The 144,179-nt window shown below is 37.0% G+C and overlaps 2 protein-coding genes and 1 pseudogene across 3 annotated transcripts; 2 read left to right on the top strand and 1 right to left on the bottom strand.

Annotated features, from left to right (window-relative positions):
- Positions 1–2,565: 2,565 nt before the first annotated feature.
- Positions 2,566–26,559, top strand: SERINC1 (serine incorporator 1). The gene is made up of 10 exons (XM_066373350.1): positions 2,566–2,724; positions 8,695–8,856; positions 11,841–12,010; positions 18,295–18,374; positions 18,619–18,756; positions 20,012–20,181; positions 20,285–20,375; positions 22,784–22,928; positions 23,034–23,264; positions 25,061–26,559. Exons 1-10 carry the CDS (start codon positions 2,686–2,688, stop codon positions 25,194–25,196), a joined length of 1,362 nt encoding a protein of 453 aa, XP_066229447.1. The 5' UTR covers positions 2,566–2,685; the 3' UTR covers positions 25,197–26,559.
- On the top strand, positions 12,312–18,287 carry LOC136397078 (ADP-ribosylation factor-like protein 2-binding protein pseudogene; annotated as a pseudogene).
- A 684-nt stretch (positions 26,560–27,243) lies between the features above and the next one.
- HSF2 (heat shock transcription factor 2) lies at positions 27,244–64,607 on the bottom strand. 2 transcript variants are annotated; one of them, XM_066373348.1, is made up of 13 exons: positions 64,409–64,607; positions 48,710–48,818; positions 48,421–48,548; positions 46,732–46,856; positions 44,040–44,115; positions 40,913–40,974; positions 39,216–39,303; positions 37,537–37,682; positions 36,877–37,116; positions 36,142–36,247; positions 31,712–31,765; positions 28,595–28,679; positions 27,244–28,221 (listed from the first exon to the last, which is right to left on the bottom strand). In XM_066373348.1, exons 1-13 carry the CDS (start codon positions 64,499–64,501, stop codon positions 27,929–27,931), a joined length of 1,605 nt encoding a protein of 534 aa, XP_066229445.1. In that variant the 5' UTR covers positions 64,502–64,607; the 3' UTR covers positions 27,244–27,928. The 2 variants fall into 2 exon arrangements, with proteins under 2 accessions (XP_066229445.1, XP_066229446.1); XM_066373349.1 differs by lacking the exon at positions 31,712–31,765 and having other exon boundaries at positions 64,409–64,606.
- Between the last annotated feature and the right edge of the window lie 79,572 nt (positions 64,608–144,179).

Here is a 144,179-nt window from a genome sequence, read left to right on the forward strand (position 1 = left end):
AAACTGGAACTGGAGTGTCTCAGAGTGTGGGATAGGTCATACTGCTGAAGGAATATTAGGATATGCGATCATATGCCGTTTTTCTTGCCAATGCCCTTTGTATGGATCAGACAGAAATAACAGTCACTGCTGTGGTTCTTAGTTTCACGCCTAACCATGAGAATACCAAAAGGCATTCCTTTGCGTTTTTCTTTTGTCCAGTCACAAAGCATTTCCTCACAATTATGACACACAATATGAGGAGCCCAATTCTTGTCTTAATTGCCAAAAGGAACTTAAAAATAGGCAGTATATGCATGTGTCACAAATGATGAAATATTGCGCCTTTGACGTTGAAGTGTGTAACAGCCACATATATAACAGAAGGTGTCAGGACTATTCTTACATTTATGCCTACTTGAAAAAGCCATGATTCAATCTTAAAACAAAATAAGAGGGTGTTTTTTATCAGATAATAATATTTTACATTTAAAAACAACTACAATTATGTAAAAGTGATGATTGTAAAACATTAATTGCCTTGTGGTTATGTTCAATCCAAGAGTCGTTGCCCTTTAACTCCAATTTAAAAACCAATGCATGCCATTTACTGTAACAAAGAGAAATTTAAATTGCATAAATACTAGAGCATATACCAAAAAATGGATTTCAGATTTGGAATCAGCAATGCAAAAATACATAGAAACAGTTCTAAAACTTCATGCAATATAAATGAAAAAAATAATTGTTCCCCAGTGTTATTGAACATTTTTACCATTACCAGAATATGCTTGATAACTAGTGTGTCCGTAAAGTCATGGTGCACTTTTGACCGGTCACAGGAAAGCAACAAAAGATGATAGAAATGTGAAATCTGCACCAAATAAAAGGAAAACTCTCCCAGTTTCATACCTATTCAGTGCAGTTCGATGTGGGCTCACGCACAGATTTTTTAGGGCTCCTTAGGTAGCTACCCCGTATAGCCTCTACAGACTCGTCACTGACTGATGGTCTACCAGAACGGGGTTTCTCCACCAAACTGCCGGTTTCCTTCAACTGCTTATCCCACCAAGTAATGTTATTCCTATGTGGTGGCACTTCATTATAAATGCACCGATATTCACATTGCACTTTGGTCACGGATTCGAATTTAGCAAGCCACAGAACACACTGAACTTTCCTCTGTACCATCCACATCTCGACTGGCATGGCCGTGGGCTGCTCTTCTGTATACACGGTGTTATGTCATCATGTGCGCATGCACACATGCTGTCACATCATCCTACAGAAACTGGGAGGGTTTTCCTTTTATTTGGTGCAGATTTCACATTTCTATCATCTTTTGTTGCTATCCTGTGACCGGTCAAAAGTGCACCATGACTTTACGAACACACTGTATTTTTCTCAAACTAAAATGACCACAATCATGCTCTACTTGCTCTAGTTAGGAGCTTCAATTCCTTGTTTATCCATTTGTGAGAATGAACCCAGACTGTTTTCTGAGGAAAATCTTAAGCCTGCTGATAGTATTCCAGAATTCTCTCAGCCTACTTTATGTACATGTCTATTCTGACTTGTGTCTTGGTCTGTCTCACGAATTTCCCTAAAATACTTCCATTTATACATTCCATTTATATTTATTTGTTAGACTAGTTTACTTAAGGCAACCAACTTTTTTACAATGAAAAGGAGGACAAAAATAAATTGAAGAAAACAACATTGTAAATAAAAAAACATTTTATTCATTGCAACAATAATACACTATAATATGATAAATGCATAATAAAAACATTTATAATATTTTATATTGTAATTATGCTTACATGCCTATTTTTAATAATAATTTTAAGAAAAAAGTACTCATTCAGATACAAATACATCACATCATATGCAATGGATCGACTCTGCATCGTTCGAATACAGACAATTACAGATTAGTCTTCCAGTATCAAAAAAGGGGACATGTAGGAGGACACTTTTCAAGGGAGGAGGGAACTTACAAAAGCAGGACTGTCCTCCGTAAAGTAAGACTATTGGTCACCTTAGTTTACTGCTTTATTTACCACTGAAATCCTTGCAGAGGTCCCCAAACTTTTTACACAAGGGGTCAGTTCACTGTCCCTCAGACCATTGGAGGGCCACCACATACAGTGCTCTTCTCACTGACCACCAATGAAAGAGGTGCCCCTTCCGGGAGTGCGCCGGGGGGCCGGATAAATGGCCTCAGGGGGCCACATGAGGCCGGCGGGCCGTAGTTTGGGGACGCCTGATAAGGCCTAAGCACTAAATAAATAATTGGTAGGAGGTGACTTTGGGTTGCAATAAAAGATGCTGTGACTGCAAAGGCAAATTCTACCCTCTACTAATCAAATTCATATAGGAAGTAAGTAAAGGTGACTTTTCCTCACATTGTCTTCTAATTCTGGCAAACTACGATTAGCCCTGCATTAGCCAGACACTTTGGACGCAGGGTATTAGAAGATTCTCCGAAATGAACTGCCCTAGGATCCACAGTTGCGCATGCGCGATCTCAACACGCCGCTTCGCGGTGCCACCCCACCCAGGCCGCAGAGGACGTGACGCAAAGCGAGGGGCGGGGTAGGTTCTGCGCCGGAAGGGGCTCCAAGATCGTAAATAAGCCAGAAAAGGCAGGAGAAGCGCTGTCTCCATTTTGTTGGCATTTGCTGCTCCTGCGACGTTTTGGAGATGGGGGGCGTCTTGGGCCTGTGCTCGGTGGCGAGCTGGGTAAGGTGGTTCTGGGCAGCCTCGGGGGGCTAGCGTGGGACGCGGAGGGGAAAGGGATCCGGGTGGGCTGCGTGAGGGCGGCTGGGAACGTGGCACCCCACCCAACCCGGAGTGCCTTGCGTCCCCATTTTCTCCTTATTTTCGCTGGTCTCTCCGACTCAGTTTCGCGGCTCTGATTCCTGTAAGAGCCGACCGGGCGGCCGTGGGGAGCCTGCCTGGAGATGGGAAGATGACTCCCCCGGGGAGAGCGTAGGGGCGGGCTGGGAGCCGCCCGCCCGCACCCTTTTCCAGGCTCCTTTTGTGGTTATCCGTGTCTGCCTAGCGCTAGGCCGTCTCTGCGGAGCTCTCAGGCCCTTTCCTTCGCCGGAGTGCTTCGTCTCTCCTGGTTATCACTCCCCCGCGACCTCAGACTGCAGCAGTGTCATCCCTGGAGGCATGTCGGTCTCTTTGTTCTGTCGCTCAGACTACGATTATTTGAGACAGCCTGGCTGTAGTATTACTGTAGTAATAGAGTTTTGAAATAAATAGTCCTGTCTTGCGACTGAGTCCTCGACCTTCATGGTATGAAGAAATTACAGTACTTCTCAAGAAATTTATGTATCTGGGAAAGCTGGTCGGTTCTGCAGTATTAAATTAACTTGTGTCTTTTGACGTTTAATTGTATGTACTTTGCATTTTGATTAGATAGCGTTGTTAGAGTGAAACCATTTTTCCTTTTATTGGCAAGATTTCTTGATTGAGATGGCACAAATAAACTTTAGTTTAAAATAACCACACTCAAATAAAAGTAGACAAAACATTGGCATTACAGTTAGTAGAGATATTTGTAATTTTGAGATATTCGGATTCAAATAATATTTCTTTAATATGTGAGTTGTAAATTCCACTTCTAACAATTGCTTGTCTGACTTCCCAGATGTCTTCATTATATACATTAGCCAACATTTTGATTATTTTACATCGCCGTTTTTTGTTTTTGTTTTTGAAAGTTCATGTTATGACTTGAATTATAAATGTTAAATATTTATAATAAACTAATAGGTGAACGTTGTTACTACAACCTAGGTTGTTCTCTGTTTGGTCAAGGATACTTGGTATATTTTTATCTAAAAACAAAAATTAGAGGATCTACCTGTGTGCTGACTGTTGTATGCAAGGGGCATATATAGAGTAATAAGTAAAATGCATTACAAAATAATAAATTATTATTATTAGATTATTTTCATTGTTTTTTGTGGGGAGGGAGGAGATGTCCTATAATTTGATTCATCAAGTCAGATTTTGTTCTGTTTTCAAAGGGGCATGTTTGTATATAGGAAAGATTTAAAAGGCGATGTACATGTTTTCCATTTCGCTCTCATCTCTAGATCAGTGATGAGCAAACCTTTTTTTACCTCAAGGACAATCACAGTTTTTAAAAAGTTTTAAGATATTTCTTTATATGTGTTTTAAATCAGAAAGAATAGCTTTAGTGAACAATGTTGGGAAAATGATAGTTTCTGTATATGTTTTTAAAACTTAGCTCTCCACCTTTGTTGACTACAAAACTGAATTAATACTGTCTTTCCAAGGGAAATTGGAAAGATACTAACAAAGAGGCAGTTTTCTTATCTTCTAGTAATTAGATCTCTCTGGCAGATGGAGAGGCCAGGTGACCAAGGTTATTCATGGTTCTAGGTTATCGTGGCCTGTCTAGGAATTGATTGTATGGTATGCAATTCAGATCATCTTTTTCCCAGGTGCCTTTGGCTCTTTATTCCTGAATTGTTCAATTGTTAGTGCAGTTCTACAGCAATTGAAGGGGACTTTGCCTTGTAATGTACAAACCCATTTCTTCTAGTCTCAGCAGTCAGTATGCTCTTAGAGGTATTGACAAATTTAAATTTTATTCAAATTTATAAAAGTATTCACATTATTAAATTAGAGCAGTTAAGTCAGAATTAAATAAACTTTCATTCTTCATTTGCTTAAGTTTCTTTTAGCTAATATTTGTAAAAGTTTTTCTAAATAACAAAGCAACTAGAAATTTCTGAACTATGGGAAAAGTAAAAAAGAAAAATTACATATAATGTGTAGAGATTAGAGTGTTAAATTTTTTATTTCTTTTTCATTTATTTATTTATTTGCTGTTAAAAGGCCTAGAATGAGATGATTCATAACCCTTGGTTCATGGATGGCTCTTTGGTGATTAATTTCCACGTGATTGAAATTGAGTTGAATCTATAGATCAATTTTAAAAGAACTGACATCTTAATAATATTGAGTCTTCCAATCAGTGAACCCAGTGTATTGTGCCTTTTATTTAGGGCTTTGACTTCTTTCATTAGTGTTTTCTAATTTTACCATTAGTGATCTAGTATATATTTTGTTTCATACCTAAGTGTTTCTTTCTGCTTGTTTAATTTTAGTTCCAGTTTTTTTGGTTTGGGGTTTTTTTGGTTTTGTTTTGTTGGGTTTTTTTTTTGCTAGTATGTGGCAATATGATTGGTAAGTGTACATTGACCTTGTATCCTATGACCTTATTAAACTCACTTGTAGTTATAGTAGCATTTTGTAAGTTCTTTGGGATTTTCTATGTAGACAATTAGGTGTGAATGGAAACAGTTTTATTCTTTCTTTCCAATTTGTATACCTTTATACCTTTTCTTTCTTTTTCTTGCCTTGTTATATTGACTAGGACCTCCCAGTGTGACTTGAATACAACTGGTAAGAACAGATATCCTTGCCCTGTCTTAGACCTTAGGGGAAATTATTCAGACATTCACCATAAAGTTTGGATGGCAGCTATAGATTTTTTTAAATGCCCTTTATGCTATTCCTTGTTTGCAGAAATATATATCATATATTTTTTGTCACGGGAATTGAATTTTGTCAAATGATTTTTCTGCATCTTAACAGTATATTACTGTGATGAATTGCATTGGTTGATTTTTAAATGCTTAATCAGCCTTGCCATCCCGTTCTAAATTCCACCTGATAACAGTGTTATTCTTTTTTTATGTTCTTTTAAAAAGATTGTGTTTTAGAGTAATTTTAGGTTCACAAATATTGAAAAAGATACAGAGATTTTCCATATAGTCCTTCTCCCTATGTGTGCATGGCTGCCTTAATTATCAACATTCTCCTCCAGGGTAGTATGTTTGTTACAATTCACAGAACTTACATTGACACATCATAATCATTCAGTCTGTAGTTTACATTAGGATTAGCTTTTGCCTTTGGACATTCTGTGGATTTGGACAAATGTATAATGACATGTATCCTCCATTATAGGAACATAAAAATAGATTTACTGCCCGAAAAGTCCTCCTTGCCTTGCCTAGTCATCCCTCCACCCACTCCCAGTCCCTGATCTTTTTACTGTTTCCATGGTTTTGTCATTTCCAGAATGTCATACAGTGGCAATCATATAATATGTAGCATTTTCATACTACTTTTTTTTCATTTAGTAATATCCTTTTAATGGCTTGATAGTGCTTTTTTTTTTTTTTGAAGCACTGATTAATATTTCATTGCCTGGATGTACTACATTTCATTTGTCCATTCACCCACTGGAGGACATCTCTGTTACATCCAGGTTTGGGCAGTTATGAATAAAGCTGCTATAAACAGGTATGGGAGGCTGGTTCAATAATCCAAAATCAATTAATGGATTCATCACATCAGCAAGCTTTTAAAAAATCACATCTGTTGATGCAGGAAATGCATTTGACAAAATTCAACACTTGTTCATGAGAAAAATTCCCAATAATCTAAGAATAGAGGGAACTTCTTCAAGTTTAAAGAATATCAAGAAAACACTTCTAGCTAAAATCATACTTGATGAGAAACTCAAAGCTGCTTTTTCTCACTAAAATTAGTTATAAGGCCAAGAATATTTCCTCTTACCTCTTCTTTGCAATATTGTTCTGGAAGTTCTAGCTAGTGCAATAAGATAAGGAAATGAAAAGTGTACAGGTGAACAGATGACATTATGCTCTATGTAGAAAATCCAAAAGAATCAAGATAGAAACTCCAGGAAATAGTAAGCAGTTATAGCAAAGTTGCAGTAAACAAGGTTAATACATAAAAGTAAATCACTTTCCTATATACCAGCAATTTAAAAAGTGGAACTTTCAATTTAAAACGCTATAGCTTTTACACCAGCATCCAGAAAACAAAATTCTTGTGTGTAAATCTAATAAAGTATATATAAGGTTGTTAAGAATACTACAGAATTCTATTGAGCCAAGCTTGAATGGACAGATATTTCCTGTTCATAGATTAATAAAGATTTACTGTTGTTAAGATGGTCAGTTTCTCAAATATCTGTAGTTTCAATGCAGTCTCGATCAAAATCTCAGGAAGTTATTGTGTAGAAACTGACAGACTGATTCTAAAGTTTATATGGAAATATGAAAGACTCAGAATAGCCAACTCAATATTGAAGAACAAAGTTGTAGGATCAACACTACCCAGCAGCATGATTTAGTGTAAACCTATAGTAATAATTAAGGCAGTGCTGTATTGGCAAAAGAATAGACAAATAGATCAGTGAAACCCAATAGAGAGGCCAGAAATAGATCCACCTAAATATAGTCAACTAATACTTGACAATGTTGCAAATTTTACCTTGATAGGTGCTGGTTATATTTTTATTTTTAAAAAATACTCTTGCACTTTGAATTTGATCTTTTTGATGCTTGCTTTTAGATGTTGTTAAGTGCGACTGGAATAGTCTTTAGTTTTATGGCTGATTTTTTTCTCTAGTACTGAGTAATAAATACCCTTATAAGTCTGCTCAATACCTCATGGATTACAAGGATTTTTCATTCTGGCAGGTGGGGATACCAACTCTTCACACTCCCTGCCCCTCCGGGTAATTTTTTCAAATGTATGCACCGCTCACTACTCTCTCTAAGACTCAAGTTGAAGCCTCTGCACATCTCCAGGGCTTATTTTATGTATATAATTTTTTCCTCTCTCGGATTCTGCCTAAAGAAACTGTCTTTACTTCCCTGAACTCTCAACCCTGATAGACTGCTGGTCTCAGCCTGCATCCTACTCCCTGCACTGTCTAAGCAGAAAGATGGGCCACTCATAGAGCTCATTTGTTTCCTTCCTTAGAAATTACTGCCCTGCATTGCCTGTTGTTAATTTTCTGAAAATCATTTTTCATTTATTGTTTTCCATTGATTAAGGCAGTAGGGTATAAGTCTAGACACTGTTAACGTTATCTTGGCCTGTGTTTATGTGCATTTACACTGGGGAAAGGTAGCTGGCCTCAGTTGTTCTTTTATCCTGTTTTGCCCAATTATAGTAGTGATTTTCACTATTATCCCTACCACCAAGTCAGAAGAGGGAAAAGATAAGGATACTACCAATTCACTTCTTTTCCTCTGGAGTATTTGAGGATTCGTAGAGTTTTGTGAATTCGCCGGTATGATTTCTAAAGGGCAGGAGGGGGAGAGATGGGCTTGTGATCATGAATAGGTCATTCCTTTTTTATTTTCCCTAGTTAAACATTGCTGCTGGTGATTTTCCCCCTTTTTTGTTTTAACTGATTTTATTCATTTTGCTTGGTATTGGGGCAGACACTTTTATGTTTGACTTTGCTCCACCCTTACCCAGAAGTTACTAAGGTGTGTGTGTGTTGAAAGTGAGAGTAAGTGTATTAAAGCTTGGGACAGTAAGGCAAGGACAGGCCCATGGAGACAGGATGAGGATGTGAGCCTAGGACGAGCCGCCACTTAGCTTTCCTGGGTGCCAGTCTCCTTGGGATGCTTAGAGCTTAGGATGGAGGAAGCAGAGTACATGCCTGAGGAAAGAGGCGTGGGCATGCTCTCCTCATGCATTTTACCACTAAGCTTTGTAAATTTACAGTGATCCCTGGGAATTACCTTAACTTCAGTTCATTTTTTTTTTGAATGGATAGAATATAAATTTTCACTGTATCATTTTTAACTACATTGATTTTTAATATTTTCTCAGATACCATGTTTGTGTGGCAGTGCCCCGTGTCTGCTGTGCCGATGCTGCCCTAGTGGAAACAACTCCACTGTAACTAGGTTGATCTATGCACTTTTCCTGCTTGTTGGAGTGTGTGTGGCTTGTGTAATGTTAATACCAGGAATGGAAGAACAACTGAATAAGGTTTGTCTTTTTTTTTTTTTATTGATTAACTGAACCTATAATGGATGCATGCATAGAACTGACTTTTTGTGCATTGGAAACAGAATAATGTACAAAGTAAGATAATACACAATCCCAATTTTAATAACTCATAATTTTTTAGGAAAGACAGACAATGTAGGCAGCTTGTTAAATTCTGTGATGGTGGTATAGAAATGTGCTGTGGTAATCAGAGGAGGTAAGTATAGGCAGTTTTGGAATACTAATGAGAAAGGTTCTCTTGGTTTTAAGACATTTAAATATTTATATGCACAGAAAGGTAAAAGTAAATGCTCTGTTAAGACAAACATCTGTCCAAGTTGCATTTAATGGGTAAACATACCTGTTTCAACTTACATACAAGTGCAACTTAAGAACAGACCTGTAGAACCTATCTCATTCATAACCCAGGGATTTCCTGTAATTCTAATCAACTAAATGTCAATCTCAGTGGGTCTCATGGAAAACGGCATTCTGAGAATGAGTAGAACTTCTGTATTCAGATAAGAAGTAGGAAGCCAAATGAGGATAAAGAGCTTTTTTGAGTGGACTACATGCTTTAGAAGATTGATCTGATAATTGGAAGTCATTTAAGTGTGGAGGTGGTTGCAGTGATGTAACATGAGGTATATAGAGAACCTAAAATAGACTTTATTATAGAAATGACTGGATCTGGATTTAAACATTGGCAGTGATAGGATTATAACTAGGTTCTGATCTCTTAGACAACTGGGAGGAAACGATTGCTGTTAACTGAAGGAGATAAAGGGTATTTTATTTTTAAAGTATTTTTCACGGAGTTGGATTGTAAAAAGAGGTGAGGAAAATACAGTTTATTATAGTTTGTAACATGTTGACTTTGGGGTACTGAACTGAGAATGAGAGAAAGGGAGAGAGGCAGGAAGTAGGAAACATGGGTGTGTAACATTGAAAAAGAAAGTTGGGTTGTCGAGAAAAGGGAACCTCTGAAGAAACAGTGAAAAAAGGAATAAGCAAAAGAATGTACTGAGCAGACCTTAGGGAGAGTACTGGACAATCAGTACATGACTGTGTCTTAAAAAAGCAGTTTCGGCCTGACCTGTGGTGGCGCAGTGGATAAAGCGTCGACCTGGAAATGCTGAGGTCGCCGGTTCGAAAGCCTGGGCTTGCCTGGTCAAGGCACATATGGGAGTTGATGCTTCCTGCTCCTCCTCCCCTTCTCTCTCTGTTTCTCTCCTCTCTCTCTCTCTCCTTTCTAAAATGAATAAATAAAATTTTTTTAAAAAAAATTAAAAAAAAAAAGCAGTTTCTTTAGGGTGCGAGGGCCAGAGGGAAGTGGGAAGGAGTGGGCTGGCCATGAGGCTGTGGATCCAGTGAGCATAAACTGCCCGTTTATCATGAAGTTTCGTTATGAAGATGCTGGTCTTAGCTGGAAACTGAGTTAAGGAAAGGATTTTGTAGAATGGAGAGATTTGATCATTTGTATTTTGAGAGTAGTCAAAGATTGGAGATCTCATCTGTGTGTGGGGGAGAGGGAGAGGAAGGAGAAAGGGGATCAAGAGAAGGGGTATAGAAATTAGCAGTCCTTCAAGGCAAGACGAGTGAAAATAGAAAATTTGAGGTTGAGAGAGAGTATTTATGTTAGAGAACCCCCATTGTAAAGCATACAGTTGTCTATTTGGGGTTGGCTTTGGGGTGAGGAAAAATGGTGAAACTTTGGGAAATTATGATTTTGAAAGTAGCATTGTACGTGGCACATCGTATGCTCAGGTATTGTGTATAAGCAGAAAACATGCCATGAGATGTTCATTGGGTTTTGTCGTGAATCCAGTTGACCATGGTAATAATAGTTTATTTAGGTGATGGCTGTTGATTCTTGTCAGTAAATGTTTCTACTTTTCTGCTTTCTGAAGATTTGTGTTTCCTAGGGTGCTCGTGATATGTAGGGTCATGTCCCTGGCACTGGTCAGTGCGTTGTGAGTGGACATGATACCTGTCAGCTTCCACTTCCTTTTGCAAGAGCTCCTTTCTTTTCTGTCACAACCTGTACATCATTTGAGATGGTGGCTTCTAGTACTCAGGACCAATTATGTACATGATTGGTATATGAGCAAGAAATACACCTTTGTTGTTTTGAGCTGATATTTGCGAGGTTTTACTATATCAGCTTAACCTGACTAATATAGATGGCTGAATTAACTTAATGATGGAAATTGGCCAGGTGGTTGCTGCTATAAAGGAGTGGATAATTAAGGGTGCTAGTGAGTGCATGTTGCAAGCAATTATGGGTAAGTACATATTGCATAAGGTTTAGACTGGATCAGAAAGATAGGGTTTAAGTGAGACCAGAAAGAGGCTTACTGACTTTGCAGGAACTAGCAAAAGGAAGTAGTGCCTTCATAGCTTAAATAGAATTCTAAGTTCTCATACATACCAATAATGTGTGTAGCTCTGAGGACTACTCCCATTTTATTTTCCTTAAAAATATTTTTTGTAGTCTTAATTCCATGTGACTTTCTGAAATGGTCATCAGCCTTTTTCAATTCTAAGTTAAAAAATAAAATCACTGACAGCAATTATGTTCATCTAAGTTTATTCATTATTAGAAATAACTCTAGGGTTTAAAAACAGACTTAGTTACTCTATAGTTCTTAAACTTTTTTATTGTATTTTTCTCTTATATAGGTAATTCGGTATATCACAGTAGAATGTAAGTTTTAAATAATTTAGAAAAAGTCTACAGGTCAAAATAAATATTCTCTTTAGGATTTGAATTGGAGTTTATCATGTGCTCGTGTAAAGTGAAAAAAATAATTAAACTTTTGTCTATGAAAACGTTCCAGATTTACCTTGATTACACATTCAGTGTAAACTAAAAAGCAAACGTTAGTTTTCCAAATCTTTGCTTAAACTACTTGATTATACAGAATTTTTATTTTTACTTGAAAAAGTTCTGGATCACAAATTCTTGTTTTGTGTTATATTAGATTCCTGGATTTTGTGAGAATGAAAAGGGTGTCGTCCCTTGTAATATTCTGGTGGGCTACAAAGCTGTCTACCGGTTGTGCTTTGGCTTGGCTATGTTCTACCTTCTCCTGTCTCTGTTGATGATCAAAGTGAAGAGTAGCAGTGATCCTAGAGCTGCGGTGCACAATGGGTAAGTGTTTGGATGCAGCCATATGCTGCTTAACGATGGGGATACATTCTGAGGAGTGTGTTGTTAAGCAGTTTCACGAACATTGTAGAGTGTTTGTACATAAAGCTAGACAGGATAGCTCAGTACACAAGTAGGCTATTGTTCCTATGCCACAAATCTCTACAGCATGTTACTGTACTGAGTACTGTAGGAAGTTGAAACACAGTGCTAAGTATTTGTGTATCTAAACATAGAAACAATACAGTAAAAATTTGGTACAGAAGATAAAAAAGAAATGGTACACCTGTATAGAACACTTACCATGTCTGGACTTGCAGGACTGGAAGTTGCTCTGGGTGAGTCAGGGAGTGGGTGTGAGTGCATGTGAAGGCCTCGGACAGTGCTATTGACAGCCTTTATGAACACTGTACACGTAGGCTACATGGAATATACAAAACAACACGAGATTAAATCAAACACAAGAGAAGATAATGCAGTCAAGGCTGCTGCCAGCATAACAATACACTGATCTATGGGAACCTTTTTTTTTTTTCAATAAGTACAAAAGAGTACACTCTAAAGTATAATAAAATATGTTATATACCTTGAAATTAATATAATATTGTATGTCAACTGTAATTGAAAAATTTTAAAAAGCATATAGTATAGTAAAAACCAGGAACAGGGTTCTATTGGCATTGTCTATTTTTTGTGCTGTACATAATTGTATGTGTTGTACTTTTATACAGCCAACCGCACACTAGGCTTGTTTTCGCCAGCATCCCCACAAACACCTGAGTCATGTGTTGTATCACAACACGATGACAGCTACAGTGTTTTAAGTGATCGAAATTTTTCAGCTCCATTATGATCTTAGAGGACCACTGTCTATGGGTGGTTTGTCTGTTGACCAAAATGTTATCATGTGGTGCATGATTGTAAACTTCAATGTGAGGGTCTGGGTAGCCTCTTCAAAGTAAATTTGAATCTGTCTTAATAAACATTAAAGTAAAATAAACTTAAAGTTTGTTGAATTATTTTGTTATTCATGAATGATAAGATGAATGATAAGACATTCTCTTTTGTCTACTTAAGAATGTCAGATTTTGGAAATAGAAGTGTTAAATACAAGCCTTGGTCATCTATCTACCAGTATAATCTCTGATACATAATATTTTATATTTTCATCCTAAAGAGGGGATCTGCCACATCTGTGAATATAATGAGGAATTTACTCTTTTTCTTCTTAGCTTTTGGGCGACCAGTCTGGCTACTTAAAACAACTCGGTTTCTTTGACATACAGTGCAGCCAGAATGAAAAACTTTATTCCTAAACAGTGTGCTTGCTTTTCTAAATGTTTGTGAAATGTAGAAAAGAACAGCTTTTAGCAATAAGGTAGCTTTAAAAGGCTCTTAGCATAAGTAACTTGATTTAGCTTCTCCTCCATCTTGAACTCTAAGTTACCCCAGAACTTACTTTTTCTAAAATTCCCTATTCCCGGCCTTGAAGTTTGTTTTGCCAAATTGCAGATGTGTCAGGGGTCCTAAACCCTAGAATGTTTAGAAATGTTTTTGTTAGGGATAGAAAAAAATGTATCACTACTGTTACCATCTTCAAAACTTATGGTCTTCGTGTTTAGAAATATTTTTCTTTAAATTGATCCTATCAATAAACATTGTAACAAGTCAGTAAGATTTAATGAGCTTGTTAGCGAGATTAATGACTTTTATTGCTTTTGTACTATGCTTTTCGGGACTCCCCCTCCTCCCATACCCCAGTCAGGATGTGATTTTGTCTTTAAAAGCTAACTTCAAACTGTGTTTGAGGCTGCATGATTTGACTGACTTAGGTCTCCATGCGGTCGCCAGCTTTGAATAAAGACTCCTTTAAATTTGTACTTTGGTTTGTATACTCTCGCTGGTTTCAGTACAACATTTTTAATTTTTTGAGGAAACTTGTTACTGTTTTCTGTAGTGGCTGAACTAGTTGACATTCCCACCAACAATGCACAGGGGTCCTGTTTTTATCATATTCTCCCAACACTCATTATTTCTTGTTTAGATGATGACCATTCTAACAGGCATGAAATGATATATATATTTTTAATTATTAAGTTAAATTTATTGTGTTAACATGGATTCAAGTGTCCCACTGAATATAACACCCCCACCCCTGTGTCCCCATTTACACCCCTTTGCCCCCACCCCCTAACTCCCTCCCCCCTTCCCTCTGTGATTTGCTGTCCTGTTAGCTGTATTTCTGTGTTGTGTATATATAATTTTACTAATCCCCTCACCTTCTCTGATCCCATCTCGAATCCCCCTTCCCTCTGGTCCCTGTGACCCCACCTCTGCCTCTATTCCGTTCCTCAGTTCACTTTGTTCATTAGATTCCACATATGTGTGAGATCATATGATATTTGTCTTTCTCTGCCTGTCTTATTTCACTTAGCATAATAGTCTCCAGGTCCATCCATCTTATAATGGTTTTGCTTTACATTTCCTTGACCATTAGTGATATGGAGTACCTTTTCATGTATCTTTTGGCTATTTGTATTTCTTTGGAAAAAAGTGATTCTGTCCTTTTTTAAATCAGGTGGTTTGCTTAATGAGTTGTATGAGTTCCTTATGTATATTGGGTATTTACACCTTATCCAGTATGTGCTTTGCAGTTATTTTCTCCTGTTCTGTAGGTTGCTTTTTCATTTTTTGTTGTTTTGTTGGCTGTGCAGAAACATTTTAGTTTGCTGAGTTCCACTTGTTTGATTTTACTTTAGTTGCTATGCTTTTGGTGTCTCATTCTAAGACTCATCGCCAAGACTAACGTCAAGGAGCTTTTCCCGTTTTCTTTTTAGTATCAGTTATCTTTCTAGTAATCTTTTACAGTGTCTGGTCTTAGGTTTAAGTCTTTACTCCATTTCTAGTTAATTTTTGTGAGTAGTAAGATAGGAGTCCAGTTTCATTTTTCTACATGTGACTGCCCAGTTTTCCCAAGATTGTCTGTTAAAGACCATATAGGTAAGGGTTAAGTTTCTAGGCACTGCTCTGTCCCATTGGTAGTCTAGTTTGGAACCACTAAGTGTGATACCTCCAGCGTTGTTTTCCTTCTCACTGTTGCTTTGGCTATGTGGAGTCTTTTGTGGTCTTGTAAATACTTTAGGACTGTTTTTTCCATTTTTGTGAAAAATGCCATTGGAATTTTTATAGGGATTGCGTGAAATCTATAGATGACTTTGGATAGTATGGGCATTTTAACAATATGAAGTCTTCAGAACCATGAATACCAGGTATCTTTACATTTTGTAGTTTTTATTATGCAGATCTTTCACTTTTTTGGCTGAATTTATTTCTATGTATTTTACTGGTTCTGATGCTGTGAATTAAGGATAGTTTTTAAAATTATTTTCAGATATTTTGTTAGTGTATAGGAACTAAACTGATTTTCATATGGTGATTTCATATACTGTAACTTTACTAAATTTGTTGATTAATTCCTAGATTTTGGTTGAGTCTTGAGGATTTTATGTTTATAAGATCGTATCATTTGCAGATAACAATTTTACTTTGTTCTTTTCCAATTTGGCTACCTTTCATTTCTTTGTTTTATCGCATTGCTGTGGCTAGGACTTCTGGTACTCTGTTGACTAAGAGTGATGCGAGTGAGAACCCTTGTCTTGTTCCTGCTTGTGAGGAAAAGCTTTTGTTCTTTCACCATTGAGATTGATGTTAGGAGTTTTGTGTATATGGCTTTTATTATGTTGAAATATATTCCTTTTATACCCAATTTGTTGAGTGTTTTTTATCATGAAAGGATGTTGTATTTGTGAATTTGCTTTCCTAACATTTTTTTGAGAATTTTTGCATATACATTCATCAGGGAAATTGGTCTCCAGTTTTCTTGAGGCCAGGGTGGTATGTAGGTGCTGACCTGGCTGGGCCTTGAATCGGCAAAGAGCTGTTTGGCCTCAGCAGCAAGGCTTCCTCTGTGCTAGTTGGGGCTTTTTGGAGCAGAATGGAGGCCAGGCCATGACCACCAGCAGGGAAGGAGGCCTATGGACCAGCTCACTCCATGTGGGGTGGATACAGCCACAGCAGCGATGGATGTCCTAGAGCAGTGGTAGTCATCCTGGACCCTACTGCCCACTATTGGGCATTCCAGCTTTCATGGTGGGCGGTAGTGAAGCAACCAGAGTATAAATAAAAAGATAGATTTAACTATGGTAAGTTGTTTTATAAAGATTTATTCTGCCAAACTTAGCGAAAATCCGACATAAAGTACTTGGTAAGTAATTATTATTATATGCTTTAACTTGCTGTAACTCTGCTTTATAAATTTTATAAAGTAAAGTTACTTCTCTACTTTATAAATCACCATTACTGTGGAACCGGCGGCAGTTAGAAAATTTTACTACTAACAGAGATACAAAAGTAGGCGGTAGGTATAAAAAGGTTGACTACCCCTGTCCTAGAGGGAGAGAGCTTCGCACTGTCTCTTCTGCCTCTGATACAGAATTTGATGCTGTGGGTTGGATATTTAGAGGACATTATCATGGAGTTCCAGTTATTACAAATTTTAGTATATGTGCTGCCGAAGCGAGCACCAGTTATTACAAATTTTAAGAACAAGTACTGTACTACCAGGAATTTGAAGACACAGAAGAGAATAAACTCACCTACACGCCTATTTTTATCAAATATATTTTTTTGGTAGAAAGTGTATTGAAGACCAGCTGGTGGAGCAGATTCCTGGATTTAACATGGTGGCCTTGACAAGAACTTCACAGCACCAAAAAGATGAAGTGGCTGATGACATATCTGACATGCTACTGACTTTTACTGATTTTCTGACTTTTAGAGAAATGTTTCTGGACTACAGAGCAGAAGAAGAAGACTGGGGATTGGATTTAAGTGGTGATTTAATGGTGACTTCGTTGTGTAAATCACCCTTTTTGCTGGCTTCCCAGAGCAGTCTGTGGCACTAGGTCCCACCTCCAGGCAGTGAGATTGTTCTGGATAGCAGCAGCCCAGTAGACTGGGAGAGGCTTCAGCTCATGCCAGAAGAGTACATCCTGGAAAGACTGGTTTTGTACTGCAGCTCTTCATTGACGTTAAGTATTGGTGGGTCAAAAAATCACCTGACCCTCCTGGGACCTGTTCCTTCTGAAAAACCTTGGGATAGTAACCCTAATATTCCTCCCCAAGTAGACAACTCGCTCAGGAGCTTTTGAGTCAGGCTTCTCTGGACCAAGCCCACATCCAGCATCCCCCCTGGGGGCCTTCCCAGGTGTGTCAGCGCTCACCATTACCCAACCTCTTTGTCTCAGCAGGCTTTGCATGAGACTTTCATGCATTCAGAGCTTTTTACATGCATTAAAGTTTCCATCCTAAATCGGATTTTTGACTGTTTGGGACTGTTTATCTGGGTGTTACTCAAGCCAGATGCCTGTCTGGAGATTTCTGGAGCTTGTTATCACAGCTAGTCTTAGCTGGGAACCTGCTGGAAAAAAGATGTTCTTTTCCTGAAAGCTACACGTGAAAATCAATTTCTAGTCTTTCATTTGCAGTCCTTGTATCACTCACTGTATCTTCTGTGCTGTTCCTGACGTAGTCCCATGGTTTCTAAAAATCTCTTAAGCATAAGAGATATCCTTTTCTTAGAGTAGATTAAATGTTCGTGAGGTTTGCTCTGAAGCCCTCCTGTGGACATCAGTATGTTAGGTTTTCTGTTGGGGAAAAGGGCTGTGCAATTCTTCCTGTCAGAGTCTTCTACGAAGACTGTTCCACTGGTCTAGCTCAGCAGTATGAGTACAGATAGCAAACAGTACTGTGGGTCACGTGACTGCTTTGATTTAGTACATTGGCTTAAGTAAAAATAAGATCTGTACTGACTTTTCACTTGACTGTTCTGATTTTAAAGATGAGCAATAGACTGTATGTTTTCTGTGCTGGGAATGGTGCTTAGTACTTTCGTATTGTGAGTTTAAAAAATAAAAGAAACCCAAACCTATTTAGTTATACAGTGCACCTTACATTTTCACAAATTATTGCACTCACTATCTGAAATGAACCTGTGAAATGGAACTGATACTCTCATTTTATTATAATGAATTGACAAAAATATCTTTCTTAAAATTGTTCTAAAACAGTTGACATAATGGTCTTCACGTCTCATTTTCAGGATATCAGGGGGAAAAATAGAACAGTCACATAAAGTGTAGCTGTTCTTTAAGATGTTTTTATAAGATTTTATATATGAAATTATTGAATGAAAATGTATTATTAAAAAATATTTCCTGTTGTTTTAGATTCTGGTTCTTTAAATTTGCTGCAGCAATAGCAATTATTATTGGGGCTTTCTTCATTCCAGAAGGAACTTTTACAACTGGTAAGAAATCATTTTGTGTGCATGTGCATATGTGTGTGTGGTGTTGGTATTTTTTTAAAGAAACTGAAATAATTGCCTGGAACTGTAACTTCGGCTTGTTTCTGTTTTGTTTTCTCCCAGTTGGCTAAATTCAAGCATTTGTATAAAATTTTATTTTCCTCTTATTGTATTGTGATTGTGTAAATGAAATAATAGAAACTGAACCAGCTACTCATTTGTGTTCTGTTTTTTTTTTTCTTTTCAGTGTGGTTTTATGTAGGCATGGCAGGTGCCTTTTGCTTCATCCTCATACAGCTAGTCTTACTTATTGATTTTGCCCATTCATGGAATGAATCATGGGTTGAAAAAATGGAAGAAGGAAATTCAAGATGTTGGTACGCAGGTAAGTTTTTGTTTACAGAATATCTGCAGGATTGAAGCTGAGAATAGATGTATAAACTAGAGGAAAATCATGATTTTAGTGGGGTTAGTTTTCTAGTTAAGAGGTTTATATTTATTAGTAACACTAAGGGAATTATTATAATATTGTAATCAGTGCTTATTAATAATGATGAACTTGAGTCATATGGTTATACTGTAAAGCAGATGAAAATTCATGTTTACACAGTAGGTAACAAAAATGAGGGAAGAGAGCCAGGTTTAAGTTTACATTCAATCCTTGTGAAAATAGTAGAGACAGATGAATTGGAGAGTATGAAGGCCTTACCTGAAGAGTATAGCTACTGCTCATTTCCATCCAGTAGTTGCCCTGTGGAAGTCTGAACCCACTGTTGCTTAATTTTTTTTCAAGAGAAGCCAGAAATCTAGTTTTATGTGAAATTATCTGAGTTTTAACAAAAAATATATTTTAAATCAGTGAAAGCTAGCCTGACATTTCTCTCACACAACTCATTTGTGGTATTTGATCTCAGTGGCTAAAATAAGGAGAGTTTGGTGTTCAAAGAAATAAGCTTTAGTCATTTGGAAAATTCACTTATGTAGAAATACCTCAGTCATTAATGCAAAGTCTACGATAAGAGTTTTGGTTTTGTTCTCTACTGTGTCCTCAGGGCCTGGAATTTTGAGGCACATATACAGGTATACTGAGCACACATTAACATAAAAACTAAAGCGCGTGTGTATTTTGAAATTTACATATAGAAGAAACTTAGTTTACCGTCTTAAATGATGACTTACTCTTTCATAACAAAAATGTTTAAAAAAAATGTTTTTTTAAGATTTTAGTTGAAGAAAAGTACTGTTTAATGGGCTTAACATTGACAATGAAAATAATTTTGTTTCAAATGCCTGGTTCTTTAAAAAATCTTAACATTTCCCCTCTAGTTATTTCTCTATATTTTGAAAATAATGGTTAGCATATGTGAATGTTTTGTAAACTCTAATATAGTTATTACTATTAATAACAATCATATTAGTATGTTCCTAACTTGGAAATATATAATAGTGAGCTATTTGTAAAGATGATAAAATTCTTCTAAAATTAAGTTCAAAATTAATCTCTTCCCCTACATTTACAGCCTGCATAATGCTGACAGTGTTAATTGCTTAAATATATTTTGAGTACATTATTTTTATAAGGCCTCTATGCCTAATTTGTTTGTGATAAAATCTAAATGTCCAATTATATTTCTTCACAGCTTTGTTATCAGCTACAGCTCTGAATTATCTGCTGTCTTTAGTTGCTATCGTCCTGTTCTTTGTTTACTATACTCATCCAGCCAGTTGTTCAGAAAATAAAGCATTCATCAGTGTCAACATGCTCCTCTGCCTTGGTGCTTCTGTAATGTCAATACTGCCAAAAATCCAAGTATGCTCTTTATATCATTAGTTTGCATGAAGCTTCTATTTTTCTAAGTTTTCCTAAGTCTTGAATGATGTTATAATATTTATCTCCATGTTATTCTCTGTAGGAATCACAGCCAAGATCTGGTTTGTTACAGTCTTCAGTAATTACAATCTACACAATGTATTTGACATGGTCTGCTATGACCAATGAACCAGGTATGTATTGTTTGGGTTTATTTTTTAATCAATCCTGCAACTTTTCTCCCTTTCAAAGATGCTTATTTTGTGAAATTAAGCTATTTTAAAATAAAGACAAATACTATATGATGTCACTCATATGTGGAATATAAAAAATAAAAGAAAGAACAAGCTCATAGAGATAGACAATAGATTGGTAACTAGAGGCAGGGGATGTTAGAGGGAGGGCAAAATGGGTGAGGGAGGTCAACTGTATAGTGACAGAAGGCAGTCGTATTCCTAGAAGAATAAAGAGCATGTAAATAAGACTACTTGATGTATTGTTAGATATTTTTTAGTTTCTTTAATAAAATTTTAAGAAATTCTATGAACATTATAAGAAATATGCCTAATTTGCATAGTGCTTGTGATAAATAAAAAGTGGTTTAAATGCTTGATTCAGTTGTAATATTATTTTTTCACTGAAGTTATTCTATTTGTGACTACCTTCCATGTGAAAATAATTGAGCTTTGTAATGAATCTCTATATAGATCCATTACATTGCATTTTATGGGAATAGAAGCCAATAATATATCATTTGAGGTAGAACAAATTGGTTGAGGAATTTGCTATTTTTTGAAAAGACAATGATCTTTTTTCCTTTAAAATAATTATAGAACATGTTACCTCAATCTCATAGAGTTTACAAACTCTGTAGGTGCTTTATCACTAGTTGGAGAAAAGGGTTGTTGTTTTTCTTGTGGGTTTTTGGTTTGTTTTTAGTATATTAGAGAAGGATTCATAATATTGTCTATATAAGTGGTTAGAAAAACTATTAGTAATTTGATTTTGAGATTATCCTTATCTGAATAGCTTTACGATGAGAATCATTTTCATTAAGATGGTGACTGACAGCCCTGGCTGGTTGGCTCAGCGGTAGAGTGTCGGCCTGGCGTGCGGGGGACCCGGGTTCAATTCCGGGCCAGGGCACATAGGAGACGCGCCCATTTGCTTCTCCACCCCCCCCCCCTCCTTCCTCTCTGTCTCTCTCTTCCCCTCCCGCAGCCAAGGCTCTATTGGAGCAAAGATGGCCCGGGCGCTGGGGATGGCTCCTTGGCCTCTGCCCCAGGCTCTAGAGTGGCTCTGGTCGCGGCAGAGCGGCGCCCGGGAGGGGCAGAGCATCGCCCCTGGTGGGCGTGCCGGGTGGATCCCGGTCGGGCGCATGCGGGAGTCTGTCTGACTGTCTCTCCCCGTCTCCAGCTTCAGAAAAATACAAGGAAAAAAAAAAAAAAAAAAAGATGGTGACTGACATCTGACTTTGTTGGGGTAAAAAAACATATTTTGGAAACTTAACTGAATATCAGCCCTACTTTAATTCTTTCTTAGAAGAGTTAAAAAGCTGAATAAGCATCAGGCCATTATAGGTTAGTTCTTTTCACATAGCATTTGCTACAACTTTGATAACTTGGTATTATGTGTAAGCTATCTTGCTTGAGAGACTGATAAACTTCATCAAGTCACTAATCACTATTGGTATGTCACAATATATAAGGTCTATCAGAAAGTTCTGTCCGTTTTTGGAATAAAACAAAATACAAATTTTTCTCACCGTCAATAAACTTTATTAAATAATATAATTGCCATTATTGATTTCTTGCCAGCGTGAGGGCAATTTGTATATCCCATTTTTGAAAAATGTTTTATCTTTTCATGCGAAAAATTGAACCAGTGCTTATTGAGATCTTCATTTTTTAATTTTTTTCCCTTCAAGAAATTTTGTAAGGACAAAAACAAGTGATAATCGGTTATTATTCCTTCACCAAACACTTTCAATAAATTTCTACATGCTTCTGTAGCATTTCTTCCTTGTTGAAATTCGTAAAAATTACAGTGGCATAAATGAACTTTATCAGTAGCCATGGGTACACTATCGCTTCACACATAAGACTAACGTGAAGCAACTTTTAGTTAATTTGCTACATCAGTATGTATACATTGTGATAAAAATAGAGAGGCACACATGCGCCAAATAAACATGAGCTTACATGTAGAAACTTGTTGTGATGGAAACGGACAGAACTTTCTGGTAGACCTTATATATACGATATATAGTAAAAAGCCAATGCATTTTGGTTTAGAGCACTTGAATTTATTCCTAAATCAGCTACAGATTTATTATAGAGAGCTTAATAATATCTCAGCTCCTTCATGAGGTTGAAAATGAAATGAACTTTTTCAAGCACTTCTATAAAATTAGCAATATAAAATTTGAAAGTTTTCATTATTAATACAAATATAAGTTGTCTTAAAACATTTTGTTAAATTTGTGTCTTTCTCCAGGAATCTCTTTGAATTTGTAAGTGTATATGTAGTTACAAAGAACTAGTTAACACCTTGAAAAATAAAATTTTTATACTAACATTTTTGACTTTCATTTACATTACAGAAACAAATTGCAACCCAAGTCTACTAAGCATAATTGGATACAATACAACAAGAACTGTCCCAAAGGATGGGGAGTCTGTCCAGTGGTGGCATGCTCAAGGAATTATAGGACTAATCCTCTTTTTATTGTGTGTGTTTTATTCAAGGTAAGAAAAGTTATGGATTTTGTAACGAGAAGTCTAGATATAAATTTGTAAATCTTTTTTTTAATGCCCTTTCTCTTCTCTTTTCCTAAACTGTCCTTCATTCAGCATCCGTACTTCAAACAATAGTCAGGTTAATAAACTGACTCTAACAAGTGATGAATCAACATTAATAGAAGATGGTGGAGCCAGAAGTGATGGATCACTTGAGGATGGAGATGATGTTCACCGAGCTGTAGATAATGAAAGGGATGGTGTCACATACAGTTATTCCTTCTTTCACTTCATGCTTTTCCTGGCTTCCCTTTATATTATGATGACCCTTACCAACTGGTACAGGTACTTATATTTTATGAAAACTTTGCATATGGAAATTCTGCTTTTTCTTAATTCCATTGCAAAACATGGTATGAAGTTACTTTTATCCTTCAGTGTATTTCAAAACTTACAGCTAAATGAATAGTGAGATCAGTGTGCGAAATGCAGACTTACATGCTTTTGCAATAACATTGAACTTTTCCAAATCTTGGTGAGATTTAAATAGAACTTTTCATGAAACTAATATTTATTATAGAAATACATGTTGATATATTTAGTCCAACAGTTTACTTTTCCTTATTTTTTAAATACTGTAACCAATTCCTGACAAAAGACACAACAAAACACCTCTTGTTTTGTTCAAATTTTATCATTAAGGCTTTAAAATTGAAGTGTGAATACATTAATGTACATGTATCCTTAGAAGTCTTCAAAGCTAATTTATGGGGTAACCATATATATCTTTTTATGATAAGAGTAAAGTAGCAATTTATATTATTTATATTTTGTTTTCAAAAATTCTAATTTAGTCCAAATGATTACTGAAATATTTGAGATCCAGGTGAACTATATGTTTTGGACAGTTCTGTTTTTAGTAATTTTTGATGCATAAAACCTTTAACTCATAATTAAGACTTTAAATACCAGCAAAAGTTATAAAAAATTACTCTGCCTCATTTCTTTGTGAGCAGCCTTTACTGCCATTATTGAAAAATAAGCATTTTAAAAAAAATTTCTGGGCCCTGGCCGGTTGGCTTAGTGGAGCATCAGCTTGGGGTATGGACCTCCTGGGTTCGATTCCTAGTCAGGGCACACAAGGGAAGTGACCATCTGCTTTTCTCCCTCTCTCAGCCTCCTCCGTCTCCCCATTCTCTCCCACTTCCCTTGTAGCCAGTAGCTCCATTGGTTTGAGCATCAGCCATGGGCACTGAAGATAGCTTGCTTGGTCAGAGCCTGTCAGCCTCAGGTACTAAAAATTGTTTGGCTGATTCACACATCAGTCCCAGACAGGGTTGTTGGGTGGATCCCAGTAGGGGTGCATACGGGGAGTCTGTCTTACTATCTCCCCTCCTTAAAAAAAATAAAAAAACTACAATGTAATGTATTAAACTGTAAGAATCCACATAGTTCTCAGCATTTCACAGCTCTGGCTTGCAGGTGATGAGTAAATGTTAAGACTTCAGATCAAAAATATACTTGGTGTGTTTCATTGACACAAAGATCAGCTAAATTTGGGGTAATTTCCTTCCCAGTCTTAAATCTAAGACAGGAAGGGGTGTGGGTAGTTCCCCATATATGCGTTGAACAGATTATATTCTTTATACAGGATAGGACTGTTAACTATGTTACATCTTAGTTATCCAAGGTCACATTCCATTTCTCTGCTATCTCTTTACTACTAACATAGAAATACACAAAAAATCTCTTGAGTATTGTGTAAAAGAAGCTATTTTAGAGGTAGGTCTATGTCTTTTACTCCTTTAAAGAATATTACTGATAGTTACCTTCACAACTAACTGCTCACAAAAATTAAGGGATCAGGGAATGTGCGAATACTCCAGTATTTTCAGCCTTTTGTGTAATGCATTTTCACCAATGAAATAAAAGTTGGTTTTGCATGTCATTTGTATCATTGAACAACTTTTTTTGACTTGTTTGCTTTTCTGATATTCTTAATAAAAAAAAATCAAATGCTAATTTTTGTGAGCAGTGTATCTTACCAGAAACTGAATACAAAAACACTTCTGAAGTAATGAAGTAACTTGATAGCTGATATTCAACACTTCCCTCTTTGTTTTCTCTAAATTAAATTTCAGATATGAGCCTTCTCGTGAGATGAAGAGTCAGTGGACAGCTGTGTGGGTGAAAATCTCTTCCAGTTGGATTGGCATCATACTTTATGTTTGGACACTGGTGGCTCCACTTGTTCTTACAAATCGTGATTTTGACTGAACAGGACTTCTGGCATGAAAGTCCCAATTTTATCATTGCTTATTTGAAATTAACAGTATTCCCAATTTTTGTAAAGTTGTGTATATGTATGAGTGTGCTCCCCATGAAACTTCTGCAGTGTTCTGGCATGAATTAGATTTTACTGCTTGCCATTTTATTCATTATATTCTTGCCAAGTGCATTGATAGGTGTGTTAGAATGAATCACAAAGGTTTTATGAGTATGGTGATGTTAGGAAAAATGGGTATTGTTAGGTTTATCTCCTGCTCTGTATTTGTACTTGAAAATTTGATTCTGGAATTGTGTTAGATCTTAAGCTGTCTTAAGAAATATAAAAGCAAGTGTATGACTGCCTTTGAAAACTTCATGCCTTGCCCTATGGGAGGGTGCAAAGGACATGGCTATTTAAAAATTATATAAATAAGTCACTTAACAGTTATCTGAAAACTTGATTTTCAGTTTTTCTCCTGATATACATAGGAAACTCATACAGGTAGAGAATGTTTGGTGGACAACTGTAGGTTTATGATAGAGATTGAGACAGAGCCTTCAGAGAAATTCAGATTGGTGGTGGGTACTAAATTGAATATTCAATTAGGTTATAATCTTCCTTGAGCAAGGATGGCCTTCCATAGCAACATAGTCAGCTTTTTTTGTTTATTATAAACACATGCAAAAGTATGGGTTCAACGAAGATGTTAGAAAATCACTTTAAAGGTTTGTTTTGAAAATCAAATGTGGTAAACTTGACAGCAAGAAACTGTAAAATCCTAGGCTTCAGTAGATACTTAAGAGACAAATCTAGTCCAGTCCTCCTGCTTTAAACATGAAGTAACTGGAGCACAGACTTAAACAGCTCAGGGAGCTAATTAGTGGCAAAACTGAGAAGTCCTAAGTCTGCCAAAAATAGCTGACATTCTTTCTGGCATTCAAAACTAATTTCTATTCAAAATACATGCATAACAGACTTTACACCTGTGTAGTGGTAGATAATTTATGTGATGCGGATTCCTATTGTCCAGCTTGCCTTCTATGTGTAAACTGAGGCCATGAGAATGTTGGAATGCTATAGAATAAACTCCTGCTTATAGTACATTATACAGTGCAAAAGATGCTTAAAATGCTTTTGTATCTGCTGCCATTTAATTAAAATGTTATAATCTTAAAAATCAAGCAGTGTAACATTAACTTAGAAACTCAATTACTTGTGCATTAATCTTAAAATCTACATTTGCTTTTTAATTATATTTATTTAAGTGAAATGTAACTTCCTCAACTTTATTCTGTATTGATATTGTCCATAATAATCTGTATTGATCTGAGTGATTGTACTTTCTCTAAATAAATGAATTCAGAGAAAGTATGCAAGGTATTAATTCTTTGTCAACTCTAATTTAGGTGGCTGTAATAGACCTACTTTCCTCATGTATATAAGGGCTTCCTATACCTCTGTGCTAGACTCTATTTACTTTGAATTTTTACATCTTTATTAGAGAAACTGCGAGATATCAAAGGACAAACTATGACCCATAGGGAAGCTATCTGTGTAATTCCTCATCAGGTAGCTCTATAAAATATTCACATACTAACCATACTGCTTCCAGCCCCCTGCCTGAATCTTCAGTGATAAAAGAAAGAGGTAGCCTTGTCTTACATTGTCTCCATAGTCCTCTGAGCACTGAGGAAGTGACCTGACTTTCTTTCATCTCAGGACAAAAATTGTAGGCCCTTAATGGCATACAGTGATAAATGTTCTTTACTCATTTGGAACAATGAGAGGCATATTTCTCTCAGTTCTTTATTAGAAACATAGAAAACAAGCCACTATAATTTTTAAACAGAACTCTTAAAACAGTAAGTTGAGAGGCTTTATATTCCTCCCTTATTGCAATACAGTCTGTATTTTGAGATGAGGCACGAAGATCATGGTGTAACTCACATTAAGAATAATGGATAACATACAGTTGACAGTTTATCTACTCCCTATGAAAAGGGAAAATATTACATGTGCATATCACCTTCAAAGAAGACACATAACAGACACTAGTAACATACATTTATTTATTTTACTAAATATTATGGTTCAAAAAAACAAACCAAAAAACTTACTTAAAACTAGTCCAACTAGGTGGACTGGGCTGACAACGACCCAACCCCCTTCTATGTATACAGAACTGGAACCATATCAGACAGCAAGCACTCATGTACACTTTGCCTCTCCTGTTGAACATGAACGAACTTCTCTGAACCGAGACAAATGAAGTTTTACAAGATACAGGCACTTTATGTTCCCAGTTTTAGAAATAAGCCAAGTGAAAAATACTTAGTAAAAGTAACTGGAACAGAGAAAGCTTTAGGAGTTCTACCATTAATTTTAGTGACCTACACTCAATGCAAACAAGACAGCAGCAAACAAGTAAAACAAAAGTTTAATAGGTTAATGGGCATATATATAAAAAATAATTCAAATTTACTACAACTGGAGAAAAATGCCCATCTGAATCCAACTTAAAGATATGACAATAATGTGCATTAAATTGTGTACACCTACATAGCTGAGTAACATCTGAAAGCTTTGCAAGAGTGTATGGTGAGAAAAGCAAAGGTGCTTTTGATTCCACAGTATCCAATTAAAACAACTTACCAAAAAAAAAAAAAGGTACCAAATACTTTAAAATAAATAGTTCATCATTTTGATGAATATATACATAGAGAGTCCACGTCTTGGGAATTTAGCTATCTAAAAGCGGCATATCACTATCCAGAGGTGCAGGAGCAAGTTCACATAAATAGAACAGTGTGGCTTCACTAGCTTCGGCCTCAGTCAGTGGCTCCAAGCGAACAAGCTTACTTTGGGTTGGTTCTGGGTCCAGGCTGCTATCCAGAAGCTCATCAACTTCTATGGGTTTATCTACAGTGGGCATAACTTCAGATGATGCTGTGCTCCCCTGTTCAACAGCAGAAGAAGGGTTCCCATCAAGGAATGCAAGAAGTGGGAAGGCAGTGTACTGGATAAGCTGTTTATCTACAATAAAGATTAGGAAAAAGCACTGTTAACACCAGCTTACACAGAGTTCAAGATAAAAGTGGGAAAAAAACAAACAGATGTGCATATATGCAATCACTAAACCAGCAAAAGAATATTTGTACCAGTAAATTAAAAAACGTTGAAGTCAGAAAAGTTAGTCTTTTTTGTTCAATAGTTACAAAAGGAGGGTCCTTCCAGTTTTCCTCAAGTTAAAAAGCAACAAAAATTTTCAGAACTATTATCTCATCAATTCAATTTTCTCTATGCTGGAACCTTCACACATGCATAGGATTTCATTAGCATGCATTAGTTTTTATGAAGGACTCCTAATTTTAAAATCTATAAAAACTAGTACTACATTTACACTTACCTGTTTTGGGTTTAGATTTTCTTCCCTCTTCTGAAACGGGCTGAATTACATTGTTCTTGGCAGTTTCTAATCCTTTATTCTCGGACTAAAAGAAAAATAAGATGAAAAATACCTTTTCATATTTTATATGTTCCTGAAAATAGCAAAAAAAATTAAAAACTGGTATGGGAATATTGTGAATAGTGATACATTATCTGAAACATGGGAAGGGGAAGCATCAGGAAAGATGGACTCAAGAGAGAAGATGTGAGTAGAGGTAATAAGACATTAAGAAAACTATTGCTGTCATCAAATGGTTGAAACAAAGATCCTGAACTAGAATGACAGTTAAGTATGAAAAGGGGACATTTCAATAGTAGAATAGACAATTTGTCAAGAATAAAAGATGGAAGTCAAAGATGGCTGGTTCAAACTTCTAATTAAGAGGCAATTCTTCAAACAAACTAATTTTAAACAGTTTTCATTAAAAACGTATTATGCAGCCTGACCAGATGGTGGTGCAGTAGATAAAGCGGTGGCCTGGAACACAGGACCCAGGTTCAAAACCTCAAGGTTGCCGGCTTGAGCACGGACTCATCTGGCTTGAGCGTGGGATCGCTGGCTTGAGCATGGGATCATAGACATGACCCCATGGTCGCTGGCTTGAGCCTAAAGGTTACTGGCTTGAAGCCCAAGGTCGCTGGCTTGAGCAAGGGGTCACTCTGTTGTAGCCCCCAGTCAAGGCACATTTAAGAAAGCAATCAATGAATAACTAAGGTGCTGCAACGAATAACTGATGCTTCTCATCTCTCTCCCTGCCTGCCTGTCCCTTTCTCCGTCTCTCTTGCTAAAAAAAATAATAATAAAATAAAAACATACTATGCATTTCTCTTCATTCACAAGACAGATTAAATAAACATATTTAGAGTAGCTCAGGATAACATGGTAACATCCTAAAACTGTTTATTCCTATATTTGGAAGCCTCATATTAGAGGTGGTTCTTTACTTCCTTTATGTGGCTCTTTCAGTTCTTTTCTGTCATTTAAATTGCTTCTTTCAACCAGTGTCTTCTCTCCTTACATCTGATTGTAAGGGAATTAATTTCTAATGCTTTTAAGTTCTTCAGAGCTCTTTTCAACGATGTTCAAAGTGAGGTACAGAGATTCACAATTTCTCCTAAATAGCCGTTAAGTCCCCTATACTGCATGCTGGTTAGGTATATATGGTGTAACAAACATACTAATTTTTGTAATTCTGATAGTCATCATAAAATAGTACAAGTTTCCAGGATTCAGAGAGAATGACAATGTCAAGATAAGATAAAAATCTTAGACCCTTCCAAAAAAGTTACATAAAAATATTTCTCATTTAGCATTCACAACATTAAAGCAATATCAATTTTATTTTTATACTTCCTAAAATGGGTATGTTCCAAAGACACCACTGTTATTACTCTAAAACATACAAGAACCAGGATGACAAATGAGTTTCAGCTCCCATGCAATTTCTTATTCATTAAAAATGACCACTTAGATGCCGGAATTGAGGAGTACAGGGTATCCTGATTTATTAAGAAAGTACTGTAATCCATGTCATATAACCCATCATGAGAAAGAGGTAACAATTAATGTGCTAATTATTTGAAAATGTTAATCTATATTCTAGTACTATAATGAAAAGTTGCTCTTAAATTTTCCTGTAGTAATTTGAAGCAATATACATACAATTTGCTGTTCAACTGCTATTTATGAAAACTGTTATTTAAGCTATTGGTTTTTGAAATAGGGAGGTGATCCCAAGAGTAAATAATGACTCAATGTCTAGCAATAAAGAAACAGTGTACCACAGTCACTAAATAAATGCATGATATGGGTTCATTCAACTTAAGGTCTAACATTCAATAGTAACATATTTACTGAAACAAAGTACCGAGGTGTTTCATGGAATCTTATAAATCTAGGCAAACAATGGTCTACATGCCAAATTCAGCATGCTGCCTGCTTTTATAAAGTTTTATTGAAACACAGCCACGCTTGTTCTTTTATGTACTGTCTATAACTACTTTTGCACTAAAATTACAGAGCTGAGTAGTGTGACAGAGAACATATGGCCTGCAAAACCTAAAATATTTATTAATCGGCCTTTACAGGAAAAGTATGCCAAACCCTAACATAAATCAGCCAAAGCTGACTGTAAAATTAACTTTCTGGTTCAGAAGTTCACAAATTCTTTCAACTCTACGTTACCCAGACTATAACTTAGAAAATGTAAAAAATCTGGTTAGGCTATCCTCACGTGATAACAGTCAAGAAAAATGCACCCCCTCACTACAACTAAAGTTATTTGATATGTGTTCATATTTTAGACTTTAATATTTGATTCCACTAATCTAGAATTTCAGACTTGATTTACCTGTATAATCAATAAAAAACAGGGATTACTAAACAAGTTTATATAAATACAAGATAAATGGAGTGTATATCTATTCAAACAATAAGCTATATAAATTTTTAAACGTCTGCTCTAAACAACCTCAAATTGTCCGTTATTACTCATGAAAAACCAGCTTCAAAGAATTTTTTGTTAACATGTGCTAATCCCAACTGGAATTCTTATATCTTTAAGAAAATAACAAAAGCCATTACCTAAAGAAGTCTAAAAGCCATATTTCGTTTCAATTTGCCTTACCTAAAATAGTATAAAATCCCTGAATTTTTACTATATTCTAATAAAATGAAGAAACTTATTTAAGAATATGGGTACCAGTAAATTCTCAGTAAAAAATGCTGAGAAGTTTAAAGAAGGAATAAGAAGTTAAAATGAAATATATAAAATATAAAAAAAACTTTAATAATTTATTTCAGTAATACTCCTGAACATGCCAAGTTTAATCACATGATCTTCTAACACTTTGAGGGTTGATTTCATACTGTTTATTGCACTAGTGCCAGTAAATCTGGGCAATGATTTAACACATAATCAAAAGATAATTTTTCAACTTGGATTTTACTATCTTGATCACACACACTAGGTAAGAAAAGAAAATGATAACTGGGAGTGATACTGCCCTCTACTTACTAGGACTTTTTTCAGATTCTTATAGCTATGGGTCCTGAGCAACATGAATTAAAACTTACTTTTGTATTATTGATGTAATCTGTGGGATTCATCTGCACAGAACTAGTGAAAAGCTGAAAGACCAAACAAGAAAGATGATAAGTTTAAAAAATATTAAGGGAAAAAAAAACTGTGTTCAAAAATTTTATACAGCCATGTTGGGTGAAGAGATGTAGTTCTTGCACTAGAAACTCTCCATACAGTTTGGAAGAGGAAAGCAGAAAGAAAAACAAACAAAAGCAGAGCAAGCTAGCTCATACATTTAGGTGTTCTAAGAATTTATAAAACTAAGAGACTAGGAAGTAAATAATGAGACAAATGGTGGTTTTCTATAGCTCTCCTCTCCTTCTGCTCTTTTATTTTTCTTTTCTCTAAATGCCTTGGGCCTTGCGTGGCAACCAGGACTGAGTTCCTTGCCCTGACATTAAGCCTTCACAGACAATCTGTTAATTTTTTCAGATATGTGATAAATTTATAGCATCTGTCCTACATAGTGGCTACTAAATTACATGTGACATACCTCCTTTGTTGGTTGTTTTCTCCTCACCTAGCTACAAATGCTAAAACCACTGCTTACTGCACTCCTCAGTCCAGCCAGTTTACAGACACAACGTTTCTTTAAGTCATAAGTTTCCAAGTCATCCATTCCATAGGCATTTATTGACCATGCAAGAAATAATTGACATCATAAAGAATATAAAATGAAGACACTATTCCTGCTCTTCAGGAGCTTACAATCTAAAAGACAAGATAAGAACAACATCAAATAGCAACAAATGATCAGATACAATCAAGTATTATAATAATAATGGATGGCAGAGCTCGAAAGTACTAAGGAGTTAAGAGAAAGAAAGAAAACACACAGTCACAGACATACACATAAATACATAAGGTCCAAAAAGGAAAGCAAGACCAGTCAGTCAGGAGACAAGACCACATTCTGCCGGCAATAAGAGCATTGGAAATGGAATGAGCAATGAAATACAGCAATCAAAGCATTTTAAGAGAATGAGCACACCAAATGATTCTTCACAGAAGAAAATGAAATGCAGTGAGGCCACAGGCAGGATCCTCCTCCATCCTATCTACACTGTGACACACTGATTCTTGTCAACATTCCATATGCACAGTAGACTAAAAAATATCCCCGGCTCTTCTTTTTCTTTCATTAACTTTTCTCCCTTTCATAACACCTACTGATCTATGAAAAGGAAGAGACTCGGTTCCTAAAGAGTGGACTGCTATACACGACTGCCAGTTTCTGCCAGTTCAGTGTGTACTGCCTTAGAGGCCTGACTGGATTTTTTCCCTACAGAAACTGACAACTAAAAAGGGTAGGCCAACAGAATAAGATCCTCACTTTTTTTTTTTTTTTTGTATTTTTCTGAAGCTGGAAACGGGGAGAGACAGTCAGACAGACTACTGCATGCGCCCGACCGGGATCCACCCGGCACACCCACCAGGGGGCGACACTCTGCCCACCAGGGGGCGATGCTCTGCCCCTCTGGGGCGTCGCTCTGTTGCGACCAGAGCCACTCCAGCGCCTGGGGTAGAGGCCAAGGAGCCATCCCCAGCGCCTGGGCCATCTTTGCTCCAATGGAGCCTTGGCTGTGGGAGGGGAAGAGAGAGACAGAGAGAAAGGAGAGGGGGAGGGGTGGAGAAACAGATGGGCGCTTCTCCTGTGTGCCCTGGCCGGGAATCAAACCCGGGACTTCTGCACGCCAGGCCGACACTCTACCACTGAGCCAACCGGCCAGGGCAAGATCCTCTTTCTTTGCCCTACTTCCCCTTCACACTGACTCAGCAATATCTTCCTGTCGTCCCAGCAAATATATGGTATGAACTAGAAAAAAACGGATCACAAATGAGGAGCTGATATAGTTGGTTGAATTCTATAGGCAGGCCCCTCCTGCCGATTCCACACTGGATCACTCAGAAATGAGCTTTGCAGAGAGAACTCATGAACTCCTCAGCATACTTATTCATGTCCTTATCATCTTTGCCATCTCAGAGAACAAGGCAACTTACAGGCAGATTATTTATTTATGGAAATACAGCACAATTCAAAGATGAGATAATAATGGTCTTAGATGAGAGAGGCAAGAGTAGAAAGAGAAAGTAAGGATGGTTTGTGAATGCTATTTTGAAAAATACACAGGACTTGGTGAATGATAAGATCAAGATCAGGAAGCCAAGATGCTTCTGTGATTATGATCCTGCGTGAGTCAAGTCAAGTCAACTCTGATACCACTACTGACAATAAAAAAGCTGAAGACTTCCCAGTTTAGAAAATAAAGAAAAGTTTAGTGTGTTAAGAACACAATCTAAGGCAAGATCTAACTGATGATTCTCTCAAAGGCATGGAATTAGAATTCAAGCTAATTCTACGTTAAAAAATATTAAGAGCTGAAGATACACATTTGAGAGCAATCCTATAAGCACAAAACCCTTCACCAAGGTTGAACAGAAACAGAAGAGGCACAGAAAAAAAATAAAAAGATAGAAGACCAGATACCTTGGAGAAGACCCACAAGTAGAAGACAGCGGAAAAAGAAAAAAAGTTTGAGGAAATGGAGAATGTTTAGAGAGGCAGGAAGAGAACAAAGTTCTGAGAACTTCTAAAATCAACAGAACAAGTTCTATTGTGGGATAGCAATAGTATTAATAATAATAAAGTTAATTCTTACAACAGCCCTTCTGGACATTAGCTACATTTTATAGATGGGGAAACTGAGCAAGAGAGGTTAACTTTCACAAGGGTAATAACATAACTAATATAGTAAATAACAGGAGCCAAAAATAAAACCAACATCTGATTCAAAACAAAGCTTCCACTAGCCAGGAACCTTATTTGGGGGTAAAAAATATCACAGCCTACCTACTCTAGATAAACCAAGGCAGTGCAGGTTTAGAGAAAATATGCAAGACAATACAAGCTCTCCAAAGAAATATAGAGTAAAAAAGAAGTAACAAACATAGCCACTCATTTCTAAGTAAGTGAAAGGATTAGGAAAGAATGGTAAATGAGCAGAGCAACATGTCAAAATGTTTTGTTAAGATGGGCAAATCTGTACCTATTGAAGGCAGATGGGAAGGATCGAGGACAGACACAGAAAACTGGCAGAGGGCAGGCTGTACAAACTGGCTTTAAGTAGGAAGTAAGCACTTCCTCTAAGATGAGATTCCACAGCTCATGAGAGTAAAAGGGCAGGGTGAATTATCCTTTGTGAATTGGAAACAGCTGGCTGGATGAGATCTTGAGAAAAATGAGAGTGATAAACGTTCCAAAGTTGAATTAAAATAACCTAGTTGGAGACTGCAAGGATTTGCAGAGTCAGAATTATGGGATTTTATTTCTTTCTTAGTGATCTAAGGGACAGATATTCTAAATGGTCCCTGGATTCAGAGTGGGGACAAAGACTGATAGAATCAAGAAAGGCAGTCAAGTTACTGTTAACAAGTTGAAGTGGGTCATCAATGTGGATGCTGAATTCACTTAAGATGGTAACATAGGTCAGCATGGAAAGAAAGTCTTCAAAGGTGAAATGCATCCTGTGAGGCACTGATTATTTGGAAAACATAATAAAGCCTTGTTACACAAACACTGATGAGAAGTAGAGGGATAAAATTGTAAATTAAGATCAAAAAGTAAGAAACGACTAATTCCTTTTAGACTCACTAAGAAGCTCTTAAAAGGGAAAGACTGTACAATCTTGATGTGAGAGAAGCTCCACTTTAAGAAAAAAAAGTCAAAAAAGGAGCAATAAAACTTTCAAAAGACAAAAACATGTTCACAACAGGAAGTGAAATGGGGAGACCAGATTTTTCTGGATAGGAGCAGGCCACAAAGGAGGTTTTAGGTAGGAGACGGAGTGATAGAGAAACACAAGGAATGAAAACAAGAAAGGTGGTTAGTGCCAGAAATGGTACGTTAAGTATTCACAGACCAGATAACACTGGAGTCAAGTTCATAGAGGTGGCGGAGTAGGGGAACCTTAGAACACAGGACATAACATTTTTTAAAATATAGCACATATATTTGAGTGCAAACACTCATTCCTAAAGGTAAGAAGTGTCTTCAAAGTTGTTTCCTGGCTACATATTTCTTATTAATAATTTCCACCAATTTCTACGCAGTGACAATTTATTCTAGAGCAAAATATAACACAGCAACAAGTCCAGACAAGAACTGGACTTCACAGTACTGTTGAACAGAGTTGATATGTTGTTTCAGGGAGATTAACTGAATTGCTACTCAGAGATAGTAGTGATTACCCTCCTTCACTGTCCTGAACCCATCGTTCAATCTTCCTGATAAAGGAAATTAGTCATTAAAATAATGAAAATGCAAAAACAAGTGTAAGATACAAGAACATGATGTACTAATTTATAAATAATATACATTAACACACAAATTGCCAGTACAGCAAAGATTATTCAAAGTACCTACATCAACCAGGAGATCTGGGTCTATGCTAAACTGTCTTCCTGACAGCATGGCTTGGAAGTCCTCTAAACTGCAATCAATACTGTCAAGATAATCCAACAGCTCAACCCTAAGGGAAAAATTTGAAAAAAAAAATTAGGTTTTCCTGTTTTTATGTTTAAGGTAACATTGCTATCTAGCTTGGCAGATCATTCTCAGCAATTGCTGAATCCTTACCAATTCTTAATCTTAAGAGATCCTATTCAATACGTAGGATTCATGAAAATTTGGCTAAATGGTAACTCACAGCCTTTACATAAAACTTTAGCATTTCTGGAGAAAAGTTCTGCAACAGCACAGACTAATTCATCTCTTTCCTCTATGTATATTATAAATTATTAAATGTTTAACCTTGTATTACTGGTCACTGCTACTAATTTCTGGTCGTCTTCTGTTATGTAAGTCCCTTAATGGAGATATGTTATTATACTGTCCTGATAAAAACACAAAATCACATATACTATATGGACATTCAAAACAAGAATTTCATTTAAAAAATCTGAGGAACTGCCAAGAAAATTCCAAGACTGCTCTTGGTATAATTAAATTCATATCAACCTAGCATTTATACAGCTTAGCCCTGACAAAAACAGAAAAAGGTAGACACCATACTGTGAAAGAAAGATCAAAGAGAAATAGAATATGTGAAGTAAACAAAGAAAGAAAATAAATTTAGACAATATCTAGATAAGCACTCACTTTCCCAAAAGATTGATGTTATCATTTAAAATGGAATCCATCATGGTTACAGGATCTTCTGTGGTCAGACTGGATGAGCCATTTAGCTGGACAGCACTAGACATGAGCGGGTTGGTGCCATCACTGTCTGAACTTAGGGATTCTCTGGCTGGTTCATTCTGATCTCCACTCTGAATGACAGGTGCATATTCATCTTCATTGTCATCTTCAACAATGACAATATCAGGGTACTGACTACAGCTAGATCAGCAATATGAGAAAGAATCCAATTACATTTTTAGACCAATTAAATAAATTAATTCTATCCATTCCTTCTCTTTGGAAATCCTCTTCCCAAACCACATTATCAAAAAGTTGAAATTTCTTGGGAGAGTATCTTAATCACAAATATTGATAGTTCATATGATACAAGGCCACAAAAAGTCAATTAAAGGTGTTTAACTACACAATTAAAAAATGAGAATTCTCATTACTTTTTTGTTGGGAGTCTTTTTCCTGGAGGGGAGGAAGTCTCCAGTTGAATAATTTTAATTTTTTCAGTTTAATATCCCAAACATGAGTTAAGATATTAGTTCATCAAATAATATAGTAGTTTTGAGTCTAACTCTTTGGTATAAAAGTAACCAATTTTTCAGAAATTTTATTTCATAATCTCCTTACGTGGAGGGATCAGATATAACATCCTCATTAGTTTCTGGAATAACTGGAATATTTTCATCTGCATTATCATCGGTAACATCATAAATAATGATGTCATCTGAAATCCGTTCCCTTGGTTTTAAACCTTCAGTCCTACTGTGTGGAACCTAAAAAATCAGGGAGATATAAATATTAAAAAGAAGTTATTGGGAAAAATATAAAGAAAAAAAATTATTTAACTACCAAACATTACTATTTTTAAAATGCTAACTGGGAACATACTATTTACTAAATGTTGAAGATACAACAGTCAGCAAAACAGATATATTCTCTATCCTTCTTGTACTGAGAGGTATCAGTAGTACTACGTAATTCACAAAAGTATGGTATATTCTCTGCATTCTACTTAACTAATTTTTTTAAACTGTAAGGGCCCTAGAAAATGACATGCTTCAGAATGTTTATATGAAAAGATCTTCAAATTTTAAAGTACTTTTTTAATACCCAAAGAATAAAAAAAAGTCAAGCTTTTACCAGAAATTGCAAGCACAACCAGATGGTCACTGTCTGATCAGGATAATTTCATTTCAAGCTGCTCTTTTTGACATATATTTTATTTTTAGTTATAAAATAGTTCCAAAAAAGGGGGGGGGGGGGAGAAAACCCACTCCAACTATTCCACAGTAAATATCAGCATGGCACTTTAGTAATTTATTTTTAAAATTTAGCTACATTTAGATCATAAGTACAGTAAACAAAAAACCATTCAATTCCTTAAAGCAAACAAGTCATTAATATAATGCAAAAATCAATTTTAACACTAGAAAATAGCAAAAGATATAAAGTATTTGAAAATATACAAATCCAGTTAAACATCTTCATTACTGTACATAAATCTTTCATCTTAAAAACAAAATATTAGGTATGCTTGTGAAAAGCATTGGTGGGCAGAGGAACCAGGTATTAGATTAACTCTGATTTTCCTGAGAACAAAAATCTTGATCCTTTTAATAATAAATCTGTAACAGTATTTAAAGTTCTAAGATTTGAAAATAACAATTATAATCAGGTCTGAGCTCTGGACTGGACAATTTTGCCACTGGATAGAAGTTTGACAAATTAGCCAGAGAGCCTGTGACAAAAATGAAGGTAAACAAAAATATTTTTTGAAATTGCTACAGTAAAACAGTTTAGTCTATGTAGATTTATAATATAAATCAGAAACAACTTAAAATAACCAATGAATGAAGGCATAATTACATTATCATATCATTCAATTAATATCATATAGTAGTTGAGATGAACTAATTCTTGGTTTAATAAATCTCAAAAGCAAGACCAAGTAAAAAAAGCCAAAAGTCAAAATGATATGTACAAAATGGTATCATTTATATAAAGTTAGATATATGTAAAATTACTATGAAAATAAATACTAATTCAAAATAGAGATTATCTCTAAGTGACAGAGAAAACTGGAAAAGGGGAGAAAACCAAACTTGGAAGCAAGCAACTGAAACTATATAATGGTTTATTTCTTAAAACAATCTAAAGTAAAAAATGAAAAATGTCATGATTTAATAAAGTTGGATGATGAGCACTTAGATTATAACTTAATAAACTTTTCTGAATACATGAAATATTACTATAATAAGTTTAGTTTGAGACAATAAATATAAAATAGAATTTAAATAAAAAATTACTTTGTGATGGTGACTATCAGTTGGATCTTTAACTATGTGCTGAAACAGATTCTTCTTTTGGGCTCCATTAGTGTTTAGAAGTAGAGGCCTGAAAATCAGATGATATCCATAAGATTCAGTGAAGCAAACATACAAGAAATTAAAACAGCTTTTAATAGTTTACCCACACACAAACACAGTCATTTATTATTTATTTATCTTGAGAGAAAGAGAAGCATCAACTCCTAGTTGCACCATTTTAGTTGTTCACTGATTGCTACCTTAAATGGGGGGCTTAAGCCAAACCAGTGACCCCTTGCTCAACCAGCAACTGTGGGGTCAAGCCAGTGACCTTTAGGCTCAAGCCAGAGACTATGGGATCATTCTGATGATCCCACGCTCACACCAGCAAGCCTGCACTCAAGCTGGATGAGCCGGCGCTCAAGCCAGTAACTTTGGGGTTTCAAACCTGAGACCTTAGTGTCCCAGGTAGATGCTCTATCCACTGTGCCACCACTAGTCAGGCACAAACATAATTTTAATAATGAAAAATATTTTAATAAGAATATAAAAGGAAATCTTAAAAATGATTATGTCTTAGGAATAGACACTGGGGGGTGAATGTGTCTAAAACTTTTATTGATCTATTCATCTGTACTACTTTTATTATAATATATGTAATATATTCTCTCCAGATATACTTCATTATTGACTGAACTATATAACTCTTTAAGAACTGTGCTTATATGGTAAAAAAATAAACAGGTAATATCTAAAAACTAGTGGAAGTAGAATTAAGGCCATAGCATAAGCTGTGAACATAACCACCAAGCTTTGCTAAAATCTTAGCCTTACAAGATAAATCTTTCTCCTTCCAAGTATTCCTTCACTACTACTCTTCTTATTATATATCTATATCAGTTGTGACAACGGTACTTACATTAATAGGTATAACGACTCATGGTTAACATACTGGCTTTTAAATACCCTTACGAGTCGATTAAACATAAGAGGGATCAAGTGAAAAAAAAATTTTTTTTTTTATTTTTCAAAGATATGGCCTCTTTTTAAGATCTTCTCTCAGGTTTTCTAATGCTACATTAAATTGCTAATGTGAATGTAGTATGGATTTTTTAGTAACGGTATATGTCTGTAAAGTGGCTATCACTGTCTCTCAAAAACATCAGCAGGATGACAGCACTAGGAAATAAGACACTCTTGAAATGTTGTGTGTTCATCCAGGACAACTCAGCAAATGTAGGCCATTCATAGCTAAACACTAAATTTTTGTCCATGTATAAAGATTATAAAAACTTACCGTTCGGCCCTGGCCAGTTGGCTCAGTGGTGGAGCGTCGGCCTGGCGTGCAGGAGTCCCGGGTTCAATTCCCGGCCAGAGCACACAGGAGAAGAGCCCATCTGCTTCTCCACCCTTCCCCCTCTCCTTCCTCTCTCTCTCTCTCTCTTCCCCTCCTGCAGCCAAGGCTCCACTGGAGCAGGGTTGGCCTGGGCACTGAGGATGGCTCCATGGCTTCTGCCTCAGGTGCTAGAATGGCTCTGGTTGCAACAGAGCAACGCCCCAGATGGGCAGAGCATCGCCCCCTGGTGGGCATGCCGGGTGGATCCCGGTCGGACGCATGCGGGAGTCTGTCTGACTGCCTCTCCATTTCCAACTTCATAAAAATACAAAAAAACAAACAAACAAACAAAAAAACTTACCGTTTACGTTTTAAACTCACAAGTTGGTTATTCTGAACCAATGTAACAATGAACTGGACAATCTAAAAGAAAAATATAAATTAAAAAATTTCTATCATAGACTTCATCTCCTTTAGTCCACATTACAAGCCTTACAAAATTCATTTAAATATTTTATGTCCCCTACTCCAAGTCACATAATTTCTCATATATTAATAAATCTGGAATTTGAATGCATCTTAAAATTCCTATCTAAAGAAACATAACAACCTCCAGGCAAAAGAATGTTGCTACCACCTAAAATAAAGAAATGCCTAAGACATCCATCCATCCATTTACCTAACCCAATATTCAGTTATTTGTTTTGGTGATAAGTATTAAACATGCCTAAATATATATTTGAACTTTTAAAAATTCTTTCAAGAATATTTAAATGCAAAAAAAAAAAATATGGTGTTTGATAGAAAACACTTTTCTTGAAAAAGGTAATAGAAATAAAAATAAAAAAAACCCTGCCAACTCTTTCAGAATAATAATAGATCGTATAATTTTCAAGTTAGAACCAGTAAACTTGACTGACTGCAGAAAAACTGTTGAGGCACTAAACATTTGTCAAAGCTTCCTGCTGACAATCAAGAGAAACGGGTTTAATCTTCAAAGTCTGATTAAATTGAGAGGAAAACTACTGAACAGATTAAGACATGCCATATCCTTATATGTCAGTATTTCTTCAAGTGTGGTCCATGGAGCAGTAGTACTGGCCTAGAAACTTGATGAACATGGAAATTCTTGAGCCTCACTCCAAAATGCTAATCTGAAATTCTGAGGATGGGGCCCAGCAATGTGTATTTAGCAAGTCCTCCAGATGGTTCTAATGTGAATATGAGAACCATATATAGTATGATATGCTTTGAAAGTATACTGTCAGCTTTCTCAAGAAACTAAAAAGCGAGCATCACATGGTGAACTATGAAAAAAGTATGTCATTGAAAGGCTATAAAGAAAAAAGGGACTGGAAGACAATGTAGACACTGCAGAAAAGTTCTTTGTAAGCATTGTGAATTATATGATTAAAGAATTGTCAATTAAAAACACATATATAGCTTTAATATCATGTGTTCTCCCTCAAAAAAGCCTATTAAATAATTTGCCTTACAATCAATATCAGCTTTTCCAAGGGAAAAAATATAAACATTATTTTTAAAGTTACTGAATTTATTGGAGAGATACTGGTTAAAAAAATTATACAGGTTTCAGGTTTACAGTACTAAAGTATATCACCTGTATCTTGTACTGTATGTTCACCACCACAAGTCAACTTTCTTTCCATCACCACTTATCCCTTTACCCTCTCCTATCTACCCCCACACTCCCCTTTCCTTCTGGAAATCACTATACTGTTATCTGTCTATGAAGTTCTTTTTTTTTATTGTCTTCCTTTTTTTCTTAATTCCTTTCAAAATATAAACATTTTAACTGAAGAGTCAGACACCATTAGAGTGTATGAAAAGGTTAGCCACTAAACTGCTTATTCAAAAGAAAATGCTAAGCTGACAAAAGGACATTTATGTTTAAAGCTATCTTTTGAAATCATTCAATTTCAATTATTTTTATTAACTTACAAAACAATGTTATAGTAAAATTCTAAAAACATTAGTAACTGAATGTCTAAGAAGATAAATCACTGGCTAAATTTCTTCTAAAATCTGTTCTACGATTCAGTTCTCCTTTTATACTTCTGCATCACACTGTATAGAGTTTATAACCTGAATAAGATAGGCATCTAACATGTACCACATCTAACTTGTACACCCGACAAGTCCTGTAACAGATACTTCATATGCATTATTTCTAATTAATCCAGGGCCAAAGAGTAAATGGCAGAGTTAAAAACCAAGTCCAGGAATAGAGAAAAAATTACCAGCTACCATCATGCATTATATAAACTCCCTAACCCCCACCAAAACACAAAGGTTCAAACTCAAATCTGAACAAAGAGAATCTTAGGCTTCATGAAAAATTGAAATGTTATGTTATTTTACAAACTATTCTTTCCATTATGGGGGAAAAAAAACCCCAACAAATTGTGAAGTTAATATTTAACCAAAACACTGTTTTTTGAAAAAGATTTTTAAAATAAAGTGAAGGGTATGGTACATTATCATTTTAAATTAGGTTTTCTCTACAGGACTGCATGTTGAAGTTAGCTATGGAAGTTTTGAAAGTATATGTACTCAGACTTAGAATTGAATTCTACATTCAGCCATCACTTGCACACCATTTATTTTTAAAATAGGCTATTTTGATTATAGGCCAAAGGCTACAACTACCATTCATCTCTGTTTTAAGCCTGTTCCACTCACTAGATTCAAATCCTGTCAGTCATAACTCTATTTTTAGCTAAAGACCTCTGAGCATAAAAAAGTTGAAGCTCTCCCACCCTCCCTCCCCCCACAGTGTCCAGTTTACTCATGAGAAAAAAATAGCTACCTTAATTACTTTTATGTTTCACCTCTTATTAACATATGAAAGCTGATATAAACAGGTTAAACACAAGGATACAATGCAAAAGAGATTTTCAGTTACCCCAGTAATTTTCAGCTCAGATACTAAAATACAGGATTTATTTTACACCCCTATATTAACTGCTTTTCTGTGGACTAATGACATACATTGATAATTCACTTTTTTGAACTCAGAATTGGGTCAACTGACTTGAAAATATTAGTTTCTTATCTTCTGAACCTATATCTATGCCTTTTAGAGTAAAAAAACAAAACAAATGAACAAAAACCCTACACAGTCAGGCTTTGTCTTTTATTGTAAAAATTGTGTAAGAAATTGTGTATTAATTATGATTTTCTAAGAATACAGTATTTTAAAGTTCTATTGGGCAAAAAAACTTCTTTATTAAAAATTAATGACATACTAACAGGGAGCATGTAATAAATATATTTAGCTAATGAAAAGTTTTTTATTAAAAAGGATATGTAACACTTGGCCTAACTTGATTCACAGTTTTACTTCCACCTGTGCATCCAATATATAAGAAATTAAAATCAACCACTGACTGTTCAATAGAGACTTCTTTGGGTCACAAATGATACTCATTAAACAAATGCAACTAGGTCATGGGGGAAAAGCTTACCTTCCGAATAACTTGTTGCTGTTGTGCATGTTTTGCTCGTAATTCTGACACCTCCTTCCAAAGGGACTCGTTTTCACTATGTTATCATTTATTAAAAAACAAAACAAAAATTTCAGTCAGAAAGCCAGGCCACAACATCTTTAATGAAGTATACTAGAGAATACCACAGCTATAGAGAACAAGCTGATGGCTGCCAAAGAGAAGGGATGGTAAGGGCATGGAAATAATTTTTTTTAATTAAGAAAATCAGAGAATTTGGCCGGGCCTGTGGTGCACAGTGGATAGAGTGTCGACCTGGAAGACTGAGGTCACTGGTTTGAAACCCTGAGCTTGCCCAGTCAAGGCACATTACAATAAGCAATCAACAACTAAAGTGAAGCAACTATGAATTGATACTTCTCTCTCCCCACCTTTCCTCTCTCTGTAAAATCAATAAATAAAATCACATACACAAAAAAGAGAATTTATCTAGTTTTTATTATATATTTTTATGAGACCAAAAAATCTTGGGTTCAATTATATAGATGGCAACTATCTTGACACAAATCCAGAATCGTTCCTTCATAACTGTAGTAGCTTCTACTCATGGCAACTACATACACAAGAACTTAAGATTCATGCTTATATCCGTATAGTAGAAGGCAATTGATTTCTCTGATGATCTGGTTCATTACTTCTTATTTAAGCTAACCTTTCAACTATGGCTACCAAGTGAATTCAGTATTTGTACTTACAAAACAATTCTTAAATGGAAGTGACACCTAGTAAGTATTTCTTTGTCATGCTCTAGGCACTAAGCTAAGCATTTTATATGTACTGGTTATTTAAATTTCTCTCCAATCTATCAAGAGCAGAATTGTTATCTCTATTTTATAGATGAGGACACCAGAGAATTAAGAAGACTTGCCCAAGACCACATAGATAATTTGCTAAATGTTAATGTTGAACTAAAGCCTGTCAGACTCTAAAACTGTGTATCTTAAGGTCTGTCTCAAACACAAGCCTATGAAAATGCTAAAAAATATTTATTTTTTGGCCCTGGCCAGTTGGCTCAGCGGTAGAGTGTCAGCCCGGCATGTGGAAGTCCCGGGTTTGATTCCCGGCCAGGACACACAGGAGAAGCACTCATCTGCTTCTCCACCCTTTCCCCTCTCCTTTCTCTCTCTCACTTCCCCTCCCTCAGCCAAGGCTCCATTGGAGCAAAGTTGGCCTGGGCACTGAGGATGCATCAGGTGCTAGAATGGCTCAAATTGCAGCAGAGCAATGCCTCAGAGGGGCTGAACATCGCCCCTTGGTGGGCATGCCAGATGGATCCTGGTCGTGCACATGCTCCTGTCTGTCTGTCTGCCTCCCACCACCCGCTTCTCACTTCAAAAAAATACAAAAAAAGAAAAAAATATTCTTTAAAAACATATTCAAATATATGACAAACCAGTAACTGGACCAGTAGTAACAGTTTCTTTTCCTTCATTCAACACTTATTGAAACTGTATTGTTATTAAATGTTAGCAGCAATGATAATGCTGAGAAGACATAAGAGATAATCAACCTATTAAATGTTTAATTTTCATTCTTTTGTTAATTTCCACAAAAGCCATCTTCCTCAATCCAAACTACAGCATTAAAAAAAGGACTGGATTTGTAAATAGAGGGTATTGAAAATGGGACTTTCTTTAATACTTACCAAAAAAATACTGTACTTTTTCTGACTCAAAAATTTAAAGATACTGTCATCTGCCTACTAAAGATAAGCAGGAGAAAGGTAACCTCTAAGATTTTGGGATCCCATTCCTTAAAGACTAAAGTTGAGATTCAAGAAAGTGGGTCAAAGAGCACCTCAGTAGACACAAGATAGATACAATAAACCAGTATAAGTAATTAAATAAAATATGCAAAATGAGGAAACTTTAACTGTTAGTCAAAAAGGGAATCAAAGTCCAATGTTACTCTTCTAACAAAGGTACTTAAGAACAAATTAATGTCCCATGTTTAAAATAGGAGAGAAAATACACAAAATGACTTCTCAAGACCTGGGCACCTATTAGGATAAGCGAAATTCCAGCTACTTACTAAAAAAAGAAGTATGTATCTACTATATATACATACAAGCAGTTACTGTAAGTTAGGATAATGATGCCAAGAACTGTAGTAAAACAAAACATCTTTCTGTAGATAAAAGGCTTGAAAAATACTTCCTCCAGTGTATGTAAAATAAATACCAAGTAGGACAAGCCTCTTGTGTCCATTTTCCTGTTTTTAATGTCCTACTTTTTCCTAAGAGTTTAGATCGTACAGAAAAGTATTTAAAAAAATCATAAAAGGAATGCGTAACATATGCAGCACTTTTTATGGCTTTGTGTGTGCCCTCACATGTGTGTGAACATCAAATAAAAGCTAACCTTTGAATAATCATATTTCTTACACCAATGTAAAAATCTAGTGTTTCATCAATAATGCTTGTGCATCATATTGTTTTGAATGCCCAGGTTTTTATAGTCTTTCGATCACCATCATGAAAATACAATATTGGAGTAAAGTTTATAGCTAGAAATCAAAAATAAAGGAAACCAGTGCTTACAGAAAAATCTTTGATCTTGGGTAAAAGTACTTAAAGCACTAACCTCCAACACCAACACTCAACACACACAAACCAACCCACATATTACAATTCTATTTGGAAATAATACTTTACCTTTTTAATTCGGAAAGCCTGGACTCAATCGTTTCTTGTTTTATTTGAACCTTCTGAGCACTACTTATAATTTTTGTTAAATCTTCCTGACGAATTTTATTTTCTTCTGGTTTTGAAGATGAAACCTTTCGAAAAGCAAATTTAAGACATCAAATTAATACTAAACACCATGACTGTAATCCAAAGCTTCCCTATTATAAAAGGTTTTTATAGCCTGCTCAGGAAGTTGAGATCTAATTCCAAAAGACCCAGGATAACTTTTTTTTTTTTTTTTTTTGTGGCAGAGACAGAGAGTCAGAGAGAGGGACAGATAGGGACAGACAGACTAGAAGGAAGAGAGATGAGAAACATCAATTCTTCGTTGCAGTTCCTTAGTTGTTCATTGATTGATTTCTCATATGTGCCTTGACTCGGGGCTACAGTAGACCGAGTGACCCCTTGCTCGAGCCAGCGACCCTGGGCTCAAGCTGGTGAGCCTTGCTCAAACCAGATGAGTTCACGCTCAAGCTGGCGACCTCGGGGTCTCGAACCTGGGTCCTCCGCATCCCAGTCTGATGCTCTATCCACTGCGCCACTGCCTGGTCAGGCACCCAGGATAAAATTTTAGGGAAAAAATAAACTTATAGCTCAAAAAAACAGGATAAGAAATAATCAGTCTTTTTTTTTTTAATGTAGATAAAGTGTCCACAAGCAGGAACACCTTAAGGGCTTTTTTTTTCTTCCTTTTGCCAAACTCCCTGTAACTTCCCCATGCCTCTTTATTATCACATGCCACATTTAATTCAATTTATGTAGTAATAGCTTTATGCTAGAACAATTTTTTTTTTTTTTTGGTATTTTTCTGAAGTTGGAAACGGGGAGGCAGTCAGACAGACTCCTGCATGCGCCCGACCAGGATCCACCCGGCATGCCCACCAGGGGGCGATGCTCTGCCCATCTGGGGCGTTGCTCTGTTGTGACCAGAGCCATTCTAGAGCCTGAGGCAGAGGCCACAGAGCCATCCTCAGTGCCCGGGCCAACTTTGCTCCAATGGAGCCTCGGCTGCAGGAGGAAAGAGACAGAGAGGAAGGAGAGGGGAAGGGGTAGAGAAGCAGATGGGCGCCTCTCCTGTGTGCCCTGGCCGGGAATCGAACCCGGGACTCCTGCATGCCAGGCTGACGTCTACCACTGAGCCAACCGGCCAGGGCTAGGCCATTTTTATTTCATGGTTTACTACCCTTATTACCCCCCTTCCATTTCTGTGGATTTGGTAAAAATACCTTATTTCAGAAAAAAAAATCATTCAAAAACATTTTGTTAAATGCCTCCTATATGCAAAGGACTTATTCTAGGCAATGAATATTTGGCAGTGAACTGCATAAAAAGTCATCCAGGGAGCTTACAACATTCTAGCAGTAGCCTGCATTTTTAAAGCTAAATTAAAAAGAGTGAGCTATCCCAATATGAATGACTTCTCCCCTCAGTTAAAATGTGAACATTTTCCTTTCCTTTAAAGGTGTCTGAGCTTTCAGTATAATTCAGCACAAGGAAAAAAAAAATGACGGTATAATTAAAACTTTATTAGTCTTAAGTCATCCTAAGAAAGAACACCAGTATATTTCTATACACTTAATATCAACAGCTGAAATAAAAGTCTTGGCCAATTATATTACATAGTAATACCCTAATAAAATCATGTTTATAGCTCACCTTCCTTTTAATGTTCTCCAACAAGTCATCCTGGCCTTGTTTGAAGTAAGGATGCTGAAATTCAACAGGACCATCTCGTTCTTGCTTTACAATTCCAGAGTCAATATGTACTACTTTACGAAAACCATCTGAAAAAGATTCAAAATTTAGATGACTACAACAGATGGAAGTCAAAATTAATGGTGTTTCTAGGCAGTATATTTTCTTCCTTATCATACTAATGGAAAAAAAAAAACAGTTAATCAATGGCGATTGAGAGTATTTCAAATAAACTCCTGTCCATACTCACACATATTCAGTTGCCTCACAAAGCTTGCCATGTTATTGTGCTTGAAGTATTTGGGAAGAATTTCTTTTGCAAATCGTTGTTCATCCAAAACCAGAAAACTCTGACCATTCTGAAAAAGTAAAAAGAGTCAATTAGTTCAAGTCCACTAGATGGTACATATGAACCCCCAAACTGGGCAATCTTTTTATAACTTCAGACCAACAGTTTATTTCTGTTAACGGCAATAAACAAACTCCAATTAAGTGCCAAAATGCAATATTTTATTTCAACTTCAAAAGCTTAGGAATATGTCTCAAACCAAAACCCACATCATACTACTCAATGGTGAAATATTAGAAAAATTTCCATTAAATCAGAAACAAGAAAAATAAATATAATATGTAGTAAGCATAATGACTTACACTGTTTAAAAGCCAACACAATTAGACAAAAATATAAAATTTGAAGTATCATTTTTGCAACAGATATAATTATACCTTTGTACAATTGAAAAACTAAGAGCATTTAGTAAAAGACATAATTAACTAATACCTAAAATCACTAATGTGCTTCCATTCAAAAAATAAACAATTTGAAACTTACTAGAAAAATACAGTAATCAAAACAGCATGGTACTAGCATAAAAACAGACTAATAGAATAGACTGGAGACCCCAGAAATAAACTTTCACATATACTGTGCAAGGATTTTTGGTAAGGGTGCCAAGATCTATTAATGAGGAAAGGACAGTGTTTTCAATAAATAGATAAAAGACCTGGCCCTGGCCGGTTGGCTCAGCGGTAGAGCGTCGGCCTAGCGTGCGGAGGACCCGGGTTCGATTCCCGGCCAGGGCACACAGGAGAAGCGCCCATTTGCTTCTCCACCCCTCCGCCGCGCTTTCCTCTCTGTCTCTCTCTTCCCCTCCCGCAGCCGAGGCTCCATTGGAGCAAAGATGGCCCGGGCGCTGGGGATGGCTCTGTGGCCTCTGCCTCAGGCGCTAGAGTGGCTCTGGTCACAACATGGCGACGCCCAGGATGAGCAGAGTTTCGACCCCTGGTGGGCAGAGCGTCGCCCCATGGTGGGCGTGCCAGGTGGATCCCGGTCGGGCGCATGCGGGAGTCTGACTGTCTCTCCCTGTTTCCAGCTTCAGAAAAATGGGGGGAAAAAAAATAGATAAAAGACCTAAACTTAAAATAATTTTAGAAGAAATCATAGAGAGAAGCTTCATAACATTGGATTTGGCAATGATTTCTTGAATAACACCAAAAGCAAAAGTAACAAAAGCAAAAATAAACAAATGGGTTGTATCTCAGACTTAAAATTTTTTTATATAAATAACACTATCAAGAGAGTGGAGGCCCTGGCCGGTTGGCTCAGCGGTAGAGCGTCCGCCTGGCGTGCAGGGGACCCGGGTTTGATTCCCGGCCAGGGCACATAGGAGAAGCGCCCATTTGCTTCTCCACCTCCAACCCCTCCTTCCTCTCTGTCTCTCTCTTCCCCTCCCGCAGCCAAGGCTCCATTGGAGCAAAGATGGCCCGAGCGCTGGGGATGGCTCCTTAGCCTCTGCCCCAGGTGCTAGAGTGGCTCTGGTCGCGGCAGAGCGACGCCCAGGAGGGGCAGAGCATCGCCCCCTGGTGGGCAGAGTGTCGCCCCTGGTGGGCGTGCCGGGTAGATCCCGGTTGGGCGCATGCGGGAGTCTGTCTGACTGTCTCCCAGTTTCCAGCTTCAGAAAAATACAAAAAAAAAAAAAAAAAAGAGTGGAAAGGCAGCCCACAGAATCAGAATCGGAGATAATATTCGGAATTCATAACTTACAAGGTGTTAATACCCATAATACATAAAGAACCCCTACAAATCAACAGTGGCAAAAACAACCCAGTAAGAAACGGGCAGGCCCTGGCTATTTGGCTCAGTGGTAGAGCGTCGGCCTGGCATGTAGGAGTGCCGGGTTCGATTCCCAGCCAGGGCACACAGGAGAAGGGCCCAACTGCTTCTCCACCCCTCATCCTCTCCTTCCTCTCTGTCTCTCTCTTCCCTTCCCGCAGCCAGGGCTCCATTGAAGCAAAGTTGGCCCACGCGCTGAGGATGGTTCTGTGGCCCCTGCCTCAGGTGCTAGAATGGCTCTGGTTGCAACAGAGCGACGCCCCAAGATGGGCAGAGCGTCACCCCCTGGTGAGCATGCCGGTGGATCCTGGTCGGGCGCATGTGGGAGTCTGTCTGACTGCCTCCCCGTTTCCAACTTCAGAAAAATACAAAAAAAAAAAAGAGGAAAAAAAGAAATGGGCAAAGACTTAAATACACAGTTTTCCAAAGAAGACAGGCATCTGTCCAATAAACACATGAAAAGATGCCTATCATCAGTAATTATTAGGAAAATGAAAACCAAAACTACAATATACCACCACTTCATGGCCATTAGGATGGCCATTATTAAAACACACATATGGAAAAACTAACAAACAGAAAATAAGTATTAGTGAGGATGTAGATAAATTAGAAATCCTATGCATTGCTGGTGGAAATGTAAAATAATAGTACAGCCACTGTGGGAAACAGTATGATTCTTTAAAAAGCTAAACACATAATTACCATATAATTCCATTTCTGAGTATGTACCTACAAGAACTGAGAGTAGGGACTCAAAAGAGGATTTGTACAGCCATGTTCATAAGAGTATTATTCACAGTAGTCAAAAGGTGTAAACAACCCAAATATCCATTGACAGATGAATGGATAAAGAAAATCTGGTATATATACACACAATGGGATGTTATTTAGCCTTAAAGAGGAAGGAAATAAAGACATATGACAACAAGGATGAACCTTAAAGACATTTGCTAAGTGAAATAAACTAGTCACAAGAACACCAATACTGTACAATTATACAGGGTATTTAGAATAGTTAAATTCAAAGAGACTACAAAATAAGCTAGGAGGAAGAGAGAATTGGAAGTTATTGTCTAATGAGTATGAAGTTTCAGTGTGGGAAGACGAAAAACATTCTGGACACCACAGTAGTGATGGTTGCAATAACAATGTGAATATACTTAATGGCACGGAACTGTATCCTTAAAAATGGTTAAAATGGTTAATTTTAAGTTATGTATATTTTATCACAGCAATGAAATTAAAACAAAGGTTTATTTTGTTATGTGTATTTTATCACAAAATTAAAACTAAAATGGAATGAAAGATCCCAATAATAGAAAACTGTCAAGAATCTAAAAATAATTTTTAAAAATACACAAGACCTTTCAGAACACATTAAACTACAGAGGGAAAAATACACTATTGTATAGCTGTCCATTCTCCCTCAGTTAACCAGTACATTAAGTTATCTCTCAAGTAAATAAAATAAAGTGATTTTTGGAGGTTGGGTGAAGAGCTGCTAAAAGAAGAAAATGTAAGTGATAAAATTCACTTGTTAAAATATTTAACAATAGGCAAGAAAATACTAAAACCAATAAGGAAAGAGGTGTTAACCCTATCCCATACAGATGGCAAAATCAGTTTGTAAAAGTTTGGTACTAAAGAAAGAACAGACTAGAGAGGACAGAAGAAGGAGCAAATTCATCTGAGATTTTAATAGAGAATAAGGGTAGCATTCAAATCGGGTAGGGGGACAAGAGGGAAAGCATTAGTTAATAAACTATCCATGTGGAAAGAAAAACAAAGCTCACTGCTAACTCACTGCTACTTCACTTTTTAAATCAAGCTTTTAAAAGCATGACACATAATAAATCCAGAAGCCATGCTGGTTATACTCACAGAGACTACTACCTGCCTATCTCCAGATTCCTCTACTTTTTCAGTTTATTTTTAAAAACGAAAATTGTATATACAGTACTTAAAGTGTACAACATGATGATTTGATATATATACACACACAGTGAAATGGCTAGTCAAGCCAATTAAGAGATCATCTACATAAAACTAAAAAGGTTCTATACATAGCAAAAGAATCAACAAAATAAAGCAACCTAAATAACAAAATGAGAAGATATTTGAAATAATATATCTGATAAGGGATTAAGATCTAAAATACAAGGAGAGCATATAACTCAATAGCAAAAACAAACAAAAAAAAAACAATTAAAAAATGGGCAAATGACCTAAATAGTTTTCCCAAAAAGACCTACAAATAGCCAACAGGTATATGAGAAGATGCTCAACATCACTAAACATCAGGGAGCAAATCAAAACCAAAATAAGCTATCACCTCATACTTGTTACCATGGTTAATTATCAGAAAATAAAAGATAACAAACTGACAAGGATGTGGAGGAAAGGAACCTTTGTATACCGTTGGTGGTAATGTACATGGGTATACACATTATGAAAAACAGTTTATCAAAAAAATAAAATAAAATAAAACTAGAACTACCATATGATCCAGCAACCCCACTTCTGCGTATATACACAAAGGAAATGGAATCAGTATCTTGAAGAGATATCTGTGCTTCCATGTTCATTGCAGCAGTATTCACAGTAGCCAAGATATGGAAACATCCTAAGTGTCATTCATCAATGGAAAAATAGATAAAAACTGTGATATTATATATAAACATATAAGTATATTTGTATGATATATATGTAGAATATATGTGATATATATACACATATATATACATACATACATATATGGTGTTCTACAATGGCATTATTCACATTAAAAAAGAGAGAGATCCCGCCATATGCAACAAGGATGATTCTCTACTATCTTACTAGCTGTATCACAACTCTGTTTGATGCTGCAACTACATTTCTCAGTCTCCCTTACAATTAAAGGTGGCCAAATATAGCTGACAAATAAAAGAATATATTCAGTAGGGCTTCTAGAAAAGCTTCAAAAAAGGGAGAAATTCAAACTATCACTCCCCTACCTACATCCCATATCCCTGCTTGAACTTGGAGCTAACAGAGCCCAGCAAACCAGAGGTAAAGGAACTATCATATTCCCCTATGTATAAGATGCACCTTAATTTGGAGGCTTGAAATTTTGGGAAAAAAATGTATTACATAGTTATTGAACTCGTTTTATTCATCATAAAATTCATACAACCCTCATCACTGTCAAAACTTCCATCCATTAGCTTGTCCTCATCTGTGTCTGATGAAAAATCATTGTCTTGAACGAGCGCAAAACAAGCGGAAAAAATGCAAGTAAAAAAAAACTATAACCACTGTATAAAATGCACCAAGTTTTATACCCCAAATTTTTCAAAAAAAGGTGCATCTTCTACATAGAGAATACAGTAAGTACAGCTGAAAAGACCAGAGGTTAACAGGGCATCTTCAGAAGTAAGAGAAAAATACCTTTTTGTTTAAGACACTGTTGCTTGGATTTCTAATACTATGTACTTGTGTCTAAACTTAACTGATAATAGAGTTAATAGTTATTTTAAAATGTTCAATAAAGTTGAAAGATTATTAACATAAATTATTTTAAACATGACAAAAGATTAACTGCAGTAAGTTTCTAACAAATGAAAAACTGAATTTTAGAAACTCAGTTTCATTCATAATTGACTATATAGCAAAACAAATTATTTTCACGTTAGACTGGCAAAATTTAAAAAATTTGATAACCAGTGTTGGTTAATAGGTAATAACTTAAAAATGCATATATTTTTTCCCTAAAATCAAAGAACTTACCCTCTACCTCACTGCTCTCTCAAATTACCCAAATGAGTCTTTTCCTTCACTGCAAAATTTAACAAATATTTTGAAGTCCCCTTCTCCAACTCAGGATCATCTCACTTTTGCTAAAAATTGGTTTCTGTTTCCCTCACTCTACTTAAACTGATTTTTCTAAAATGTCAAATGCCAAATTTAATGCTTTCTTTTCAGTCATCTTCCTACACCTCTCTGTGGCATTTCATTTGGCATTACTGACATCTCCCTCATTAAATGCTCTACTCTCGGCTTTGAAACTATACACTTGACCATGGCACCTAAATACACTCTTTTCTTAGGCAATCTCATCCACATCAGTGTATCTAATTACTAACTTTATTATGAATAATGATTATCACATCTACACCTCTGCCCCGACCATCTCAAATTTCAAACTTGGATTTCCTATTGTCAACATTTTTACACAATGTTCTTTAACTCACTATGTTCTCACCCTATTACCTATTTCAAACCTATATTTCTATTCCACCAGTCAACTTTTTCCTCTATCTTCCATCCTAGCATGCCTTTCTCCCCTTTAAGTTACCCAATTAAGTTTGACATTACCAACAAAAATAAAAATGAAAAACTCATTTTAACAGCTAGTACTTGAGGGAAATACTAAAAATGTTCCCTTTAAAAATAGGAAAAAGGGCCTGACCTGCAGTGGCGCAGTGGGTAAAAGCATCGACCTGGAACACTGAGGTCACTGGTTTGAAACCCCGGGCTTTCTTGGTCAAGGCACATATGGGAGCTGATGCTTTCTGCTCCTCCCTCCCTTCTCTCTCTGTCTCTCTCTCTCTCTGTCTCCTCTCTCTAAAATGAATAAGTAAAATCTAAAAATAAATAAAAATAAGAAAAAAAAATAAGAAAAAGGACCCTGGCCAACGTTGGCTCAGTGGTAGAGTGTCGGCCTGGCGTACAGGAGTCCCGGATTTGATTCCCGGCCAGGGCACACAGGAGAAGCGCCCATCTGCTTCTCCACCCCTCCCTCTCTCCTTCCCCTGTGTCTCTCTCTTCCCCTCCCACAGCCAAGGCTCCACTGGAGCAAAGTTGGCCGGGGCGCTGAGGATGGCTCTGTGGCCTCTGCCTCAGGCGCTAGAATGGCTCTGGTTGCAACAGAGCATCGCCCCCTGGTGGGCGGGCCGGATGGAGCCCAGTACAGCGCATGCAGGAGTCTGTCTGACTGCCTCCCCGTTTCCAACTTCAGAAAAATACAAAAAAAAAAAAAAAAAAAAAAAAAGAAAAAGAAAAAGGGATCCTATGATCACTGCTTCTATGATACCCTTACTGAGGTCGCAGCCACAGCAAAAGAAAACAATTGAAGGTATAAGATTCTAAAAAAAAAAAGAAAATTGTCATTTACAGATGTTATGGATGTACACTTAAGAGAACCCAAATCAGTAAAATGATTAGCTCACTAGTTTATTATCAATAAACAAATGACATTTGTATTTCTAATTACCAGCAACAGTGAGACATATTTTTAACTAAAGGACACCACATACAACAACTACAAAATACCCAGGAAGAAATTGAACAAAGATGTGCAAGACCTAATTACAAAAAGATTATGAAACTATTAAATAATAAATTTAGAAAGATGCCTTGTTTATGAGAATACTCAGTATTGTAAAAATATCTATTTTCCCTAATCTGATTTATAGTTTAAATGCAACTCCAAAAAAAATCCCAAGTTTTTTTTAAAAAATGGAACTTGATTTTTAAACATATATGAAAAGCCAAAGACCAACAATAGTTACGGCACTCCTGAAGAATAAGCTGCCCTCCAAAAAGCAACTCATAAACTTTCTAAGTTTTATAGTTATAGTAATTAAGACATGATAAGGGTATGTGATATATGATTGTCCGATGGAATAGAGAACCTAGAAACAAAACCAGAATATATAATTTTGCTGTAAGACAGAGGTAGCAATACATATCACTGCGGAAAGAAAAGACTATTAACAAAGGGACAAGGACAACTAAATATATTAAAAATAATGAAACTGGATCACTCATAAGACACAAAAATCAATTCCAGGTGATAAAGATATGAAATGTAAACCTTTTAAACTTTCAGAAGAAAAAGACATAAAAAAGCTCTTTTCTTTCTGGGGTAGAGAAGGAAAATGTCTTAAAGAAACAAAAAGAGTAAACCATAAAAAAGACTGATATATTAAATTACACTAAACTTAAGAATTTCTGCTCATCAAAAGAATGTAAAAAGATAAGCCACAAATTGAGAAGATACAGGCAGCACATATAATCAAAAAATGAATATACAGAATATACAAGGAATTTCTACAAATATGAAAGATAAACCACCCAATAGAAAAATGGTCAAACACTTCATAGAAGAGAAAACAAATGGTCAATTAATACAAAAAGGTGTTTGAACTTATTAGAAATTGGGGAATTACAAATTAAGACCTCACTGAGGTAACAGTTTACATATACTATAGATTGGTGAAAATGATAAAATCAAATTTTGAAGGTGTGTTAATGGACAATCTCAGATATGGCTAAGAGTATAAACCAGTGTGATCTCTTTTGGAAAAAATCTGAGCTGTCTTTAGATGGAAAATTTCATATCCCATTTGCCAGCAACTCTACCCTTCTATGTGTATGCAACTTAGAAAAATTTCTGCTTATATATACCAGGAAAGTAGTATAAAAATATTCGTAACAGCGTATGACACAATTGATTATCTCCTGTTTCTTGAACCATTTTCTTCCATTAACTTTTTTTTAAACTCACATTATTTTATTTGATTTTATGTTTACATAGATTCAAGTGTCCCACTGAATATATCTCCCCCTAATTCCCTCGCCCCCCCCCCATGCCTTCCCTCCAGGATTTGCTGTCCTGCTCTCTATAATGCTGTTATGTGTATATAATTTCATTAATCTCTTTTCCCTTCTCTGATCCCAACTTCTACTTTCCTTCTAGTCCCTTTGATCCTGCCTCTGCCTCTGTTCCCTTGCTCAGTTCACACTGTTCATTGAATTCCTCAAAAGAGTGAGGTCATATGATATTTTTCTTTCTCTGCCTGGCTTATTTCACTTAGCATGATAGTTTCCAGGTCCATCCATGTTGTGGCAAAAAGTAAGATTTCCTTCTTCCTCACAACCACCGTGTAGCACAGCGGTTCTCAACCTGTGGGTCGCGACCCCGGCGGGGGTCGAACGACCAAAACACAGGGGTCGCCTAAAGCCATCGGAAAATACATATTTATTATACAATACATTTTTAAATAAAATATATATTTCCAATGGCTTTAGGCGACCCGTGTTAAAATATGTCTTTTCCAATGGCTTTAGGCGACCTGTGTCGGAAAATACATATTTATTATACAATACATTTTTAAATAAAATATGTATTTCCGATGGCTTTAGGCGACCCGTGTTAAAATATGTCTTTTCCGATGGCTTTAGGCGACCTGTGTTAAAATATGTATTTTCCGATGGCTTTAGGCGACCCCTGTGTTTTGGTCGTTCGACCCTGCCGGAGTGGCGACCCACAGGTTGAGAACCGCTGGTGTAGCATTTCATTGTGTATATGTACCATGGCTTTTTAATCCACTCTTCCACTAACTTTTATGACCTCAGTCCCTGTTCTTTCTCTCTTATTGTTCCTTCTCAATCTCTTTTGCTGTATTTTTCTTCTCTTCATAGCATCTAAATGTTGGAATAACCTTTCTTTCAGTTCCTTCTGTTTTCATTTGTCTCCCTGATGATCTCATCCAGTCCCATGGCTTTTACCACTAACAAGCTCCAAACTCCACCATGAATGCCAGTCTTATATCCAAACATCCTATTCAAAATTTCCACATGGATGTCTTGAAGTGTAGAAGTCATTCAGGCTGCTCAAGAATATTCATTTGTTCTCAACACTGCATGCACTTCCTCACCTCCTTTAAAATTAGATGCAACCATATGAATAAGTGTGGTCAATAAAAATGTAAGCAAAATAAAATAATTTTCAAATAGTATTAGTAAGCCATCTGTAGTCTCAAAGTTAAGATGGTTCTGCCCATATTTCTCCAAATATTCCCATATCTTAGCAAATGGTATCATCCATCCTGTTGCTCCAGCCAAATCTAATTCTTCTCTGCCCCTCCTCTAACGTCAGCCTATTTATCAGTTTTGCAGCTCTGCCTTCAAAGTAGGTATCAAATCCTATTACTTCTCAGCACTTTCACTGCTACTACCCTAGTCTCAGCCACACTGTAATAAATACCATAGTGGAAAACAGTGATAGTCTTCTAACTAGTTTCTTAATTTCCACTCTTTAACCAGAACCTTAAGGCCCTACCATCTGCTCCTGCCTACCTTTCTGACCTTACTTTCACATTTTCTAAGGATACTCTAATAACATGCGCCTTTCCAATAACATAAACATGTCATGATCAAGGCCTTTACACTTGCCATTATCCTTTGGTCCATTCTTTCTAATCATGTCTCTGCTCAAAAGTCAACTGTTCAGAGAGGCTTTCTTCATTACTCTACCTACAATACCCACAAATCTCTATCATTTTACATACTAGTTTATTGCTCCAAATTAATTCTTCATTGTCTGCTCTGCAAGCATGGAGCTGGGTCCCATAAATATCTTTTTCCAGTTGGCATGGTGTTAAGCTTTGTCAATAGAAGATACTAGAGAGATATTAAAAGAAAGGATTCTCCTTCCTAATTCCAGTGTGTCCTAACAGGCTCCTTCAGTGCAAGCAGATCCTCCACATTCATCTCCTGCAGTGTATGGAGGTCAGCAGCGCCCCAGGCTAGCAGCCTCCCTCAACATTCCCTCTTCCTTGGGAGGTTTCAAATTCCCCAATAGCTTTCTAGAGAAAGGGCTTATAAATATTTCCTTAAAGGGCTAATTAATAAATATACATTTTAAGCTTGCAGATCATAAGGTCAAAACTCTGCCCTTGTAGCAAGAAAGCAACTATATAGACAATATGTAATAAACTAAGCATGGCTGTTTCGATTAAACTTTATTTGTAAAATAGATGGCTACCTCATGGCCCTAGTTTGCCAATCTCTACCCTAGAGGTTACATTTCCCAACAAGTCCTGAAGGATGAATTTCCAGTAAGTTCCACCAGTGTAGCACCAGTAACTTATTTGCCAGTCAGTGAGACAAGGTCACTCTCTCCAACAAGGCCAGCATCTTCGAATTGGAGGAAAGGGCTCTCTTACTGGGGCATTCTATCTTAGCCCTAGCAGTGATGGGTGCGTCTTCTAACTGCTATTCCTATATTTCATAGAGTTTTCTTTACTCCAATTCACCTAATATAGTTAATTCTATTCAACTTTCCTTGTTCAAAAAACTGTATGACATGTTTCCTAACTGGACTTTAAATTGATACACTCTCTTTTGACCCTGATTTATTTTCTTTATGGTATTTACACTATCTTATTTGTGTTTGCTTACTTTTTAATTTCTTATCCTTCACTAGAATGCAAGCTCTATGAAGGCAGACTATTGAATGAACTCCTAGTACTAGCACACTGGTCATAACAGATTTGCAACAAATATTTGTGAATGACTGAATAAATGAATTTGGGTCACAGTAAATTTTATTTTTAGAATTTCAACTCTTGGATTATATCAAATATGTGGTGGCGCAGTGGAGAAAGCGTCGACCTGGAATGCCTGGTTGCCGGTTCAAAACCCTGGGCTTGCCTGGTCAAGGCATATATGGAAGTTGATGCTTCCTGCTCCCCTCCCCCCTTTCTTTCTCTCTTTCTCTCTTCTCTAAAATGAATAAATAAAAAAAATTTAAAAAGATATTAATGGCTCTTGGTTATTTCCGCTCTCACATACAACCCTCATTTACTCAAATGATTCTGTCTCTCCACTTACAGTATTCCTGTAGTCTCCACTCTAAAATTAGTAAATAGCATCTGAGTGCAAACATTCCACCCTACTGCCGTGCAGACTTGTGAAGCTCAAGCAATACAACCCAGAACTCTCCCTACACATTTTACAAGGGGCAGAAAGCCATTACTGAATAGAATGGGTAGCTTCTTCTTAGGCCTCACTCATGAAGGCTGATAGGCTTCTGAAGAGGAGTAATGGCTGTTACCAAACTGGTCCTCTTGGTTAAAAATATCTAAAATATTCTTATTAATAAATACTTAAGCTACACTACCTTAAAACATTTTTCAGAACAGAAACTTGCAATGCTTTTTTAAACAATCAGTCAACTACTTAATGTTCACCAACCACATTCTGAGTTTCAAGCTCCTTCTCTCCTAGGTAAACAAACTAAAAAGACTTCTCAGTGGATCTTTCAACTTTTCTGTAGACCCATCTAAGGTGGATTTCTGCCAAACTGTGGCCTTACTTGTTTTCACTTGCAAATACTGTAATAATGCAATGGTTACTGAGAAGGTCCAAACAATACCAGAACATTGGGAGCAAACTCAACCAAAGCAGCTAGAGAACACTGGACAAATACTATTTTTGCACCCTTCCCCTTCTATTTCCGTATTTGTCTCCACTGATTTGAGAGGGATTTGAAAGTAAAGAATAACAAAAGACACAAAAAAGTTGGATGTAAAGTCTTCAGTAGAAACTACTTCTTGGTCTTCTCAAGCAACCTGAAGAACAGAGACAAAGGTAGTAACACCAGCAAAACAATAAATTCCTAGTTTTTCCTTTTTTTTATTTTTTATTAGTTTCACTTCAACATACTCAAGTTATCAATATCAATAACTGTAAAAGCTGTTTCTCACTATCAGTAGCAAGAACATCCTTCAACTTCCACAACCTCATCTCTGAATATCAAGGATCCCCAGTTGCTTCCAAGATACACCTGTGTACTCTGTTTAGGACTCTTTTACAACCGAAATAGCTTTATGTTGCCTAATATTACTATCTGTTCTTGATTTAGCAATAGACTACCTACCAGAGCCAAAATAGTTACATAAAATTTTGAAGTTACAGCAACTGAAAGAACAAAGGGAAAGTAAAAAAAAAAAAAGAAAACCTTCCATGAGGAGAATGTGAGAAAAATAAAACATGTACAGTATGTTTTAAAGACAATCTGGGTCTAATGATATTTTTACTATTTGAATCAATAATGTACTTAGTAAACTTTTGATGGCTTGGAATATGTCTATAATTAATGATAAGAATGTGGATTATTTCATTTTTAATTTCTGTCATATTACAAGTTTCAAAGAAAACTAAAGTTACATAAGTCTTTAGGAATATTAAGCCAAGTTTTACAAACTATAGTTGGTTAAGCATTTTCTTCCCTTGCCTTACTCAAGCTAGAGAAGTAAATTATTGTATTTTCCACCAGCAAAAAAAATTGCATAAAATATCGTCTTTCCAAAACATCTGCTGCTTCTAAAAGATCTTAATATGAAATAGGATAAATGCTAAACTACCTCAACAGAAGTTTAGCAAAACAAGTTTGAAGGAAATAAGACTTTTTTTAAATAGCAACTTAAATTTTTATTTCATTTATTACTTTAAAGAGAGGAAACAAAGGAAGGAGAGAGGGAGGGAGGGAAGGAAGGAAAGGAGAGAGGGAGAGAGGGAGGAAAGGGAGAGGCAGAGACACACATCAATTTGTTGTTCCACTTATTCATGCACTCATTACTTGTTTCTTATATGTGCCTTGACCAAGGATCAAACCGCAACTTGGCATTTTGGGATGACACTCTAACCCAGCTACCTGGCCAGAGCCAATAGCAAGTTCAAAAAAAAAAAAAAAAATAGCAATTTTTAAAAGATGAGAGTAACTTACTTTGGTTTTTCCATCTAACATCACTGTTTAAAGTTTTATCTTTTATTGTTATTACTTTTGGAAAAATCAGACGGCTTCTTTAAGTCACTAAGTTTTAGCCCTAGACAACATTAATCCAGAAATGCCAAGTGACTTGTGAACGGGTAATATTTTGGTAACTACATCTTGTGCCAAGCTGTATTAGGTGTAGTGATGTTGCTGGAACACTGATCTAGGTCAGAAACCTATGCTAGATTCCCACCTCATATAATGGCTAGCTTTGAAATTATGAATAACTAATCTAGTCTGCTAAGCCTCATATCCTCATCTACATAATGATAAGACTAAATTAGATGATTTCTAAGAGTCTTTTCTGGCATAAGTCAATCCATATCATTCGTACTACTCCCATTATATATTCTGAGAATTTCATTGATTCATCAAATATTAAGTACCTACCGTGTCTCTGGCATAAATACTGTCCTTGCCATCACTGAATTTATATTTTAATTGTCCCATTATGTACTAGAAAATATAGTTAAGCTTAAACTTAATAGAATAAATAAGAATAATTTTAAGCTGCTTATATGGCTTAGAATTCATAAAATGATGCACTTATGGCTCGGTATGAAACTCTCCGTATTTGATACTGCCCATAAAGCAAGAAACGTTATTAATATACTTTGGCTAATGAGAATTTATTAGACCTGCCACCGACATAATGTCCTTTAATTAAAGCCATATATTTATGTAACATTTCCAGGAAATAAAAAGAAGGCGGCCCATACAAGCCAAAAAGGTATAATAAAAACAGCTTGGGTGGGGGGAGACTCAGTCCAATCTCCAACATGAATACAGGATGAGTAACAGCACTCCATGCTGATCCATCCTTGTCAACTTTTAATCCTTCAGGCTGATGAAAGCATGAGACATCGGTTTATTTTTAAGTGCATGTGGGCAGCTGGTTTCCCTATTTTCACCTTTCTTTGTACAACTGTACAGTTCATCAGATGCTTCATACCATCCAGCTGATAGTGACCTTCACGAAAATAAGTCCTAAAAGGAAGATTTTTTTTAAAAAAAATGAACAAATGACTGTAATGTAAGACAGAATATGGTATTATCACGGTCAAAACTTCAAGTATGTACTGAACATAGTGCCCCCTGTGAAAACAAAAGTAAATTTTAAAGCTAAGAATTCCTTTAAATAGGAAAGGAACAGAAAAGCAGAGGAGAAAGAGGGGCCGTAACATCTACTCAGCACTGAAGAGTGTCGCGCACTGTGCAGGTAGCTTTCACTTCTAACCCAGACGTCTAAACAAGAAAATATCCAGAGACGATCCTGTACAACAGGAGAAATCCGCTCCCCTTCACAGGATTCCAACAGCGGGGAGTGAATTCTACCACCAACGCTGCTCGCGCAGAAATCATTCCGCGCCGACTCTCCGCGCTCGGCCTCGGAAGGGGTCTCGGTCACCTAGGCAACCCGCTCCTTCCCGCAACGCCGCAGCACGGGCCAGAGAAGCGGGGGAGCCGGCCACGGTCCCCGCTTCGAGGCCACCGTCCCCGTTTCCAGGCCGAGCTGGGATCAAACCCGTCACCGAGTCACTCCCTCCATCACTTCGAAGAAACCGCTAGTGAAACTCGGCGCTTCGCGTTAGCTCCTCAGTCGTCACTGAACACCTCTCAGCACTCGTGTTACAACAATCAGAAAAATCTGTTTATATAAATATGGCTCAGAATCACCACATGACAATGTGCTATTTCCTACTGAATATTGTAAAAGCTCCTGACCAGCGGCCACCTGCCCTGGCCCATCGGCCTACGGCCCTGAGGCTCTCCTCGCTGCGGGGCGTGCGCGGGCTCAGCGACGGGAATCGGGTCGCCGGGGTGAACTTCCCCCGACACGGAGGACGAAGGACGAGCGTGCAGGAACGTGCCTCCCGCGCCCTCGGCTCGTCGGCCGCCGCAGCTCCGCCGGGCGGTTCCGAACGCCGCCGCGGCCGGACCGTTACGAGGCCCAGCGGAGGCCGCGGCGCCCCGCGCGGGCCGCCCCTCCCCCACCGCGGCCTGGGCGGCCGACGCCGGCCGGACACCCGCCGCTCCCCGCCCCGGCCTGCACGAACAATACCAGGGGCTCCCCGCGAGGCCGGGCGCGAGGCCCGCGCGGCCCAGCCACCCCACAGGCCTCGCGCAGGTCGTCGAGCCACAGGCCGCGAGGGACAACCCCGCGGGAGACAGCGAGAGCGGGGGCGGTTAGTCCCGGGGCTCGGAGGCCGCGGTACCCTGACCCGTACCTGGCTCCAGGTGATGAACTCGTTGGTGTGGGTCTCCTCCACAAGCGTCCACAGCTTGCTGAGGAAAGCTGGCACGTTCGAACTGTGCTTCATTGTTAACGAGGCGCAGAGATTCCACGTTCTACACCGAACGCAGCAGTGGCGTTGGCGGCGGCAGCAGCTGCTCCCCGAGAACGCCCACAACGCAGGCGCAGCAGCTCTCGTGCCCCGCCCCCCCCAACCTCGCCTGGCGCGCCGCGAGGAGGGGAGGCCCCAAGGCCGCACGTGATTGACAAGTCTCCTGCGCTCCTCTCTTGCGCAGTGGTCCCGCGCCCGTCTCATTCCTGGCCAATCCCGGGCTCTGACTGAACGACAGAGAAAAGTGATTGGATACTATTGATGTGAGGGGGTGGGAGCAGAAGGGGATGCTGCCTTCTCCTTCGCCTTTTATGCAAACGCTCTCATGGTAGCAGACCTTTGGCTTAACGACAGTGTTTGGTTGTTTCACGTGGGAACAGTTTAGATTTCCTGGGCTGTGGCTGAGAGGCTACAAAAAACTCTCACAGGCCTGCCTGAGTCATAAATTTGGCAGGCATGTGTATAATTCAGATGGGAGAAGAGAGCAGTTTTCAAGTATGATGTGTTAGGCCCCAAATTGAAACTATCTTAAAAATAATAAACTTGCCTTGGCCGGTTGGCTCAGCGGTAGAGCGTCGGCCTAGCGTGCGGAGGACCCGAGTTCGATTCCCAGCCAGGGCACACAGGAGAAGCGTCCATTTGCTTCTCCACCCCTCCGCCGCGCCTTCCTCTCTGTCTCTCTCTTCCCCTCCCACAGCCAAGGCTCCATTGGAGCAAAGATGGCCTGGGCGCTGGGGATGGCTCTATGGCCTCTGCCTCAGGCGCTAGAGTGGCTCTGGTCGCAACATGGCGACGCCCAGGATGGGCAGAGCATCGCCCCATGGTGGGCGTGCCGGGTGGATCCTGGTCGGGTGCATGCGGGGGTCTGTCTGTCTCTCCCTGTTTCCAGCTTCAGAAAAAAAAAAAAAAATGCAAAAAAAATAAATAAATAGATAAATAAACTTTGTCCTTAAATTTTAATGAGAAAATGGACCCTTTAAAATACAGGTACTTGTATCAAAAAGAGGAATTAAATAACTCACTCTTTACTAAGCATTTACTACTATGAACCAGGATCCGTAACAGGCGCCTTACATTGCTGTGTTTAATTCAACAGACATTAACTGCCCACTATATGCTCAACATAAAAAGAAATAGTCCTAGCTGGCCGGTGGCTTAGTGGATTGAGCATCTTCTGACCTTGGGGATGACCCAGAGTGCCCACGGCCCCAGCTGGATTGGAAGGCCCCGCTGGACCCTGAGGTCTCAGGCTGGAGTCCAGATCCAGGCACCAAGAAGCAATGAATGGGTGCACAACTAAGTGGAACAACAAGTTGATGCCTTTCTCTCTCTCTCTCTCTCTCTCTCTCTCTCTCTCTCTCTCTCAGAAAAAAGAAAAGAAATAGTTTTACACTGCTTTAATCAACTAAAATAATTGTTTCTGTGACATCTTAGGACAAGCGGTGCAGGCCACCAGCCATGAAAACTGAGTACATCCAGTACATGGCTAGAGAAAAAAAGATAAACAACCATTAGAAATGTAGCAATATTTTCCACTGAACTCTATGTACCCAGATCATGAAAGCCCCTACCCTAGAGACTTAGCCAAGAACAAGGTCAGCTAATCGCACCTCTCCCGCCCTTGTAAACGTTGCTTGCTTGCTTAGCCTAGATAGCCACCACCCTATAAAAAGGAGCCATTTTAGAAGCTCGGGGCTGCAGTGCTCCCTTGCGTGGGTTGCCTGCAGTCCCTGCGCAGGTTTGCAATAAAACTTATAAAATTCACTTTGGGTTTGCTGTGGTCTGTCTCCTGGATTGTAACAGTTTCTACATGTATTTATAGGTATATTCTTATTTGCTGGAGATAGCTTGGTTATAGTGGGAGAAAATATTGGACAAGCATATCTGAGTTTAGACCCAACTTCAGTCGATATTAAATTGTAATGATACCTTGTAATTTATAGTAATCCCTTAATCTGTCAGTGCCCTTCTCCCTCGTTTTCTCATTGGGAATCAGAATATCTATTTTCACCCATATAAAGTATTAATAATAACATAATAGGTGTAAAAATGCTTTGAAAATAAAAAGAATTGTAACAACTCAGAGCTAATAAATAACACTTTATGCAAAATTTAATATAGGATTGACTTACTTCCTGGATGCATTTTTTAAAAAGATGCATTCAATTTCCAAATAGTAAATATTTATTGAATACCACTTTTGTGTTCAGTACTGGTCTGTCTGCTGAAGCAAGTCAGATATACAATGTGATAAAGCTGATAAAGAAGTCAATGTTTTATGAGCCCTGATATATACTCGGGTCTTTACATATATTATCTTATGTAATCCCTATAAACACCCAATGAAATAAGTCTAATTATCCCATTTTTTCCAATGAAGATTCTGAAGCTCAATGTGAATTAATTTGTCACATCACAATTAGTAAATAGGACAGGGTATTTACATGCCGGCCTCAAAAGATTGTGCTCTTTCCATTATATGATGATGACACCATCTTGATGCTTAAGATGTTTATATTCTAACTCAAGAAACAACATGAACACAATGATCAGCAATGATTAATATTTTAAAAATAATAACTAAATTTATGGTACAAAACAAGTACTTGAAAAGTTTAGAAAGACAAGAGTTAAGTGAATTAATATAGTGAGGAAAGACTTTGTGGAAGATGATTTGAAGTTGGATCAACAGTGAGCAAAGATAAGGAGGCTAACGAGCATGATCTGTCTATAAAGAGAGACAGCTCAGGAAGTAAGATAAGTAAGATTGGTGGTTTTTGAGGGGGAAATGTGGCCTACTTTCATGGGTTGTATTATTTCCATCTGAAAAAAACAGCAACAACCATGGTCAGATACAATTATAAACTCCTCTTTGGGTATTTAACCTGTACAGGCATTGACCTGTGCTTAATAGGGCCCTTTCCTTGTTTAATGCTCTGTTCTCACCATCGTGAAATTCTTAGGTTTTGAACAAGGAATGCTGGATTTTCATTTTACATTGAGCCCCTCACATTATATAGCTTGTGTGCTTCCAGTGTATTAGATCTTATTGACCAGTGGTTCTTAAAATTAAGTATGCATCCAAATCAGTTGGAGAGGGAAGACTGCCAGTATTACAAGTGAATAATTTAGGCATTATTTAAAATACTAATAAGGCCAGCTAATGGGTTAAGCTGTTAACCAGATAATTTGTGGATGGCACCCGAGAATAAATGATGTGTCTAAAATGATATGGTTAGGGTTCTAATTGAAACCATGTTCTTTGTAGACTGAAACATGTACTTTTTTTCCTGTTTACACCAATGTGCCTCAAACTTTGTGTCAGAATCACCTGGATTCTGCAAAAACAAGTAGCTGTTTCTTCCCTCACTCCACTCAGTAGGTCCAGGGTTCAGGCTAAGAATTTGTATGTCTGACAAGTTCCCAGGTGACACAGATGCTGCTGGCCCTGGGACCACATTTTAAGAACCACAGTTATAAAGAAAAGGTTAAATTGACATTCCCTTGATAACATATACAAATTTGTTACCCTTCATTTCTTAAATTCCAGACATTCCAGAAATAATTTAAACTACTGTATTTTCTTTTTTATGAACTTAATACTTAATATTGATTGTGATTAGTAAATGTTTGAAAACTTTATTGACAAATGTTTTTGAAGGGAAGAGAAGATTATTATTGGCTCATTTGCACTTATTTATAAAATTGAGAAGCAAAACTAAATCAAGCTTTTTAATTCACAATTATTTGCCACCACCCACAATATCCCACAAATAGCAGAAGAAATAAATTTGAGACAGTGTCAACAATTTTGAAATGTTTACAATATTAGAGAATACAAAGATCACTTTCTTAAGTAAATTGCCAGGAGTGCAAGATTTAGAAAATTTAGAAGAGCATTAGAAAATATGAGTGATGCAGACCTTTGCCTAGGAAATATAAAAGAATATTGTGGAACACTTTGATGCTTCAAAGCATCTGATTCGGATTGTACAAATTCTGTCTAATCAATTATGCAAAATGGTATGAATCAGCAGTGCAAACTTTTAAAGTTTTTATTTTTTTTTATTTTTTATTTTTTTTTATTTTTCTGAAGCTGGAAACGGGGAGAGACAGTCAGACAGACTCCCGCATGCGCCCGACCAGGATCCACCCGGCACGCCCACCAGGGGCGACGCTCTGCCCACCAGCGGGCGAGGCTCTGCCCCTCCGGGGGGTCGCTCTGCTGCGACCAGAGCCACTCTAGCGCCTGGGGCAGAGGCCAAGGAGCCATCACCAGCGCCCGGGCCATCTTTGCTCCAATGGAGCCTTGGCGGCGGGAGGGGAAGAGAGAGACAGTGAGGAAGGAAAGGGTGGGGTGGAGAAGCAAATGGGCGCTTCTCCTATGTGCCCTGGCCGGGAATTGAACCCAGGTCCCCCGCACGCCAGGCCGACGCTCTACCGCTGAGCCAACCGGCCAGGGCTTAAAGTTTATTTTTGAGGATAACATAACTGAAGATAAATGGCATAGAAGTTTCCAGCAACATTGCCATCTGGACAGTGTTGATTTTGTTCAATTTTGGAATGACCTAGGAGGGGATCTTTGGCAAATCACGTGACACCTAGATACTTCTACACAAAATATAAAGGGAAATACCTGCTATACTCACTTTCACAATGTTTTTAAGATCAGATAAATTGCTTCTTTTTCCAGTTCACCCTCACAATCTTTACAGATACTTTTCTAAAACACAAATCTGAAAAGGTCACTGCCTAACTTAAAGCCATTCAGTGACTTCCCATAATTTTCAAAATAAATCCAAACTCCTTAAAATGGTGTAAAAGACATTCTGTGATCTTATGCCATCCACCATCCCAGTCATTGTCTACCACTCCTTACAAACCCATAATCCTTAGCCATGCCCAGCTATGTGTAGTTTCCTAACTGGCTATGTTCTTCACATCTCTATATATTTTTGCAAGCTGTTGCCTCTTCCTGGAGAGCCCTTCTTTTCCATTATCTTCTCCTCCTTAACCTTCAAGGTCAAGCACAATTCCATAGAGAAGTCGCCTTTTGTGTGTGTGTGTGAGACCTTCCTTGGGTACCTTGATTACAGCCCTTATTAAATCATATTGTAATTATTCGTTTGCATGTAGTTTTTATATTAGACTATAAAACTCCAACATTAAGACTATGCCATATTTACATTCATTTTCATCTACAATGGCTTGGTATAAATTAGACTTTCAATAAATATTTGTTGAATTAATCAATGAATACATTAACCTGAGGGCTAACCACTCATTTAGCTTCCTTTCCCTTCAAATTTGATTAATTGTTTCTCCTGTGTGTCCCCATGGGGAACTTTACCTTCATGGTCTTCACCACACTGCTAGTGCTAATTTACTTCTCAGAATCCCTCCTTAGCCTGACAGACTATGTTTGCATCATTCACTCTTGTATCTTTAACCTTAAACACAGTGCTAATAATATAAGAACGGCTCAATAAATATTTGTTAAATGAATAATATTAGTTTTCAAAACCCTTTGGATAAAATGTCCTCTGCCTAGTAAGGATACTTCTTACAATTGATTAAGTCTCAGTCCATATAAACTTTTTAGTTAATAAGAGAAGAAAATGAAGACAAGGAGGGCATAAGGATAGCTTACAAAGAGACATGTAATTGAGGAGCTCTTAGTGGAGCAAATATGAGAATCCTGACATCAATGCCAAACATTAATGAAATGTGATGGAATACCAGACTTGAGGTAATTTGTCTTTAAAACAAACAGCTCTTTGGTGACAGTGGCAAAATGTTTGAAGACCCTATCTAGGCTTTTGAATAAGTATAAACCTGGAAGACTATGAAAGGTAATTTCTTAAACATTTCAAGAAGGTCATAGTGCTTTCTTTCTTTTTAAGACTATAACTTGGGTGCGAAATGTTAGTACCACTTGTACTAGACTTGCACTGGGACTGTTTTACAACCCAAGTTCCATTCGATGCCTAGTTTGCTAGAATCCAGCCAGTCACTTATTAAGGGTGACAAAGAAGTACTGAAAGTCTTCTTCTGCCCCAGGTACTTCTTAGCCCAGGCAAATCAAGGTGATTGATCACCCAAACTATAGCCTCTTCCAGTTATTGATGTTGGACAGGAAGCTCATTAAGCTCATTAAGCTAAGCCTGGTAACTTGTATAGCAGCTAGTGCACATGAGGGATATAAAAAAAAAAAATGCAACTCTTAGCCTTTCTGGAAGCAAGGTGGTGGTGCTCTTATACAGGCACTCTAACAGCCAGCTGATAAGTGGAAGGAATGTGTGTACCCCACAAATCGAGATTTTGATGGAGGCCCAGACCCATGCAGAGATGTGTTGATAGTAAAGTAGCCAAAATAGATGGTGTTCGGATTTCATCTTTCTATATAATGGGGCTAAATGATTATTTTATTCAAATCATTTAATGGTAAAGATTGGAGCCCCCCTCAAAGATCAAATGAACTGGGTTATATGACTTAAGTGCAGAAGTCTATCAATACCTTAAATATAAAATTAAACTGGGGAAATTGGCTTCATTAAATAGGTAGCCACTGTCACAGATGTGTGCCATGATCTGAGAGATGTATAGGAAGAGATGACAATGATTGAAACACTTCTGACCCTTTTAAACTTTAGCCAAGAACTATGAGCAGCATTTAGGGACCAGCTGGAAAGGGAAATGTCCTTTCTAGTCTGTATGCTCCAAGTGCAGGTAGGTGCAGCAGAGATCAAATAGAGACACTGAGGGCAGAAATGAAGACTTCTGACCTTCCACAGAAAAGGTCTGGCATCGTTTAAATCAAGGACCTGCAAAAAACCTGAAAGAACCCCTAACTAAGTATTTATAAAGCCCTTATATATGGTGATTGTTCCATTTGCTATAATTTACTTTCAAATACAGCTGTTTAAACAGTGATACATAGTGTGACAGGTCATTGTAATTTACACCCTAGGAGCAGTTTGTTAACATTTGAAATACTCTAATTTAAGAATGCTTTCTCCAGGAGTGTTTAGTTAGCATTTGAAAAAAGCTAATCAGAAGCCTACTCTATGGAGGCTTTATCTTAGAAGTTTCTATTATCCCATGAGAACAATAGAAATGAAAATAATGTTCCTTTGGTGAATTAAGGTCATGATAACATGTATTGACTAGAAACAATGAAGTGGCCTTCCTACCCTTCACTGTACTGGCCATCAAGATATCTTGAGCCCAGTAGTCTAGCTGCAGGCACCCTAACCTTCGATTCTCATAGGCCTTTTCTTCAAAGTGCTTTTCAGGCCACTCCGGAAGATTTGAGTGCCCTGGGTCAAAAGTAAGAGTGGAACTCCACGTGCATATTTTAGAACGTTTAAAGACCATGAATTAGGTTCACAAAGTGTTCAATAAAATACAGTATGCTCTATTTTATTACCTGGACAAATATATATTCATAATAACAAATTTGAAAGATATATGTAAAGCTATAGTATTTATAAGACACCAAGTTGGCAAAATATCTTTGAAAAATCAAATTTAATTATTGTCCAGTGTCCTGTTGATTGGAAAGTGGTGTTTTATGACAGATAAAAAAATAAAGACACATATAATTCATAAATCATATGTTTATTCTATAAAATAGTTTTTTTCTTCCCTTTCTTTAGAAAAATTATTAGTTAGGTTGTCATCAAGATTGCACATAACCTGTGTCTTATTGAAGATAATAATTAAAGTATTAAGAATGTAATTGTGTTCAAAGCATAGTTATATTTAAAATCCAAATTGAATATTGTTGGTCAAATAAGTTTGTAAATATGATATATATGTTTGCTCGCTTATAGTTTGCATTGGGTGTGGGAGACCGGCTGTAAGCCGGCAAAGTCATTATAGCCTAAAGCTCAGTTTTAAGACTAAGCCTTTCCCAAAGTCTTTTTAAAACTAAGCTTTTCCCCACACCCTTGACTGTTGCATGAGGTGGGGTGGTGCACTCTTATGAGGAATCCCATTTATGCCTCAGATAAGTGATTTTGTATCAGAGACTTCCTTATTTGTATATTGGATTAAAGGTTTCGATTTCTACACTATAAAATGGGGCAGACCGGGGGCTCTCTCTCTCGGTTCCTGAAATCAGCATTGCAGCAGAGAGACAGCCAAGATGGTGGAGTGCTGAAGGAGAAGCCAGTTTGTGCAGAGTTTGTGCAGAGAGAAGGAGATGGGGAACAGAGGTGAATAAGGCTGCTGAGGTAGAAACCTTTGATTCTAGGAAAACACAGATGAGTTAGTGGCTTTGGGAGCCCTGAATGGAAAGTATTTTCCCACTGTGTGTATTTCTCGTCTGCCGGGTGTGAACTAGGATTAAAGATAATGGCCCACCAGTTCTTGGCTCTGTTGTTTCATTACCATCTGTCCAAATCAAATGTGAACCTGCATGGGCCAGTGGCTACTGGCCTTACAGATATATGGTGGCCGTGGCTACTGGCCTTACAAATATATTTCATAAAATGTTGTTTAGAATAATTGTAAGCCTAGCCATGGCTAGATAGCTCGGTTGGTTAGAGCACTGACCTGAATCACAGAGGTTGCCAGTTTGATCCCAGGTCAGGGCACATCCAAGAGTGGATCGATGTTACTCTCTTTCTCTCTTTCTTTTTCTTTCTCTTCTCTCTCTCTCTCTCTCTCCTCCTTCCTCTATGGCTAAAATCAATAAAAATGAAAAAAAGTAATCATTGTAAGCCTGAACAGTGGTTGGCACAGTGGATAGAGGGTCCTGGGATACTGAGGTTCCAGATTTTAAACTCGAAGGTCGTGAGCTTGAGTGCAGGCTCACCAGCTTGAGCGCGGGATCACCAGTTTGAGCATGGAATCATTGAAACGATCCCATGATAGCTGCTAGAGCTCAAAAGTCACTGGCTTAGGCTCAAGGTCACTGGTTTAAGCAAAGGTCACTGACTTGGCTAGATCCCCCAATCAAGGCATGTATAAGAATGCAATCAATGAACAACTAAAGTGATGCAGCTACGAGTTGATGCTTCTTATTTATCTCTTCTCTTGCTCTCTCCCTTCCTATCTCTCACCCTCTCTTTCTCTCTCTTACATCAATAATAAAATAAAATAAGATAATTATAAAAATTTGAGAAAGTTATATGCATGTGTTTTTAAATTATAAGTTATTCAGAATTATGTAGTAAAGTTTAAAATTAAATATAAATTATAATTAATACTTTTCAAAATTTAAATATGTCTACCTTTTGGCTATTGTGAATAATACTGCTATGAATGTTGCTCTATACACATAATTTTATGCATTTTGCTTTCTTCACTAGACAACACATAATGGAAATTCTTTCAAGTCAAATGGCATAACTATAATTTACTTTGTTTAACGATACCATGCTATTCTGTGGTGTGTGTGCAGCACAAAATATTCAGCTATTTTGCTAATGGTGGGCATCTGTTTTGTTTCAAGGTTTTTATTTATTTATTTTTTCACTAACAAAGATGCTGCAAAAAAAAAAAAATCCTTCGACATGAGTCCTTAAATATGGGTGCTTCTATTTCTCCATATTAGCAAATTAAGATTTTCATGTATAATATGCAAGTTAAATTGATATTTTTTATTATTGTATCAGCATATAAAAAGAAAATCTAGCCAATTAAAAGGCCCCTCATTTGAGCTAACAGAATGCTTTTGTGTACATATCCAATACTGTGATGCTCCTAGCAACCAGACATGTCAACATCATTCTTCTGTGACATTAGCAAATGTTTAAGCTTGGTAGAGAAGAATCTAATATTCGGTGCTCAGAGGAGTTTGACTACTAGGATAGAAACTAAAATAGATACCTTTATTTTTAGATATTTTTATAACAGAAATGCAAAGCTAGGAAATGTAGATTTTATTACTTGTGACTTTAAGAGCATTAGTGGCTGAGATATATTCCATGTTGCTTCTGGTCCTATTTAGTCCTGGTGTATTTTCACTGGGTTAAATTTATAATTTTCAGTAATGACCTCCTCCACTCATACTCAGCTGAGCAACAAGAATAAATAAAGGAAAGGAACTCATGTTACGGAGATATTAATTGAAACTGAGACAATTTCATTTTCAAGAACTTTGATTACATTCTCACAAATTCACAACCAGTATGATATATAGTTAGTTTTTAATTTTTTTTTAATTTCAAACTTACTCACCTTAAAGCCCGTGTCTTCCCACCATTTGTTTAAGATTACATTGAATCCAAACCACACCTTACATCCCACATATGTATCTGATGCGTCTGGAGTGAGCGCGCAGCATTTCCAGTCCACAGCGGTTGTCTTTTTTGACTCCCTTTGTTCTTCTGTATTCTATAACTGCATTCAATCATAGTTTTCTGATCTGCACTTTCAATTTCCACGCTAGGTCTAGAGTTCTGACACACAGACCCACCCACTCAGTTGACTGGGCCCCTCCCCTAGACCTTAGAGTGCCATAGTCCAGCTAAACTTTTAGAAGAAAATTAACAGTACTTCATTATAACAAATATAAGAAAGAGCAGTCAAGTTCTGCTTTTTCTATTCTATTTCTTTGATGCTTTCTGAAAATATAAAAATATGCAATAAACAACAACAAAACCTCAAAAGAAATACATATAAAAATACATATTTTGGTTCTTCTGCTTTTCCTAATGCTTAGGTAGGTAATTAGGTGTTTTGTATCAAATCTTGTTTCAACCTGATAGGTCATTCAGATACTGATGCTAGGTGTCATGGGCTGGATTGTGCCCTACCCCCCATTCTTATGTTGAAATTCTAATTCTTAGGACCACAGAATGTGACTCTTTGGAGATAGAGACCTTAAAGGATAATGAGGTTAGATGAATGGGCCCTAATCCATTAAAAGCAGTGTCCTTATATGAAGAGATTAGGGCCTGGTGGCACAGTGGATAGAGCATTAGTCTGGGATGCAGGGAACCCAAGTTTCAAACCCAGAGGTTGCCAGCTTGAGAGCAGGCTCACCAGCTTGAGTGTGGGGTCACTGGTTTGAGCATAGTATCGTAGGCATGACCCCATGGTCAGTGACTTGAGCCCAAAGGTCACTGGCTTGAGCAAGGGCTCACTGGCTCGGCTGGAGCACCCCAGTTAAGGCACATATGAGAAAACAATCAATGAACAACTAAGGTGCCACAATGAAGAATTGATGCTTCTCATCTCTCTCTCTCTCTTCCTGTCTTTTTGGCCCTATCTTTGTTTCTCAAAAAAATAAAAATAAAAAGAAGAGAGAGATTAGGACACAGACAAAGACTGCAGGATAAGCATGTGAAGACATACTAGTAGTAAGAAGGCAACCAGCTGCAACCCAAGGAGAGAACCTTAGAATGAACCAAACCTGCTGACATTAATCTTAAACTTCTAGCCTCTTAAACTCGTTTAAAACTCCAGGCTGTGATATTTTATTATGGCAGCCTTAGAAAACTAACATCCTAGGTGAGCATTGCAACACCCAGCTGTTCCTTGGTTTCTCTTTTTTGGTCCTCAGTACTGGCCCAGGTAAGGAAGAAGTTCCTTTTACCATCAAATAGTGTGATAGTGCGTATCTGCTGAGCAGCTGCCCTCAGGTGGCCTGTCGCCAGGCTCCCTGTTCGACCCTAGTTCTCTCTGTTCATTCCTCCCCCCTTGCACACTGGCGTTGCTGGACACCCTGCAGCTGAGACTACTGAAGTACTATCTGCAGAAGGCCTATGACCTTCAACTACACCAAAACCTCAGGTTACTCAAAAAGTTGAACCATTTTGCATATTAAAACAACTGTAATAAAAATATTGACTAAAAAAGTATATATATTGACTAGCCTGGTTGATTTATAATGACTGGATAAACTGACAAATTTTTAATGGTTATTAATATTTTTTATTTTAATAATAAAAATTGATAAGAGTAAGGTACTATTCTAAGCTTAAGTAAATAATCATTTTTCTATATTAAAATTAACTTTAAATTAATTTTTCCCTGTGATATTCATTATTAATATAGAAGATTTAATGAATATGCAATACTTGATACTTAACAAAATAATTTTGGATTTTTTTTTCCTTTGCTAGATTTCTGCTTTTAAATTATCCTTTATCAAGTCACTATATGATTCTATGCTACTTATTTTTTTATGGCAAAGCTTCCATCTCCCTCCAAGTAAAAACCAAAAACACTTATGTCTGAGCTCACCTATTACGACTTTCATTTCTCCCCCGATGTACTGGACTCCTTCTTTTTGCCTAAGGGCCTTTGCACTGACATTTGCTGTTTCCTGAATGCTTTATTTCTACATTTCCTAGAGATAATTCCCTCCTCTCTTCTAAAAATCTTTGCCCAAATGCCATCTTTTCTATGAGGCCCATTCTGACCAGCTTATTTAAAATTGTAACTATTTTCCTGCCTTGGCCATATAGCTCAGTTGATAAGGGTATCAGCCCAAGCACAAAGGTTGCCAGTTTGATAGCTGGTCAAGGCATTGAGTACAGGAACAGACTGATTCTTCTGTCTCTCTCTCTCTCTCTCAAATCAATAAGTAAAACAATTTTCCTGACTTGTGGTGGCGTAGTGGATAAAGCGTCAACCCGGAAACACTGAGGTTGCCGGTTCAAAACCCTGGCTTGCCTGGTCAAGGCACATATGGGAGTTGATGCTTACTGCTCCTCCCCTTTCTCTCTCTCTCTCTCTCTCTCTCTCCCCCCTTAAAATAAATAAATAAATAAAAATTAAAAAAAAAGAATCAACCAAAATAAATAAATAAATAAATAAAACAACTTAAAAAATAAAATTGCAGCCCTGGCCGGTTGGCTCAGCGGTAGAGCGTCGGCCTGGCGTGAGGGGGACCCGGGTTCAATTCCCGGCCAGGGCACACAGGAGAAGTGCCCATCTGCTTCTCCACCCCTCCCCCTCTCCTTCCTCTCTGTCTCTCTCTTCCCCTCCCGCAGCGAGGCTCCATTGGAGCAAAGATGGCCTGGGTGCTGGGGATGGCTCCTTGGCCTCTGCCCCAGGCGCTAGAGTGGCTCTGGTCGCGACAGAGCGACGCCCACGGAGGGGCAGAGCATCGCCCCCTGGTGGGCGTGCATGTGGGAGTTGGTCTGACTGTCTATCCCCGTTTCCAGCTTCAGAAAAATAAAAAAAAAATTAAAAAAAATTGCAACTACTTTGCCATCACCTCTTCATGTATTCATAGTCCGTTTTTATTTTTTCTGCAAGAATAGGCAGTGATCTTTTTTTTTTTCCACTGATGTATCCCTATCTAAAAGAGTGCCTGTTACATTATAGGTGCTCCATAAATATTGTTGAAAATTGGATACATGAATAAATGAGAGGAGTAGATTTTTAGGTAATATCGTATCAACTAAGTTTATAGCCAGAGCTGGCTAAAGGACTTGTCTTAAAGGCAGGCTCCATTTAGTGGTGTATTAATTCTACTACAATTTAACAAAGAAATTGTCCGCTGATGGGGTCAAGAGAGAATTGAGGCTGAACTTTAAAAACATGAAAAATCAAAGTACTTTATTGTTATTATAAACTTTGTTCGCTCAATAAACCCCACTCAAATATTTCCATACCACTTGTCAAAAAAATATTTATTCCACCACTGAAAAATTTTAATATTAATATTTTGGCAACATTATATGTAATTTGCATAATTCTAGCCTTATAAATCGGCTTCTGACATTTTTTTTAATAAATAAATTTTTATTTTAATGGGGTGGCATCAATAAATCAGGGTACATACATTCAAAGAAAACATTTCCAGGTTATCTTGTCATTTAGTTCTGTTGCATACCCATCACCCGAAGAGAGATCATCCTCCGCCACCCTCCATCCAGTTCTCTCTGTACCCCTCCCCCTCCCCCTCTCCCTCCTTCCCTCCCCCCACCCCCCGTAACCACCACACTCTTGTCCATGCCTCTTAGTCTCGCTTTTATGCCCCACCAATGTATGGAATCCTGCAGTTCCTGTTTTTTTCTGATTCGCTTATTTCACCCCGCACAATGCTACCAAGACTCCACCATTCCGCTGTAAGTGATCCGATGTCATCATTTCTCCTAGCTGAATAGTATACCATGGTGTATATGTGCCCCATCTTCTTCATCCAGTCCTCTATTTTTTTTACAGTGTTTAAAAGCCTTTAAGCAAACTCGTGGCCAATACAGCAAGAATCCATAAAAGAGTAGTGTCCTTAACATGTTCACCAAGTCCAAGTTGGCCCCATCACCATGCCAAATCCCTGAAAAATGCAACCCAACCACAGTTCAGTCTCTTAGGAGCTGTCACAGGGAGCAGGAGTCAGGAAAGTTCCCCACAGGAAAAGTCCGCATGGCACTGGAATTGTTGTCACCATTCTATACTTTGCAGCTCATGTCCAAGTCCCAATGACTGCTGCTTCTAGCTGGTAATGATTCAGGTAGACTGGAAAAAGCCATTTGCAGCATGCGTGGATATGGAGCTTCTGTTCTCTGCCTGGAGAGTTGAGACCAGGTTCCTTTTCCCTGGAGCTCTGTGACTGTGGCATGGTAAAGAGAACCTTGGGATACACTAAGCTGGGTGGCAAAGGTAAATTCATAATACAAGTTGGCAAAAGGAGGAAAGAGAGCTCTCAATTAGCAGTAGGTCCCAGCCTGAAATATGAGTGGGGCATTGAGGTAGGAGGGATAAAGGAAACACTATATATTAAGCAAAGCAGCAGAAAATAGGACTATCTACACCCACAACAGAGATCTTTGAGGGAAGAATAAAAAACCTGACTATTCAGGCAAAACATAGTTAAGTGGCCCTTGTGCAAATGAGATCAGTTTACCTGCTTCTTGGAAGAAATACCCTAGGCTCGTCCACAGTGTCGTAGATGGGGCCGATGGCCCTGGGCACCTTCAGCCTTCAGTGGCAAATCCCAGCTTTTTGGGCAAGGCTAGGTCATAGGTGGCTGGAGCAGGGCTGGAAGAGACTGAACCCTCCCTTAGAGGAGCGAGGGGGAAACCCACCTTCCAGTGTCCCTGTTTCCTCACAGCCGAGGCGTGTAAGCCTGGCAGGCTTTAGCTCAATGACCTTCATTTCCACTATTGAAGCAGGACCCAGATGGCATCCTATGAGACCCCTTTGGGGCATTGGAGCCTTTAAGGGTATATCCTAAAAGCTGGTAGTTCCCCTGATCTCTATTGGGCTTTTTCTGCCTCTAGGTATCTTAAAAGCCATCCTCAGAAGATCTCGCTGAGGGGTTTGAGGATCCCCATCTGCCTATATAAATCTTTTCCATATATCTGGAGCTATTTGGAAAAAGACAAAACAGTGTTATTAACTAGATCTAATAAAGAAGATAGTAGTTTTCAGGCGAAAAAGATTTGGTGTCTCCTGTTCATCAGCATTCAAAAGAAATGTAAATTTTTTTTTTTTTAAGTAAAAAGCATGATATGGTAGACCCATTGGAGTCATTGGCCTGGTGTGCAGGATTCCCAGGTTCGATTCCTGGCCAGAGCACACAGGAGAAGCGCCCATCTACCTCTCCACGCCTCCCCCTCTCCTTCCTCTTCGTCTCTTTCCTCCCACCCGCAACCAAGGCTCCACCCGAGCAAAGCCACCCCGGGCACTAAGGATGGCCCCATGGCCTCCGCCCCAGTCGCTAGAATGGCTCCGGTCATAACAGAGCAACACCCCAGATGGGCAGAGGATTCCTCCTGGTAGGCATGCCAGGTGGATCCCAGTCAGGCGCATGCAGGAGTCTGTCTGACTGCCTCCCCATCTCCATCCTCAGAAAAATACAATAAATAAATAAATAAATAAAAAATACTACAAAAAACAAAACAAAAACAAAAACAAAAACAAACAAAACAAAAACAAAAACAAAAAAAGGGGGGGGCATTCCCTTGTGCTAAAGCTCCAGGAAGCATGGAGTGAGCTTGAGTATGTCCTATGAAACATGGAGCTCTATGTTGACATATAAGTCTTTGAAGAAGGAGGAACTGCTGAAATAGTTTATCAGCATTTGTTCCTAAGAAAGCAGTCTTTATAGTGGGAACACCATACGTAAATATTTGCTGTCTGTCTATAGATTAAGGGGGGAATATGGCAAATGCTGAAAAGCCATGATCTTTGTGCCCCTCCCCTCCCCCAACCCCCTCCCTCTCCTCCCCCCACCCTGTAACCCCAACACTGTTGTTCATGTCTCTGAGTCTCATCTTTATGTCCCACCTATGTATGGAATCATATAATTCTTAGTTTTTTCTGATTTACTTCTTTCACTCAGTATAATGTTATCAAGGCCCATCCATGTTGTTGTAAAAGATCCTATGTCATCGTTTCTTATGGCTGAGTAGTATTCCATAGTATATATATACTAAAGCTTTATAATCCACTCGTCCTCTGATGGACACTTGGGCTGTTTCCAAATTTTTGCTATTGTGAACAATGCTGCCATAAACATGGGGGTGCATTTCTTCTTTTCAAACAGTGCTATGGTGTTCTTGGGGTATATTCCTAACAGTGGTATAGCTGGGTCAAAAGGCAGTTCAATTTTTAATTTCTTGAGAAATCTCCATACTGTTTTCCACAGAGGCTGCACCAGTCTGCATTCCCACCAGCAGTGCAGGAGGGTTCCCTTTTCTCCACATCCTCGCCAGCACTTATTCTGTGTTGTTTTCTTGATGAGCGTCATTCTGACTGGTGTGAGGTGATATTTCATTGTGGTTTTAATTTGCATTTCTCTAATCATTAGTGATGTTGAACATTTTTTCATATGCCTGTTGGCCATCTGTGTGTCCTCTTTGGAGAAGTGTCTATTCATTTCTTTTGCCCATTTTTGGATTGGATTGTTTGTCTTCCTCGTATTAAGTTTTACAAGTTCTTTATAAATTTTGGTTATTAACCCCTTATCAGATGCTATGTCAAATATATTCTCCCATTGTGTAGTTTGTCTTTTTATTCTGTTCTTATTGTCTTTAGCTGTGCAGAAGCTTTTTAGTTTGATAAAGTCCCATTTGTTTATCCTGTCTTTTATTTCACTTGCCTGTGGAGACAAATCAGCAAATATATTGCTGCGAGAGATGTCAGAGAGCTTTCTGCCTATGTTTTCTTCTAAGATGCTTATGGTTTCACAGCTTTCATTTAAGTCTTTTATCCATTTTGAGTTTATTTTTGTGAGTGGTGTAAGTTGGTGGTCTAGTTTCATTTTTTTGCAGGTAGCTGTCTAGTTTTCCCAACACCATTTGTTGAAGAGGCTGTCTTTACTCCATTGTATTGTCTTACCTCTTTTGTCAAATATCAGTTGTCCATAGAGCTGTGGGTTTATTTCTGGGTTCTCTGTTCTGTTCCATTGATCTGTGTGCCTGTTCTTATGCCAGTACCATGCTGTTTTGAGTACAATGGCCTTATAATATAACTTGATATCTGGAAGTGTGATATCTCCCACTTTTTTCTTCCTTTTCAATATTGCTGAGGCTATTCATGTTCTTTTTTGGTTCCATATAAATTTTTGGAATATGTGTTCTATGTCTTTGAAGTAAGTCATTGGTATTTTAATCGGTATTGCATTGAATTTATAAATTGCTTTGGGTAATATAGACATTTTAATGATGTTTATTCTTCCTAACCATGAGCACGGTATATGCCTCCACTTATTCGTATCTTCCCTGATTTCTTTATCAATGTTTTACAATTTTCCAAGTACAAGTCTTTAATCTCCTTGGTTAGATTTATTCCTAGGTACTTTCGTTTTTTGGTTGCAATGGTAAAGGGGATTGATTCCTTGATTTCTCTTTCTGACAGTTCATTATTAGTGTATAAAAATGCCTCTGATTTCTGAGTATTGATTTTATATCCTGCCACCTTGCCAAATTCATTTATCAGGTCTAGTAGTTTTTTGACTGAGACTTTAGGGTTTTCTATATACAATATCATGTCATCTGAAAATAATGATAGTTTTACTTCTTCTTTTCCAATTTAGATGCCTTTTATTTCTTTTTCTTGTCTGATTGCTGTGGCTAGGACTTCCAGAACTATGTTGAATAAGAGTGGTGAAAGAGGGCACCCCTGCCTTGTTCCTGATCTTAAGGGTATTTCTTTTAATTTTTGCCCATTGAGTGATGATGTTGGCTGTGGGTTTGTCATAGATGGCCTTTATCATGTTGAGGTATGTTCCCTGTATTCCCCCACTTTGCTGAGAGTTTTGATCATGAATGGGTGCTGGACTTTATCAAATGCTTTTTCTGCATCTATTGAAATTATCATGTGGTTTTTCTCCTTTCTTTTGTTTATGTGATGAATCACATTGATTGATTTGTGAATATTGTACCAGCCTTGCCTCCCAAGAATAAATCCTACTTGATCATGGTGTATGATTTTTTCCATATATTGCTGGATCCGGTTTGCTAATATTTTGTTGAGGATTTTTGCATCTAAGTTCATCAGGGATATTGGCCTATAATTTTCTTTTTTTGTGTTGTCTTTGCCTGGTTTTGGAATCAGAATTATGCTCGCCTCATAAAAGGAGTTTGGAAGTCTTCCTTCCTCTCGAATTTTTTGAAATAGCTTGAGAAGGATAGGAGTTAGTTCTTCTTTGAATATTTGGTAGAATTCACTCGTGAAGCCATCAGGCCCAGGACTTTTCTTTTTTGGGAGTTTTTTGATAGCTGTTTCAATCTCATTTGTTGTAATTGGTCTGTTTAGGTTTTCTGATTCTTCCAGATTGATTTTTGGAAGATTATATGATTCAAGGAATTTGTCCATTTCATCTAGGTTGTCTAGTTTTTTGGTGTACAGTTCTTCATAGTATTTTCTTACAATATTTTGTATTTCTGTTGTGTCAGTTGTTATTTTTCCACTCTCATTTCTAATTTTATTTATTTGAGTCCTCTCTCTTTTTTTCTTGGTGAGTCTCATTAAAGGTTCATCAATCTTGTTTACCTTTTCAAAGAACCAGCTCCTGGTTTCATTGATCCTCTGTATTGTTTCTTTATCCTCTATATCATTTTTTTCTGCTCTGATCTTTATTATTTCCTTCCTTCTACTAGCTCTGGGCTTTACTTGCTGTTCTTTTTCTAGTTCTTTTAGATGCAGGGTTAAGTTGTTTATTTGAGCTTTTTCTAGCTTCTTGAGGTATGCCTGTAATGCTATAAACTTCCCTCTCAGGACTGCTTTTGCTGTGTCCCATAAATTTTGAGTTGATGTATGCTTATTATCGTTTGTTTCTAGGAATTTTTAAATTTCTTCTTTGATCTCAATGTTAACCCATTCATTGTTTAATAACGTGCTATTTAGTTTCCAAGTGTTTGAATGTTTTTCAATTTTTCTATTGTGGTTGATTTCTAGTTTAATGCCATTGTGATCAGAGAAAGTGCTCGATATGATTTCAATCTTCTTAAATTTGTTGAGCCCGCTTTTGTGCCCTAACATGTGGTCTATTCTAGAGAATGTACCATGAGCGCTTGAAAAAAATGTATATTCTGCTGTTTTAGGGTGAAAGGTTCTGAAGATATCTATTAAATTGAGTTGATCTAATATGTCCTTTAAGTCTGCTGTTTCTTTGTTAATTTTCTTTCTTGAGGATCTATCTAATGATGTTAATGGGGTATTGAAATCCCCTACTATTATAGTATTGCTGTTGATCTCGCCCTTTAAGTCCATCAAAGTCTGCTTTATATATTTAGGTGCTCCTATATTAGGTGCGTAGATATTTATAATGGTTATATCTTCCTTTTGGATTGCTCCCTTTATCATTATGTAGTGACCTTCTTTATCTATAACTATGGTCTTTGTTTTAAAGTCCATTTTGTCTGATATAAGTATTGCTACCCCAGCTTTTTTTTCATTTCCATTTGCGTGAAATATTTTTTTCCATCCTTTTATCTTCAGTCTGTGTGCATATTTTGATTTAAGGTGTGTCTCTTGTAGACAGCATATGTATGGGTCCTGTTTTCTTATCCACACAGCTACCGTATGTCTCTTGATCAGATCATTTAATCCATTAACATTTAAGGTTATTACTGATATGTAATTGTTTATTGCCATTTTTTTTCTTTAAAACTGTATTTCTCTTTTGATATATTCTCTTTTTCCTTTGATCTGTTTACAACAGGTCCCTTAGCATTTCTTGCAGCCTTGGTTTGGTTGCAGTGAAATCCTTGAGGTTTTTTTTTTGTCTGTAAAGCTTTTTATTTCTCCCTCAATTTTAAATGATAGCCTTGCTGGATAAAGTAGTCTTGGTTGTAGGTTCTTGTTCTGCATTACTTTGAATATTTCTTGCCATTCCCTTCTGGCCTCAAGTGTTTCTGTTGAGAGGTCAGAAGTCGTCCTTATGGGGGCTCCTTTGTAGGTGATAGTCTTTTTTTCTCTAGCAGCTTTTAATATTTTCTCTTTATCATTTAGCTTTGGTATTTTAATTATGATGTGTCTTGGTGTTGGTTTCTTTGGGTTTCTCCTTAATGGAGTTCTCTGTGCTTCCTGAACATGTGAAATGTTTTCCTGCCTTAATTGGGGGAAGTTTTCCGCTATAATATGTTTGAACAAAGTCTCTATCCCTTGTTCTTTCTCTTCTTCTTCAGGAACCCCTATGATGCGGATGTTATTTCTCTTCATGTTGTCACAGAGTTCTCTTAGAGTTTCCTCAGACTTTTTGAGTCTCTTTTCTTTTTTCTGCTCTGCTTCCATGCCTTCATTTATTGTGTCCTCTAACTCACTGATTCGATTCTCTGCTTCATCCATCCTGCTTTTAATTCCTTCCATTGTATTCTTTATTTCAGATATTGTATTTGTCATTTCTGACTGATTCTTTTTTATTATTTCAATGTCCTTTTTTATATTTGTTATCTCTTTATTTAGGTTTTCGTAATGGCCATCTATGGTTGTTCTAATATCTTTGAGCATCCTAACAATTGTTATTTTAAACTCTGCATCTGGTAATTTGGTTATATCTGATTCACTTAGGTCCTTTTCTGAAGATTTCTCTTGGTTTATTTGTGTTGTATTTCTCTGCCTCCGCATTTTCTCTTCACCGGAGTGGCTGTGATCACGTGCTCGGGTGTACAAGTGTTGGTGGCCTTGGCCTTTGCCCCGCCCCCCGTGTGTGATGTTATGCTCGGTCCTGAGGGCACTGGGGAGCACCTTTGCTCAGCTGTGGGTCTCCACCTGTTTCAGAGCTTTCACCCTGCCCTTGCAGGAGGATCCCACTCAAGGAACAGCTGCTAGCCTTGGCTCTACCGCCAGGCAGGGTTGCGTGCCCAAGCTCAGCACCGTAGCAGAACTCCGCCTCTTCTGGGCTTTTGGCTCCACCCCAATGGGAGGAGCCGGCTACCAAGTCAGACCACAAGCCTGGGTTGCATGGGCAGGACAGGGCTGTGCTCCTCTGCCCTTGCTCCGGGGCTGGTCTCCACCCTTTCTGGGGTTCCCGCCCTTCTCCCGGAGGTTAGATTACAGGCTGCCGGCAGCTGAGCTTGACTGCTTTTGCACGCCACCTTCTCCCCAGCCAGGCAAGATTGAGCTCACACCTGAGCCCAGTGGTGGCCAGCCGGCTTCCGCCCCTGCCAGCAGAACCCCGCTTTTGTCTCCCGCTGCCACCCACTCTCCGGTGCGCCCTCAGCTGCGTGGGTGGGGGCGTTGCAGCTTGGACCCTAAGACTCACTCCTGTAGACCCGAAAGCTCCCTCCTTCTATGCAACTCTGCTCTGAATGCCGTAGGGGAGCTTGTTTGGCTGCTCTCCTGCTTCCCTTTGCTGGTATTGCTGTTTCCAGGGGAAATATTCACTTCAGCTTTGGGGAGTGACTTGTCCCAGGGGTTAGGGTGGCTATCTCCCAAAATGTTTCTCCCTATGCCTCCTAGATTACACTCTCTTCCTGTTACTGTGGTCCTCTCCTCTCTCCCCTGTCCCCAGGAGCCCCAGGTGATTGTTTTTGAGAGAGATGTTCTGCGCAGTCCCTTTAAGAAGGATCCTGGGTCTGAGAAATCAGACTCTCTCACAAACAGTATCCTGACTTGTTTCCAGCTAAATACTGTCCTTATGCCTCTTCTGGGCTCTGGGGCTGCAGGCTGGGGCTTTGTTCCTGGGGCTCAGGACCCTTTCCCTTCTGCTAAACTCACTTCCCGCCACGCGAGTCTCTCCCTGCTGCCGTTCACTCGGAGTTGCTGGGCAGCCCTCTCCGCGTTTCCGCTTTTCTACCAGTCTCGGTGTGGCTTCTTCAGTGTTCCTTGGTTGAAGAGTCCTCTTAGTTTAGTCCAAAGTTGGTTTTTCCAGATGATAGTTCATAAAATTAGTTTGTAATTCACTTTGGTTCTGGGAGGTAGATGCTGGTACGTCCCCCTACTCCATTGCCATCTTGTCTCAGCTCGGCTTCTGATATTTGATAATTCTTGCTAGATTTCCTTGGATATCTGAAAATTTGCATTTTGTTTCTTTGTTCTCACTTTATTTGTGCTTCCATAATTTTCCTGACTATGTAATATACCGGTTCACTCCAAATAGAAGAAGTATTTCTCCAATTTATATTACTTATGTTAACGGAAGGTGTCATAGAAAAAAAAGCACATGGGATTTGGTAGACATGGATTAGAACATTAGCTCTGTCATTACTAATGACAATGTGACTGTGGACCTCCCTGAGCCTCACTACTTTACAAAATATCATATGGTGGTTGTAAACTTTTAATTCAATAATGAATTTATTGTGGATAAATAGATGTGTAATAGTGATGTCTAACAAATGTTCTCTGACACTATCAAGTAATCCTGAAATAGTGAAATACTGTTTATTTGAGCAGTTCTGCTCAGATATTTTCTGAGTTCATTTATGATTTTCACTTTCCACTAATGTATGTGTGGGCTTACGTTTCATAGTTGTCACTCATTCACTTATAAGATATAAATTCTATTATTAGCTAGCATTTTTTTGAGCGCCTATCAGCTTTCCTCATTCATATTAGTTCCACAGCCAAATCAAGTAAATATACAATAATACTTCATGGGGCCTGCAAAGAGGAATTTATAGTATAATGAAGATACATAATAAAAATGCACACAATAATTGGAGAATAATTTAATATTAACCGGGTAACACTGGCTAGGAGTACAGTGAAACAAAAGATCAGAGCAGGGTGGCGAGATTAGAAAAAGCTTCATGTAAGGAATGTAGAGTATTTGAATTGGCCTCCATTAACCCTAATGGAACAATGCCAACCGTAAGGAACACTTAAGCATTACTTAATATGTTCCAGGAACAGTTGTAAGTACTTCACATTTACTAACTCATTTAATTCTCACCAAATCCCTATAAATTAGGTACTGTTTTAATTCCATGTTACAAAGGAAGAAAGAGGTAAATAAAGGATGAGTATTAGTAATTATGATCTTCAGTCTTTCCCATGGAGTCTGCAGAAGGTGGAAAAGATTTGCTGACAGGAAGAGTCTGTTCTGAATATTGCCGAGGAACCATCCTTATTGTCTGGCTAATGACCTACGACATTTCCAGATATTCCTCTTTATGCACTCATGGTTTAACATACTTAATCTAATCCCTCTTTTACCTCATGTTATTATTGATCTTGTTCCCTCCATTTACACTCATTGATCTAAGACTTTTTTATTTTTTTTATTTTTCTGAGGTTGGAAATGGGGAGGCAGTCAGACAGACTCCTGCATGCACCCGACCGGGATCCACCAGGGGGCGATGCTCTGCCCATCTGGGGCGTTGCTCTGTTGCAACCAGAGCCATTCTAGCTCCTGAGGCAGAGGCCACAGAGCCATCCTCAGCACCCGGGCAAACTTTGCTCCAATGGAGCCCTGGCTGCGGGAGGGGAAGAGAGAGACAGAGAGGAAGGAGAGGGAGAGGGGTGGAGAAGCAGATGGGCGCCTCTCCTGTGTGCTCTGGCCGGGAATCGAACCCGAGACTTCCACACGCCAGGCCGACACTCTACCACTGAGCCAACCAGCCAGGGCCTGATCTAAGACTTTTAATATTCAATCCCATCTCACCAGAGAAAAATCCTATATTTTTTCTGGTGGTACTGATAGTTATTTGTATCTATTTCTTATTATATTATGAGCAACAGAGGAAAGGAACAATGTCATTTGCATTTTTATCTTCCTTATTTATTCTGGCTGCTACCGCACAACCCTGGTGCCTGGTACATGTCATATGCTGGAGGCATGTGGTATTTGTAAAATAAGTAAATTAATGAACACAGCCACAGACATTGTTCTTCCTACTTTGCTAAAGTTAAAAAGAGGTAGTTGTTTCAATAAATGGGAAAGAGAAAGAGAAATAATGGAGAAAATGGCTAAGATTACAAAAGGAAGAAAACTTATGGATGGAAGAAAAAATAATGAATGGAAAAATGGAAAAATTACTAAAAAAGAAGTTAAAGAGCATTAAAAAACTGGAGCCTAAATACTATGTAATTGGAACATATAATAAAATAAAAATAAGAAAGAACAAATAGGAAACATTTGGAGAAAAAGAGTGGAAATGAAATAAAAAAGGAAACAAAACACAAAGGAAAAGAAATATATGAAATAAAAGTGAAAAAACCTGAGAGTATAGAGAGATATGAATAAGAACGCAAAATAAGTATGCCCCTTTTCTGGGCATACATCTGTAACTAGGTCGCCCTAACAAGTCTTTCTTTCTTTCTTTCTTTTTTTTTTTTTTTTTGTATTTTTCTGAAGCTGGAAACGGGATAGACAGTCAGACAGACTCCCGCATGCGCCCGACCGGGATCCACCTGGCACGCCCCCCGGGGGGGGGGTGCTCTGCCCACCAAGGAGCGATGCTCTGCCCCTCTGGGGCGCTGCTCTGTCGTGACCAGAGCCACTCCAGCGCCTGGGGCATAGGCCAAGGAGCCATCCCCAGCGCCCGGACCATCCTTGCTCCAATGGAGCCTCACTGCTGGAGGGGAAGAGAGAGACAGAGAGGAAGGAGAGGGGGAGGGTTGGAGAAGTAGATGGGCACTTCTCCTGTGCGCCCTGGCCGGGAATCGAACCCGGGACTTCTGCACGCCAGGCCGACGCTCCACCACGGAGCCAACCGGCCAGGGCCCCTAACAAGTCTTTCTTAGTAGAAGTCATAAATGAGGTGATTTGTTGTGGCTTAAACGCTCTTTCTCAAGGTGGACAGTCTTCATGTAAGGAACCCAGACTCTGCACCGATTGGTGCAAAAGTATTCCAAACAGGAATCATGGACGTGCTACAATATTTGAAAACGATGTTTCTAAAATATTTAAAAAATAAATTGGCAAGATCTTTTTCTAATTATATTTACCCAAGAATTAATAGTTGGTAAGAATGGACTCCATTAAGGATAGTTTAGTATTTTCCTACTACTCTTGAGAATAAAGAGATCTGTCAATTATTTCAATCAGCATGCTTTGTACACCCTCGCGGTGTGGAGTTTTGCATAAGTATGCCGGGGACAATTTCTGGTGTGTTTTGGCAGAAGTGAAACACTAGCTTCTCAGACGTTCACAATCTGGCCCGCGCCTCTACCTCCCTCTGCTGTTCATGCTGCATTACTGCTGCAACCTGTAAATTCATTAATTTCGGTCTCTGAGTTAAAAATAAATACAGCAGAAAAAATTATAAGAAAAATAACTGTTAAAGAAACCTGAATCTTATTGTAAGAGGCCTTCAAAATGGTGTTTAATACAATTAATTTCCTAAGTTCAATTCTCCAAGCACTAGAATTGCTAATTCTTAGCAAAACTATATCACTGAATATACTTCACAGGGTTGTAGTATTCCCTAGGTTCAGATTTTCTCTCCTTGGTTAATAGCAGTTTTCTTTTAATACACTGCTCACAAAAATTAGGGGATATTTTATCACTTCACATTCATTTTGAAATATCTCCTAATTTTATAGTTTTCTTTTAATTAGTTATAAGACATGAATGAACAGTAAGTGATTCTATTGGCAAGTATAGTTTTTTATTTTTAAATTTTAATTAAAATTAATTTATTGGGCCTGTCCAGGCGGTGGCGCAGTGGATAGAGCGTCAGACTGGGATGCGGAAGACCCAGGTTCGAGACCCCGAGGTCTCCAACTTGAGCACAAGCTCATCTGGTTGGAGCAAAAAGCTCACTGGCTTGAGCCTAAGGTCGCTGGCTTGAGCAAGGGGTTACTCAGTCTGCTGAAGGCCCGCGGTCAAGGCACATATGAGAAAGCAATCAATGAACAGCTAAGGTATTGCAACACGCAACGAAAAACTAATGATTGATGCTTCTCATCTCTCCGTTCCTGTCTGTCTGTCTCTGTCTATCCCTCTCTGAATGTCTCTGTAAAAAAAAAAAGAAAAAAGAAAAAAATTAATTTATTGGGGTGACATTGGTTATTAGAATTATACAAGTTTCAAGTGCACAATTACACAATGCATCATCTGTGTATTGCATTTGTGTTCACCATCCCAAGTCAAGTCTCTCTTCTTCTCCATCTATCTCCTCTCTACCCTCCTCCACCTCTCCCATCCCATTTTCCTCCTTCAACCCCCACACTGTTGTCTGTGTCTATAGGTTTTATCTTTGCTTAATCCCTTCACCTTTTCCACTCTGCCTCCCAAACCCCTTCCACTCTAACAGCTGTCAGTCTGTTCTCTGTATCTGAGATATTTTTTTTAAACAGAGACAGAGAGAGAGTCAGAGAGAGGGATAGATAGGGACAGACAGACAGGAACGGAGAGAGATGAGAAGCATCAATCATTAGTTTTTTGTTGGGACACCATAGTTGTTCATTGATTGCTTCTCATATGTGCCTTGACTGGTGGGCTACAGTAGACCAAGTAAGCTCTTGCTCGAGCCAGTGACCTTGGGTCCAAGCTGGTGAGCTTTGCTCAAAGCAGATGAACCCACGCTCAAGCTGGAGACCTCTGGGTCTCGAACCTGGTTCCTCTGCATCCCAGTCCAATGCTCTATCCACTGCGCCACCGCCTGGTCAGGCTGTATCTGAGTTTGTTTCTATTTTGTTTGTCAGTGTATTTTAATCATTAGATCCCATAAATAAGTGAAATCATGTACTTGTCTTTCTCTGACTGACAGGTATGGTTTTTTTTTAAAAAAAGTATTCTAGATAATGTTAAAGGCACATTGTTTCTCTGAGTTATTTCTAATTTTCATTAAGTCAATAGAACTTTGAAATACTATTAAAGCATGGTTCATATTTATTTAAAATTTTAAAAAAGTTATCTTCTTAAAGTGTGGTTCATATTTATTTAAAATTTAAAAAAAGTTATCTTCTTAAGGTTATTTCTTAGATTTTAGGAAACCATTTTGGCATTACAATAAGTTTATAATATTAAATAAATTACATTTATATGTGTTACAATAATGAATATATTATAGAAATCAATAAATTTTAAAATTTCTGGAAAACCTGTTTCCTTGTTCACCAATCCAGTGAGTACTCCAACAGGGATAAGCCAGTCCTGGAAGATAGAACACGAACATACTGAAACTCAGGCAGGAAAACCAGTCTAGAGGGAGAGAAGACAATGAAAGAGAAAAAGAGCCAAGGGGAGAATAAAGAAAGTGAAAGGGAAAATGAAAGCAATAATCCATGTACATTGCAAAGAGGAGGAGAGAGTCCAAACTCTTCTGCCTGAAAAATAATAGCAAATAAATAAATAATAATAAAAAAAGAATTTGCGCTCACATTAATCCTTTAATTCAATTTGACTTTATATAGATTTTTACTACTTTCATAGAAGAGCTTAAAAATTCATCATATAATTTTAAATTTGGCATCTCTAGGTTTTAGAATGGACCTTATTCAATGGTAAACATAATTTTAAAAGTAATTTAAAGTATTTCTGTCATCAAGACAGTACTTATTCTTGTTAAAAGATACAAAATAACAAACAGTATAAATAATTAAAATTAAGAGCCCTATGGCTCCCTTACCCACCTCCACCAGTATTATTCATCAAGAAATACCAAACATATATTTATGTGTTTGTATGTCATTCAATGCACCAGGCAATACAGAAGAGATTTACATATATTAGCTCATTTAATCTTCACAATAACTATTATGAAGTATGTACTAATATTATTCTCATTTTACAGATGAGGAAATAGGCACAGTGGGGTTAAATTAGTTTAGCTGCAACACAGTAAATCTCTAAGGTATCTTCAAAATGTGCTTATATATCTATTTCTAGATGCATTAGTTTTAGATACTGTTTGTACAATAATATTGACTTCTTGCTATGATAGATAGCTCGTTACCAAACTTTCCAATCTTTTTCTTGCTTCTCAATATATTTTTATCGAACATTTAATCATCTATGCTATAGCTTTAGTTTAGGTAAATGTTTTACTTCCTTCATTTTTTTTCTCCAACAATAGGGAGTAATGTTTGACTCCACTCTGTAAAACATGAGTAGGAGCCCTGATGTTCCTTCCGTTCTCCCCTACTTTTCCTTCCAGCTGTCACTTTTTGTCATTATACTTTTACTTTTATTGAGGTCATACCTCTTATATTCTACACTACACAATACTTTCATCCATTATCTGTAAGTTGTTTCTAAAATTTATAATAATAGACATATAATGGTTATTATAATTATGTAAATATTATTCCCTGCAGACTCAAGTAGTATATTATAAACCAGGGGTCCCCAAACTACGGCCCATGGGCCACATGCGGCCCCCTGAGGCCATTTATCCGACCCCTGCCGCACTTCTGGAAGGGGCACCTCTTTCATTGGTGGTCAGTGAGAGGAGCATAGTTCCCATTTAAATACTGGTCAGTTTGTTGATTTAAATTTACTTGTTCTTTATTTTAAATATTGTATTTGTTCCTGTTTTGTTTTTTTTTACTTTAAAATAAGATATGTGCAGTATGCATAGGGATTTGTTCATAGTTTTTTTATAGTCCGGCCCTCCAATGGTCTGAGGGACAGTGAACTGGCCCCTTGTGTAAAAAGTTTGGGGACCCCTGTTATAAACATTGGTTTCTTTTTTCCTTGCATCATTTGCCTTTATTACATTTTGTTCAAACTTCCTATCATGCAATTTATGATATTCTGGACCTTGTCCCTGCCAGGTTCTCCTGCATGGAGCCCTCCCCCTCCTGGGCCACCTAGTATGGCTGGCTGAGTACCCTGCTGCTCTCCTGAGACTCAACTTCACTGTTCTTCTGAGTGGAATCCACTGTTTCCTGGTATTTTCTTTTTTCTTGGCTTATTCCTTCTTTATGTTGTCTGAAATATGTGTTTCTGGACTTACATATGATGGGTAGATTTGCTGTATATAGACTCTCAGGTGGAAAATAATTTTCCTTCAGTGTTTTGGAAAAACAAAAAATCAAAAAATTTCCACTATTTTCTATCATCTGGTGTTGCTGATAATTCTGATAAGTATGTGTAATTTATTCCTTTGTAAGGAATTTGTTTTATTTCCACAATAAAAAATTTAAATAAATTATCTTTATTTATTGTTTTGGCTCAGTGTGTCTTTCTTTTATTCATTAAACCAGACATACCACGAGACTTCACAGTTTGTAGATTTTCGCAGAAGGGCATCAACGCTAAGAGATTTCTTCTACTATGATCATCTCCCTTCTGTTATCACAGTTCTCTTTCTAATGTTGGACATCTTGGAGTAGTCATCTACGTCTTCCATTTTCTTATATTTTCTATTTCTTGTCATTTAGTGCTATTATTCTGGAAGATTTTTTATTATTCATATTTTAATATGACACTTGAAGACATGTTTACTGATTTAAAATTTTTAATAGCATCCTTTTCTTGTCTTGTTTTATACATGCTATAAATATAATTTCTTCTTGAATACCTCAGAGGTTGCTATAAGAAGTGTTTTTCAAATCCCTTTGTTGGTTAATTGCCTCTTTTTTTTCTTGAAAAATATTTTTGTTTCTTTTGATTTTTCTCATTCACATTTCAGGGTTTTCCCATCCCAGCTCTTTGATGGTTCTTGCTTGTCCATTTATGTCTAAGAAAAAGATAATAAAAAAGCTTAGTGAGTTTCTGTCACAGGCGTTTCTGCACTGGCCAGCTTTCTTTTAGGGTGCATGGGAGGGAAGCTGAGCATTATAATCTGTAATTCTTAAATGTCACAGTTTCAACTTCCACACAAGCGGCACTCCTTCTCAAGAAGTATATTTAATTTTTATCTAAAAGAGTGGCTGCTTTTACTTTCTCCTACCTCCCTCCCTCCCTTCCTCTCTTCCTTCCTTCCTCTTCTTCTTTCCCTCTTTCCTCCCACTATCTCTCCCTTCTCTCTCCTACCCCACCCCATTTACCAACTCTTTCTTTTTCTTCCTTCCTTCCTTCCTTCCTTCCTTCCTTCCTTCCTTCCTTCCTTCCTTCCTTCCTTCCTTCCTTCCTTCCTTCCTTCCTTCCTTCCTTCCTTTCTTCCTTCCTTCCTTCCTTCCTTTCCTTTCCTTTCCTTTCTTTCTTCTTCTTTTTCTTTCTTTCTTTCTTTCTTTCTTTCTTTCTTTCTTTCTTTCTTTCTTTCTTTTTTTCTTTCTTTCTTCTTTTTTCCTTCCTTCCTCCCTCCCTCCCTCTCTCCTTCCCTCCCTTCCTTTCTTCTTTCTTCATTCTTCTTTCTTTCTTTCTTTCTTTCTTTCTTTCTTTCTTTCTTTCTTTCTTTCTTTCTTTCTTTCTTTCTTCTTTTTTCCTTCCTTCCTCCTTCCCTCCCTCCCTCTCTCCTTCTCTCCCTTCCTTTCTTCTTTCTTCATTCTTCTTTCTTTCTTTCTTTCTTTCTTTCTTTCTTTCTTTCTTTCTTTCTTTCTTCTTTTTTCCTCCCTCCCTCCCTCCCTCTCTCCATCCCTCCCTCCCTCCCTCCCTCCCTCCCTCCCTCCCTCCCTCCCTCCCTCTCTCCTTCCCTCCCTTCCTTTCTTCTTTCTTCTTTCTTTCTTTCTTTCTCTTTCTTTCTTTCTTTCTTTCTTTCTTTCTTTCTTTCTTCTTTTTTCCTTCCTTCCTCCCCCTCTCCTTCCCTCCCTTCCTTTCTTCTTCCTTCCTTCCTTCCTTTCTTCTTTCTTTCTTTCTTTCTTTCTTTCTTTCTTTCTTTCTTTCTTTCTTTCTTCCTTTCATTCTTCCTTTTTCCTTCCTTCCTCCCTCCCTCCCTCCCTCTCTCCTTCTCTGCCTTCCTTCCTTTCTTTCTTCTTTTTTCCTTCCTTCCTCCCTCCCTCCCTCCCTCTCTCCTTCCTTCCCTTCCTTTCTTCTTTCTTTCTTTCTTTCTTTCTTTCTTTCTTTCTTTCTTTCTTTCTTTCTTTCTTTCTCTTTCTTTCTTTCTATCTTTCTTTCTTTCTTTCTTTCTTTCTTTCTTCTTTTTTCCTTCCTTCCTCCCTCCCTCCCTCCCTCCCTCCCTCCCTCCCCCTTCCTTCCTTCCTTCCTTCCTTCCTTCCTTCCTTCCTTCCTTCCTTCCTTCCTTCCTTCCTTTTTCTTTCTTTCACCCAGGGTTGAGATGAAGAAAAATGCTAGGCAGTTAGACCTACTGAAACAAATGCTGTGTGAAGAGGTGGATGTGAGAGGAAATAATGTGTTTTCTTTAAAATCTTTCAATGAATCTCTCTGTTTTTAGTTCATATGCCATTTCTACTCTCCACTGTATAGTTGTTGGCACTGGGCTGATCAGCTTCCTACTATAGCCCTTTCTGTGTATACTTATAGCATCTTCCTTTTCCTTGTTTTACAGTCACTAATTTATCATCTTCTTTCAGTCTTCCCAAAATTCTGTTGAAATAATTTGTTGAGTGTCCTGTTTTCTCTTTTTCTCACTATTGGTTTATACAATTTTTGTGTTTATCTACTATCATTTTCATTGACTTTTGGGAAAAATAAGAAATAAACATAGTACTTCTTTCATATTGATTTTTTCCCTTTAAATGAAGATAAAACGATCATCGTCATTCATGGATCTATTTGTTTATTCCTGAAATATTTATTAAGTGTTCCTTAACTGTATGCAATGAACTGAAAATATAAAGGTTAGCTTAGCAAAAACAGAGAATATTCATATGCTCAATGGAACACCAAAGGGAGCAGAGGAGAGTGGTAGGCTGGCTTAATCTCAGGGATGCAGTTCTTTGAGAAAGTGAATTTGAATTGAGACCTAAGGGATGACTGAAAATGAAGTAATTAGATTAAAATGGTATGGGAGGAAGAGTGTTCCAAGAAAAAGCAGGAGTATTTGCAAAGTCCCAGACTTGGAAAAAGTATGTTGTTTAAAGGCACTAAAATATTTTTGATAGCTGCTGCAAGGGAAGAGCTATGAGACAGAACAAGTAAAGCAGGTGCTGGCCAGATGAGATAGGCGAAAGGAGCCTCTTAGGTAGATGCAGGTCTGGGGTCTTGCTCTGTTAGAGCACTGGGAAGCCACTGAATGGTTATAAGAGGGTTTAGGAGGTGGGACAAAGTGAGGAGACTGGTCTGACTGCTCTGTAGTGAACTGAGCACGGGCATTAGTGATGAAGAAAGATGAGTTTGGAAGTTATTATAATTGCTCAGGTCAGAAATATTGGTTGTTTGAATAAGAGTGAACAGAGTTGAAAGTTATTTAGAAGCTAAATCAGTGGTCTGCATGATGGGTGAGATTTGGAAAGAGAGGGAGAGGCAATTTTCAGTGATGACTTTCAAGTCTCATGGTGCCATAGACTAAACAAAGGAGATCTGCAAGGGAAGCACATTTTGGGAGAAAAACATAATGGCTCTGAACATGTTGAGTTGGAATGTCCTTTGAAATAAACAAATAGAGATTTTGAGTTGGCTTTTGAATATGTAGATGCAAGATCTGTATTTGGTTATTAATTTGAGGTCAATAGAACATGAGTATTAAGCGAGACTTTATTTTTAAATGAGACTAATTAGGAAAAGAAAGCACATAGTGAGAAAAAATGAAGACAGAAATTTAGTTCTGATTGAGTGCTTTTAAGATAACATAGTAAAATAAATAAAAAAAACGTGTTTATAAGTAAAAGTAATAATTTTAGAAAATCAGTTGAGTGCCATCAAGATAGAGTTGCATATTAAAAAATTTTACTCATAGAAGGTAGTGTTACTGTTAATTTAACTCACTTTGTTACATAACGTTTTGAGGCCTAGAAAGATACTTGGTAAAAATGTTTGGTGATGAAGTCTGATTTTTTTTGGTGTTTTCTTGGTAATAAAACACGTAGGCTTGGAAGTTTTATAATCTATATTCAGTTTTCCTGTCAGTAGCATAGGTTTTACTTATTTATTTATATTTTGTGGCATAAAGAACAAAAGAGAAAGTTTTTTCTTATTGTTTAAACTGGTGGTTCTCTAAGTGTGTGCCAGGGTGCACTGGTGCACCCTAGAAGATTTCCAGGTGCGTCCTATGATATTCCAGAGAAATATGTGCCTATTAGGGACCAAAAACCAACAAGGTTTTTGGAGTTTAGATTTTTAGGGGACAGAAGTGTGGGGAATTGGCTGTAAGCTGACAGTCTGCCCAACCCCCCATCTCAATTGCCTGATTAGGTTGCAAAAGGCTGTTAAGCTGTGGTGCTGGATTGTTTACACTACCCCCCATGTTCCCTGGAGAAACTGGAGGCAAGTTCCTTCTATCCTTTGTTTGGTGTAAAGTTAAGATGTTATGTATGTGGGAGTTTTTTGCGCTCAACACAATTAAGAGTCCAAAGACAGGAATTCTTCAATGTGTTGATAAGGAAATGAGAGTTTGCCTTTCAAATATATGCCCAAACACTGAAGAAATCACTAGGACACATCAGGCTTATGTTTCTCATAAACACAAGAATGAAAAAACTTAACTCATTCACGCCGGGACCTGCCGAATTTATTAAATCTTACTAAGAATGTATCTATATATGTAAAAAGATAACTTTTTTTGTTGTTTTTTAATTTTTAACCCCTTTTTTATGAATTCTAAAAAGCATAACTCAAAGAATGTAACATAAAAATGTTTTTTAATGTCAGAATAAATTTAATTTTTATTATATTTATTTTGTTTAATTACCATAAAAGCATACTTGGACTTTATATTTTTCTTTAATATTTGACTTAATTATTATAACATATTTCTCAGAAAGGTGTATATAGTGCGCCTACAATTATTTGTAGGATTTTAAATGAACCCCAACTTCAAAAAGTTTGAGAACCACTGGTTTAAACTATTTATTGGTAACACAAGTCTTACATTTAGTTTTAAATAACTAAACTTTAGCTTAATGTTTGAAAAAAATCCAGCTGTAGGTTCTCCAGTTAACTAAAAGAGATTAGACCATTATGTTCAAGACAATTTTAATAATTGCAACTATAAGGATTCCTACTAGATGCCAGTTGGCATCTGACTTCATTTAGATGAGATTGAAAGTCATATTCTAGTAAGACTATATGAAAATTATCTAAAATAGATGGAAAAGTTTCTATTTTATAACTCAATGAGATTGTTCAGTATGTCTCTATAACTAATACAAGTGTTTAATGTTCAATAGTAATTTTGAATTTTCCCTCTAGGTGGTGCACAAGACACATTTATGTTGGAAAAATCAATAGGAAATCCCTAAAGCTTTTCTATATTTTATTCTGCATCTGAATAAAACCCAATCTCTTCTTTCTATCTACTATAATTCAATAGTTGAGATGACATCATGTTATATTTTGAGATACTTGCATATATACAATCATTTCTTGGAGTATATTAAAATGTAGGTATAATATTTTCTTGGTATTATAAAATTAACTTTTAGCCTCTAACAAAGAAAATTTTGATACATCCACTTCTTTCAGTTATGTCAAGTGAATGATAAATATTCAAATATCAAGACCATCATTAACTATACAACTATCAATGCAGAATGGGAAACAGGTCTACATTGAAGATTAGCTCTTGAGGGTGTGCATTACTGCCATGCCTTCATATACATTAAACAATTCCTATCTCTTCCTTAACACCAAGGCAAAGTACAGGAAGTCTGAATGTAGTGGCATATATAGTTTGAATTATCTTTCCTTCCTGTTTGTTGCATAGGTTAGGAGCCACCACAAGAGTGCAGGGCAGGCTTTCTGCAGGAAATGAAGCAGCAGTGGATTGCTGAGCACTGGCATGGCTGGATAGAATCACTTTTTAGGTGTTAATATGAGTTTTAATAACTTTTTTTTTGTGTGTGTGTATTTTTCTGAAGCTGGAAACGGGGAGAGACAGTCAGACAGACTCCCGCATGTGCCCCACTGGGATCCACCTGGCACGCCCACCAGGGGGCGATGCTCTGCCCCTCCGGGGCGTCACTCTGCCGTGACCAGAGCCACTCTAGCGCCTGGGGCAGAGGCCAAGGAGCCATCCCCAGCGCCCGGGCCATCTTTGCTCCAATGGAGCCTTGGCTGGGGGAGGGGAAGAGAGAGACAGAGAGGAAGGAGGGGGGGGGTGGAGAAGCAAATGGGCGCTTCTCCTATGTGCCCTGGCCAGGAATCGAACCCGGGTCCCCCGCACGCCAGGCCGATGCTCTACCACTGAGCCAACCGGCCAGGGTGAGTTTTAATAACTTTTAAAACTTAGGTTGCTTTTCTATAAAAAGTAGCTATGTTCAAATAACTGAAAATTTTCCTTTAGGATGAAGTCTGAATAATTCTTTAAGGTTGCATTGTTTTTTTTCTTCTGAATGACTGTCTCAGAAGTGTTCAGCATAGCTCTTTGCATGGAGTAAAAATTCAATATTTTATTGTTTATTATTCTAATTTTGATCGAATAAAATTTTATCCATATTTTCAGTCCTACCTATCTAATTTTCCCTGAAGAAGAGTCTGGCTGTGCTCACTCAGCCTCTTTCCAACAACCACCTACCAAAAGGATTGTGACACTATCAGAAAGGATTTTAGATTGTTTGTAATGTCACGTGGCAACAGGTACAGATATGGGATGGATAAAATCCTGGGCTGATTCTTAGGGAGAAAAGTCATGACATTCAGAATGACATCGATCAGAAAGTCACAGTCTGTGGGGGAGGTTCAGGAGTACTAGGTGTGAAGGGAAATAGAGAAGAACCAGGAGCAAAAACACCTCTGGGTTAAAAAATCAGTGTTTGCGGACTGAGCATTTCTGGAAACCTTTAGGGAGCAAGAGCACTGGGGAGGAGAAAAGGATTCTACTGTATTGGTGTGGACTATGTATTTAGATAAACTTTTCATGTTCTTTGATACATATAGATAAGGAAGGGATTTGGGTCCGAAATCTCACATTCTGCTATATGTTGCATGCTATAGATGCTGCTGCTGCTGCAGAAGACAATGGGGTAATCGGGGTAATTGGCAAAGAGCTTCCTCTGTACTTTTTCATCTGTGTACCACTAACTCATACCCCAGTACCAGGCACCTAGTATGTGCTCAGTAAATGTTTGTGAAACTAAAAGAATAATAATAATATCTCCTGTGCTCTGCCTTCTTATTTTTTTAAACAGCAACACCATCATTTTTCAGGTTCTTCCCTCAAAACAAAAACAGAAATGTTTGGTGTCATCTATGGTTTCTTTCCTCTTACCAATCTGGTACCAATCTATCACCAAATCCCATCTGTGCTTATTCAACAAACTTTCTTTACCCTGGATGATTATGCAGCTTCAGAGGTCACGCGGTTTACTTGGGTCAGACAGTTTACAGAGCTGTCTGGTGTGAAGCAACAGGGTGATGCTTTTAGAACCAGAGCGATTTGAGTTTTAAAGAGGAGAAAGACATAACATCCATGTGCATCTTTTCTCTTAATTCTGATTCAGTTGCAATAGACAAAGAAGGATCTAAATGTTAGTTTTATTATTGCCAGAATTGTTGGGAAACTCATTGTGGATATGTGGCAAAAACACTGGAACTCCATAAATAGGGAGACTTTCCCACCCACAGGCTTGTCTGGACTCTGGCAGGCCTTCTCCCCCAGGACAGAGTTGTAAAATTTCAGTTGAGTTAAGAAGAGAGGATAATGTGTACTCTCTTGCAGGCAAATTGTTCCAAAGAGGAGGCGGAGAGGGGAAGGATCTCGGCTCTGGTTGTTTGGTTTCTGTTTCCAGGTTTGTCAATAACTCCTAAATAAATCACTTATCAGAGTTTTGCAATAAGATTGGATGAAAATTTAAGATACTCTTGTAATTAACTGCCATCAACAAAGAGATATCCCAAATTTGAATATAAATGCTTTCCATTTATACAATTTCCAAGGATATTCTAAAGATTTAAAGTCTTAAGTCAAATTATATTGCACAAGTTAAATTAAAATCAAAGAACTTCAAACTTCAATTTTAACTCTCTCTATGTCTGGGTAGAGTCAGGGTTTTGTTTTGTTTTGTTTCTTTTAGCATTTGTAGCCAGGGTTTTGCATTAAAATACATGTACTGTAGTTCCTTCAGTTAAATCAGTTAAACCTTTTATATGCTTGCTTTAAAAAGTGTCAGGAGTTAGTGTCAGGACAGGGCATTATCTGAGCACCAACCCCTCACTCACCCCGTTTAAAAAATGGGTGAATTCCAAACTCCAAGAGCAGTGATCTCAAGTAAGACTCTGTTCCCAGAACCCTGCACTTAGGTTTGCCAAAGTCCCAGTGGTATTTGAGAGAAAGAAGTTGGATGGAGATATTTTTCTCAGCTCTGATCTGCTGTGATTTCTTCTCAGCATTATATTCTATACATTCCATGACCAGGGGACTTGAAAGCCTGAGATCTCTCCTAACATGCGTTAACTTTTGCACTATCCCATGACCAGAACTCAGGGAGCAGAATCTATCCATGTCCTCTGGTCTTTCCCCCTCAAGTTTAAAAGTTATAATGGTGGCAACTTTGGCCAACTAGTCTCATTTGAAGTGTTTTTCTTCTTTAAATTTATATTTTTCCCTTTAAATCCTGTGCTTCTGGTACTGCAGAGCTTAATGAGTGGACTCTGTCTAGAGACACAGTCATCAGCATCTTGTGAGCAGGCAATTTCAGCCCTGTACTTGTTCTTCTCATAGGAATTGCCTAATCCCAGAAACCTGCTGCTAGGTAAGTTTATCACTACTACCTTTCTGAGAGTCACCCTTAATAGATTTCTGAATTGAAGTTCCTTTGGATAATTTTGAGAACTGGGATCCTAGGCACCTACTCTAAAGATCATTGTACTTAGTTTTTAAATGTTATAGGTCAAGACCAAGTAACATTGTTTTTCCCACATCCTTTTCTGTAACTCTTTTGTCTAGCTTTTCTTCTCTCTACTGTTCTGTCAAACCTTTTGTGTGTGTGTGTGTGTGTGTGTGTGTGTGTGTGTGTGTGTGTGTGGCAGAGACAGAGAGAGTCAGAGAGAGGGACAGATAGGGACAAACAGACAGGAAGGGAGAGAGATGAGAAACATCAATTCTTTGTTGCGGCTCCTTAGTTGTTCTTTGATTGCTTTCTCATATGTGCCTTGACCGGGGGGCTCCAGCAGACGGAGTGACCCCTTGCTCAAGCCAGCAACCTTGGGCTCAAGCTGGTGAGCCTTGCTCAAACCAGATGAGCCCATGCTCAAGCTGGCAACCTCAGGTCTCGAACCTGGGTTCTCCACTTCCCAGTCCAATGCTCTATCCACTGCGCCACCACCTGGTCAGGCCTGTTCTGTCAAATCTTAAGAGAAGCTCAATTGTATCTTTAATCAGCTCCTTGTTTTCTTCTCTAGCAATGTTTGTTTTATCTAATTGCTTTTCTTCTTTAGTTCACTCTTTGCGTTTCTACACTATTCCCCCAGATTGTGTATGGATGCTATAGCGGGATAGCAGGATCCTGGGACCGTCACCACCTTTGCATGTTAAACATAGCTTGTGCAATTTACAAATTTTGTGTTGGGTAATGTCATCTAGGTGGTACTCTCCTAGAGGACCATCATCTAACTCAGGCTCCATCTGAGTTTGTTCTGCCTGGCTCCACTCTAACAAGTCTCATCTTTGCTTTGCCATCCCCAGAATCCTAATTTTACTCACATTTTTGGCATGTACTTTCAGGACACTGTATTACTCTGAAACTCACTGAATAATTCTTACTATGCTGTTCCTGATTTTCTCACTTCAAGTCTATGCAGATTTTAATTTTCCTAACAATTTAATATTGCCATCCTAAATTTAAGGGGTGGTTCCCCAAGTACTTTTATAATGGACTCTATACTTTGTAGCTGGAGAAGCCAAATTTAATGTTCCCTGGATCCTGATCTCCTTCTGAGAAATCAGGCTTGTTTTTTGAGATTTTACCTAAAGCTGTTTGATATCTCTTTCTTGCCTAAAATGCTTCTTAATAGCAAACTATCCTGGATGCACCTCTATTTTCTTTTTGCATGTTTCTATTCCAGTCTTCAGACTCATTTCTCCATTGTATTTTTTTCTCCTTTCTTTTCTTTTTTTTTTTTATAATAATTTTATTTTTTTAATGGGGTGACATCAATAAATCAGGATACATATATTCAAAGATAACAAGTCCAGGTTATCTTGTCATTCAATTATGTTGCATACCCATCACCCAAAGTCAGATTGTCCTCTGTCACCTTCTATCTAGTTTTCTTTGTGCCCCTCCCCACCCCCTTTCCCTCTCCCATTCCCCCCTCCAAAGGTAGTGAGTTATCTCAATTGATTGTTCTCCTTTCTTTTTACATTTCATTTTTCTCTTGTGAACATTTCTGTCTTTCCCAGCTTAGTCATTTTTTAAAAAATTTGTATCCAATTTTCCACCTAGGAAGTGAGTTTGAAAAGGTAAAATTGAGTCAGATTTTACAGGGCCTTGAATGCAAACTCTATTCTATAGCTTTCTCTAATGTGGCTGCATATTAGAATTATCCAAGGGCTCACTTCCAGAGATTCTCAGTTAATTGGTGTGGTGGAGACTAGATATTTGTGTTTGAAAATGTCTCCCCAGGTGAGTCTGATTTTTAAGACTAGTGAAGGGTCTCGAATTTGACTTTATTTGCTAGCTAAAATGTTAGTGTTTCATAGTTTCAAGGACACTGGAATAAAACATGAGATTACATAGTCAGAGACAGAATTATCATTAGCCTGAGTATCACATATTTTTTTGTGCTGGTTCCTTGAGCCCTAATTCCCATAGGGTTTTGATACAAAGAGGACCAGATGGCACCTTTACACATAGTAGGTTTCATTACAGGAGAGGATCCAAGAGTTTTGGGGATCTGAATATTTTATCCTGGAAAGTATCATGCCCATTCTTTGCTCCATAGAGAGAGGCACTATTTCTATATAAACATCGTTGGTGAAATAATCTGAAGCAAAGAGCAGTCATGCTTTGTTTCACATGATGAGGACATGTGATAGGCCTGTGGAGAATAATGTTTAACAGAGTTGAGAGAGCACTTCTGTAGAAAAAGGGGAATCCTAAAATTATTCTAAGCAGGTAAACAAACAAAGTGATTTAAATAACAGAGATTTTACCAGGAAAGATAAAAGGCAGAATAACAGGTTAGAAGTTATTATTATATTAATTTAGGCAAAAGTAGAGAAAGGCTTTGGCCAGGTAATGGTAGAAGTTGGATTGATACAAGAAGAAATTTTAAAGGAAAATTGATTAAATATGAGAGGATGAAGATAGTAACAATGGAATTCAGTTTTCTTTGTGGGCAAGTTAATGTTTTCTTTAAGAAATAAAGGGCTATTCAGGTTATCAATTTCTTCTTGAGTGAGATTTGGTAGATTACATTTTTAAGAAGTTTATTCATTTCATCAAAATTGTTGAATTATCCCATAATTGTGCTCATTAGCCACACAGGTATGGGATATATAATTTTCCACTAGTTTTAAACAGTTGAATATATTGATTTTGTTCCCACTAAGAAAATGACACTCTTTCTTTCCTTCTTTCCTTCCTTCCATACTCTTCTCTCCTTCCCTCCCCCCTTCTTTCCTTCCTTTTCTCTTTTTAAACTTTTCTTCACACATCTCTAAAAAGAAGTGTGATACAGGGAAAGTTTCTTCAACTTTGAAATTGTTCAAACAATCTATCAACAATTATTTACTGAACATCTACCATGTGCCCTGAGCTGTTATAAAAGTTGAAAGTACATCAGTGACTTATACTCAAGTCTGCTCTGATGAAGATAATATTCAAGTGAATGAAGACATTATTTGATTTCTGAACACCAGTTTCCTCATCTCTAAAATGGAATTTTTCTAAAATATGGCTCTCATGACTTAATTGGGTAATGAATGCTATCATACATTCCTGGCACATAATATATAGTCAAAAAATGATACCTATTGTTATTAGCACTATATTCTTTTTGGTCCATAGCTAAACTTTTTATTTCTTTTTTTTTTTGAAATTCACTAAATTCCAGTGGAGAGGGTAGACCTCTGAAGTTCCTTTCAACACATCCAGTTGTGTGCTATTTACTTAATAGCTCTCTTCAGCTACCCAAGAAGGTAAATCAAAATGAAAAATTGTTGATTAACCTTCTCTAAAAGTTCTTTGAGGCAAACACTTTTCTTTTGAATGTATGAAAAACATCTTTCCTTTTCTTTACCTCCTTGCACACATGGCCTTTTTTTGCCTCAATTGTCAGATAGGTGACTTTGACAATACCTGGTGTCCATAGGTAATTTACTTGGTAGAGTAGTTAGAAACCAGGCACAAGCTACAGAAGTTGTCTTAAGCTAGAGAATTTTATCCATGGTTTCTATCCTATGGTACATTTTAAATCAAAGACTGTTGACAAAGTTCAGAGAAGGCACAGAAAGAGTTTATTATTTTGCATATCTTTCTTTATTAGTCTATATGAATTTCATTTCATAATAGCAATATTAAAGCCTAACAAAACAATTTCTAGTTGATTTATGCAGTTCTTGTGAATCACTTTGCTTTTTTGGCCTGAGGCCTTACAACAGCCACTGTGATAACAACTCAGAAATGTGCTGCCTAGCAGGCTACCTTGCTTAAATAATCTATTTTTGTTATTTCACTCAGCAGTAATGTGGCTTTGATGTAAATGAATCCAATATCAAAACTCCTTTCTAAAGTAAAGCAAAGTTCAGTCTTAAAGGACTGCATATCTCATTTTAAATGGCTTTTGGTCATTGAATATTATGTGGATTATTGCCATTTCAGCATGATAAAGCAACAACCAACATTTTCATTCTTTTACTATAAATCAGAAATGACTCTGGATTGAAAGTAGATTTTAAAACTTTCTTGAACATTTTCATGTGTGATTGTGGTTTTTGGTAACTGAATATATGTGGCTATATTTGGAACTAATACATATAACTAACTCTTGGGTTTTTGGAGAAGCCATAAAGGATTCATAGATTATTCAAGCCAGATAGTTCACTTGATGACAGATTGATTTCAGTGAGGTCAACATGAGTTAGCTTTCTCTGTTAGTGTCACACAAAAACACTGTTCCTTGGTCACATACCGTAATCAAGTGTCTGGTTAACTATTCCTTATATACTTATTCAAAATTGAATGCTAGAACGAACACATCTATTTTTTTTTTTATTTTGTTGACAGAGACAGAAAGACAGAGAGAGGGATAAACAGACAGGAAGGGAGAGAGATGAAAAGCATCAATTCTTTGTTGCAGTACCTTAGTTGTTCATTGATTGCTTTCTCATATGTGCCTTGACTGGGGGCCTACAGCAGAGTGAGTGACCCTCTGCTCAAGTCAGCAACCTTGGGTTTAAGCCAGCGACCTTGGGCTTCAAGCCATCTACCTTCGAGCTCAAGCCAGTGATCATAGGGTCATCTTTATGATCCCATGCTCAAATCAGCGACCCCAACGCTCAAGCTGGATGAGCCTGCACTCAAACCAGCAACCTTGGGTTTTCGAACCTAGGTCCTCTGTGTCCCAGTCCAATGCTCTATTCACTGTGCCACAGCCTGGTCAGGCACAAACACATCTATTAATAGAAATCAACACTAAATTACATCTTGTGACAGATCTTTGGGATCTCATTTGTGAAATCATCTTATCATTAACTGTCCCTGATGGAGACAATATCCAACGGAGACGCAGTGTTAATGTAGGACATATATGTAAAGTAACTTCTTACTTTTTATTACCTTAGAAGTCTGTATCTACTTTCCTCAAAGCAACAAAAGCTAACATCTTTTTTTATTAGTTAAATGTATTGGGATGATATTGGTTCTCAAATATATAGGTTTCAAGTGTACAGTTTGGTAAGACATCAACCACACACTGCATTGTGCACCTTCTGCCCGAAGCAAAGTCTATTTTGGTCCCCTTTCTACCCCTCTCCCCAGTCATTGCTCACCTCCACCTAGTCCCCACCTTCTTTTTCCTATGGCTAGTGCCTCATTGTCTCTGTTTCTATAGGTTATATATATATGGTTTTTGGCTAATACTTTCACCTTCTTTCATCCAGTCCCTTTACCCCCCACTCCTCTAACAGCTGTATGTTCCATGTGTCCATGCATCCATGCCTGTGTATCTATATATTTTGTTCATCAGTTTATTCTGTTCATTAGATTCAATAAAAAAAGTGAGATCATATGATATTTGTCTTTCTCTGACTGGCTTATTTCACTTAGCATAATAAACTCCAGGTTTCAGGTTCATCCATGTGATCACAAAAGATTGCATTCTTTTTTACGGCCATGTAGTATTCCATTGTGTAAATGTACCACACAAAAAACTAATGTCTTTCTAATAAAGTATATTTTGTTAGTTTTCTAAAGGTATTTTTTTAAAGAAACACTATTTTTATCTTTATTGTCTTTATTTAGAAATGCACACACAAAAGGTTTTTAAGCAAAATGGGGCACTCACTTACTATACCCGAGAGATCAAGTAAATTTCACCTTTTATCTTTCCTTTTTATTGTTTTTATTTATATTGAGGACTTTGAGGTTAGGTTTTCAGATTTTTATTCTTTCCATCTTATTATTTGTGCTTAGTCATCTAATCTGGGACTTGTTATGTAAAATAGAAAAGGAAGAGGAAAAAATACATTGACCTGGGCTTTGAATCCTCATTTTTTTATGCCAAACATTTTTTTCACCATCTCTTGATTTATTTCCATGTCAAGTATCCAATAAGTGCAGTGCACAAAAACCATGGTAGCTTTGAAGCACTTAAATTAGTGTTTTGGTTTTCAGTGGGGAACGACAAAATTCATGTGGGTTGTTGCTGGAACAAGATGTACATTTGAGACTCTGGAATTCTATTATAATTTTTACCCTTTTTTTTCTTTGCTTTTTTTTTGTATCAATTATCAGGTTTGAGATATTGTATTTGTGTTGTTGTTTGTTTAATTTATCTTTAAAAGGAATTAAAGTTTGTAAGTAAAATGAATTTTCAGCTTGTTAGAGCATCAGTGTTGGCAATTTAGAATGTAAAATTATTCTTTTGAAATAGCACTAAATCAGTACTTTACAATCTAATTAGTTCTGTGCTCTTGGGAAATCTTACTTTGTATAAAAATCCCATGGAACTTCTCCTTGATGTTCTTCAAGAACATTACTAAGGTGCTAATGTATTTGAGCTGTATCTACTTTTTTATTTTGATAGTTGCTCAGCATCATTTAGATTCCTCATGTCCTTTCGAATTGGTAATATACTATTTCTCTGTGGCTTGGATTTAATTTGTTTTTAGTGAATTGCCTCAGTAGCTATTATATTTCACCATAGGAATGTCTCAGTTTTCAGGTGAAAATGAAGTCCCTGTATCTTATAAATGAAGCTTAGTTAGAAGATATGAAAGCTAGGGTGATGTTTTTGCTAAAAATCAAAATAAAATATTTGTTAAATTTGTTCTCAGCATGGGACCACAGCTAAGAAATAAAGAAGTGTTTATGGTAAACAAAGTCTTGAACTAGATAACATAACATTTGGCTTCTAGTCTTAAATCGGCCACAGATTTGCTCTATGGTTCTGATGAATCTATCTGGGCTCAGTTTTCTCATCAATAAAATTATACTTCGTTTCATGAGGTACTTTCATACTTTATCATTATGATTTGAGTTGAATACAAATACCATTGAACTACTCAGTAATAAGAAGCCCAGAAGCATCTGAATGCAAAAGACTTAGTTTGAAATACTATTAGAAACTGTGATGAAAAATAAGAGTCAGGGGGTATTAATATGGAAATCAGATACTGCGGTAGACCTCAGGAGGGAACGTATGACCAGGGATAAGGTAGGGCAGAAGGTTCAAAATCTGACCAGTCTGTGGACTTACGGGACTATTAAGAGCCATAGTAGATGACAAATGAATAGAAGGATAGATTTAAGACACCAGCCCCCCCCCCCCCCCCTAATAAAAAGCTTTCATAGTTGAAGTAACTTTCTGTCTTCCTTAGTTCCTTATACACTTCCTATTCAGGTAAATGAAATCCCAATTTTGTCTGGTTTAAGAATTGAAAGAAGAGAAAGTAAAACAAGAATAGAATGCTTATGTAAGATGAATTTAGGTAAAAAATAAGGCAGACTAATCCTTACATATTTAAATCAAACCGGTTTTCTCTTTTATTTATGATTTTTAAGGAAAGCTGCTTTCTTATATGTCATTGAATTTGGGCATGGCTTGATATCTAAGATTATGTAATCTTCAAGTGGATGTAACTTAAGTTGATAATTTTCCTCGTGATAATTAATTTTTAAAAAACACTGTCAAGTTAGTCACATAAATGTTTTGAACCTTCATGTCTCTGAAACAGGAAGTATAAACTAGACATTTGGCATCTCCAGCAAAATGAAAGTATTCATTCTCATTTTCTTTTCTCTGGATCAAAAAGTATATAAGAGATAACATAAAATAGATATGATATTTATAAGTGAAAATGAAAGAGAAAGGTCCAGTTCTTAGACAAAAAAATAAATTAAATTACCTTTTGGATATGTCCACTTGAAGATCATGTCATTAACTCATTGCCGGTACTCCCTACCCTTTTACTCTGCAATTCTTCTTGTATTTCTTAATTCTTTAAGGTATCCAAACTTAAAACCCCCAAATCACCCTTTATCCGTCTCTCCATGAGTGGATAGAATTATTTAACACAAGTCTGATGTAGGACAATTAACCCTTTACAAACATTTACAATTTTGTTTAAAGTCATTGACTAGTGTGGAAAAAAGAAACACTATAATGATAGGAAGCCTACATGTTCAGTTCAAAATGTAATATGTTTTTTCCCTTAAATAACATGTACTTAATTGTCATGAGGCAGCCATTTGGTTTTCAATAACCATATTTAAGGATACATTCATAAGACTGATTAGATAGTCTAGGTAAAATGGTTATAGAAATGGAAGCAGTGTCATCTCAGAAAGCTCATCTACATATCAAAACCTATTTTGATATATGGAAGTTTATAAAGAGGCTGAATTCTTCAAACAAATCATGCATTCTGCAAGTCAAGAACTCTTCTCTTGGCAAGAGCAAGCTGAAGCTTAATTATGAAGGTAAAGTTGCTAATGCTAAACTTTTCTTCTAAACTTAAATATAGACAGCTGAAGGAACTAACACTCAAAAAGACAGCATGGTTTTTCACATTTTTACTATTTTAAGATTAGAACCCTATAAACTCATTCATCAACTTTCTTACCTTTCTGTATTATTTTTGGCACTCAATTAAGACTGCTGATGTCAATTGCACTTTGTACTTTCACATTCTCAAATAAAAATTTAAGATTATAAAATGTGCATAAACATTGTATAAAATTATTTTGTCATTTAACATATTTGGGGAGATTTTCATAGCATAATTAATGTGAGGATAAATATTATGAATCTACCTTCCTTTTAAAGTCAAATGACAGAATCTCCCAACTCTCTACATTGTTTTAAAGTTTAATGAGATCATTTGTTGGGCCACTAATATTGGCAATCAGAAAAATTTAAATATTGGAGAAGGGACTATGGAGAAAAACAAGAAAATTTCAGATGTCTCTTTATCTTACAAAAAATTGGCAACCTGTTATAATCATCACCCCTTATGTACCAGAAAATTATATGGCATAAACCAGTCCTGTCAGTAGAGGAGGTCACGGCGACATTTGCTGGACACTAGTTCATAATCTTTTGGGTCAGTAAAGACTGAAATAATGTCCCATGTTGACTTAGTTATTTTGAAATATAATAAAAATTATCATTGAGGTAAAACAATTCTATTAACTAGATGATCACAGAATATATCCATTATATTTTTCAGGACAATTTTTACTGTGGAGCGAATAGGTAAAAATTATAATGGATAGTAATTGCATTTAGGCTATAAGAAAAGAATCTGCAGAGAAATCTGTGCAATAAACAATTTGTCCAAATTAGTTTTTATTTGGGAAGGATGTTCTGAAATATCTCCAAAGTAGTTTACTCATCAATTGAAAGTCCTCCAAAAACAGAACTATTGGGAAACTGTGGTGTGGAAAAGAAAAACTCCTTCAATTGACCAATGTCACCCCAATAAATTCCATAAAAAAGACAAAAAAAAGCCTTGCTTGAGTTTAAATTAAAAAAAAAAAAACGTAATGGTTAAGTTTATTTAGTGCAGTTAAAAATTAAAGTTGTTGATTTTAACATTGCTATTATATCTGAAATAAACTTATGTGATGTTCTGGTAAATTAAAAAGAAAATCGCCCTTTTCCTGCTCTCTGGTATTTTGTAGCTAGATAGGTTCTAATCCCTGTTGATTCTTCTAAAATATATCTAACATCTAATTTATTTTTTCCTGCTTGTTACCATCATAACCAGCTTCCTACCCACACTCTCCAAGTTTCCATTGTCTTCTTAACATTTTCTCAATATGTTCTAATTCAGTGGTCACTTCCACACATCCTTTTTTTAATTTCTTCACTTATAAAATTTTTGAAAAGTCCTAATATTGAAATAAATTGAATTTATAAGCTGTCATTTGTTTAGTTAATTTATCTATATTTTATAAACCTAAGATGTATACTGCATAACTACAATAAAAGTTTGATCCACAAGTAATATTCAGGTAATCACACCAAACAAATATGCTCTTTTAACATACTATACATTCCCTCATTCGTGAGTGAAGTTCCTTGGGGCTGCAGGCTACATACCACTGTTCTAATCCATTTAAAATGAAATATTAATTCCATTATATTTAGGGAGATTATATAAATTTATTGTTCAAACAGGGTCACTTTGCACAGTGAAAGGGAAGATATTAAAAGTTATTATAATTCTGTCTAGACAGTGCTGTAAACTGGGACTGTCTCAGGCAAAGTGGAAAAAAGGATCATCCTAGTTATGTCACTCCTGTCTGTAACACAGTGCCTTCCACCATCTTGGAATAGAACTAAGATTTATTTTTTGCTTGGCATTTAGGAACCTTGTATTACTCTTTGTGTCTCTCTGGTGGGTATAGTCACTGACACTCTCACATCTTTTGCTTAAACTTTACTACCCTTGCACCTTTACTTAACGTTATTTTCTCTCCCTGGAATGTTATTCCACACTACTTCACCTATCTAATTTTAATATAACTTTTAAAGAGAAGTTTATCCCTTCTATTTTTGATAAAACCTTCTCTTTAGTCTACTCTGATCACTTACTCTTTTCGCTGAACTACTAAGTGCTGGTTGATCACTTGACTCATACATGGAATTGTGTCCTGACAACAGATTTTTACGTTTAATTATTTGATATCTCTCAAACAGATTTCAGATTCCCCAAAAGCACCCTTTTCTACCCTTACTTTCTTTTGGTATGTTAGGGTTTTCTTTTGCCTTTTCTATCCATTCTTATCATCTAGACCTGTGGTCCCCAACCCCCGGGGCCGTGGACCGGTACCGGTCTGTGGGCCATTTGGCACTGGTCCGCAGAGAAAGAATAAATAACTTACATTATTTTTGTTTTATTTTTATTTAACTCTGAACGATGTTTTATTTTTAAAAAATGACCAGATTTCCTCTGTTACATTCATCTAAGACTCACTCTTGATGCTTGTCTCGGTCACATGATACATTTATCTGTCCCACCCTGAAGGCCGGTCCGTGAAAATATTTTCTGACATTAAACCGGCCCATGGCCCAAAAAGGTTGGGGACCACTGATCTAGACACTACCCTGCAAGGAGCTCTGGAGTTGATATTAAAATGTAGGAAGTGATTTCAGAGGACAGAGACTAGAAGAAAGACACTTCACTTGAAATAAGAAACATTAGAGGTTGGAGACAGGTACAAAGCTACAAATTTGATGATTGTACCAATATTTAATAGAAAGGGAGTGGGCTGGGGTGTCATGAAAGAAGGGTACTAGATGAAAAAACAAGTAAGTTGGAAACAAATCCTGGAAGAAGATGGGAGGAATGGCAGCAGTGGAATTCTGAACATTGTCTAGCCCTGGAAATTTGTTATTCAGAATGGTCTACCATCTGGCAACATTGGCATTGCCTGGGAGCTTATTAGAAATACAGATCGTAAGGCACCACTCTATACCTGTTGAGTCAGAATCTTCATATTAACAAGATGATTCCTTCAAGAAGCACCGGCCCAGAACAAACACGTGTCTTGCATCCAGATTTCATGATCGAACTGCACTCTGGTGCATGAGTAGATCTCTCTGGGTTGACTATTCAAGGGTGAAATTCAGAACAGTCAGTAATAAAGACTGGTTGATTAAATGTTGATTTGAAATCTAGTTTAATTTTTGCGTTGTTTCCTTAGTGCTTCAAATGATAGTGTGGGTCTTGTACAGACTTTCACAAAGGTGTGGATGGACGATATTTGAGCTCTATGTGTGCTGGAATAATATTTTTCAGATAATAATTTGAGATTCAGTAAGAGTTGGGTGGAGAATAACTGAAATAATCTAATTATGGATGAACCAGAGTTTTCAAGTGTCTGTTCATGTCATTAGGATCTGTAAAGTTTTTGACCTCAGATATATTTTTGCTAGTTTTAAGTGCTTCAGGACAGGAAAACAGTTGACCATCTGGTTTTATTAAACACTTTCTCACATACAAGGATAAGATGTATTACTTGGAGCAGCTGGGAAGTGCACTGTTGGAAGAATTTAGGACACTTTTCTGTACAAACTACTTCTCAAGAATAAAGAGCTTGGTCTGTATCAAAAATTAAAGCAATATTTTTGGAAGTACTTCTGATTCTTCATATGTGTTAGTTTTCTGTATATTGTCTATAAGTAAGCATTTACTTAACTAGAGAACGTACATTCTACTGTCTCTAGTTTGAATGACATATAGCCACTCTTCCACCATTCCGTTAATGGAATAGAAAACTTTGCTATGCAAATCTTTGTTAAGTGAATTCTGTTCTATTTTTCTTGTTATTGTTATTATTGAATTAGAGAGGACAGTTGGCTAGTTAAAATTCTGTTGCTTAACAAGAAGAAATGAAATCACATGTTTAAAAAGACTAATGATACACTTCTGATGAAACATTAACTGTATTGTTCAGTAGGAGAAAGAGCAACATAAAATAATCAAATGTCACAAAATTCAGTGTATTCCATTAAACATATTGTTTATACTATAGCTGTAAGAAACTCAGGAACAGAAAAACATTTTAACATTACTAATTTTATACTTAAATTAGTCTCCCTCCCCCACCGTAATCTGATCTAACTAGTCTCCTACAGACATTATGTTTTTTAATGATCCTTGCATAATTTGTTACAGGGTGCTTTGGTCACAGTTAATAACACAAAAAATAGAAGGCCAAACTACCAGCTTATAACTAGGAAGACAGATTCAAACAAATATGTCAGCCTTCCCATTTTTTGCTATTCAAGTTGTCATAAATAAAATATTTTATTGTAAATATGAGCATTCACAGGCTTTTTAAACAAAAAAGATATTAATATAATGAAAATCAGGAAAAAAACTGATGTTTCTTAATCCAATAAGTATTATTGAAAGCCTACCATTTACCTTTCACTGTGAAAAATATGTGAGTGTTTAGAGAAAAAAGATATTCTCACTCAAGGAGATTAAAATATACCCAAAACTAATGCAAACAAATAATAGTACAAAATAGTATTATCATTTTTCAGTTTCCTTCTCTTCTACCTTCATATTGTCTCTATAATTTATACCTTCCCAAGAAAGAAAGAAACAAGTGGTTTCTATCTTCAAATGACCTTTGAGTGTCTGTTCTGTTTTATTCCTGCCATTTATCCATCAGTTTATAGTTGCTTGGATTGCTGCCACATTTTCTGTTGAAGGATGACCCAGATAAGTATGTAAGCAGAGTGGAGAGTTTAAAAAAGATAGTAGAGCTTGACCAGGTGGTAGCACAGTGAATAGGGTGTGAGACTGGGACACGGAGGACTCAGGTTCAAAACCCAAGGTCGTCAGCTTGAGTGTGAGCTCACCAGCTTGAGCGTGGGATCACACACATGACCCCATGCTCGCTGACTCGAGCCCAAAGGTCGATGACTTGAAGCCCAAGGTTGCTGGCTTGACAAGGGGTCACTTGCTCTGCTGTAGCCCCCAGTCAAGGCACAAATGAAAAAGCAATTAATGAACAACTAAGGTGCCACAACGAAAAATTAATGCTTCTCATCTCTCTCCCTTTCAGTTTGTCCCTATCTGTCACTTTTTCTGACTCTCTCTCTGCCGCTGTTAAAAAAATATAGTAGAAAAGTAAAAAAAAAAGCAAAGTACAGGACTTTAAATGGCAGAATAAAAGAATTGGAATTGATCTGTAGACAATAGGGAACAGCTACACAATTAAAATACTTTTTTCCTATTTCCTGATATAATTAGAAGGGATTATATTTAGATGGGACTTGCTAAATCTAACTGTGCAAAGGAAAAAACAGCATATATGCAAATCCTCGGAATGTACTTTTTTCATGGAGAAAATAAGAGTAATGTCGAGTGTGGTACTGCAGAATGGAATTAAGAATTCTCTAAACTAGTGTTTTTGATAAATATAAAATTAACCAGACTATATTTTCCTGGGGAAACAAAAGAATAAAATCAACATTCTTTACTTCTTAACTGGCATAACTTATTCTGGATAAATTTAATGCCTCTTATAAAGTTGCTTTATGTTTTTAATTAGTTTATTACTTTATTTTAAAACATTTTTATTTTTTAATGAAAACACAATTAGCTACTTTCCTAATTTGTGTATAACAATTGTATATAACAAATTCCTACCAAACCCTGTTGTTTAATATTTGCTGACTTGAACTCCTAGTTTACATAATCAAACATGCTTTCACCAAGACTATGAAATTAGCATGAAGACCCAGAGTCCAAATAAATTGTGGAATAAATGAGAATCAGGAAATGGACTGAATGGCATTCAAAATGTCCTGTTTATCTTAGTACTTCTTTATAGCATACTTTTTATGAGAAAGATTTTTCATGAGAATCTTTTCTAGAGAATTTATAGCTTAGAGAGAAAAGAGTATTATTAATAACAATAAAAGAATTGTAAATTCTGGGACACATTTATACATTTTTTAGGTGAGATGAATTTTAAAACATTTTCAAGGGTGTCTTAGTGCTAATATATTTATCCTGTCATCAAATAAGTAACTTTAAATTTGTGATTGACAAACAATACTGTTAGAAAGAGCCTCTTGCAATTTTCAAGATGTATATTATTAATTTTTCTGTAAGTATATGGCCGTTTGTGAGGTATTTATACCTAGGCACCAAAGTAATATAAAAGAGACAACTGTTTCTCTTGCAGGGAAATGATGTTTACTTTAAAAATTTTTTCTGATTAATCTATCTAAAAACAATAACAGTATTTTAGACCAGGTTTTTGTTATTATTTTGAGGTGACTTTATATCACACTGAGCTCCATAAACAGATTCCCTGTGGTTCAAAATGAACAATAGGGGCCAGGAAAGAAAAAAATTGTGTCAGAAACCAGTCTGGAAACCCTTTTAAGCTACAAATAAAGTATAACATTGTCTTTTGCTTTATTATGTAAAGTTTACATATTTAACTTTAAAAATTAGTAACCTTTCAAAGTAAACAATGAAAACTTAAATGTACTCACAATCTTAAAATTATGATTTAGTTTGCCTCAATCAAGCCTGAGACATATTTGCTAATGATTGAAGAAAGTTGTTTTTTGCCTTTATTAGAACAGTTTTGTATTTTACTCACTCCCTTTTATTCCTTCTTCCATCCCACATAGTCAAAAACTAGTGTAAAAGTAAAATTTCCTATGTATATTTTACTTTTTGTGTGTAATAATATGTATTATTTTTGAAATATTTTATACAATTTTCACTATAAAAAGATTTTAAAATCATACTAAGCTAAAATTTGTACCTTACTCACTTTTAATCAATTCTACTAGTTTTGATCCTCTCTAAAACAAAAAAAACCTAGCAATTTTTAAATTGGTGTGTGGCTGCATTCTTACTTTAAAAAAAAATTGAATTTATGGGGGTGATGTGGGCTCACAAAACCATACAGGTTTCAAATGTGTAACACAACAAAACATCACCTGCACACTGTATTGTGCACCCATTGCCCAAAAGCAGTCTTTTCCATTCCCATTTATTACCCTTTGCCCACTTCCACTTACTCTAAGGTAGATGCTGGACATGATCCTTTCCCTTCTCCAACCACATGGCATTGTGGTCATGAATTCTGACCTCAAGCCATGACATAAAGGATGATCAAACTGAAACTAAGGTTTTACCAAGAGAATGGAACTGAGTCACCAGCTATCTATCAAGGAGGGAAAATACAAAATAGGCTAGTACCGTGTCCCCTACCCCCTGCTTACCTACTTGCTTATACATAGACCAAAAGTTTCTATTGAGTAACAGCCCAAGACTTAGCTATTTAAAAACCAACCTCACCCTGTGGAGTGTGAAACTTTCACGGGCCGCCATCAGTGCTGCCCCTGTATGGAAGTAGTAAAGGCTATGTATGTTCCATCTAGTTCTCCTTGTGGTTTCTTTGGGATCCCGCAACAACACAAGATCCATTTTCTGGGTCTGGACCTCCTGCCTTTTACATGATCCACCCCTCCATCACCACACTACCATCTGTATCTATGTGTTATAGATAGATATTTTTTTTCTTAATCCTCTCACCTTCTTTCATGCAACCCACAACTTCCTTCCCCTCTGATAGCTGTCAGTCTATTCCATGCATCCATGTCTCTGTTCCTATTTTGTTTATCAGTTTATTTTGTTCATTGGATTTCACATAAAGTGAGCTGACATGGTACTTGTCTTTCTCCGACTGGCTTATTTTACTTGGCATAATAATACGTCTATCTATGCTATTATAAAAGGTAAGATTTCCTTCTTTTTTTAAAGCTGAGTAGTATCACATTTTGTAAATGTACCAAAGCTTTCTTAGCCACTTATCTACTGATAGGTACTTGCCATTTCCAAATTTTGGTTATTATAAATAATGCTGCAATGAACATAGGGGTGCATATAGTCTTTAGAATTAGTGTTTTAGTTTCTTTTGTTTTTGGAGCATGTGCATGAGAAAGAGAGGGAGAAAGAGAGAGAGAGAAAGAGAGAGGGAGAATGGGAAAAGGAGAGTGAGAGTGAGAGTGAGAGTGAGAGTGAGAGTGAGAGGGAGAGGGAGAGGGAGAGGGAGAAGGAAAGGAAGAGGGAGAGGGAGAGGGAGAGAAAGGAACAAACAGAGACAGGAAGGGAGAGAGATGAGAAGCATCAACTTGTAGTTGTGGCACCTTAGATGTTCATTGATTGCTTTCTCATATGTGCTTTGACCAAAGGACTACAGCCAAGCCAGTGACCCCTTGCTCAAGCCAGCAACCTTTGGGCTCAAGCCAGCAACCATGGGGTCATGTCTATGATTCCATGCTCAAACTGGATGAGCCAGCACTCAAGCCAATGACCTTGGGGTTTCAGACCTAGGTACTCATCATCCCAGGCCAACATTCTATACACTGTACCACTGCCTGGTCAGGCTGTTTTAAGTTTCTTAGGATATATTCCCAGAAATGGAATCACTGGGTCATAAGGCAGTTCCATTTCTAATTTTTCTGAGGAAACTACATTCCGTTTTCACAGTGGCTGCACCAGTCTGCATTCCTGTCAACAGTGTATGAGGGTTCCCTTTTCTCCACACCCTCCCCAGCACCAGTTATTTGTTGGTTTATTGATGATAGCCATTCTGACAGTTGTGAGTTGATATCTCATTGTGGTTTTAATTTGCATAACTCTGATTACTGACGTTGAGCATTTTTTCATGTCTATTGGCCATCTCTATGCCCTTTTTGGAGAAGTGTCTGTTCAGGTTTTTTTCTCATTTCATAATTAGGTTGTTTGTCTTTTTGGAGTTGAGTTGTTTAAGTTTTTAAACATATTTTGGAAATTAGCCCTTTAATGGATATATCATTACAAAATATGTTCTCCCATTCTCTGAGTACACTTTTCATTTTGTTGTTCTTTTTATTTTTTCTGTGCAAAAGCATTTTAATATGATATGGTCTTATTTGTTTATCTTGCTTGAGGAGATATACCATAAAAATATTGCCATGAAAAATGTTTGAAATTTTACTGCTTATGTTTTCTTCTAGGATTTTTATGGTTTTGTGACTTACATTTGAATCTTTAATCCATTTTGAATTATTCTTTTATATGGTGTAGTTTCAATTTTTTCATGTATCTGTCCAATTTTCCCAACACCATTTATTGAAGAGACTGTATTATATGTTCTTGCTTTCTCTGTCAAATATTAATTGACTATAAAGGCATGGGTTTACTCATGGACTCTCTATTCTGTTGTATTGATCTATATGCCTGTTTCTACTGCCAATACCATGTTGTTTTGATTACTATGAGATTGTGCTATAATTTGATATTAGTGTGATACTTCCAATTTTGTTCTTCTTTTTCAAATGTGCTGAAGCTCTTCAGGGTATTTTGTGGTTTCATATGAATTTTTGAAATATTTGTTCTATATCTGTGAGTTATACCATTGGTATATTAATAAGAATTGCATTGAATCTGTAGATTACTTTGAGCAGTATGAACATTTTAATGATGTTAGTTTTTTTATTCATAAACATGGCATATGCTTCTGCTTATTTGTATTTCCCTCAATTACTTTCTTTAGTATCTTATAAATTTCAGAGTATATATCTTTTACTTTCTTGGTTAAAGTTATTCCCATGTACTTATTTTTCCTTTGCAATGGTAAATGAAATTGTTTTCTTAATTTCTCTTTCTGATAGTTTATTATTGGTTTATAAAATGACAGTGATTTCTAAATACTAATTTTGTATCCTGCCACTTTTCTAAATTCATCTCTTAGGTCTAGTAGTTTTTTGGTGGAGACTCTAGGGTTTTCTATGTACAATATCATGTCATCAGTAATAAGGACAGTTTTACTTCATTCTTTCCAAATTGGATGCTTGTTTTTCTTTTCTTTTTTATTATTAATTTTAATGGAGTGACATTAATTAATTAGGGTACATAGATTCAGAAAAAATACCTCCAGGTTATTTGATTATGTTGTGTACCAATCACCCAAAGTCAAATTATCTTCCATCACCTCTATTTGGTTTTCCTTGTGCTTCTCCCCTCCCTCCACCCCCTCCCTCTTCTCCCTTCCCCTCCCCCTGGTAACCATCACACTCCTGTCCATGTCCCTGAGTCTCATTTTTGTGTTCCACCTATGTATGGAATCATATAGTTCTTAGTTTTTCTGATTTACTTATTTCACTCAGTATAATGTTATCAAGGTCCATCCATGTTGTTGTAAATGATCTTATGTCATCATTTTTTATGGCTGAGTACTATTCCATAGTATATATGAACCACATCTTCCTGCACAAAGAAGATTGGATGCTTTTTATTTCTCCTTCTTGTCTGATTTATGTGGCTAGGAATTCCAGTACTATGTTGAATAAGAGTGGTCCCTCCTTGGACTCAGTGTAGAGGAAGTGGCCCCTACTCCAGAGCCATATTCTTAGTCTCTGCCAGAGTCTCCAACTCTTGCTTTCCTGAGAGGAGCACACCACAAGTTCAGGTTGGGTGCAGGCAATCACCCTTTCTGCAAGAACAAATTAAACAAAAGGGAGTTGCTGGGGCTCCAAAAGACAAATAAAAAAAGTCTCTCATTGAGGGTGGTGCCAGTTGAGCTTGCAGGAGGGGACCAACACTTGGTCCAGCCCTACACAATAGCTTTTGAGGATACATACTTTGAATGTTCCCAAAAGAGAGATTAAGGCAATGGTCTCAAACTTTTTGAAGTCAGGCACATTTAAAATCCTACAAATAATTGTAGGCACACTATATACAAATTTCTGAGAAATATATTATAATAATTAAGACAAATATTAAATAAAAATATAAAGTCCAAGTGTGCTTTTATGGTAATTAAATGAAATAAATATGACAAAATTAAATTTATTCTGACATTAAAAAACATTTTTATGTTACACTTTTTGAGTTATGCTTTTTAGAATTTGTAAAAAAATGGTTAAAAAATAAAAAAATGACAAAATAGTTACTATATATATATATATATATATATACACACACACACACACACACACACACACACACACACATACATTCTTAGTAAGATTTAGTAAATTTGGCAGGTCCCAGAGAGAATTTGTTAAGTTTTTTCATTCTTGTATTTATGAGAAACATGAGCCTGATGTGTCCTAGCAATTTATTCAATGTTTGGACATATATTTGAAAGGCAAACTCTCATTTCCTCATCAATACATTAAAGAATTCCTGTCTTTTGACTTTTAATTGTGTTGAGTGAAGAAAACCCCCACCATACATATCATCTTAACTTTACACCAAACAAAGGATAGAAGGAACTTGCCTCCAGTCTTTCCTGGGAACATGGGGGGTAGTGTAAACAATCCAGCACCACAGCTTAACAGCCTTTTGCAACCTAATCAGGCAATTGAGGTAGGGGGTTGGGCAGACTGTCAGCTTACAGCCAATTCCCCACACCTCTGTCCCCCCAAAATCTAAACTCCAAAAATGCTCTTGGTTTTTTGGTCCCCAACAGGCACATATTTCTCTGAAATACCAGAGGGTGCACCTGGAAATCTTCTAGGGTGCACCAGTGTGCCCTGGCGCACACTTTGAGAACCACTGGACTAAAGGAACCCATGTTGTCATTGAACCTATATAAACCCACGTTGCTGCTTACCCAGAGGTTATTACCCTAAATACAAAGCTCCCATTATTATTTCCTGTCTTGGTCCTAAAGCAAAAGAGAGTCAGTGGAAGGATTATCTATACACACACCCCAATTTTCTACCCTTCACAAAACCTAGCCAGCAAGATATTGAGTGAATAAACAGAGCGGGAATTTTGAAGATTCTTTAGGTGTAATTTTTCTAGCACTTAGAATTTCTAGGTAATTCTCCTAATTACCTAGAAAAGATTTTACCATTATCTTAACAGTCTGCTTAGTACTTTCTCATAAATACTAAGTTATTTCCATTGTTAAAGAATAACAACGCTGCAGAGTTACCACCGTCATGTTCTTCACCCAATAAGGAAAATATATTTAAAAATTTTACCTTTTATAACCACCAGTTCTCCTACTACTTGAAGCACAGACTCTTCTTGACTACCTGTGATTTTACTTATGCACATAACTAATTGTCAGTAGCAGATGGTTGCTTCAGGTAATGACCACAGTAAACCTCAACAATCATATTATTAGACCACCAAAAAGGAGGTTAATATTGCCAAGGGTGCTGGAAGTTGGTTATAAGCAATCATTTCATTAATTAGAACAGGACATCGTAGGCAAAAAATTGAAAAAAAAAATCTCTTACATCATTTTTAATCATGGACAGTCTCAAGATATTTTATCCATCTTCCAACAACTTTCGCAGTAATGGAAGAAATTGTCAAAGCTTTGTTATGGTGTGTGCCAAATAAGGGTCACTCTCAGTACATTGGCAAAATGCTAGGATTAGAAGTATTCAGTTTTGATGTAAAAATACTAATCTCTCCTGATATTTTTATAGAACCCTTTCCTAAAGAGCCGAGGGCATTCTATTACTAACAACACACTTTCCTCTGGTTGGCTTAGTGGATTTCAATTCATCAAGTACTTATCAATTAGCCAGATACTGTGCTTAGTTATAGAGACACAGAGAGCAATACATAAGATGTGGACCTTTCAGCTCACTGATTCTTAAATTTTATTGTGCCTAAGAATCATTTTTGGGGCTTGTTAAAAATGCATATTTCTGGTCCTTTTTCTCAGAGATACTAATTCAAAAGGTCTGATCTGTGCCCAGGAATCTGTATTGCTTTTAGCTATTCCAGGTAATTCTGGTGCATACAGTTCTCAGCCATCACATCATGATGGTTCAAAGTAGGATAGATACTTTGGAATCAGGTTGGCCAGGGTCTAGCTCCCCAGATCTGTATGATCACATGTAAGTTCCTAGTTCCTGAACTGACTGAGTCTCACTTTTCTTTTTAGTAAAATCCCTACTTCATAAAATTTTTGAGAATATTGGATGAGAAGATGTATGGAAAGTACTTAGTAAAGGAACTCATTTGAGGTAAAAACTCACAAATTGTGAGTCTTTGTTAGTCTGAACAAACAAATCTGGACCAACTTTACTATGTGCAATCCAATTGGGTAATGTTCAAAGTAAAAGTCTGGGGATAATTGAGGCGTCTAGGAGGAATTGACTTATGATGAAAGGCAGAAATAATTTAGAATTTACAACTGTATAAAGTTAAAAGGTTTAGCATGGTAGTGGGAAGAGACATAGCTGAAGTGCATACAGAAGACATTCTGACCAAAATACAGAATAAGGTGATTACAGTTTCTGAAGCAACTATAGAATGGAAAGGGAAATTGCAATAGCTTTCCTAATAAATAATGTGGTGGATTATTGGTCATCCTGATATGTTGAAGGGAACATTAATTTTTTATTTCTTTTTATTAAGTGAGAGGCAGGGAGGCAGAAAGAAAGACTCATACATGTGTCCTGACCAGGATCCACCTGGAAAACTCCCTACTGGGTGATGCTCTGCCCATCTGGGGCTATTGTTCTGTTGCTCAGCAACCAAGCTATTTTAGTGCCTGGGGTGAGGCATGGAGCCATCCTCAGTGCTGAGGGCCAACTTGCTTGAATCAATTGAGCCATGGTTGCAGGAGCAGAAGAGTGAGAAAGAGAGAGAGAGAGAGAAGCAGGAGGGGGAGAAGCAGATGGTCACTTATTCTGTGTGCCCTGACCGAAAATTGTATCCAGGATATCCACAGGCTGGGCCGCAACTCTACCACTATGCCAACTCGCCAGGGCTAGGAAACACTAATTTTTAAAAAATTACTAAAATACCATTTTCACAAGAGCCCACATAAAACTGCTGTTCACTTTTTCTTTGTTGGTTAAATAAGGAAAAATCACATCCAAGAAATTTGTCTCCAAAGAGGGAAAAACCCCCAAAGATTTGCTAAAGAATAGAGACCATCAGATTAAAAATCCAGATCCTGGAATTATTATTATTATTTTTGAAACATGGATTAGGATTGAAAATAATAAACTGTATCTGTTTTCTTAACCTTTTAGTGGCCTTATTAATTTGTAACATAATTAGCCCTGTCCAGCTGCCTTAGTGGATAGAGTTTTGGCTGGATGTACAGACAACCTAGGTTCGATTTCTGGTCAGAGCACACAGGAGAAGTGACCATCTGCTTCTCTCTCCCACTCCCTCCTTTTTCTCTCCCTCTTCCCCTCCCATAGCCAATGGCTCAGTTCCAGCATCAACCTGGGTGCTGAGAATAGCTCATTGGTCCGAGCCTTGGCTGCAGGTGCTAAAAATACTTGATTATTTGAGCATCGGCCCCAGATAAGGATTGCCAAGTGGATCCCAGTCAGGGCATATGCATGAGTTTGTTTCACTATCTCCTTTACTCTCACTTAAAAAAAATTATAATATAATTACATCAGCAGTTATTATTTTATTGCACTAGTTTTAATAGCACTTTATATAGAAAATTTCTGTAAAGTGCTTGAATAAAGAAGATCACTATTTTTTTTTAAAACTAGTTTTTGGTTTTTTTTTTATTTTTAATTTTTTTTATTATTTATTTATTTTAGAGAGGAGAGAGAGGGAGACAGAGAGATAGAGAGAGAGAGAGAGAAGCTGGAAGCATCAACTCCCATATGTGCCTTGACCAGGCAAGCCCAGGGTTTCAAACCAGCGACCTCAGCATTTCCAGGTCAACACTTTATCCACTGCGCCACCACAGGTCAGGCCAAGATCACTATTTTTGAACAATGAAAAGTCACTATTTTTGTAAAAGGTTATGTAAAAAAAAGTGTATTTGTCACTAGAGTTAGATGAAAGTATATTAAAAGCAAGTTTACTGAAAAAATAAATTATGTTTTATAAATTTCCTACTCAAAATTTGAACCATAAGGTAGAGGACCAGATAGTCTTTTAATTAAAACTGAAAAGCTTATATGACTGTAACCAGCCTGCTAATCTTTAAATTATGTGCCAGTAGATAGTGAACTGATCTAAAGCTGCCAAAAACCCACCACAATTTTTCCCATCTTATTTCCCCAAATCCCATTCTAACAAAAAATTAACAGTGTTTAATGGAACATTGACCAAATCTAGACTTTAAGACTTCTTCCTTTCACTCCATAAAACTCACTCTTCTTTCAAACCCCATCCAGTCTCCCAGAAATAATGACTATAGCTGACTTATTATTATTACTTTTTAACTAGAGTAAGCTCTGAATAAATAGCATTTGATTAGTTCTGTATGTGGTTTTCATTCTTTTGACAACGGGAATTAAGGTTAATTTCTAGTCTTACTTATTCATGGCCATACTGTGATAGTGTATCACTTGAGAGCACAGAGTCTGTGTCACAAGCTTGTCTCCATATATGCATAGCCACATCATAAAACATGCATGCAGATTCTTCCAGCAAGCAGCTTCACCCAGTAAATGCAGATGTAAACTCCTTCAATGTTTAAACAAAAAGAACTCCAGAGAAGGCATCTTGATGGTGGGAGCTTTGGTTCATTCTCAGTGGCCATATCATAACTTCACTGAATTCTTTTTTGTTTCCCAGTTCACTGCTATTGGTCTACCTCTTGCTAGTCTTTTCCCCGGGGAGAAGATCCTTATCCTCATTCCTTTATTGTCTGTCTGTTTTGAGGAAGAGAGAGGAGAAAGACAATGAAAAGGGACAAAGGTAAGTCTTAGCTGTGAAAATGAAAAAAAAAAATACTCGTATAATACCAAGTAAAACAAAAATCAAATCATGATTTGTAACTAAGTGTGTTAAGACTTGCTTGATACATTGTAATGCTTTGAAAATATTTAAAGATAAATAAATTACTCATTAATAAGGATCATATATATCCTTTATGTTCAAATTAAGCTAAGTTTTCACAGTGAGGTAGGGAGTAGGATGGAGGTTATTTGCAAAGTCAATCTTACCTATAAGTGAGTCAGATAGTTAATGCAGTTTGGTAGATTCCCAAAATTCTGCTCTCTCAGAATTTCTCCCACAGTCAATTGCCATTGTGACTAAAATTTTTAACAACGGAGGAACTGACTTTTCTAGAATCAGGGTAAATGGAGTGTATCTATTTCAGAGGGCCATTAAGAAAGGTCAATATGTGATGTGGAAAGTATGACACATATGTTAGCATCCATTACTTTTGAATCTTGATTTGTTCTAGGATTGAGAGTTTCAAAAGATATGATTGGAAATGAGATCAATTATTCAGAGAGAGAGAGAGAGGAGTCATAAAGCAGCTGTAGGAGAGGGTGGAATGCAACATTTACTCATGTTGAAATTTTGGATATGTTTGCCAAAAGCACTTCTCTATGCTGTTCATGATATGCAGTTTTTCCTTCTTCAAGTGATATTTGGAATATCTTCTTCAACTTTCCTTCCCTCTCTTTCTTCCATTTCTCTTATCTTTTACATTTATTTAGGGTAGAACCTTCCAATTAAAAATTCTGTTAAAAAGTAAAATTGAAAGCCTATTGGCATGATTTAGCATTTGTTCATCTCATGGATCAAAATAAGTCTAAGAACTTGGCAGACCTCATTGGGGAGAATGTAAGATGGGAGAGTTGCCAGCTCACTTCTGAAGGAAAGGTTTAGTTAGCATAACTATGACCTGAGAGGATGAGCAAATCTCACCCAGATCACAGCAGGCCTTCTGCAGTCTGATTACAAGGCAAACCAACTTGTCTCAGACTTGAGGAACAACCCATTAAACGAGCTCAGTGACTGTGAAGAGAACAAAGCTTGCAAAGGAAAATAATACAAGTTTTGAGCATAGTGCAGTAGGTGTTGGGAATCATGCAAAACATCTGGGAATCAAAATAATGTACGGAAAGACTTTAAAATGGATTTATTAACAACTGCTAATACTTATTAAGTACTTGTTCTGTTTCAGGTCCAAGGATTTCCATATCTTAATTAATTTATTCTTTACAACAATCCCATGTGATAAGTTTTATTTTTATCTCCATCTTATAGACGAGAAACATATCAATATTAAGAATGTAGTAACCTCCCTTGTCCGTGTCTCATGGTGGTCTGTGTGAGAGTTTCTGTAGGGCATCAATTTTCAACCTTTTTCATCTCATGATACATGTAAACTAATTACTAAAATTTTGTGGCACAGCAAAAAATATTTTTTGCTGATTGACAAAAGAAAGTATAATTTTAATACATTCCACTGAATAGCTATTGTATTGACTGTTGTCGTTATTTTTTATTTGAACATTCTAAGAGAAAAATGTATCCCTGACTAAGTAGTGATGTATTGCATGTTCTAAATTTTTTTTTTGCAGCACACTAGTGTGCCTTTTACAGCACACCAGTTCAAATTGCTCCTCTAGGTTGTATGCTTACAAGTAGAATTGCTCAGTCAAAGGGAAGAATGAATGCACATCTTTACCTTACTAGATAAAACCAGTTATTCTCCAGAGGGATTACATCATTTCCGGTGTATAACAATCTCATCTTTGTCATGTCCAAGTTCTCATGTGTACATGACTCTGTTTCTGAGCTTTCTTTCTTATTTCTTTTTCTTCTTTTTTTCCCCATTAAATCTCTGTGCCAATTCCACATCATCTCAATGGCCTTTTGTAGTTAGCCAATATATCAGTAGGGTGATTCTCCATACCTTATTATTTTTCTTCAGTATCATATTTATTTATCTTGAATCTTACTATTTTTCTTCAATATCACATTTAATATTCTTGGGTCTTGCTCATTCTTGTACATTTGATAATCAGTTTTGTTAACTTCAATGAACCGACTGGTGAGTTTGAATGTAACTGAATGATTTAATAGACTAATTTTGTGGTATAGATTTCCATTTGTTTAGGTCATCTTCAGTATTTTCCAATAATATTTCTTCATGACATTCTTTGTTAACTGTACCTCTAATATATTATTCTATTAAAAAATGAAAGCTTAAAAATTTTATTTTGTTTATTATTGATGTATCAGAATGCAGTTGATTTTCTGGATTGTTACATTGACCATGCATCTAGCAACATTGCTAAAGTCTCTGATTAATTGTAGTTATATGGCTATTAGTTCTCTTGGGAAAATGGAATATTTTTATAAATAATATTTAAAAAGAATATATATTTCTTATATATATGTAGATACCATATATATAATATAAATAATCATCTAAGTATATATGTTGTTATATATGTGTGTGTGTATATATATATGTACCTATTATCATATTTCTTATTCTTATCTTACAGAGTTAGCTAGGATCTTCAATACAATATTATATAGTATTGTTGGTAATGGTATTCTTAGCTTTATTCCAGGGAACTTCTAATGTTTTATTATTTAGTGTCTTCTTTGCTTTAGACAAATAGAACATTTTCTTCTACTTTCAAATAGACTAGGTTAGGCTGTAATAACAAATGACCATAACATTTTAGTGGCTTGCAAAGAAAGGTTTATACTTGGTTCACACTTTTTCTTCCTTATGGGTCATCCATGGCTCTTCTCCAATCACCTATGCCAGGAAAAAGGGTGATGAAACTATCCCCATCTGTAATATTACCATTTACATGGCAAAGGGAAACAGTTCATGGTGAACAGTGTCTTGGCTCCCAAAGTTCCTGCCTGGTACAGAGGGGCGTGGTGTGATGGTGGTGTACATCTCTTCTGCTTACGTTTCTTTGATGAAAGGTTTACTGGCCATAGCTTATTTATATGGACCAGGAACACCTAATCTTCCCTGAGGGACAGGGTGTCATAAAAAGAGGCTGAAACTATTTTGAACACTAATATAATTGCCCACAATGAATACATTCAACTTTTTAAATAACGAAGCCTATTTAAGTTTTTCATAAAGCATTTTGTCTATAATTTCAAATTTATTAGCATAGTGTTATTTTATTCTCTTCCTTTTTTTTTTCCTAAACCTGAGGAAAAATTATATGAATTAGGAAGTAAACTTTCATAAGTCTAAATAATCTTATGAGAATTCTTATCCCATAAGTATAACTGGTTGGGTTCTCCTCTGTCTTGAGTCTGGTTATAACAATTATGACAGGTACAGGAAAGCTAAAAATGCATGCTTTCTTTTTCTTACCCCTGGTATTTTTCATATGAGGACAATGGGTATTGGAAAATTATTTTCCAAGGCTGACCAAATGATAGTATAAAGTATGAGGGAATCTGGAATCATTCTAGACTATGACTGTTTATATTTTAAGAAATGTTATGTTTTCAAAATAGGGAAACCAAAAGGAAAACATTGGAAGACTCATTTGTTGAGGAATACAGATTATCACTATGATATGTAAATGAGTATAGTGATGGGAGAGGCTGTGTGTGTAGAGAAACTGCCTAGAGAAGAGCTTATAATAGTTGTCAGACACTTATCTAGAAAAATCTTTATGCAAGTTCTCTATTGTTCGGTTTAAAATGGGTATAATCTGCTACCATGGTGTTTCTAGGCATAATGTTCTTATCATGAGGTAAGTAAAATTTCCAAAGATTTTGTGAAGAGGATTAATGTCAGTCTTCTTTGCACAGCACAGGAGCTTAACATACACGGGCTGAGTGGAGGACCCTGGTATGGCTAAGGACTTGCCAATCCAAATGTTTGTATGTCAAAAACTCTAGTGCTTTTGGTACTCATCTGTTTTAGCTCTTCCTCCTTTTGGGTAAATAATTGAGGTCCAACTCATTTAGTTATAAGTATTATATTAGATTTCCCATACAGTACAACTCATTCTGAACTCTTGTCTTAAAAGATTTAACTGTTTTTAAAAATAATACTTAAAATCTTTTAAAGTCAAAAACTTTTGTAGTTTTCAAACGTCATTATGTGAAAACTACAAAAATAACTTAAGGCACAGTGGAAAGATTCCTGGAGCAGGATTTAAAATACTTGAGCCAGACTCTTAATAAGCATCTTTCTAGTAATGGGACTTAAGCAAATAGTGAAACTTCCACAGGTCCCACTATCTTCAGTGGTTCAAATAAGTGGTGGGTCAAGGTGAAATTCACTGAGTAGTTTTTCACTAGGGTTTCCAAAAGAAATAAACAACACATTTTCTTATTGTATATATTATCTTCAAAGGAGGTCAGTCTTCTTAAACACAAGAACGAGAAAGTAGGTGGCAAATAAAAAAGGGTCTGTTCTTAGAATTAAAGTTAAAAATGTTAGAACAGCTAGCACAAATAAGTAATTTCTTAGTTAAGCATACACTTTCTTCCATTGACTGATTTCTGCTTATTTTTCTAATATGACCTTTCCTCATGCCAAGCTAATATACCTATAACTTTCCCAAATAAACCTCACTGTTTCATGCCTTCAAGACTTAATATACACTATTTTCTCTACTTTGAATGTTTATCTTTACCTTATTTGTTTTGTGAGTCATTAGTATTTAATGACTCAAACCTTCTCAGTCATCTTCATGAGACTTGTACCGTAAGTGTTGCCTAGTATAGTCTTCTCTCATATCTGTTATTATGGATTTATCTGTTTGTTTAAAAGGAAAATACAGATAAAATCTTAGCAAAGCACCTGGCACATAAATTGTATCCAATAAATGCTGGTCAGTATGATGAAGATTATTGTTCATCTGTCTTCTGAGCTTTTTGAAGATAACAACCATGTCTGGTCTATTTTTATATTCCTAACAAAACATAAAAGGTCTGGTACATGGTAGGTGCTCAAAAAAAAGTTGTTAAATTAATTAAGAAAGTGTTAGGAAGCAAAGTTTCTCCTTTAGTTTATTAACTCCAGTCATCCTTTCAAATTCTTGGTTTTATATTTAAATTTTCAATTTGAAAAGGTAACTGTTAAGATTTATATTTTACATCTCGATTCACTTACAGATGATTTCCACAAGTTGCCATCAGAAAAAGCAAATCCATTACTTGGTTAAAATGAATAACATTCCCATAACAGGATGATTTCAGATGCCATTTTAAAAGAGGACAAAGTTTTTGCAAAGGCTTTTTGTTTTTTTCCTAACATGATATTAGTTTTCTATTGCTGTATAACAAGTTACCACACACTTAGGGGAAATGTTTTTAAGTTATAGTCTAGATAAGAACTCTTTGACTTGTCTTGTAGTCTAATTTTCATAGATGGCTATGAGATGAGGGAATTCTTATTTTTATTCTTTGCTGAGTAACATCATTTTCAAACGGCAAAAATGCAGCAGGGTTTGTTTTTTATTTTCTTTCTGGGTGCTGCATTTTTAGTTATATTGATAAAAGGGGCCAATAATTACAAATGAGTTGATTTAAAAGAGAGCCCCTAACTTCTATAATTTTTTTTGTCTCCTGATTGGGAATAATTTTGTTATAATTTTAGTAATGAAAATACATATTTCTGCCTGACCTGTGGTGGCGCAGTGGATAAAGCGTTGACCTGGAAACACTGAGGTCGCTGGTTCGAAACCCTGGACCTGCCTGGTCAAGGCACATATGGGAGTTGATGCTTCCTGCTCCTCCCCCCTTCTCTCTCTCTCTCTCTCTCTCTATCCCTGTCTCTCTCCTCTCTAAAATGAATAAATAAAAAAAATAATAAAACACACAAAAAATGTTAAAAAAAAGAAAATACATATTTGGATATTATTAGTTGATTATTTAAATTTTGGAAAATTTTTTTTTGGACCTTACTGTGTGTCAGGCACTTTGTTAACAGCTGAGAATATAACAATGAACAACTAAAACTGTCTTTTTCACTTCCAGAAATACATGTCTTTCAGGGAAGACAGGCACCAGAAGAGTAATTATAATAAAGTGTGAGCACTCTTAGGATGGGAAAGTATGGAGTACAGAAACTTAGAGCGTGGAGAAACCTATTCTAGCTCAGTTAGGAAGTTCTGAGATGACAGGCAAAGGATCAGAGAGTGGTTTTCTTTCCTTTTTTTTTTTTTTAAAGTCTAGTAGAATTGACCTGTGTGTCCAAAGGAAGTCTCTTGGTTTTGAAATTCAAAAGTATTATTGCCCTGGCTTGGTAGATCAATTCGTTTGAACATTGTCCTGATGCACCAAGGATGTGGGTTTGATCTCCAGTCAGGACACATGCAAGAGTCAACTAGTGATTCAATAAACAAGTGGAACAACAGATCAATGTTTCTCTCTCTCTCTTCATTTCTTTCTAAAATCAATAAATTAAAAACAAAATTAAGGCCCTAGCCAGTTGGCTCAGTGGTAGAGAGTTGGCCCGGTGTGTGGAAGTCCCAGGTTTGATTCTCAGTGCACACAGGAGAAGCTCCCATTTGCTTCTCCATCCTTCCTCCTCTCCTTCCTCTCTATTTCTCTCTTCATTTCTCATAGCCAAGGCTCCACTGAAGCAAAGTTGGCCCCAGCGCTGAGGATTGCTCCATGGCCTCCACCTCAGGCGTTAGAACGGTTCCCACTACAGCAGAGCAACACCCGGATAGGCAGAGCATTGCCTCCTGGTGGGCATGCTGGGTGGATCCCAGTTGGGCACATTTGGGTGTCTGCCTCCCCACTTCTTTGGAAAAATACAAAAACAACAAACAAACAAAAGTTCTATGAGGGTTCTGGAATTTCCCTATTTAGTAGATTGTTATATTCCATGTTTTTTTGTTTTTTTTTACATTAAGTGAGAGGCGGTGGGAGGCAGAGAGACAGAGTCCTGCATGTGTTCAAACCCCTACAGGTCGATGCTCTGCCCATCTGGGGCTACTATTTTAGCACCTGAGGCGAGGCCATGGAGCTACCCTTAGCGACCCGGGCCCAACTTTGTTTGAACCATTTGAGCCGTGGCTGCGGGATGGAGAGAGAGAAAGAGAGAAGGGGGCTATGTGGAGAAGTAGATGGTTGCTTCTCCTGTGTGTCATGACTGGGAATGGAAGTTGGGACTTCCATACACGGGGCTGACACTCGACTGCTGAGTCAACTGGCCAGGACCTATATTCCATACTCTAAGCTAAAACTCAAACTTTGTAAATTGAAAATACTTTCAGCTACTATACATTATCTCATAAAATAATATTAAATTCCATGTTATAACATGAGGAAAATTAATGGTAATTAGAAAGAATGTATTTCTACGCTTCCTTAATTTCTTTCTTTATTAAGCTATTTCTTTTATTTGAAAAACAAAGACAAGTAAAAAAAAGAAAAAAGCCAAACAAAACCAATCCACTTAAAAAATAATTTGTTATAACATTTTTCCTCGCTGTGGGACATTGGAAATGTAACTGCTTTTAAATTTCAAAAGGCTTGCTATTTCATTCTGTATAAATCTCAATCGACAAAATTATTTTCAATTTAATAATTTAAAATAATGTATAAAATAATGTATTTTTTAAAAATAATGTATTTTTTATTTTAAAATAAAATATCCTTTTAATGCAAAATATCCTTATTAAATATCTTTTCTGCCCAGGCTGTACCTGGGGTTTGTATCTGCTTACCCTGCAGTGTATTTAGTAGTTGTATATAGCCACAGCCAGGTTAATTGTGAAATAATTAATTTCCAGAAAAAGATGGAGATTTTAAGCATAATCTCAGCATATAAATTATTACCTGAGGAGAAGCATTTGTTCAGAATGCTCCATACAACACCAGAAGGGATGGGAGAGGAGAGAAGAGAAGAAAAAAGGGACAGAAAAAGATGTGAGTTGAAAGAATAGTATTTACCAATACTGATTGTGGAGTTTGTGTAAATGTCCAGAATGATGTAAAATGGCCTACCATTCATGTGGAGGCTTTTTTTTTTTTAATTTTTCTGTAGCTGGAAACGGGGAGAGACAGTCAGACAGACTCCCGCATGCGCCCGACCGGGATCCACCCGGCACACCCACCAGGGGCGATGCTCTGCCCACCAGGGGGCGATGCTCTGCCCCTCCGGGCGTCGCTCTGCTGCGACCAGAGCCACTGTAGCGCCTGGGGCAGAGGCCAAGGAGCCATCCCCAGCGCCCGGGCCATCTTTGCTCCAATGGAGCCTTGGCTGCAGGAGGGGAAGAGAGAGACAGAGAGGAAGGAGAGGGGGAGGGGTGGAGAAGCAGATGGGCGCTTCTCCTGTGTGCCCTGGACGGGGAATCAAACCCGGGACTTCTGCACGCCAGGCCAACACTCTACCACTGAGCCTACCGGCCAGGGCCCAAGTGGCGGATTTTTAAGATGTAGATTCTGATTTAGTCGGCCAGAGGTGGGATCTGAGAGGATGGATTTCTAACGAACTTCCGCAAGCTGCTGGTCTGTGGAGTAGCCAGGATCTAGAGCTGTGGTTCTGAACATTGGCTCACATTAGCAACATCTGGGGAAATAGAAAAGTTCTTATACTCAGGTCATACCCCTGAACAATCAGAATATTTGATGCTGAGACCTAGGGTTCAGCTTTTTAAAAAAATGTTCTCAGGATATACCAATGTGCAGCAAAACTTGAGAAACCACTGGTCAGAAGATTATTGTCCCACATCATTGGCAAAGAGCTGGTGGATTCACTCCAATGGTACTTTAGAACGGTACTTTATCACTCATACACCGAAAGTCAAATTATTCCATTAAATAGACTGCAGCTGAGAAAACACAATATGCACCACATTATTTAAATAAAAACCCAGCACACATAAGATATGTTTGGCTTCATAGGTCCTCAGAAATGTTATTGTTTCTGTCCTTGCATAATTTTGCTATCAAGTTCCTGTGCATAAGTACATCTTGGGAATAGTGGTTGAAATCTGAAAAATAGGCCATTAAGTTTCTCCCTGCATGAGCCTGGAGTGATTAAAAGGCTGATTTCTCTACATGGACTTGTCTGATCTTCTCAGGGATGGCAGGATTTCGGGGAATGAAATCTTGAATGTTGGTTATAACCTTTTTTTTTTTTTTTTTGCAGAGAGACAGACTCACATATGTGCCCCAACCAGGATCCATCCGGCAAGCCAAGCCCATGAAGGGCAATGCTCTGTATGTCTTGGGACATTGCTCTATTGCTCAACAACCAAGCCATTGTTTAGCACCTGAGGTGGACAAGGAGCCATCCTCAGTGCCTGAGGCCAATTCTCTCAAACCAATCGGGGCATGCTGCCAGAGGGGGAGATAGAGACAGGGAGAGAAGAGGGGGTGGTGTGGAGAATCAGATGGTCGCTTCTACTGTGTGCCCTGACTGGGATTCAAACCTGGGACTTCCACATACCAAGCTGATGCTCTACCACTGAGCCAACTGGCCAGGGCCTGGTTATAACTTATCTTGATCTGTTTCCTGTCTGTTTCCTACAAAGTGAGTGTCTTCTCAGCATATTCTTTTATAATAGCTAGGATTACCCCTACTTCCTACATTAACAGAAAAATATCAGTTTTAATTTTAATGTATTAGTGACCCTTGGAATTGTTTTCCTCTGCTTAAACTAACTGCACCACTTAATGTTCTTAACTGCAAGCAATTGAAAAGAAGTTAGGGTGAATTAAATAGAAAAGGAGTTTTACTTAAAAAGATAACAGAGAACCAAAGAACCAGACTCAAGGCTAAATGTCTAGGAACAATGCCCAAACCACACTGTAAAATTATCTGAAGAGAAACTGCTGCTACTAGATATTCAACATTTTGCCCCAGGCACGCTGGAGTCCCTTTGTGGCTGAAAGCTGGCACATTCCCACCTCCGTCCTCACTGGCAAAAGGCTTCGGTGTGCTTGCTGACATTGCTCACTAAGTACTCCTCCTGGAATGCCTGAATGAGTGTCAAGATTGCTCCTGTTTCGTATGTTGGAGAGGAAGGTCTCCAACGCTGGGGAATTCCTCAGACATCTGGAGGGTATTCAAAACATCCTGAGACAACAGCAAGACATGTCAACTGGCTACCATACTCCTTAGAGCAGTGGTCCCCAACTCCTGGGCCGCGGACCAGTACCGGTCTGTGGGCCATTTGGTGCCGGTCCGCAGAGAAAGAATAAATAACTTACATTATTTCCATTTTATTTATATTTAAGTCTGAACAATGTTTTATTTTTAAAAAATGACCAGATTCCCTCTGTTACATCTCACTCTTGACGCTTGTCTCAGTCACGTGATACATTTATCCGTCCCACCCTAAAGGCCTGTTGGTGAAAATCTTTTCTAACATTAAACCGGTCCGTGTCCCAAAAAAGGTTGGGGACCACTGCCTTAGAGTCCTCCCTTTGTAATTCAAATTAGTAAAGGCAGCATCAATTTTATTCTGTTTCACTGAATATTTATTCAGGGTCTGCTGCATATTCAAGGTATAACAAAGTTCAAGATAAATTGGTGTAGAAGTTCTTACAGTTTGCTAGGAAAAGATTCATATGAATTATTTTAATATAGTGTTGCAAAATGTAATGGATTGACATATATACAGAAGAAAAGATCTCAGTTTCACAAACTATGAACAGTGAGAACTGGGAGAAAATCATATACCATTATAAATTTATTTACCTTGACTTAAATCAGGTATAGGGAAATAACTAAGGTATATTGTATTCTATTTATGTTTTTCTGTAACAATCTCACCAAATATCCTATGTGCTCTTCAAGGGAAAATATCTCTCTATTAAAATTTTGTTATTATTCATAGTATCTAGCACATAACTAGGCACATAGTAAGTGTCTAAATATTTTCTGTTGAGTTGAATTATTTTGGGAACTGGATAGTCAGAATACTCCAAAACATGCCATATTACTATGTAAATAACATTATAGAAGAAAATACTATTTTAAATCAGCTTGCTCCTTCACCATCACAATATATATAATTAACAGTTGTTGGGCTGGCAGTTGAAATATTTAAGATTATTATAGGTTTTAGGAGATTAAGCTTTTCTGATTCAAGCTGTAACTGAGACAAGATTCATGTGAAAATATTCTGCCTTTTTCCCCTCTTGTCTCCCTTTAGAACTGCAATTGCATTTATGTTATACAGCTTAATATTATCTTATAGTTCATTGAGTCAGTGTTTATTTTTGCATTTTTCTCTGTTACTGACTTGTCTTTGTATTCATTGTTTTTTTTTCCTTTACAGAGTTTACTTTCCTATTAATCTAAAACATTTTTGAATTTATATTTTGAAATTTTCAGTTCTTGAACTTCCATTTTTTTTTGTTAGCTTATAAATCCCTTTTGATATTTCATAATCACTTTAGGCATTCCATTCATCTTCACCTACAATTTCCTTAACATACTTATATGGCATAGTTTGCATATACTAATTCTGACATCTGAATTGTTTGTGGCTCTACTTCTTTTGAAGTTTTTTTTTTTATTATGGGTCAATTTTACCTGCTTCTCTGCACACCTGATACTAAACATTATTGATATGTTATAGACAATTGATTCTGTTCTCTTGCTTTGAAGAATGTTGAATTTTGTTCTAAAGGTAGTTAAATTTCTGGCCAATGAACTTGACTCTGTAAAGGAATTGTTTGGACTCTGTTGGGTGCTTTGTTTTCATTTTACCTGTAACCCAAGGGCATAGCCCTAAGTCTTAAGATATAGTCATTATTTATAAGGCTGATACTTCTTGAATTTTGATGAAAAACCAGTCCCTTTTAATTTGGTTGGACTTGAACTCCAAACCTTGTCTTCCCGGAAAGAGGTAACTACTATAATCATTGCTAAGCAATTTTAGTGTTCTAGTTGGGTCCTTGAAATCTTAACCTCTTTTCTAAAATTTAGAACTCTTTTAAAGCTTTAACAGGTGTTTATGTGCAGAGTTTAGGGCTGACACCTTTGTAGCTCCCTCATGTTTAAAATTTCTCTTTTCTTCTGCTTGATCAACTCTGACCTTTGACCTGTTGCTCCTCAGCAAAGGTAAGACTGTCACATTTAGTTTGAGCCCTATCATTCAAACACAGTTCACACTGGGAAGAATTCTTTTTTTTTTTTTTTAATTTCTTTTTTTTTTTTTTTCTTTATTCATTTTTAGAGAGGAGAGAGAGAGGGAGAGAGAGTGAGAGACAGAGAGAGAGAAGGGGGGAGGAGCTGGAAGCATCAACTCCCATATGTGCCTTGACCAGGCAAGCGCAGGGTTTCAAACCGGCGACCTCAGCATTTCCAGGTCGTCACGTTATCCACTGCGCCACCACAGGTCAGGCCTGGGAAGAATTCTTAAGGAAAAATCTAGTCAAAATGTTGATCTCCCTTATTTTGCTTCTCTTTTTAAAAGGGCCATCATTTCTCCAATTTCTGCTTGCTTTTGTAAGATTGACATTTTAAAAGTAGATGTTGAGCAAACATCATTTTTTTTGAAAAGCATAACTCCTTCCCAAATATGTAAAATGAGAACTCAATGCTAAGCAGAGACTTTTTTCCAATATATAGTATGAAATCAAACCAATTGTGCCTTTTTCCTCAAAGCTTCTATGGATAAGGGGTTTTGCTAAGCCTAAAATTTCAAAGCTTATAATGATCTTCTTCTGCTTGATTTTTAACACCATGCATAATGTACATTATAATAATTATAACTGATCATACTTTTGTGTTTACTCTGTTCCAGGCACTATGATGAGTACTTCCTTTAACCTTCATAACTATCTCATGAATTAGGTACATTATTCCTATTTTACATATGAGATATTGAGGTCTAATGAGATCTAATGCATTGTCCAGGGTCATAAAAACATGTGTTAGAACCAGAATGCAAAGCCATGTCCATATTACTCCAAAGCCCAAGTATGCTTGATAAATTGAAATATTTCTTTATGATTTTATTTTACAATTTCATACAGTATGAGGACATTTTTACTACTTCAGAAGATTGTATTTACCTTGGAATTTACAGAATTACAGAAAATAATATTAACCAAATTGAAATACTATATTTTATTTGGTTAGGCAGAATACCTCACCTTATTTGTGGTTTAATTACAAAATTTTTATTTAAAAACTTTTCTATTTGTTTCAAAACTTTTCTTTTTGTTTTGAGAGGTGAAACTAACAGCATAAGATGCAGAGTAATTCAGGAAGAGGAGTTTATTTGCATACTATCTAGATAATGACTGTTCAGCTGGAAGCAATTAGAATGACATGTGTCTTCATCTTTTAATAGCTACCATTACCTCAACAAATGATAGCGAGGAGCCATGTTTTACTTGCTTTACTAAATGATATGTTGCAAGAAAATTATTTACAACAGGCAGCAAAATTTTTAGTGGAGGAGAGCACTTTGAGGTTTCAACAGAGCTTCCAGAAGCAACATGTACTGAGCAGTCCAAAGGTCCCTTGTGGGAGACAATGCTCATGAAATAATCGTGTTTCTCATTGTTTTCTCAATATTTTTTTGTGTCATGAACCTAAATTACTGTTACAACTAGCTACACATTTTAACTTTTCTTTACTGTTCATCAAAATTAAGGTTAAAGTTGTTCTTTCTACTAATAAAATTTACTGAATGTCAAGGAGTAGTTTTTAATTTTGTTTCTGCCTGAAGTACTCAATATGTTATTTGCTCACTGAAGGCCTCTTGTTTTATTTCACCAGTAGGTAATATTAAGTTGTTGGTCAAAATGCCTCAGAGTTGACGAAAATATAAGACATGTCTTGAGAATAAAATAAAAATTTTAGGAAGTTAACAAAACATTAAACATTTTTTTCCTTGTTCAGCTATGTGTCAATTATGACATAAGGCAGGTAGATACTAAATATAATGGAAAATCAACATGAATTTAAATAACATCAATTAGTCAATTTTTAAAATTAAATAATAGTTTAAACTGTAAAAAGGGCCTGATTATACTGTTGTCATTGGAAATTTTGCTTAAGAGAATAGACATAATCAGATCCATATGAGATATTTCTACTTATTATCAAATATTTAATCTGTTTATAATTTAATTTTAGCTACTAAGTATTGGCCAATACTTTTTCATATATTTTATTGTTTTATTGAAAGCTTTACAACCATAGTCAACTGTAATTTGAGTAAGCACTCTTAGCATATTAAAACTGCAATAAAAACATTTTACAATAAAATTTATTTGTAATTCCTAGTTCGTATGTTTTTTCTTTGTTTTTCCCTTTTTGTTATAATTTACATGTGCACAAATATTTTAAAAAAATATTTGATAACTGTAAAAAATAGACAAATGTAATAGACATGGATCTGTTTATAAACACAGATTATAACTAAAATATCTATGAAACAACTAAATTTACATTTTGAGTTTTCATTCTTCTCTGCTGTTGTGGTGTGTTAGGCCTGGAAGTGAGGCTGGAAGAGTCTAACTCTTTCTAGCAGATACCTGAGTTCCATCGTCTTACTCAGGTACGCCTGTGTGTGGCAGCGGTGAGTTCTAACAGTGACATTCTGTGTTCCCAGAAGTTTGGCTGTCTCGGTCTGGGAGCTTTCTGTATCTTTGTTGTCACATTTGGGACATGGGGATCATTTGAAAGACTACTTCTCTTTCTAGATGTACCATAATGCCATTTATTTCTTTAGTCTTGTTTTCTCTCTGGTGCTATTATAGAGCAGAAAGTATTCTCTCTCTCCCTCTCATGACTTGTGAATGTCTATTTCTTGCTGTTTCTTAATTTGTTAGTCGATGGCTGTGAAGAAGGCAAAGAGGAAAGTATCTTGTTCACCAGATCAGCATTGGGTTTAAAGACAGTGTAGCAGCAGGCAACTGAGTATTGACTGATGATTTCCTTCTCTTCTTCTGAATCCCCTGCATTATAACTAGTTCTACTATGGTAGATTACATGTTGGACCAGCTCTGTGGTTAAATAAGAATGGACAAGGGGGATGCTGTGCTTAGCAACAGTTGAAGGAAGATAAAGAGACAGAACAGTGAAGAAAGTTTCAAATTAATGGAATAGTAGGGAAAATGAGAACCTGGAGAAGGGGAGTTTTACTGTTCATTCTGGCAGAGTATGGTTCAGTAATTTCCTGAATATTCAAACCTGCAAACATACACACTTAAAAGAAACCTATAAGAGCATGAATTCCAATGTGCTGCAGAAACTTTTGAAGTGCATCTACAAATATTAAAACCTGAAAAATGGTAGCTAAATGAGTAAGACCTTACTAAATACTATGTGTTCTCTTTGCAGTTATATAGAGATGATGTGGCTAATTCTGTTCAATAAATGGTGGACATAAGAGATGCATGCAAATTATAGACCTGGCCATGATTTGTCCTTTCTGACCATCTAGCTACAGTTTCTACTGTCATAGTTCTCTTGGAGCCATGATTTAAGATGGAAAGAATCTGAATCCCTAATTCACCACATGTAAATGAGAAGATATTATTTTAAGTACTCCCTAACTAATATCAGGAAGTGATAAACAAATGTTGGCATATTAAGCCACTGATATTTGGGGGTTTATTTGCTATTGTAACATAGATTATCTAATTCTAACTAATACAGTTTGGAAGGTAAAATGTGTCTTCTTTTGAACTGGCTGGAATTCTGTTACATGAGTTTTATATCATAAAAATATTCACTATAAAGCCCCTTTAAAATAAGGGAGGTATCAGTTCTTTTTCTTTAAAATTATAAATCATTTACCAGTGGACATGTTTTTGGCAAAGAAACTAAAAACCAAAATGTTAGGCACTTCTGCTGATTGAAGAATGCCTTGGGATAAAGATAAAGCATGTTATAATTTACAAGTTAGTGGAGAAATATGATTCCATTAGAAAAAAAAAAGATATATAAGCAATGTTTGGTGGCATGTCTATTTCATAAAATGAAGTTTTCTCAATAAGGTTATTTGGACAGGCAATTTCTTGTCATTAAAAATTGATTTAAATGCTCTATATTATCTCAGTAAAGTTTAACATTTACTATGCAGAAGTCTTACATGAAAGCCCCATATTTTATCATTATTTGGCATGGCTATAGCCCACAAGCTAAAAGATTTAAGTTTAAGAGATCTCAACATTTTGGGATATAGAAGGTCATAGTAGTTCTTTTAATCAGTTTGTAAGTGACAAAAATTCAATTTAAAAAGTTAGTATTTTTTTCTGAATAAGAATTTAGACTCTTTGGGTTTTTCACTCCTTCTTTTCTTCCTTCCCCCAATTCTTCCCTCTTTCCTCTCTTTCTTAATTTTATTTTTTTGATTCTAGAAGAGTTTGTGCCTATTTTATTATCATTTGAAATTAAGGTCCAAAAATACTTTAAAAGTATTTGAATATTAGTTCAAAAGTTAATCTGCAAAGTGAAATCACATATAGTTACAATTACCTTAAAAAAAAATCCCTAAATAGCTGATGAGTCATCAAGACAATCTTTTATTGGTTTTCTTTGCATTTGGTATGACTTCCTTTTCCTGGGACAGTAGAGGACAAGGCTTTGTTCAGGGTAGGGGAACAAGTTCAATATAGAGATCTCTCTCCTTCTTCACTACCCTTACCCCCTTCTTCCATTTCTATATACTCCTTGGCCAAATACACATAGTTAATTTTGTCTAATGCACCGTTTGGAAGAACAACACTTTAAGATCTTTACAAAGGTATGCATTTCAGATGTTTGTGTGTAGGCTGCATGAACAGAAATTGGCCATAAGCATTATATAACAGTTACAATATTTATTTGTTTATTGCTATCCATAAACAAAGCTGAAAATGTGAGCAAGTAAGGGAAATGAGATTGGACAGCTCACTTTTCCTGATGCAAACATTGGTCAGTCTCTCTTTCTGTCTCAGCTACTCTTCACTCCTAGCCAGTGTGTCTTGTGACCTCTACTCATGATGCTTCACAAGGATATGTGTCACCTTATGGTCAGTTTATGGTTGTCTGCAGCCAGCTCAACATACTCTAGAAAGATGTAGGGAGTTGATTCTCAGTTTTGGTTTCATGGGCTGGATTTCCAGGCTTACAGGGTCTTAACACTATAAATATCTTGTGGACACTATGACTATTGGTCAGAAGCTAAACCAGTCATATTAAAATAGGTCACACTTTATGTCATATAATAACTTATTAGATGACTAGTTATATAGAATTTCATGAGTTATATAATTTCAAATCAATAAATTTCAGAACCTATTGGCATGTTCTAAAACATGTTTACAAATTCTGAAGCAAGCTGTGTTGAAAGAAGAAAAAAATGCTTACCAGGAAGGAATATTTCTGGCAGGAAATCCTGTTTTAGACATGGCCAACACATTTATATGATACTTGTACATTAAAATGTAGGATGAGGCCATGGCCAGTTGGCACAGTGGTAGAGCATTGGTCTAACATGTGGATGTCCCAGGTTTGATTCCCAGTCAAGGCACACAGGAGAAGGGACCATCTGCTTCTCCACCCCTCCCCTTTATCTTTCCCTTCTCTCTCTCTCTCTCTCATCTTTCCCTCCCTCACCCATGGCTCAGTTGATTTCAGTGCATTTCCCAAGTGCTGA

The sequence above is a fragment of the Saccopteryx leptura genome, chromosome 3, assembly GCF_036850995.1.
Source record: "Saccopteryx leptura isolate mSacLep1 chromosome 3, mSacLep1_pri_phased_curated, whole genome shotgun sequence".
NCBI classification, from domain to species: Eukaryota; Metazoa; Chordata; class Mammalia; order Chiroptera; family Emballonuridae; genus Saccopteryx; species Saccopteryx leptura.

Coding starts and splice junctions, on each gene's coding strand:
- SERINC1 (XM_066373350.1), top strand. CDS start 2,686: ATGGGGGGCGTCTTGGGCCTGTGCTCGGTGGCGAGCTGG. Junction 2,725..8,694: donor TGTGCTCGGTGGCGAGCTGG/GTAAGGTGGTTC, acceptor ATATTTTCTCAG/ATACCATGTTTGTGTGGCAG. Junction 20,376..22,783: donor TGCTATGACCAATGAACCAG/GTATGTATTGTT, acceptor TTTACATTACAG/AAACAAATTGCAACCCAAGT.
- HSF2 (XM_066373348.1), bottom strand. CDS start 64,501: ATGAAGCACAGTTCGAACGTGCCAGCTTTCCTCAGCAAGCTGTGGACG. Junction 48,819..64,408: donor AGTTCATCACCTGGAGCCAG/GTACGGGTCAGG, acceptor TTACTTTTTCAG/AATGGTCAGAGTTTTCTGGT. Junction 28,222..28,594: donor AAAATCTAAACCCAAAACAG/GTAAGTGTAAAT, acceptor TCTTTATTGTAG/ATAAACAGCTTATCCAGTAC.